The sequence below is a fragment of the Cimex lectularius genome, unplaced genomic scaffold (genome assembly GCF_000648675.2).
Source record: "Cimex lectularius strain Harlan isolate CLEC.00 unplaced genomic scaffold, Clec_2.1 scaffold3, whole genome shotgun sequence".
In the NCBI taxonomy this organism is placed as follows: Eukaryota; Metazoa; Arthropoda; class Insecta; order Hemiptera; family Cimicidae; genus Cimex; species Cimex lectularius.
In genome coordinates, this window is record NW_019392688.1 from 4,437,441 (window position 1) to 4,581,619 (window position 144,179).

Genomic DNA, 144,179 nt, shown 5'->3' on the forward strand with positions numbered 1-144,179 from the left:
TTACACACAAACATTTTACATTTTTAAACAAAATTGTTCTTAATTTATAAGTTTTAAAAAAATGAACTAACTTTGCAGCAGAAAAAAAGGCATAGTCGGATAATCAGGTAATTAATTGTGAATTAAATTTACAGGTAATTATTTAATGTTTATAATATATAGGCATATACGTCAACTTGTATTGTTCAGTTTTTGAAATAACTGTAATTGTTATTGTCAACACGTCGAAAATTAGGATACATTGTAATTTTGTAAATAAATGGGATTATAACTTGATTCAACTATCTGTTTACCCGCCCACTGTGCCAGATTATTCATGCTGGTGTGGGCTGTCAACAGTTCGATCAACAGAGGTGTTCGTCCTTGGTGATTATCTCGCATGGGAAGGATTTCGCTTATGAAAGTGTTTAATGGCATCCCAGGGGAATTAAAAGTAAGTGAGACTATGTCATTAAATTTCGAGCTGTTAACTATTAAGAAAAAAACAACCGAGGAATACCGTAACAATTTTCTCAGGTTTCACTATTTTATGGAGTAATTTTGCTCCATAAAATAAATGAAACCTGAGATAACTGATTGAAACTTCAAGGCCAGTTAACATTAAAAAATATGTCATATATGTTGTAAATTAGTGAATTCGGCCTCATAATACACGATAATTATAAATAATTGACTTAGATTGACTGGATCAATTATTCATGGATATGGACTTATCCCACGATTAGTACCGGCTAACTAGTCCATGTTTTTTCTTAACTAATCTTACAGTATATTAAATTTCCCCCTTTTGTTTATTTTTTCCATACGTTCTATTATTTACTCTTTACTGTGTAATCAATTCATTGGCGCGAGCGTTAATTCCACAAGAAGTGACAAAAAGACGTTTACATTTTATTTCATGCAAATAAGATTGCTACTCGAGCCGAAAGGAAAATAAATTTAGCGGCCCGAGTGAAAAAGAAGCTGTCAGTGAACGTTTAGATATGATATTTAATCGCGTATTTGTTCCACTCGTTCCGGGACGTGCTCACCCACCATATTGGCCGGATACAACGCGTTCAAAATATCGTTTATTCGGGTCAATGCCAAATTGTTTAAACACAAAACGTTCGACAGTTATAATAAAAAATCAATGTTGTGTTATGCCACGTTTGGGCTATGCTAGAGGAATGGAATTGAAATGTAACAGAAGTAGGTTTAATCTATGCTTACACCAAATTTATGCAAAACCTTTCCGTGTTATTGGCATAATGACCGTATCAGGAGACAAGGAAAAGTTAATATGTCGAATTTGCTACTCGTCAAATTGTAAAAAGAGGTTTCTTTCAAAACATACGGGTAGTGGAAAAGCGACATGGTTTCCCATATTGAATCAGATGTTAATTAATCACAATAATTAAGTTTTATCTGGTTTGATTAGTCCTCATATAATCACCTATAGCAGTAAAACTATTTGCTTCTGCTATTTCACGATTTAGTACTTCTTTTTTTTTATTTACTGGGGCTTCCGACATCGAGGTCATTTCAGCCCCAAACTAAGTCAATATTGTATTTACACGTTCAAACATTACATTCATACAAATAAATACATTCATACACATAAATACAGTACACTCATTCCGTTTGGTCGGTGGAGGAATGTCAAGTACCTATACTCAAACTTATCTAGATTGGGGTCGATAAGTGGTACTTTTATAAATATTCCACCATCGACCCCGAATACACACTCATACGCTCTCAACGTTCGAGGGGCGATGATGACGTTAAATTTCACCCTCATCCCTCGCCATTCACGCTAATAAATACATGCCATCAGACAAAACATATAGACACACGACACATAAGACATACTATATACAATAAAAAAACCCAATTTCCCCTAAAAAGCGGAACAGGGGACCCTGAAACTCGCTGCAGTGCTCGAGTACCATCTTCAGATTGGATGGCAAGCCTACACGCTCCCTGTAGGGAGCCTTTAGTACTTATTCACGTAACTATTTGAACAAATAATTAAATTGAAGAATAATTTTTCCATGGATTCCAGTAAGTTATCAAAAAAAAATTAATGTTAAGATTGCATGATTTTCCTCTTTTTTTCACCAACTCCGTGCGCATTTGTAGCGCAGGTTCGCATCTCTAACGAGGTTTTAGGAAACTGGGTACTTTTGGACCAGGTATTATGCTTGAGGATGGATTTTGATGTAACAAACGCAATAGTTTAATCTCCGAACTTTTCGTGTATGTAATTTGCATAATGACCGTATCAGGAGGCAAAGGTTAATGAATGAATAAAATTTAACATGCCACCATTAAATTTATTATTTATTATTAATTTATTACCTAATTCTAAAAAAATAATATAAAACAATTATTGAATAAAGAAAAAAAGAACATAAAATTCATAAACAAATGAAAATCTTAAAAAAGTCTATTTCCACTTCAGGCACGAATCCGTTAAACGCCTGTGCATTCCTTGGAAAATATTTATGATAAAATTCTGAAAAATCTTGCCTCTTCATCAAGAACAGCCGTTTCCTACTTTTCTAGGAGTTAGGACATGGGTTCCGCAGTCGTACTCGTGGTTTAAGTTGGTCCCGAATATATTCGATTGGGTTCAAATCTGGGCTTTGAGCTGGCCAACTGCTCAATTCCTACTTCAGTCAGGTAGTCATTCACCAGACTACACACCAGCCTGGCATTATCCTGGTTTATCGACAGCTCTCACCGATGTGGGAGGTAAAGGCACCACATGTTCTTCTTTTGTCTTTTAAGCACCTCTGGGAAGTTAGAGATCTTCCTCACAACAACCAATTCGGTAGTGGCGCCCCAGAACATCAATGACACACCATGCAATGCCACTTGCATACTGAATACCTTCCTCCTGACCGTCTCTATATGAAATTACGCCCATATGAAGATTTGAGGCCAACTGTCACCTCATAGGTTAAGACAACTCGTCCACAATCTTCCAATGTCCAATTTACATGTTTCCATGCGAAGCCCGGCCATTTTCCGAGCTGTGGTAACAAGAGGTACAAGACCAGGGTGCCGGGCCTTGAGGTTATTTTCATTAACCTTTTTATTACAGCCCTGGAGGAAATCGAAATATTTCGGGCTTGTCATATCCGATTTCTTATCTCGTTTCCGGTAACGATGCGGTTTCGAAAAGCCTGAAGACGACTCCTGGCGTCTTCGCGCTGGTTTTATCCTTCATCCAATAATGTTATGACCCTGACACTGTCATACTAGGTTCTTAGGGGGGGGGCATAATGCTACTTTTTGTGGAGATAGGATTAATCAGTATAAAAGTAAATAAAGTATTATTTACTTCATTTTGTCACGAGCCGAAGATCGTGGGTTCGAATCACTCTCGTGACACTGACTTTTTTTATCTCAACCAATACTTTACATAAAGATTAATTAATTGAAAAAGGTATTATTTACTGTTTATTTTGAATACGATAGCTTCTAATTCCCTGTAACTAATGTTTAAAGATAATGGATTTAATTTTAAAAATAAATTGAATGGTGAGGTAAATTTGTCTATCAGGGTACAATAACATAAGTCATTTATTTTTTAACATCAGTTCCCATTTATAACCATATAATTTCTAGTCACTACTGAGCAATGGAGGTGCAATCTTAACCAGTTTAGTAAATAATTTTTTCCTAACAACGAATTCATTAGGCACAGATTATGTGTGCCAAAATTTCGTTAACCTTCAAATTGCAGATTGTGCATAATTATGTGTGCGGTCGATTGAGGCACTGCCTATAGAACTGCACTATAATTCTCTTCTTGGCAATGGAAGAAATTTGAAGCAAATTTCATTACAAATAAAATGAGGAAATTCTCCTAAAGGAGGGGTTGTAAACGGAGTCAATATATTTGTCAATTAATTGAATAGAGATTATTCTCCCATCGTTCAACTATGTCTCTTTTGTGCTTCATTGCTGCGTCTCAGTGGGTTAGGACCAGATTTTATGCTAGAGGAATGAAATTATGATGTAAAAGAAGAAAGTGGTTTAATCTCAGAACTTTAAGTATTATTGCTATAATGACAATAAGGGGGGGGGCAAAGTAAAGTTAATATCTGAATAACTATCGATTAACGGTCACTAATCTCTACACATTAATATGTTAAATTTACCACTTGTAAAATTGTAAAAAGAGGCTTTCTTTGAAAATATAGGTTATGGATGAAAAAGCGTCATGTTTCCCATTTCGAACCAAATGATAAATTTAACCCAATAACCCGATGTATTGAGGTACGATTTAAATAATATGTTATAAAAATATTTTCATCTTGTTTTATAGAAGAAGATCCTTACTCGTGCAGAAAACAACAGAACTAAAATTGATAAATCAAATTTAAAAATATCAATGTTTTACATTAATAATATGAAATTTAATTAAAAGGGCACAGGGTGAAATCGTCATGCCGTTCTCGTCAAGACATGGGGTTGAAAGTGGTGAAAAAGGGCGACTGGGCATGCCTGGCCATTCTGAAAGCGTAAAGAGGTGCTTTCTAGTGCCTACTGGCAGTACTACGTCGATGTACGCGTACTCCGTAAATAGGACGGTTTTGTCAATTTATTTTAAAAACATAGCATTATAAATTTACAAATACTGATAATCGTAGGAATAATATCACAGATGTAAAATTGCACTGTGTTGAGATCTTTTAGAATAAATTGTCGGTAAATCGGTTTGTAAAATGTCTAATTCCAACTTCTCGACCTCCGCCAAATTCCCGGTTCTGACGGCCGTATGGCTCGGTCGTTGGTCTTGCTACGGGAGGTCCGAAGCTTCCTTGTGTATCACCTTAAGGGATAAATCACTGGCATACAAAGAATTTGTACGACATATATTGACTATAATCAAGATAATGATATAACTAATAAATGTACTTACACACAGGTTGCGAATTTGACCTCCTTTTTTTGCTTCAATAAATGCTTAAAAATAAAAGCCGACATAAGAAAACAAAATGGACACTCGTGAATGTGTCCACATCAATTTGAGTAAGCATTTCTGCTTAATATAATTAATATTATCGTGTAGAGATTAGTGACCGTTAATTAATATTATCCTTGGCCTAAAAACGCTAAAAATATAATAAAACTCATTCCGTTCAGAAAAAAGCAGAATTTATCCCATATTTTTCTCAAGACAAATCGTATATACACTGCCAAGAAAAAATTCCACCCAATTGATTTTTTTTTTCATTTTCTCGATAAAATAAAATTCTGCTCTTATTTTGTCTTATTGTTTTTATCGATAAATATTTGTTTATGCTATATTTTAAATTGGGAATATCGATTAGAGGTAAACACACTTAATCCTTAATCCAAAACAAGGATAAAGGATTTTTCAATGTTTACTTTTTACAGAATTTAAATTGTTTATTCAGTCTCATTTGAATTCTGAAGCAATAAAGTGTTCAGTTTTCATCTTTGTTTTCTTAATTTCAATTTTTAAACTTAAAAATGCCACTTAGTGCTTGGGATGTTGCGCGTGGTGTGCCACTTGATGATGATGGATGTACCATCAGGTTTGCGGCTAATGCCATCGAAGTTCCCTACGAAACTGCGCGAGAAGACGTTTTCGAGAAACTGGGTCCTACCATAGAAGGCCCGGTTCTGGACGCCCTATGGTGAACCTCAGGGTGACCGTTTTTTGACTTTAAGGATTTAGCGAAACCGGCACCTTACTGTTGTTCGAGCGATTCATCATCTCCAGGAGTTCGCGGTGTCCAAATTTCTGAACGCACTGCTCGAAGACGTTATATCAGTATGGGCTGTTGGCTTTTCTCAGTAAGAGAACCAGAATCGACCATAACACACAGAGTTGCACGGCTCGCATTTGCTCGAGAACACAACCATTGATCTTTAGACGATTGGTCAGCTGTACTTTTTACAGATAAGTGTAGAGTTGCTCTATGATCTCCAGATGGGCCTGAAAAAGTGTGGAGAAGGCGAAATGAAAGGTACGAAGCTTGTAATTTTTCCCAGAGCCAACGTTTTCAAAGCAGCTCAGTGATGGTGTGAGTGGGAGAGTCGCACAGAGTTGGTTGGTGTTCGTGGAGGGTCTTTGACGCCCACTCGCTATGTGGATGAAATTTTGGAACTTCATGCGTTGCATTTCCTCGATGAAATCAGCGACAGTCCTATTCTAATGCACGATAATGCCCGTCCACACGTCGCTCGCATAGTACAAACGTACCCTCAACAGCATAACATTAGGGTCTTAGCCTGGCCGGCCCGTTCTCCAGACTTGAACCCCATCGAACATTTATAGGATAACCTCAAAAGACGAATAAGAGCACGTCCATCACGAGGATACACTCCACGATCTTGAAAGGACTCTTCGTGAAGAATGGGCCAACTTCCAGCAAAGAGACATTTCCAAACTGGTAGAAAGTATGTCGAGGCGTCTTCGAGGTGTAATTAAGGCAAGACGAGGAAAACTGTGATATCGAAATGTTAATTAAAAATTTAAAACGAATTTTATCTATCCGTCATTTTTTCTTCATTTGCCTTAGCAATTTACATTTCTTTAAAACTTGTTTAGACAAAGACTCAATTATTAAACGCTAAAAAATGTGAATGAGATTCTCAACAATAACCCCTTTCACACAATAAAGTGTATAATGGTGAAATCGAATACATAAATATACGTATATATTAGTTACCCAGAATATTACAACATTTATAAGAATACACGTGAAAGATCAGTAAAACAAGAAAGAACACGCAGAGGACCGGCGATGACCTCAGCAGTTTGTCGGCCCTTAAACGTCCCACATTATTGTACACTTAAAGAAAAAACAACAACAAACGGGAGGTTCAGTTTGTTGTTTATTTCATACTACATGTATTTTTATTGTTATATTAATTTCATTAATAGTGTAAACTAAATTAAAGAAGATCAGAAATTCATGACATTTAATAAAAAATATTTAATTATTGAAAGAAAATTCACGAAAATACCGGTAAATTATTTAGTGATAGATTAAAATTTAACTAACAATTTATTACCTAAGTTTTCTTTTAGTAAGACGTATTACTTCCTCTGGCCTGACGGAGACAGTCTCAGACACTGAGAAACTTGGGTAAATATGAAACAGTTTTCCAGTCTGCGCCAGGGAAATAAAAATTCTCGAATTAGCATTCTCGGAAGATAGACATCTTCTCTGACAGTCAGGCAGCAGTCAAGGCTCATGTGAAGTGAAGGCAAAGAATGTTTGGAACTGCTTGGAAGCCCTGCCGCAAGTCAGCGGCACCAATAACTTGACCCTGGCATGCCCATGTGCATTCAGGGTACAGAGGCATTGAAGAGGTTATGTTGGCCAAAGAGGGAGCCAACGTGGACTCGCTACGTCCAGAACCCTACTGTGGCCAAGAATCTTGCCATAAAAGAGGATACATCTTAAAATGGATTCGTCATGAGACCAACGTTTGGTGGACGTACCCCAGGCATGAGGCAAGCGAAGATATTCATAGAAGGGCCATCCTCAAAACGTAACAAGGCACACGCATGTTACTAGAAGGGAACTTCAACCGAACTAGGATTTTGGTTGGATTCCAGACAAGGCAGAGCCAACTAAGAAGGCACATGCACCGGAAAAAAGTACAGACAGAAGAAACACTGCAGATACTGCCAGGAAGAGGAGGAGGCCTTTGTGGTGCAGATTCTTGTAGCTGGTAATGAAAAAACCGCAAGCAAGGGTCTACACTAAGGAGCCGCTGGCCAGGTTATGGAGGTTGATTAACAACGTGAAGTTGGGCAGTGAGTTATAAAAAAGAGGAGGACGATAGAGTTACTCCGGCCGAGGTGCAGAAAGCCTTGACGCCACCTCTTTTATCCCTATCTCTATCCCGTAGCAACGAGTAAATAAATAAGCATTCGGATTTCTTCAACAAAAGCTGTTTTAAGGTATTCAACGCTTGTTAGAGGCTGCAAACGAAGTTTTCCTCTCTTTATCATAACCCATAAGTGTTCTATATACGTCAGGAAATACTGGCCAATTCATTATGGGAATCCCTACACCCTCCAAGTAATAGGTGACCACACGAGCTATATGCGGTCGAGCATTACCATGTATGTATGAAGTTGTTCCCAATAAATGGAGCGAATGGGACCACAAGTTCCAGAAGAACTTTCTCAATGCACGTTAGCGCAGTCAAAGTTCCATTTTGTATGATGAACTGTTCTGTACAGGCATGGACTGAAGAAAAGCAACCCCATATTAAAATAATTTTAACCACATCAAACAACTGTCTTTGGAAAGGCTGTGTTTTACGGCATATAAAGCAAAGCGTTAGCCAATTATTCTCTACAGACGGTCCCTGATAGCTACAAACCAATCTGCTTTAAGTTATATATATATATATATATATATATATATATATATATATATATATTATGCAGGGTAGGCGACCAAGACCCGAGAGGTTAAATGCCTGGGTAGACTCGTACCCCATCCCTAAACGGTCCGGGGGACTTGGTCGGCTCACGTGTCCTGCATAAACCTCTTGGACCTGTTTACAAACCCTAAGATTTTGGACCATTTTATCTCGGGGACATTTTATTTGGTGATGTCCTCTCCTTCAAAGATTTCAAATCTAGACCCAGCATACCTATCACTCTGTGCGAGGTGGTGCCTTGCCATTTCTTCTTTTATTTCGCAGAAGCGGCAAAAGGGATCTGGTAGGATACCCATTACGAACAGGTGTCTTCTCAGGCAGTGGCCCGTCTGAATACCTATCAGCCTCCGAATTCCCTTCCTTGAGATAGAGAATAGCCATTTCGATTCAGCTGGTTTGATCGCCTTAACAAACTCTTTCGATTGCCTGTGGCCAGGGGATAAATTCCACTCCCTAAGGAATTGTTTCATGCCCCAGTTATTGATACTCTCTTTCTGCTTGAAGTTCCCAAAGTTGTTCCAGTGTACAAGCGAGATGCTAATTATATAATCTGAATAATCTTCTTTCTGCTCGATGCCTGTACAGTAGTAGGGAACCAGATGCACGACATCAAGCTAAGCTATTATCAACTTTCTTATGATAGTTTCAGAGCTCACCCTTACATTACGGACAATACCGTTTGGAATTGACTAACTATGAAGGAAGCCGTTATGACAGTTCCGTAGTGCGGTAAGAGTAATAAAACATCGGGATCGACCACTACCTTCTCTTCGACAATCGTGGATGGTAGAACGCGGCACGACCAGGACTCGCTACGTCCGTCATTGGACAAAGTATCTACCCGGGCGACACCTTCTCGACTTAACAACATGCTTTTAAGAAAAAAATTAATAACTTTTTTACTCAAATGTATTGTTTCATCAAAGGAAACAATTAAGAAATACCAATTTCTACTCGACAAGTTGGCTCTGCAAAGGATAAAATTGAAATGTTTTTCTTCATTTTTAATCAAAAGTTTGTAAAAGAATTAGAAATATTGAATAAAGGTTGTATTGACTTTTTATGTCAACTAGTAATCTTTATGCCTTCTTATTATGGCAAATAAACAAATAAATACAATTATCCGTTTTTTATTGTCTTAGAGTGTATTTACTGAATACGTTGATTTTACTATTTTTTGGAAGTGTAAAAGTTAAATAGTAAATAATCAACTGAGACGTTTTAAGTTTCGAATCAAGTTGAAAGGAATGACTCATGATCGGATCAAACTTTACCTGATCAGCACTGGTCGGTTTTTTTTTCTTTGCTGTTTCAATTGGCTAAAATCCGAAGGTTCTCACGGCTAGACTTATTTGATCAAAAAAAGTGTGTGGTGATTAGTGACCGTTAATCGATATTTATTTAGAAATCGTGAGATGCGGTCTGATCAAGAAAAGTTGAATGTGACTTACTTCAGTTTTTCTTCATGTGTTTCAATAAAAAATGACCAACTATTGATTTGAAAATCACCAATTGTCCTTTCTTATATACAGTTCGAACCATTGTAAATTTGTTTTTCTAAAGAGCAATATTAAGTCGGACAATTTCCGTTTCTTTTATAACAGAACTGGAAGATAAATTGTTTTCTCTTTCATATTTATGTATATTCAATAATCCCGTCATCATAAAGTTGTGGGGTTCAGCAACCATAAAATTTTGTTGCCAAAGACGCCACATTTCATTGCTTGGCAATTTCCTTCCAATTCTTGGACATGTGACCTAGCATTTTCTCTCTCTATTTTCTGTATTTTTTGAAAAGTAAGTCGGTGATTCCAAAAGAAGTTATGCTTATATTCTAGTAATTAGAATTTAAGTTTTAACGCAAGAGGAATTACAGTTATTCTACATTTCTGTAGCATTGACTTAGCATTAGCTGAAAATCCAAGGCAAAAGGCAATCGTCTTAACTTCGCAGTTTCTTCCATTTCTGGGACAACAGAACAACTGAGATATTTACAATTTTCAAGCCAAAAGTTAATCAACTGATGAAATTCTGTAAATAGTGCCCAAAATATTAAAAAAAACCCTCATGTAAATTCTTCGTGGGCTGCCAAAGTTTTGTCATAAGCATTACTTCTTTTGTAACACCGTATTAAATAATATAAGTCGGGAGAAGACTATTTTCGTATGGCTAATTGTATCAAGAATATTGTATGTCCTGTACTGAACAATTAAAATGAGGATAAAAGTCTAAGCAACACATTGCGGGTCTCCTTTGGACGTTCGAGAAGTCCCTCCAAAGAAAATCATAAGAAATGCAAAATGGAGAAGCCAGAGGATAGTAGCTGCCCAGGGGGAAAAAGCACCACGTAGAGCCCTCTAGGGAGGTTTGTATGAGGTGGGTGCTACCAAAAGGGTAGTCACTGCTGAGTGGTAAGTCAGTTGAGTCGAACTGACATTGGTCACTTGGTAAATTTGAATTTTTCATTAAAAAACAACCTTCAACAACACGGCCTAAAAAATGAATGCACATTTTTCAAATACAAAAAGAAATAGAAGGCCAACAACAAGGAAGAAAGTAAAATAATAATAAATATTTTAAATTTGGAATATTTTTCAAATATGCAAATTTATGGAGAATAAAATTTGAACCAATGCACATGGTGGAATGATTTAGAAAAATGTCTAATCCTTTGATTTAGTAACTTGTTTTGACCGTTTAGACGCGCTTAGGACAACATTAAATATTGCGATAAGTAGAAGAAACACGTCTGACCGATTAAAACATGGAGAACTGACAGACAGTAATGATTGGAAACGACAATCTCGAAATTATGGATTCACCATCCTATAGACCCCAGGATATCTTACTATTTATGTTAGGCTCTCGAACTATAAGACCCAACACTAGGACATCCGCTGACACCAGGCTTATTAATTAATTACTATAATTATTTAGCTAGGATTAGCTCAGATGTGAAAAGAAACATACCAGCTTACAAGTTCGCAGAGTTTGGTCCTTGGTAAATAAGTTTAATCTAAAAAAAATTGCCTGTAGCCATATAATATCGATGAAGTCTTGGGCACATCATTTCGCAAAATTACTTAACCCATCCAAGGATTCCTTTTGTGTTGTACGCTGAAGCTTTCATCACTACTTCACTTGACGCCCCCTTTTCTCTTTATGATTTAACTTTGTCATAAGCAGTTTGAAACGCACAAAGCTCCTGGATGTGATCGGGTTACATATGAATTCTTTAAGTATTCTCCGGAATTTTGTGAAAAATTATTATTTCTCTTCGATTTCGTCTACCTGAATTGTCCTACTCCTTCTCAAGTTTCAGCTGTTCCCTCATTTTCCCTCTTTTCAAACAACATCAATGATATTCAATTCATTGTACACAATTTTTTCGAAATGAAAGATTTATGTCACAGGCAGTATTCGAACCCACGACTTTCGGCTCAATACGCCGCTGCTCTACCACTTGAGCTACCGTGACTTCGATCGCCCATGCCACAAACTTCTCATTTCGACTACCCGATTTTATTCTAATTATAAGCAAATCGCGCAAACAAAATTAGAATAAAATCGGGTAGTCGAAATGAGAAGTTTGTGGCATGGGCGATCGAAGTCACGGTAGCTCAAGTGGTAGAGCAGCGGCGTATTGAGCCGAAAGTCGTGGGTTCGATCCCGCCTGTGACAAAAAATTTTCATTTCGAAAAAATTGTGTACAATTAATTGAGTATTTATATGTTTAATAGAAGCTGATAAAATTTAGTAATAACATCAATGATGTTTCTAATTACAGAGGAATTTCACGCGGGGATTTGATTTCTTAAATGTTTACTAGTTTAATCAATCGCCTCTGACAATTTACCAAACGAATATCAGGCTGGTTTTAGACGTGGGTACTCAACCTTCGACAATACATTCGCCTTACATAACTTCATTAAGTTTAAATTTCTAACAAAGGTTGGTAAGCTGTACTGCTTTTTTGTCGATCTCAAAGCAGCTTTTAATTTGTTCATTGTTTAAAATCCCCATATTCTAACTTATCGGCTGCCAAGAAAGGTTTAAACGAACCACCTATTTCTTCAAGGTGAGGAGTGCGCCAAGGGTGCCTATTGAGCCCAATTCTGTTTTCGTTGTTTACCGATGATTTGCAACCGGCTCTTGAATTGGCTTATGCCTGTGGGACGATAATAAAGGTATTGATTTATGCTGATGATTTGGCCATTTTTGCAGATAAACAAACCAGCTTTACAACTTAATTTAACGCCATGGCCAAATATTGCCCACAGTGGAACTTATTCTTAATCTTGAAAAAGCCAAATGTGTTGTGTTCCGTTATCAACGAGAAATGGTTTTATAAACGGCAATTGATTTAAATAACAAACCGTTATAAATTTTGAGGCGTTATCTTATCCACCTGTCTTCCTTTTATCCCACACATATTGGAGAGGGCTTCCGCCGCGAAAATGGCAATTTATGGGGTGTGGTAAAATTTCCTCAACAAGCAGCTAATATTTTTCCTTAGTAAATATACGGTGTTTAATCGATCTGTCGCTGCTTATCTTGCTATGGTGCTCAAGTTTCGAGGCTAAGGAGTTATTTGAGAGTGCCCTACCTTCTGCCACATCATGTTACATCTCGAGACAATGAGGTGGTCATTCTTTTCTTCAAGCTCGCAAGCATAGCCTTAGAGGGTTAAATTTACCCCCTCTCGTATTCCCAGGTTGTCATCACCCCTCAAACTATATGGAGACATTTTCCAAAATATGGTACTAGTAATTTTCGATTAGTAAATTGGGTGTCGTAACCCAAAAATCGTTAAAGTCAAATGCTCCTGTGTTTGTGCATGCTTTTTCATAGTGAGGAATCTTTGATGGTATCATCTTTGCTTCAGAACTGATTAATCTGAGTTGAATTTTCTTTCCCAATTGCTGTCAAAAGGGTATGGCAAAACAGACTTCGTCTTTCATTGCCCATCACCAATTTTCTAATAATTAAACCTCGGTGCGGTCCCTTGACTCTCTCGATTAATTATCGTCCCGGGACAGCTAACCCACTAATTTTCTGCAAATAAGAAAATTGCCTACGATACTGCGTGCAACTCATCGAACTACGCAAAATTCTTCCACAAAGTCGGCACAATAGATCAATTAATTTATAAATAATACTTTATAAATCGGTAATTTTTTCCGTTTCCGAAAACAAGCGTTTTTAGAACATAGTAAATACATTTTAAACAAAATAATGTGTTTTATTTTGGAAGAATTATCCTGAAAACCATTCAAAAACCAAGTTCACTTGGTTACTTTAGAGTTTTTATCTTATTCTTCCACTAATAAAATTTACACGGTTTGTTATTAATTGCCTATTTATAATTTTTAAGCTATATTACAATTATGGGAAGCACCGGTATGGTTATAATGTAATAAACTTTGGAATGGAACGCTCTTCCTACATGAGTCCCCTGTACATATAATTATTAATAACCTAATAAAATTGTAAACTTGAAATAATAATCTTTCAAGTTGTGCTGAATCCACAAACCTAATCACAAACACCCGACTCCTGTAGAGATCACCACAGGGAAGGATGGATGCACTGGCGAGATAATCTTTATTTTCACAAAGCAAGTAAAAAATCCTTTTATTTTATTCCCTAATTTCGTGGTCCGCTTGACCAATTAATATACTACAATTAATTAAGATTTTTAGTTGAGATAAAAATGTCAACTAATTAATATTTATGAAAGGTATTGGTCGAGATAAAAAAGTCAGTGTCACGAGCGGGATTCGAACCCACGATCTTCGGTTAGATACGCCGCTGCTCTACCACTTGAGCTATCGTGACCTCGATCCACTCGGACACTAACTTCCCATCTCAACCCCACCTTTTTGAATTTTGAAAAATGGCAAAAAGGAGGGAAAATTCAAAAAGGTGGGGTTGAGATGGGAAGTTAGTGTCCGATTGGATCGAGGTCACGATAGCTCAAGTGTTAGAACAGCGGTGTATCTAGCCGAAGATCGTGGGTTCGAATCCCGCTCGTGCCAATGACTTTTTTTATCTCAACTAAAAACCTTAATTAATTGCTTTTATTTTATGTTAATTTGGTCGGTTTTTCCCGGTCTTTTGATATGTCGATATAGTTTTCCTGTTTTGTCCTGCGGGCATGATCCTGCGTGTCGAAACCTGTACGATCGACGTGTCGCCCAGTCTATCTACGGCCCTAAATATACTTGAAAGAAAGTCGATTTCTTTTTCGTTTAGTGGAGGGTACTTTTTGTACCAGTCTTCCATAAGCTCAAGGTGTTCTTGGATGTCGGTCCGGGCTTGGATAGGATTTGCGTGAGAGGAAAATCTGTAGTATCTTCGCGTAGGTGGTGTTGACGGTTAGGGTGTATAGGCCAGCAGTATAAATGATGGGACCAAGAATGCTCCCTTGTTGGTCGCCGGTTATCTGCCTGATTTCCGAGAACTAGTCGAATCACCTCACCCTGAAGCAGCTGTCGGTTAGATAGGATATCAGGATAAGGTAAGTGGGTAGGAAGTGTTTAAGTTTATAAAGCATGCCCGGAAGCCAGATCCAATCAAAAGCCTGTGACCTGAAAAGAAGAAAAGCAGTACTTAAACAAAAACTAACAGGAGAAAGAAATTCTTGTTGAAAACGTCTTTTTAATTTATCTTTAATTATCACAAATATAACAGTGATTTATTTTTTTTAACATTTGAGTCTGTGCTGTAACATTAAAACAAAGACATTTCTAGTGGTTTGAGAAAATGAAATAAACATTGAAATTTGCTTTATTTTTGATATTCCTATAACAATCAAGGTTCAAGTCTCATACCTACCAGTAGGATTTTTTTCGGCTGATTTTGTTTGTTATACATTAAAATTTACTAATCGGCTTAAATTATAAATTGATACAATCGCAATCATCACCGGTGCTGAAATCCGCCTGCGATATCCGTGAATTATCCTGTAATCCACTCTCAGGGGCCTGAATCCTCGAAGGTATTGCGAATGTTAATTATTTTTTCGTTTATTTTATTTGACTCTTAATATATTTAATTCATCAACTTTTCTGGGAACTGGTTTTTCCTCGTTATGTAAACTTTCAATCAGCCTGTAATTATTAATAGTTGCTGCAAATGCTTTGAAAGAGGAGAACCTTGAAGTATAAAGTTTTCTCAATTATCTGAATTTTAATTTTTTTATTAACAAGCTCTCAAAGAGGTAGCTTCTGAAATTATTATAAACAGAAAATGAAATTAGAATCGAAACTTAACATTTTCATACCTCATTAAATTACATGTAGTATTTAATTCAATTAATTATTCTTTTTATACAAGGTCTTGTTTGACATGAAAAAGTGTTACGAGCGGGATTCGTATCTCAACGAAGACCTTACATAAAAAGAATAATTAATTGCAAGAAGTAATTTGGTCAATTAGACCTCTAAACATAATGGATTTAATATTACTAAATTTAAAAGTATTTCATATAATTTAATTTACTTACTTATTCACATGCCAAAAATAATTCCTTAAGTTTTACTTTTTCTTAATGTCTATCAAAACAAAAATGGAAAGTATATACAATATTTACAATTCATTCGAAAAATTTACACGTTAAAAAATAGGACAAACAACGCTGCAGAAAAATATGATGCCATAGATGATAAAAATCACTATATGTATTTAAAAGGAACGAATAGACGTTAATACTAGCTGTGCTGTTCCTCTCGACTGGAAATGTATTCCTTAGTGACCTATTGCTTCATAATTTGTTGAAGTCATGAGGAGCGGTCAAAAATGAGTAGAAAAATACCTTTTTAATTTCTTTTCCCGACGTTTCGACCTTTATTCGGGCACAAATGTTGTTTGTACTCAGTTCAACTTTCATCTTCTCTTACGATTCACACCTGAAGTTGAAACAGAAAACGAAATACCATTCCTAGACACAGTCGTAATAAGGCAAACAGATGGCACACTAATTACAGATTGGTACCAAAAACCAAGGAACACTGGTCGCTACAATTATACATCGCACCACCCCCTACACACAATCTTAAACACTAAGTCACCTTCTTAATCCTTTCACCTAAAAAACATTCATACATACAAACAAGTCTTACATAACAACAACTACCCTAAAAACATAATCAACAGAATCATAAACAATTATAATCCAGCACAAAACATACGAAGACAAACGTACATGGCTCTTCCATTCGTCCTCACATTGTCAGACAAACTAAGTAAATTTCTCTCCTCAGAACACAACAAAATAGCTTTTAAAAACCGTAAAATAGTACATACACTGTTTTCCAAAATCAAAGACCCAACATAAACAGCCTACAAATCCGATGTAATTTATAAAATTAATTGAATGAACTGTCTAGCTACAAACGTTGGAATTACATCGCAATATTTAGGAAAATAGAAAAAACGACACGTTTATGACTGTAAAACACCAAAAACCAAACGCACAGCATTGGCCACACACTAGTTTGAAAAACAACTCAACTTTGATATCGAAAAAATACAAATACCAGACACGGAAAAAATACAAATATAATCGCAACTATCTGGAAATGATTTACATTAACAGAGACACACAGCACTAATTACAGAACAGATACATGCAAACTTAGTCGTAGCTAGCCAACATCATAAAGCATAACTATTAATTAACCTTAATTTTATATTTCACTTTCCTTAGTTATCATCCTTCCCAATATTGAATGCCAGAATATCATCATTCTCGACTACGATCAAAGAAAATTTCCCAGATTTTCCACGTCTCCCACCCCTCATATCATGTCAAAACGGCAGAATACAAATTCACGTTTCACAACACTTTCACACAAAACCAATACATCCCAAAAATAAGACCATACTTTATGCGAATATGAAAATTTCAAAATTTATATTTACAACTTATATTGTATTTTTTCCAATCAACATATGTTTTATAATTTACCCAGTCCCTGAAGATGACCCGAATAAAGGTCGAAAAAAAATAAAAAAGGTGTTTTTCTAAACTACCTCATTCTTGGCCGCTCCTCATGACTTCAACAAGTTAATACTAGCTGGGAGGCTTTAACTCACCAACGAATCAAAAGACAATAATAATCAGTATTACAACATTTTAATAATATACTATACATATTAGGACATTAGTTCTAATGTCGTTGAACTAAAAGAAAAACACTTGGCATGCGATGTTATATCGCATTATCGAAAATTCGCAACCGGCTTAACAAATTCTCGCCGGCGAGGATATTTGAAGCCGGTTTACAATAATATATCACACTTTTTAGAGTTAAGCACTTAAAACTATATTTACATTCAGTGCCGTAGTCATATTTACATGCATTTGAAATTTGTGGATTGTAGGTATGGTTCGTTTAATCGGGTATCCTGGTGTAGAGGTATCCGGTTGGCCTCGGGAGGATCTTCTTGGCGTAAAGGATGGCTGCGACGCATCCTGCGGCGAGGGTCGTCTGTGCCAGGACCAAGGTGATCAAAGGTGCGATGTGCGCAGTCGACAGGGCGAGAGAGACGGCGCCCGCTTTGGCCTCTTCCGGTGAGGCGGACAGCCTATGGCCGTACATGGACAGGAGATCCATGATGACTCCGTTGGACCAGCCGAAGCCGAGTTGTACCTCGTACTCGCCTCCGCCACCCCCTTTTCCGACCACAACGGAATCGTACTTCTCGTACATGTGGCCCGAGTCGTTGAACGCTTTGTAGTTGTTGAGTACCCACTTCTCGGCGAGGGAGAAGGCGAGCTCCTGGGCCTCCTTGTCGCCCGTCTGTTCCAGGCCCGTAATTACCATGTGCTGGAGCGGGGGCCAGGCATTCGGGTAGTCCCACTGCTCTCCCGAGTGCTTCAGGGTAGTCGGTATTCCGCCTGGGTAATCGATTTTCTTCAAGTACTTGACCACTCGGCTGACGTAATAATCTTTTTTCTCTGGTTCGTAGCAGTTGGTCCACAGCGGCGCGACGTTGGTCGGGTAGAAGAAATCCCTCTTCAATCCGTTTTTGATATCGTAATCCAGCCAAGCTCCCGTCTGTTCGTTCCACAACACTTTGGTGACGGCCGTCAACCACTCGGCGGCGATTTTCCTGTACTGCGCCTCCTTGTCCCAGTTACCCAGTATGTGATGAAAATCTGCTAATATGTCGGCGTTCTTATATAAAATCGAATTGAGGTCGACGGGAACGATACTTTTTGCCTTCGAATCCAAGAGGGACCCATCGTCGGTTCCGTTGGTGACGAACCACCTCGTGCTGAAATCCCATCCCGTTTCGGCGCAGGCTTTCAAATGCGAATAAAATTTGTTTTTGTCATCTTCATCTTGGATGCTCTTTGCCAAATTATAATCCTCCTTGTAGGATTCCGGTCTGGGCCCGTCGGAGAAGTCGTTGTAGGTAGCCATCTTGTAGACGACGCCGTCTTTCTCGAATCTGACCGTCCTGTTCGTCATCCAGAAGTCGAACTCCTTCTCCATTTCGCCGATGTGCTCTTTTATGAAAGTCAAGTCCTTCGTGGTTGCGAAATACGTCTCGACCATGGGTATGAAAAGAGGCGGCTGAGACCTGTTGACGTAGTAGATCCTGCCGCCATTCGGTATCAGACCGACGGTCTTGATAAGATGGACGAAGTTGGAAAGCATGCCTCGCACAGTAGAGTACATCTCGCTCTCCAAAAGGCCTCTTATCACCCAGTAAGAATCCCAATAGTAGACCTCCCTGAACCGCCCTCCGGGGATGATAAACGGATAGGGTAGATATATGATAGAGTAGAGCTGGCTGTTCTCCCTGACGTTCTCAGTGATTTTTCTACCTAAGCTCTTCCAGATCTGGTTCAGGTCGAAGCCCCATTTCCTCAGATCGGCGTCATTCACGGTGTCGAGAAACCTTGGGTACTCCTTCCAGTCGGCCGGGGACCATTCAACGAACTCGCTCCCCGGAGGTTCGAAATTATCGTTCACGTACTTTTTGATATCCTCCACCGGGGGGACTCCCTTAGTCGCCTCCATCAGCTTCCTGAAGTTGCTCTTCACCTCCTCGGGGCTCGTCTTGATTTTCATGTCCACGAAAGACTTGGAGTCTTTGAAGATCTCGTTGATCTGGACCGTGTGAAGGATGTCCCCGTAACAGTAGATGTCGTTCTCGCAAGGCGGCCCGTTGGACGCGTACGCCGCGGCGGTGATCAACAGGAAGAAAACCGTCTTCATTGCTTCCCTCGGGACTGGCCACTTCATCTGAAAAGAACGAAAGCAAAGTGTTACTATCGCACATACGGTCCAATTCGAAACCTGACCGGCCGCTAATGGCACAAATTGAAAGCAACCCGTGACCCGGCATTTGCAACAATTGGTGACCTAAAACGGATTCTCCTCCCGCCAAATCACATCTCCCCATTCATCGTACTGCCACTTAAATCTATTTATATAAATCGTCCTACCTTTTTACCATTATTCATAAACCGTTGGGCATTATTAAATAAACATTTTTTAAAAATATCTTTATAAAAGCTATTATTGCAGTAGATAAGCATAGGCATTTAAAAATTAACCTTCATTAAAAAGTTCAGTTTTTTGCATGCTGAAAATTATATATTGACTAAAACTTAAACATAACATTAATAACTTGTTGTTTACCTTTATAAAGTGTTACTAATGCTTTTACACTCTTTAGATTATAAATCAATTAAATCAGTTCAATTTCATTCTTTCCAGAGACAACTTTTCGAGTGAGTAAATTGGTATGGTTAAATCGTTTCCTTCCATGAAACCACGGTTTTAAGTTGCGAAGATATCGCCCTGGCAGATGCTTTGGTCAACTACATATCCCAAGACCTGGGGGTTCCGCGGTCTACCATCCATGTTGGTCGAATAGAAGGTGGTGGTCGATCCAGATGTGTAATGGCTAGAGATGTGCGTTTTATTGCTCTTACCGTATGGAACCGTGATTTTTCGGCTTCCTAGATAGATAATTCTCCAAACGGTCCGTAATGTACGTGTGAGCTCTGAAATGTCATCAGAAAGCTACTCTGATAATTGCTTATCCTGCATGTGGACTACTACTGCAGAGGCATCGAGTAGAAAGTCGATTATTCGCAAATCAGCATCTAGCTCGGACACTATTGAGATTGGGATCACATTGGGACGATATTCTCTTCAAAGAAGAGTGCCCGTTTGGTTGTGTCTATCAGGGACCTTCTGTGGAGAAGAATTAGCGATCGCTTTGTATCAGCGTGTGAGTTATGTCCATGTCTATACTGAACTGATATCTTAGATAGTTTGACTGCACTAATGTACATTGAAGAAATTCTGCTGGAAACTGTGGTCCCATTCGCTTCATTTATTGGGGACAACGTCTTGTTAATGCATGATAATGCTCGAACGCATGTAGCCTCGAGTTGTCACCCATTACTGAGAGGATGTAGAGATTACCAAAATGAATTTGCCAGCATCTCCTGACATTAATCCTATAGAACACTTAGGGGACAGGATAAAGACACGCGTAAGACATCGTTCGCCGACTCAAACAAGCGTACACCTTCAACCTCCGCGAGGCCAGAGGATATAATACAAAGAGAAAAACTAGGCAATACATGGTTAGTTAAAATATTATTCTATAACTAAATAATTTTCCTATGTTTTGGTGGATTTTCTTTCAAATCATAATTGACAATTAAATAATTTTTATAAAACCTTATGAATTTCTTATTTCATTTAATCTGGTTTAAATTAAAATAATTATGTTGTAATTAATAAACCGATGGAAATATATGTAGTTAATATGTAAATAAATGCGACTGCCTGTTTTTTTTAATCTATGGTTGTATGTTCTTCGTCGAAACGATTAATGTTTATTTATCAAATGTTGCTCGAATTTAGATATCTGATCGTTATTTATGATACTTTAATATTGCGCCACAGGAAACAAATCGCCTTTGATCTCATTATATGATTAGTAACTACTAAACGTTTCAACGAAGGATGATTCCTATTCAGATTAATTAACTAATGTTAAATGAATATGCAAAAACAATAAAGTATCGTAACACGACTGAAGCTGGCATTAAGTTTGATAAATATATATGTAAGCGCGTCTCTTCTGTTTTGGGCCCAACCCCGGAGAACCGAAAACTAGGTCCCAGAGGTTTTCTTATGATCGGACCTACTACATTAATTTTAATTTAATGATCAGGCACCTTTTTTTGATGTATGAAATTCCAATATTCAATTCAAACCAAAATAAATACGAAACCAAAATATTAATTAAATTTAAATCTTTTATTACAATTTATTTTCAAAAAAGATTACTATTTCTTTTATTAATTATTATTTTTAATTAAAAGAAGCTTTTATTCTATAATAAAACCTATTTCAGAATCTACAAACATTAATTTTACAATCGAATTTAATTCTCGTTTTATAAAGAAAAGTAAAATAAAGAAAATTATTATTGCTATTATTATTAATTTTTGACCACCAATTAGAAAATACAATTAATATTTTAACATAACTTTTAAAATCAAATGCTTTCTCTTTTAGTTTTCTTTATAAAATACATTTTTTGTGACAACCCTTTTTTAAATTAAAATACAATTATTAGTTTTAGTTTTTTTGACGTCAAAATATAAAATTTACTCACTTCAATTGTGTGCACACCAAATTTTTCTTCATTACCAATTAACAGCTTTTAACCCACGGAGGACAGAAAAGGAATTGCTTTTTTGATTGAAAAAAATAGGACTTTCCTAGCCCCCTACTCCTTTCACTGTCAGATGTGTGTGGAGGGGCATGGCGGTATATTCAAATCGAAATGTTACATATATATATTTATATATATCTAAAATAGTGGTAAAAGTGGAGCATTGAGTCTTCTGAATTTTTGATTACGTCATTAAGTTTAAGCTGATACTGCAAATTGAAACAGCGTAAATATAGAAGATAGTATTCAGCGTTCTTGGTTCTGCCGAATATAAAATTTATTCAAGCATAACAGCATAAGCATACTTTCAATTCAGCCATTGTGAATACTCGGCAAGGTGGTTGAAAGTTATATTGAAAACCACGTTTGATAACAAGAAATTGAAAGTCAAATTATGTTGGAATTAATTGGAGTGTTTTCCGCTAAACCGGTTTTTTATCTATCCGTTTATTATAATGCAACTTTTCTCCCACCCGTTCAGGGTAATTTACGTAACCCTGGAGGTTAAAATCTCTTTCAAGGACTTGGCCATTGTCTTTTCCGTGCCTGCACCTCCTGTGCTTTGTCACTCGGTTCACTCGAATTTATATATATTTTAAAAAAGAATTTATTTATTTTTTTCCCGATTAAAAAAAAACAGTAGGTTGACTCTAAATCATGAAAAAACATTAACGCCAGTTTTAAAATTTTTGAGGAGGTAGGCGAAATTTAATGGATAACTTGGTAAATTCTAATAAATAAAAGGAAATGGCCTTTTATCCTAAAATGTAAAAAATCACATTTATTTACTTCAAGAGTGTACAACTATTACTACTACTACTAGTGTACTAGAAAATTATGCTTAATTCAACCTATAAGCGATAAACGAAACTTTCTATATGGCAGAACGAATTCTGATTCAACATCCTCAGATAAAAAGGAAAATTGCTGGGTAAAGGGAATTTTTTCCATTTTCACTCTAGTAAAATATAGCCTGGAGAAGTTGGAAGTATTTTTCCACAAAATATCAAAAGACAATGCCTCGATCAAGGCCTTCAGACGCCGTCCTTGATTTTTAGAACGACTTCGCCCGATTCGAAAATTTCTTCTGAATGTGCTGTATGCAGAACATGTTGCACATGAAACTTCAACAAATTCTAACGGATTTCGTCACGATCCGCCAAAAATTCCTGCCCTGGCCTCTTTAACGTCGAAACAGATGAAGATACCTCGTAGGCACCGGGTCTGATACGCAATGGTTTTTTCCCTTCCAGAAGCAAGGACGCGCAGCGTCTGAGCGTAACGAATTTTCCTACAAACTATCGGTATTTTTTACCGTAAAAAAACTTGGAATTGTCTTACATAAACTACTGACTTTAAAAAAAAATTAACTGTGTAGACTCAGACAAAAAATGCTATGAAGAACGGTACTCAAAAGGAGCAATCATCGCAAAATCAAGTTACTACGTACTAAGTTATCTATACATAGATAATTAATGAAATTATTATAATTAGTTTTTAATTATTTTAAATTAATAGATAGTTAATTGTGTTTTATGGTTGGTGTTTGTAGAACAATCACGCCAATTATTGACCAACGCCCTTGTCCATATATTTTTCGAGTATCAATTTAAAATCAAATGACTTTTGAAAAAAGAGAGGGTTTAACAAACTGGGAAGGTAGGGTGGCGTTTTTAAGTATGTTTAATAAAGAAGATAGGATAGAATTAACCCAGTCACTAAATTAAATCCCCACTTTTGGCTTTATGAGTCGGTCGTCATTTGCCCTCCTATTTTCCAGAAAGTCCGGAGACCGCAAATATGATTCCAGAGGCTTGGGAATTTAAGTATGGCGCCTAATTCGGCTCCGCTCTGGGCCCGACGCGACAAAGTCCTCCGGAACGTGACCGGACTTTGTAAATGGGAGAAGCCAGGCAAAGACCCTAGAGCAAGAACATATTTTATTAATCCATGATGTGTTTGATGTTCCTTTGGGATTAATCTGGATAGAAAAGTAAATTAATGAGAACAGGGCTTTAATTGTTAATTAGGACTATAAGTTTTGTAAAAAAAATATTTAAATCATATTCGGTTTCAATTTCGGGAATTTATAATTAAAAATCTGCGAGAGTTTACATTAAAAAAAAAAATGTTTTATAGATTCATTTTAAGGTACAAATTACTTTTTTACGTTTTGAGGACTTTTGTTATAGGCTCATATTACAGTTTTATTCGTCATCCCATTTTCCAAAGGTCATAAAATATTAAACTCTTTAAAAAAAATATAACATCTGTTTTTCACGGCGAAAGGACATACGGGAAGAAGATAGGATCGAGACGATCCTTCGACTTCTCCGAACTGTGCCAAGGATGCGGCAAAAAACCCGGAGGTCCTAGTTGGTCCTGGTGCTTCGCGTTATACCCAACGGTAAAAGGTAATAGCCCACATCTTATCTTTATTGACGGTTGAAATTGCTGCCGGGGTCGGTTTCCCGACCAATTTTACCAACCATCGAACCTTACACGCCATAAAGGATATAAAATAAGAAAAGATTATCCATTTTTAAAAACGAGTAAAACATTCAATGCGACCACAACTGCACCTGTTAACGATTTGTTGTGTGCCGTTTCTATTACCTCGTTTGGACTGTTTTGCTCACGGTTTATTCTTAAATTAGTATTAGCGAGATTTTGGTTGAACTGCTGAACGGTTTACTTCGATTTTGATCAAAGATGTTGTAACTTTGCGGGCGCGTTCTTATTATTGAGCCATATTCTTGAAATAAAACCGTTTCGCTTCCAGGGTCGCGTTTTCTTTTAACAACCAAGGACGATTTCTTCTGTAAAGTCAAATGTGGTTGAGGCTCTTAAAACTCAAAATTGGCATTCTTAAGCAAAAACGCTGCATTCAATATCAAAAAAATAAAAACGAGCGTTTTCACCTGGTTTCTACTCCGGTAAAATGTAGTTCAATGAATATCTGTTGCAATCTTTAACCTAAATGTGACCAGAAAGAAACGTGCTTTTCGATATAATAACAGTGGTAATAAAGTGCCGATTTAGCCTAGTAGAAAATGAAACAAACAGGTTTATCTTAAAATTGCCTTTCCCAAATAAAGAAAAGCGCACTGAATGTTTTATGAAATATAAAGATAGTTTAAAATTTGTTCCATCAAATATTAAAAACGTATGAGGTCTTTCGTTAAAATCTGTAGATAATATTTGATCAGGTCAAATAATTTCTTGGCTAAAATAAAAACATTAATGTAAATTTATGGAAGTCTTCATTGAAGAAATTGTAACAGGAATTAAAAAAAAAAAGTCAAATAAATGTTGAAATATTTTGGTTAATCCACTTAAAATGTATCAAAACTTGTTTTGATATAATTGGCCAAATGTACAACATATTTTACTTTACTCGCTCTGTTGATTCATTCTGATTTGTTCTGATGAAAATAACTGTTCTTAAAATAAACGGCCAGGGATGTTTAGCAATCTCTTTTTTTTTCTTTAGTGTTATATTTTCCTGGTCGGCTAGGGTAGCTGCCGAGTTTTCTCCACTTCGACTTTTTTGATCGACAAAATTCGGCTTCCCGTAGGATTTTTGATGGAACTTCATCGATTCACTTATCATTCTTAACCGGCCCTTCCACAGGTGGTGTAAAGACTGCAACTCATGTACACACGTGGGTACGCAAATATTTCTTGTCTAACCTAACTTAGGATGAGAGAGTACTGGATATTCCGCTGAGGGGCCAGCATGAATCACACTAATAAATACATTAACATCAACTAGAACAATTAAAAATTTGGGAGGCACCGGACTTTTACGCTAATAATTCGGGGGGTAATGTACTTTCCGACACAGATCCACATATAAACGTCCAATCTAATAAATTACACCACAAACCCCTTGTCATGTACTCACTCGGGGTCGTCGGTGGCCGCAACGGTTTAGGCATTGACACGGCGCTCATCACTGTAAGGTAAAGGTCCCGGGTTCGAATCCAGCGGCCTTGCATTCGAACCCGACAACTTACAAATGGGCTTTTTTCAAAAACACCGGCACCCGAGGGTTGATATGACCTCTGCTGTTGCGAACCCTCGTAAAAAAAAACTCACTCACTTAAACGATAACCCTAAAAATACATTATTTCAGGACGATAAAACAGCTTAACTAGTCCGGTGGGCCTTTGAGGAATGCGCCACGAACCCCTCCCCCCTTACACTCAATCATTGAACCCATCATGCTAATAAATACATTCATTCAGGAGAGAAAAAACTAACCTAGTTTAGTGGGTCTTTTGGGTACTCCATATTCCGCCACAAAACCACGTGCCGAAAATCATCAAATGTGACACCATACGCATTTATCAGCTTCAGGTACCTAACAAAATTTTCACTTCGTTCACTGCTGGTCTTAAAATTGGAATGTCTTTGAGATTCATGGATAAGCCACGCCTTGTTCTGTGCGACGCCAATTGAGCACTATAATAAGTATTATTTTATTATTGTTAAAAGATATTAAAAATTGCATTGATATTATTGGGCCAAATTGACAACTTGTTACTTCATTTTACCTGTTCTGTTGGCTAGATGGTTAGATGATTCATAATTTATTTTGACTTGTTTTAATGTAAATAACCGTCTAGAACGTACGCGGTCAGCAATGTTGAGCAATCGCCGTTGTTTTTATTATTTTTCAATTTGTAATCGTTTGGAAAAAAAGCTAACAACTGGCTTTTGTTATCAATGAATCCCCCTTCCGACAAATCGTAAAAAATGTGACTTTTATGTACAATAGAATATCTAAGTTAATGAACAGAATTTGTTATGGGAGAATGAAGGGTAATACCAGAGGCAATGTGGATTTCGAACCCACGCCGAGAAGCTGTCCCACTAATATCGTTAAAATTAAAACTATAAAATTTATTGACAAAACTACGTTTACATTATTTATTCCCTTATCAAATGATATTTCCTTCCTATCTTGTCCTATCAAATGCATTGATGTGCACTTCATGGATGTGTGTCTTTCCAGGAATCCATTACGTCGTTACATTCGTAAGACCTATTTACATTTGAAACCAATATACTAGTCTCATCTTGTTTCATCTCACAAATATCCGAAATTGGTTTATTTCCAATTTTATATTTTATTTGTGTATTCTTTTGTTAAAAACTATTTTATTTCGAGAAATAAAATACCCCATTATATTTAGTGGTCTGATTGATCAAATTACTTTCTTCAATTAATTACTCTTTTTATGTATGTCATGAGAAGGTCGTGGGTTCGAATCCCGCTCGTGTCACTAACTTTTTCATTTCAACCAAGACCTTACATAAAAAGAATAATTAATTGAAAGAAATAAAATAACTTCCAACTACGTACGAATAGTCCAAAACAATATAGCGCCAAAAATTTGTCGAATTGTTTAACTGCATTATGTGTTTCGTTTGATCCATGGCTTTATGCTCTGAGGAATTTATTAGACCATGAAAATGACATTCAAAAAATACAAATAAATTCGTTTTGACCGTTGTACATACATTCTTAGCCTGGTGAAATATGAAATTTTGACCTTATTTGCACAGTAGGTAACGTGACATAAGGACTTTAGATTTTTTATGTAACTTCTTCGATTCTATTCTCATTTTTGGCCCTTCCAATGGAGAAAAGGATCTGTAACTCATGTACGTACGTACATACATATTTTTGTGGTCTGACCTAAGTTGATCTCAGAGTACTGGATATTCCGCAGAGGGCCCACCATCATAAAACAATAACGCCTAAAAAATTGGGGCATTGAAAAGTATGTATTTTGTATGTACCAAGGTTTTAAACTGTAATGAATTTAGTCGTTTTTTTATTACTTTAATTATACAATGTATAGTTGAGTTGAAAAATTAGTATCACAAGTGAATTTTTCAACTAAACCATACTTTGCTTAGCAAATAAAGTAATTACTTTTGTTCACAGGTCGAACTTACGAAGCCGAAACCCGTATGAGTATAACTTAACCCAGCCAGAATAGACGGACTTGGAAAAGTGAGCAATGTCTGTTCATCCATTCCGAATATATAATAGATTAACATTGAATGTACATACATTAAAGTGACATAATGGCTTATAATTTAAACGTTTTAGAAAAGTTAAATTCACTAATTTCGTGGTCCGCTTGACCAATATATTATAATTAATTAAGGTTTTTGGTTAAGATAAATAAAGTGGATCGAGATCACGATAGCTCAAGTGGTAGAGCAGCGGCGTATCAAGCCGAAGATCGTGGGTTCGAATCCCGCTCGTGCCATTGACTTTTTTATCTCAACCAAAAACCTTAATTAATTGTTTTAGAAAAGGGTTAAAGATTGTTTCAGGACGTCTGGAGCGGTGGGAAAGCAGAAATATGATTTTACATCAATTTAATACAATAAATTTAAAACTGCTAATCGGTTGACAATATCTTTTATATTTGCACCATTTTCCATATTTTCTTTTTATTTTACTTTTTAATTGAATGAAAGTCACTTTTTGAAGAATATTTCATTCACATTTGTTGAAATGCGTGTGACTCAGTTTTGAAAGTGATAATAGTTAAACCAAGTAAGATTCCCCTTGTAAAAGTTGGCTGTCGCAATGCTCATTTGATAAGATTGTTTTCAAAAATCCAAAAAATTCAAAAATCGAGTTAAATGTTTATGACAATAATAAAGAGATTAAGAAAACACAGTTACATATTCTTTACTATTTCAAAGTGTTCTTTGGGCTGCACACTTTTATTAATAACAAGTAATAAAAGCATATAATTCTTCTCTTTAATACGCATAAATTTGAAATTAAGAACAAAATCCGTGTAATTTTTCTCATTAATATCTGAAAATTCATACGCATGAAAAATCCATGATGATTTATGTTATCGCTTAACTAGCCAAGCCAACAAATGCGAACATTTGGAGAACAGTTCAGAGAACCACGAACTTTTAAAAGCCATTTCGAATTTCGAAAAATATGATGATTTAGAGATTCTTATTGAGCAGCATGTCAACTGAACGCAAAAATAAATTTTTTATTTTATTAATGTAAACTATATGTAAAATCCACAATGAGGCTTTAGGAGTACCTGCGAAAGTTCAAAATCTTCCAAGCCCCTTAAAAATATGATGATTTAGAGATTCTTATTGAGCAGGATGTCAACTGAACGCAAAAATAATAATTTTATTTTATTATTGTAAACTACATGTAAAATCCACAATGAGGCTTTAGGGAGTACCTGCGAAAGTTCAAAATCTTCCAAGCCCCTTTTAATAGTTTTATAACAAAACAAACCGTTTATTACACTATTGGTTAATACTAAAAATTGAGGAGAGCGAGAGTAATTGAAACATAATTCGAATGTCGGCCGCAATTTAATGTAGAAAGTACGTGAACCGAGTAGGTTAAACAGGTAGGTTTATACGGTAGAATATCCAGTAGAAATAAAGACAAATGTATAAAAAGACATGCAGAATGGAGGTTGTATAAGAGAAAGGCTCACCGACGGAGAGTCGCAGACCTGCCAAGTCGCCTTCTATTAACTGGTGTAAAATAGTTTGTCCAACAGAACTGGTTTTATCTGACGTCACGTGGGCGTGTTGGGGGGCTCGCCTCGACGTCATCGGGCAGCCTTTTCTCCCACTTGCCATGATAGGACGAAAAAACGGCGTCCAAAGATCGTCCGAGCGGAAAAACACGCTGTTACGACTATCTTGCTCAAGTGATCTCTTGCAGACCAAAATTGGACGATTTCTTTCTTATTATGATCAGGGACGTAATGACATCCAAGAAGGTGGGGCATATGTGACGACTTCTGAAAATATGTAACCGCTTTGACAAATCTTTCCATCCAATGAAAATAGAAGGACAGAGAAAGGTGAAGCAAATGAGTTCATAAAGTCACATACCAACTACATTAATGTGTCTGTTACTCTTTTCTATCGACATGCATTCCGTAACCATCTGGAAAGCCGTCTCCGCTTCAGCGGTTTGCCTTTTAGTATTAATGATTATTCGGAAATCGAGAGATGCTGTCTTGTGTGATGTAGGTTTAGAAAAACATTTTCTCTATCGTGCCAACGTTTCGATCTTTATTTAGATCAAGTGATCTCTTGCAGACCAAAGGGGGACGAATGGGACCGATTTCCCTTCTTATTATGGTCAGGGAGGTAATGAGATCCCAGACGGGGGGGGGGCATATATGACGACTTCTGAAAATATGTAACCATTTTGAAAAATCTTTCCATCCAACGAATCCGTGGGGAGGATGAAGATCATCATCATCATCTGTCATTTTGTTAATTTGTGCCCGATACTAACTAACAAGGGGACGACCACGTTGATGTGTCACAGATTTGGACCAAACTTTTTTTGGTGATTCTACATTCCAAAACATTGGACACGTATCCGCCACTTCTCGTGAATTGGCCCTGGTGTCGCCAAAGAAATCTTCTTTTTAATATTTTATTCGCCGTTCTACTTGCTTAAATCAACTATGTGAGTATATCATTTTATATAATTTTTTATGCAGATTGCGATAAAAATATAGTAAAAGTTATCAAAGTTTATCAAATAACCAAAAAAACTCAACAAACCAAATTTATTCAAGTAAAGTAGGTCATAATATTTTCTTCCTTAAAACTTCTATGAAATTTCGCTTCAGCACCTCTAGAACCGTCTAGTATAAATTTTCGTTTAAATTTAAATTTACTGATTATTTGACCCCTAAAATTTTTCCGATTTTTAAGAAGTCGTTACCGGAATATCTGATTGAAACGGCTATAAATCAAAAATAGCTAAAAGGATTTTAACTTCAAACATACCATTTAAAAGAAGAAGGTAGCTTTTCAACCACCTATGTAGCATAAATATATATAAAAGATTTCTATACGAAAATACTCAAAATAGGAAAATTATTTGTCAAAAGTTAACCTCGGTTTTTTTTGTTTTATTTATTTATTTTTTAATGGACATAGTAGTCCGATTTTAATGTTTGATACAGTCATAAAATGAACTTGACAATTCTTCCTTTAAGAAGATTTATCAACCATGAAAATCGGTCTCCCAGGTTTTGAGAAAAATTATGTTCGAACTTGCACTAGTAATGTCAGTCGCGCAGGGTCGTCAAAATTCAGTCAAAAAATTAGTTTACGCAAATTTCCGCTAAAATCGGTATGTAATGGTTTTCTAACGCTAATATCACGACAATGATTACTTAATGATTAATTACAAGTTTTAACCCTTTTTTTTGGCCGACTTTTCTTACCGAATGTTTGTTAAAACGTGCAAAAAAGCAGCATTTTGTTGATTTATGTTTTTGAATCATACCAAATTCAAATATTCTCTATCGAAAAACATTTTTGTTTTTATGTTAACTAACAATGAAACTATTATTCGAAAAAACGACATTTTTTTACATATAAATAATGATTTGCGCTCATTTAATTAAATTTACGTTAAATTTATAATGTTTATTAATATTTTAATTTATGCTATTATGTTATCAAAATTGATCAAATAACCAAAAATTTCTATATAATTAAATTCTATATAATTAAATAATATATCAATTCGTTATTCTAAATTTATTATAATGGAAGTTGGTCAGCAAAACTTTCCACCACATTCTCAACAAAAATCAAATTCATTAATTTTGAAGCAGGAGGGACCAAATATAATTCTGGTTCAATGAATGTATTAGTTATTTATTAATATTGTACAAAGTAATACATTTTATTATAATGTCTCCAATATAATTTTAGATTAATGTTTTGTGTACTGAGATCTGTCTATGTATGTAGAGAAATTTAATTTTTCGGCAGTTGATTGTAATTTTTATTGTATGTGCATTTCATTATTATTTTTATTTTCCTTTATTTGTATCAAGATGATTGTTTTTGTTTTTTGACAACCCTAAGACGGTCTCAATGTATGTATTGTATTTATATTTTTTAATAAGCCTTTTATTATTATTACATCATCATTAGTAAATGTTTACATTTTAGAAAATGACTAGATCTGTTTTACCTCTGTACGCACTATTTTGATAATTTTTTATAACATTTAAAACTATTTTATATTTATATTGTATATTTTACTACACAAATTGTTTTGCAAGATGTACTAACATAATCATTTACTCAATGTCAATGTCTGCCATTTCAGCCGACGCCATTTTAAAAAGAACTGAATTACAGACGAGTGCCGTGTCGAGTAGATGTGAAAGATCACGTAAAAATTCGATTCTCTTTGAAATAATCGTTTACCTGCCGTCCGTTACCTGACTACCGGATAAGTCTGAAAAAGGCCTTATATTTTATTGTCTCGATCTTACCAATCCGGCTGTAAGAATCGGGATCAGAAGATTACACGACGAAGGATTAACGGAATGGTAAGTTTATTCCAAAAAATCTTCGATCGGCGAGCATTAGGACTAATCTGATCATTGTCGAATCAAGAAGAACCGCTATGATACATATAATCATGTACATATATGTACAAAGTTTCCTTCTTTGTCATACGGAAGGGCTTACCGTCGCAATTCCCGTTGGGTTTCGAGGACGTGGGCTCGCAACACGTTATAATTTTTTTCGTATGATGATCAATCAAAGCCGTGGGTGCAGGGATTCGAACCCGGAACAGCTAGCGAGGCCGAAAGAAATCAGAAGCCCTATCCAATCAAGAGCAGTTCCACCGCCCAGTATGAAGATTATGTACAGTGTTTAGAAAGAAATATTTTAATTTGTCAATAAAGACTCTCATGCAATTTATTTTGCTATAAAGAAAGAAGAATAAGCAACTACGACGAGGTACTGGTGGACTGGGGGAAGGGTAGTGGAGTATATTGTCCGTATCACTTATTTTAAGAAGAATCTTTCCAAACATTTGGAATATGGCAGGGACTAATCTTAAACAAATCGCCTGGACGAAGCATTTTGTACTGGTTTGCCAGTTTGTACAAAAAAACAAACAGGACCATCTCCTGATGATTGGGATGTAATGTAAGTAAGCACATAATTTTAATGTCTTTTGTTGGAACATTTTTTCATCCCCATTTTCTCCCTTCATGAGTGTGGAACAGGGTCGATGAGATTTAGTTAGTCCAACCAGAGAACAGTCGGAGTAATTTGTTCCTCTTCAAACTTGGAAGAATCGTTCTGATCTGGGGATTACCTTTGTGACCAGGGAAGGCTCCCTTATCCACTCCAAACTGGAAGACTGGTCGCTGTCCAATGAGATCGAAAATTGGAGAGGTTTATTTTCCGCATCATAATTTTAAGAAGAACCTTCGCTTAGATTTTTAATGTGGTGGGGATGAAGTAATGAACTGAATGAAGCATTTTGGAATGGTTTGCCATTTAGAAAGCAAACGAGCCTACGTCCTGATGATTCGGAATTATAATGAACAAAAGCTCATAATTTTGAGGTCTTCTGGATTTAAACGCTTTATTTACGGTGTTCAGCAGTTTATTTAGTTCGGCAATCCCCGAACAGATCAGATTAGACTGATCCTTGTCGAACTCCGAATATATATATTCATTCCTGATGTAGAACTGCTAACCCTCCAACTTCTGGTCAGAACCACTTTAAAATACTTTTTTCTACTACGTTAATTGAAAATGCGGTAAACTGTGACAGACGCCCGAACTGCTCGGACACCCATTACAAATGAGGATCACGTAAAGTGTGTTGGAAAGAAATTCTTTACTTTGTACAAGGCCATTGTAACTCAAGATAGACCACCGTACAAGGAGGAAGGATATGCAGTCTACTTGAAACTGAACTTAGAAAAGTAGTGCAGTTTATTGTCCGGATCATTCTTTACAAACAATCTTCCAAAATGTTTTTAATATGATAGGACCTAAAAACTAATCTTGGCTCTTAAAAACCAAACAAATAAAAAGGATGAAATATCCAACAATATTATGATCAGGGATGTGCCAAATTGGAATCAATACATTTCATTGAGTTTGGCACAATATCTTGCTATTTAAACCTGATTCGCCCATATTAAGTTTATTATGTTGTTCTGTTTTAAATCTACTCCTTGGTGATTAGGATGTAATAAAAGGAAGCACTTCAGTTTAATTACGTTTGATGGATCTACTTTCATCCTCTTTGTCCCTCTTAGTCCAAGCAATCCTTACCCAGAAATAGTCGTAATATTTCAACTGTTTTTCTCAAAAGTTGGCAGTCTAGTTATCTGTAAACCTCAAATTGAAAGCTAGGATTTTTACCCGACGAACTATCAGTATTACAAAAGGAGACGAAAGAAGGTACGAATAGACTGTGGCAGAAATGCAAGATTTAAGTGATACAACTTTATAAATGAATACATACATTCAGGAAGATTTAAGGTCCAATCTACCTTTTGGGTGTAGTGAACGAGGGGTCAAACCACTGTACAGTACATATTTAATAATACAATTAATTAAAATTTTAGAAAAATTTACAGACGAATAAAAAATTGAAAAATAAAAAACCACGGGCTCTGCCGGAATTCGATCCCAGAACCGCTAACCACGTAGCCACCACAAATAAACATAATCAACCTTATCACATGTCTGATTTTCCATTAGAATATCAAAGAAACGAAGTTGCATATTTAGATATATCCTCGTATAAAGATAATTATTTTAAATAATTATGTAACATTGTCAATAAAATTAGAAAATTTGATTGGTTTTCGCAACGTTTGTGATTCCGTCGTGGAGCCACCCCGACAGCTTGGCTGACTCGAGTCACGTTCTTCCCGCTAAGCATTTAGAGAATGATTGTTTAAGACTTAAAGTTACGTCAGGTTTTGTATTACCTTGAAAAAGAAATCGACTTTCCGATCTGGGAATCAACTTGAGCTCGGTCAATTTTATTAGCTGGTGGATTCAGCTGAAATTAGTTTTAAAATGGCGAAACGACCAGTACAAACAGTTAAATTACTAAAATAAAAATATATATCAAGGAAGGTCAATCCATAACGACATGTTTGGAAGGGTTGATTATTCTTAGTTCAGACAACGCGTGCAAAAATTAGATAAAATTTGTAATTCTTGTCCGAATAAAACTAATGCAATAAAATGAGTCATTTATAAAACAGAATGATTGTACGAAAAAAGAGTGATTACGATAAAATTAGAGTACCGATCAAATTTTATCTTCAGTTTCTTTATCCCTTATCGTCAGGATTTCGTCGTTTTCATTTGCAAATTTTAGGCTGCCTCACGCGGTATATTATTATTTTAGTTTTATTAACGGCGAAATTGCCATCTCGCCGGCTCTGGAAGCCGGATTGACCTCAACGCCACGGATAAAACGGATAAATTATGTCAGACCGAGTAAGTTATGATTGTCCGCAAACCAAGAACGTTTTAGTCTTTAAATTTGACTGTTTGAAAACTTTTACCACGTGGGCGGTCTTAGTTGTCTGTCATATTACACAAACCTAGATTGGTTCTGTTCAAAAACTATGATTTTGTCAATGGAAACTAATTTTTTATGTATCTTTGCTTACAATTCGACGAAAAGCGCGGACGACATTTCTGCTGGAAAGAGTTCAGAACCGATAAAGAGCTTTAGGTCGTGGGTCGAATCCCGCTCTTGGCACTAGCTTTTTCATCTCTTATCGTCAGGATTTCGTCATTTTAGGACACCCCTTTTTCTACAAGACTCATACAACCGTGGAGGATGCCGAATAATATTGATAATCAATTCTAGAATGGTTTGTCTGATTAAAGCAATTTTCTTCCAGAAGAACTTTTCGAAAAGCACAATAAATAACGAGAGGGTGAATAGGTTTGGATCTAGGCACTACGTTGGGTGATGAATTGACCTAGGAGTTGACATCCTCCGGAGCCGAACCTCGGTGCTGGATGGAGATAAAACCGATGTCTGCCCGGGACTGCCAACCCCCGGGTTCGGTTATTCTCGAGCCTTCCGGTAATTAATTTATTGTAAATTACAAAAGCTAGAATTGTCGGGGGATCGCGAGGGTGATATGTCCAACTCTGTACATATATGTACACATGTCCATATAGAAATTATGAATGATGGAGTGAATGTGGAGTTCAATCCTTTTTAAAATGATGGTTCCTACTCACAGTAAGTTGTTTCGCAACAATCCGGATTTCGAGCTCTTTAGCTCATCATCAGGTTCTAGAAACCCTTCAACCTGATGATGAGCTAAAGAGCTCGAAATCCGGATTGTTGCGAAACAACTTACTGTGAGTAGGAACCATCTTTTTAAAAAGGCATGTCCATATATGTGCACATTTGAGCTTATATTAATCAAAAATAACAAAAAGCCAATCAGAAATCCCTAAGCTGGTTTTAATCTATACTTGAAGCGTGGAGAAAAATTCTCTATTTAAAAAAAAATAAAAAATATTCTCTGAATATGTTCCCGCTCGCCTTGGAATTAATTACCTATTAACACAACGGAATTCGTTCGAATGAAACATGATTTTAAAAGGACAATACAATATCATTTGAAAATAAATACATATTAACACATGGACGATCAAAATACAAATTTAAAAAAATAATATATTATTAACGTCACCTTCAGAAATGTTACAAATTTCTTAATGTGTTTAATATGAATATGTACCATAAAATCCTGAAATGATATATATTCAGGAGACGAATGTTCTATAAGCGGTTTATCAAAAAATGCTTATCTCGATCTTAAAAGTTATTTCTAATAGGCATTTTGTGAATTGAGTGCATGTTATGTATTACAAGTACTGTTATAATATAGAATCTCGAACCTTTGGTTTTTTATTTAATTTTTTTTTTTTAATTTCAATAGTTATATTGATACCTATCGGTTCACGAGCACTGTGGTGTACTGGCGTTTTCGGGGTGTTCGCCTACTCGTATTACAAACTTTGCCATTAGATTCTACATTCAAAAAGGAACCAAAAAGTCCTAATTAATTGTGGTCCGAATCTCAACAGTTTCGGAGATATTTCACTTTTTCTGATTTTTTTAAGATTACACGACCGTGCTTCAAATAAACAATGATAACTCCAAAACTAAAAGGATTTGGACAATTCCGTTGATAACATTGAAAACTACTTTAAATTTCCAATAAGATGTGATCAATACTAAACTTGTAGACCTTCGTAGAATAAGAGTTTTAGTAGCGAGAACTTTGAAGAAAAAAAAGATTTTTTTTCAAAGTTGAAAAACATACTATGATGATTCTAAACTACTATTTCCAAGCCAAGAGACCAGCAAATCTCAGAAAACGTACTACATTTAATATCCTTTTTAGTGGTGCAATTGCTTTTTTAATTTCTTTTCTTCAAAGATGAAGAAATTGATGGAGGAAAGGAAACAATAACCTTTAGTAGTTTAAAATCACCATAGTAAGTTTTTCAACTTCGAAAAAAAAAAAAACTTTTTCAAAGTTCTCTCTACTAAAGCATTTATTTCTCGAACGTTTTTTTTTTGCCTGGGGCTTCCGACATCTAGGTCATTTCAGCCCCCAACTAAATATATATTCTATTTACCAATTTCACTAATTTCGTGGTCCGCTTGACCAATTAATACATTACAATTAATTAAGGTTTTTCGTTGAGATGAAAAATGAAAAATGGCAAAAAAGGAGGGAAAACTCAAAAGGTGGGGTTGAGATAGAAAGTTGATGTCCGAGTGGATCAAGGTCACGATAGCTCAAGTGGTAGAGCAGCGGCGTATCTAGCCGAAGATCGTGGGTTCGAATCCCGCTCGTGCCCTTAACTTTTTTTCATCTCAACTAAAAACCTTAATTAATTGTATTCTATTTACCCTTTCAAACACTACATTCATACAAATAAATACATTCATACACATAAATACATCCATACAGTGCACTCATTCCGTTTGGTCGGTGGAGTACTTGATATTCATCCACCGACCTATATGCAAACTAATCTAGATTTGGGTCGATGGAGTACTTTTACAAATATTCCGCCATCGACCACGAACACACACTCATACGCTCTCAATGTTCGAGGGGCGATGATGATGTTATATTTCACCCTCACCCCTCGCCATTCACGCTAATAAATACATGCACTCAGACAAAACATATAGGCACACAACACATAAGACTTATATACAATATAAAAAAAACAATTTCCCCTAGAAAGCGGAACAGGGGACCCAGAAATCCGCTGCAGTGCTCGAGTACCATTTTCAGATTGGATGGCATGCCTACACGCTCCCTGTAGGGAGCCAAGGCATGACATGTTCCCAATATGTGGTACACGTCGAGCAACCTTTCTCTGCATAAGGGGCACCGGCGCGGGCTTTGTACTAGATAGTCTGAAAAAGTACCACACTGGCTCTTTTTTAAAATAAACTGTTATAAAATATTAATGACTGACGACCATTGTTTTAACCATTGCGTTAACTCACCTGAGGAAGGATTAAAATAAATCCGAACGTTGTGGATAAAAACTGGTTGTGGTTTTTTTTTGTGGTTTTTTTGAGACGACCTATTATCCCACCTTCAAGACGGAAAATCATAAGTTTAACTGTTGAGGTGAAATATAAGAAAACATCGTTACAATAATAAATTCTATAATGGTGCAATATCGTTTGAAAAGATATATATGGCAAATTGCCGAACAAAATATAATTAAAAATCAGCATGATTCATTTCACTTTCCGTAATTTGTTTAAAAATGAATATTTACCGGAACATAGTGGAAAAGTATATACTCAACAAACGATAAATTTTGATAATTCCGCAATATAATTAAAAAAAAAAGATTTGGTCGTATAAATAAAAAGGTCTACATATATGATTGATATTAAATTAAAAAATGTATATTATTCACTTGTCTTTTCAATCTGATAATAATTTGATATAAACTCGTTTAGAAATGAATAGTTACTGGAATATCATTGAAATAACAGGGTATCCTTATTTAATGGCCCGGTTGAATTTTTTTTCAACGTATAATGTTATCAAAAAAATATGTATTTAATATTTTTAGTGAAGTTTTACAAATTTCCCTTTTTTTGAAAATATTTGTTATCACCACAGAACCAGTACAACTTTGAAATTTTAAATGGACACGTTTACTTATTTTTAATTACTGTTTTTAAAGGATTTTTACTCTGAAAACGGTGGTGCAATAAGAATTTAAATTTGTCAAACAATAACAAAGTTATAGTGTGAAAAGATTGTGAAAAGAAATATCTTAATTTCGTTTTTATTATTAAGTATCTTCATTTGATGTTTTGGCGCTAGTCGGTTTTATGAATTTCTTGGAATGATGTTGATGGGTCTACTAGCAGTGGGTACGCACGTTTTTAGGTAATAAACGAGTACATTTTTTAGAAGGGTACTCTACATGTTTCGAACAACATGAACAACAAACATGAATACACAGAGATGTTCGAAACATGTAGAGTACCTTTTTTTTTAACAATGCAACCGTTGATTATGTCAAAAGTGCGTACCCAGTACTAGTAGACTCATCAATATCATCCCAAGAAATTCATAAGCATTTTCCGTAATATAATTCTTAATTTTTGCCTTTAACTGTCAATCATTGTTTTGATATTAACTGGTCTTATTGGATTTAGACAACATGAAAATCATCACGAACTTTAAATATTCTTCAATAAGTTTTTATCAGCCAGTCAAAATGAGCCGAAGGGTGCGTTTTTCGTGAAGATCGGGTTGATATGCATGATAATTTTATTGAAAATGGCGAAATTGCTCGTCGTGCAATCGAGTTTTTCCAGAAATTTCCCAATCGCTCCCGGGTGAACCACACATCTCTTTATCGCATTGCACACGATGTGAGATGTGGATCTGTATGATGCCCATCAAGAAACCGGCCACATCATTTTGATGAAGAATAAAATGTCTTATTGTCTCCCTTTGGAAACTAGAAGGAATTTGGGTTTTTCAAAAAAAAAGATTAGTTATGTCCTCAGAACATACAATTTTAAATCATATCAATCTCGTTTTGTCCAAGGGCTTCGGACACTGATTTTGATAATTTTAATGTTCCTTTCGAATATGTCGATTTGGGATCCAAAAGAAAATAGTCTCCCATACATCCTGTGGATTGATGAACCAAAGTTCACCACAATGGTATTTCAACCAGTGGAATTTTTGAAACTGGGTGTAAGAAAACCCCGAACGATCCATGTAATCACCAAGTAATTCACATTCTGTGCCATTACCTTGTTATTATTTGTCTATTTTATAATCCGACTGCTACATCGTTTTCTGTGTAAAAAATCCTTTATAACAAAGTAAGTAAAAAGTATACGTTCTCAAATTTCAAAGGTCTACTAGCTCTGAAGTACACTTACAACAAATATTCAACAATAAGGGTAAAAATTTAAAATTATTAATTAATAATTATTTGACTAAAAAATATTATTTTTTTCGGTTTTTCGATAAGGTTATCTGTTCTAGAGAAATTCAGGTGACAATTTAAAAAGAACGACTTGTTATATTCAGAAACGATACAATGTACAATATTGTGCCATATCATTTTAAAAAATATATTAAAAATGGCCGAATAAAATGAAAATAAAAAATCGATATTTGCTTAGTGGTCATAATTGACCATATTAATTATTCTTTTTATCTATGGTTTTTGGTTGAGATGAAAAGAATACTTGATTGGAAAAAATCTATGTTTCACTTCACCTTCCAAAATGTTAATAATTTCTATGATTATTCAGAAATCGTGAGATGCGGTCTGGTGTGATGTAGGTTTCAGAAAAACATTTCCTTTATCGTGCCAACGTTTCGATCTTTATTGAGATCATCTTCAGGGCTCAAAGAATAGCACAATTACGCAGAAAACAAACACTTTGAGCCCTGAAGATGATCTCAATAAAGATCGAAACGTTGGCACGATAAAGAAAATGTTTTTCTGAAACCTACATCACACCAGACAGCATCTCACAATTTCTGAATAATCATCGACAAATGGCCACTAATCACCACACGTTATTCAGATAAATGTAACATACACTCAACAAACCATCCAATATACAGGTTATTTTCTAAAAGTAAAAATGTCCCCTACCTGTGCAAACCGGTACTGCAATCATTTTTTTTTTCAAATTTTAGTCTATTTTCAACAAATACAGCCGATATACTCGAAAATAAGTAGTAACTACCACACAGTAAATGTCGGCAGTTTCACGCAAGGCTTTTGGGAGAAAAAATTAATTGGTAACTGAAGCCAAGCTATGAAGTTTTGTGGTATTTGGGTATTTATCTTACTTTCTGGGGCAAAAACCATTCTTTGACGTATCTACTAGACTTAGTATCTACTGGACCTCAACCCCCTGAAATGTAACATTAAAACGCTTTTCATACGGTCATCCTCACTATAACACAAAAATATATATACAGATTATGTAAACCGTGGAACACTAAGCAAATTCATTTCAAAGCACGTAGATTCAAGCTTTATCATTATGGTTTTTCTCTATGGATTGCTGATTTTAGTGATGCACATCATGAATTTAAATGGTCTATTTTGTTAAATAACAAGTATTGTGTTTAAACACAATCTCCTTGAACTCCACGAAGAAATTTCTATGTTCAAAGTAAGAAAGGTCAATTTATGCAAATTTAGGCTGCCTCACGCGGTATGATCGTCACGTCGCGGTTTTATTAACGGCGAAATTGCCATCTCGCCGGCTCTGGAAGCCGGATTGACCTCAACGCCAGGGATAAAACGGATAAATTATGTCAGACCGAGTAAGTTATGATTGTCCGCAAACCAAGAACGTTTCAGTCTTTAAATTTGACTGTTTGAACGTTTTTAGCACGTGGGCGGTCTTGGTTGTCTGTCATATTAAATAAGCCTAGATTGGTTCTGTTCAAAAACTATGATTTTGTCAATGTAAACTAATTTTTTATGTATCTTTGCTTACAATTCAACGAAAAGTGCGGACGACATTTCTACTGGAAAGAGTTCTCTTGGCACTAGCTTTTTCATCTCAGCAAACGCCTTAGATAAAATTTATAATAAATTTAAATAATTAACACGGACAATTAGGACTACTTATACATATATGGATTAATATTGAAAGGTGCTTAAAAACAATACAGACTATTGCGTTGAAGTTTAGTTAAGACAAAATATATACATGGAATACTTCCTCCATAATAAATAATAAATTAGTTAACAATTTGTTGTAGTCGTGAGGAACTGTCAAGAAAGTGATAGTTTAGAAAAAACCCTTTTAATTTTTTGTCCGATGTTTCGACCTTTATTCGAGTCATCTTCAGGGTCTCGGTAAATTACAAAACATATGTTGATTGGAAAAAATACAATTTAAGATGTAAATATTATTTTTGAACCAAGTATTTCATACTGACATAAAGTGTGGTGCTATTCTTGTGGTGCCATATTGATTTTGTAAGAAAATATATTAGCACCACACTTTATGTCAGTATGAAATACTTGGTTTAAAATGTATATTTACATCGTCAATTGTATTTTTTCCAGTCAACATAAGTTTTGTCATATGCCCAGGCCCTGAAGACGACCCGAATAAAGGTGGAAACGTCGGCAAAAAATGAGAAAGGTGTTTTTCTATATCACCTCTTTCTTGACTGCTCCTCACGGCTTCAACAAATTATGAAACAACCGATCACTAAGAAACACACAAATTATTTAACATTTTTTATTTTAGCACGGAACTCCATCGGAAACTAAAGAAAAATAATTGGCTATAAATACATTTTTTTAGCTTAGATATATTTTTCTACCCGTTTTAACGCTTAAAACTTTATTTCTCCTTCATTTGACTTCCTCTCGCATGGCTTTCTAAAATCATGGTCACTGAAATTATACATTACATATTTCGCGGTTCGCACTGTGGTTGTTTCATTGTGTATATTTTTAGTTTAGACACCGTTCTCTTATCAATTTCTGTTTGATTTCGATATTTTGTGTACAAGCTTAATTAAACCAGAATTCAATACTTTAACCGTAAAATTACTTTAGCTTTCTCGTATATCTTTTTTCAAATTTCTATGTGTCGAAAACACAAAATGTACAAAAGGTAAGATGACGGTTAAATATTAACTAAAGAGTCCATTTTTATTATTGCATCAAAATCATTGCATAAAACGGCTTGTGCTAAGCAACAGGCCGTAACATTCCCCCTAAAAAAGCATACTTTTAGGTTGGCAAATTGCAAAATAATTTAGATTAAATTGTAATGTTTAAAAATAAACTAAATTATTTTCTGCTTTGTATGTTTCTCAAGTTTGATCCAAAACCGGGTTGACCCAACAGGTGGTTTAAACCCCCCTCCTAACTAAAAGATTAAAATTTTCCGATAATAATTATACAAGATAAATACAATTATTACAATATATCAAATATAATGATAAAAAATATTTTAAAAACCGAAGATTATAGTGAATAACTTTACAGTTTCGCCTAGCTTTGTTATAATTAAAAAAATAGAGGTACGGAATAAAAAGTCTACTAACTCAGAATCCATTTCGGTGTTTTGAGATTTCGCGTTCCTCTGCCAAAACTGACCCCGACCAATCACCGCACAGTCGTGGAGTCGGGTATGATAAGTCTGTGCCGAACACTGAAACTGAAAGGAGGAGGGCATAGTTAATACATAGCAGCTATCCTCGAGAGGTCTGGAGGGGCAAGACCCCCACCAAAGGTCCGGTTACGTCTTGCTTCCAGTGCTGTTTTGAAAAGAGGAAGTTGGAAGGAATTGCAAAAACCGTGCTTTTCGGTGGGGTTCAGTGATCGAGGATGAGGAATTTGAACGATTTCAAATATTCAAATAATCCGGGAAAAATGAAATATGCAGGTTCGGCTGATTTCGCCATTTTGGACCACCAAAGAACCCTCCTAAAGATGGCAAAATAAGGCAGACGAATGATGATCAGGCAAACATAAGTTTATCGCCTTGTTGGCAACAACAATTCAAAAACAGGGAAAAGCAAGAAAATAGAAAATATTGGTAAGCCTATGATAAGAAGAGAGTCCAATAATAATCACAGGCAAAACAAGTTTTAAAGCAGCCAAGCTTTTGACGTTATATAGTGACATCGTCATGGCCTTGTTTGTATATACAAACGAACACTCTGGTTCCTCTTGGTATAAAGGTATGATCTTGAAGAAGAAAGCAAATTTAGTTGTTACTGCCAAATATCTACCTATTTTAAGGTCATCATCAGCGCAAAACAATCTTAAATACGTCTAGACGTTACCATATTTAAGTTTTTTTTACAGGCGATCTCAAATTTCATTGAAAACCGACTCAGTCCTACCTTTATCAAGGATTGCAACAGCATTCGACATTACATTGAATTAAATCAAGAATCAAAAACGGGAATTTTATTCAACCAAATTATATTACTACCCAGTTTTTAACAGTGCATGGAGAATTTAATAAATATTTATATAATATTACAAGTTAAAAAAACACCAATTTATGCCAATTTGGGGAAATAAAAAGTGCTGAACATATTGTGACGAAATGCGAATTTTATAACCATAAAAGAAGAATACTAGAAATGGAAATAAAAAAATAGATGATGAAAGTAAATTGGTAGAACTGACAAAGAACAAATACAATTATAAAGAGTTTATAAAGTATGTCTATGAAAAAAAAACTAAACACAGTTCACAAAATCAAAATGAAAATCATCGATAAAAAAAAATTCCCACAAGGGCTTTTAATTTTATGTATGTAAATGTACAAATTTAATTACTTTTAGTTTTAACTGTTTATTTGAACTGATTGTGTAAATTATGAATGAATATAGTTAAATTATTTATTTAAAATGGTAGTTAAAAAATAAAAGTATATGGTTTAATCATGTATTTAAACTGGTAGTATTAAGTAGTTAAGTTTGTTATTCATATGCTTTTATGATCACTATGTTAATTCCCTAGTCAATATAGTCATTTTATTAATAACTGTATATGTATATAATCGAATTATTTAAATGAAATGTCTTGTTTTTTATTTTATATATAGGTACATAGTTAAATTATATATTTGAGAAGTTATATTTAAAGTTATAAATGTATATAGTCCGTTAAGGTTATTTAAGCTAGCATGTTTTAGAAAATTAAGTTATTTATTTTGTTTTCATTATTTGCATGTTTATATGAGTATACAATTGAATTACTTATATGAAATATCTAGTCTAAGTAATAATGTATATATCTAAATAATTTATATGAAATGTTTGTTTAGATTTATAAAGGTATATAGTCTAACGTGTTTATTTAAGCTAGTAAGATCTATTTAACAATCTTTTTATTTAATTGTTTCATTGTGCTCATGTTTTTATTACTAGTCAAAAGAGTCTATTTATATTGTTTAAAAATGTTCTAGCCGCCAAAAATTCTCTTTAAAAATTGTTATAAAACCCCTCAGGAGCGGTTCATCCCGGAAACGTTATAATATAATTATAATTAAAACGGCTAATGATCTGTGTAAGGGGACCTGTTGTGGTTGAAAAAAAAATTATTAATTTAGAAATTTATTAAAACAAATAATGTGATAAATAAAAAAATTAAAAAAAATAAAAGCAAACGCTGTAAGAAGTTTACACCGAAAAACAGCAAAAACACAAATAACAAAATCAAAAAGTATTCGACAATACTGAGTCTGTCTTCAAGGAAATTTGAGATCGCCTGTAAAAACTTAAATATATAAATGTGTAGACATGTTTAAGATGGTTTTGTCATGATGATGACCTTGAAATAGGTCGAAAACTGGGCAGTAACAACTGAATTTTGTTTTTTTCTTCTAGACTTGATCCAGAGTGTTCATGAGTGAACAAATGATCGATATTTCTTATACTGTATATACAAATTTAGATTCATATGTACACGTCTAAAGCTTGACGAATCTTTAAAACTTTTATAGATTATGACATTTATTGGATCCTCTTCCTCTCATCTGTATACCGTGGGTCGACCTATCCAAAATTTTATACTGACAACCCATTACTCGTTACTGTGTTCTTGTTTCAAATTCATTAATTAATATTATGAAAATTTTATTAAATTGAGTGAAACTTCAGTTAGAACTACCTAACGTACCAATTGAGATCTGTAAGATATTTAAGAAAAAATATTTTGTTTCTATCTGTCGTACAAAACCAGCGATGATAGGCAAACCAAAAATGATCGTTAACTGGTAAAGTACAAGTTTAGTCCTTGTATAAATGGTAATTTTTTATAAATACAACTGCTGCTAAATAAAACATGATAAATATTGTAGTAACATGGTTATAAAAATACTTCTGGGTCTAAAGTTATCAACCGTTGATACGCCCGTTTTCAACAGTGGAGTTAAATTGACTTTTGTACAATATTTTATATATACTTTTCTAAACTTATAAAGGTTAGTGGTTGTTGTACCAGCGAGAGTAGACGGACCCAGTCAGTTCGACGCTAAGCGTGGTACTCAAAATATTTCAAAATATACTACCAGGCTAAATGTTTTTTAAAAGTACCTACGCAAGAGTAGTTTGCGTTATTGATCTTTTAAACAAGAATGTTAAATAAAATTAAATGGATATAAATTACTTTATTCAAATTACAGTATTGGAAATTCAGAAATTTTCTGTATAAATCCAAGAATTTCCAATTTTGGAATACTTTTTTATAATAAATTTTGTAAATATATCATGGTAAGTATAAAGGCCTAAAAGAATTGTGTATTCAAAGGGCGCCATACCGAGTCATCACAGTAAAGGTCCTCTTGAATTCAGGGCTGCTGAGATTCGAACCCTAGGAATTTTACAAATAAGCTTTTTTTTAAACAGGGGGTTGTTGAACTCTACTGCTGCGAATCGCCTTAAAATAAATTATGCACAGATCTATTCAGCCTGGAAATTGATATTTCCTTAAATTTAAATTTTGACCGTCGTCCCCTCAAGTATAAGACTGTTCGGAATGATACCTAGGGCTAGGAGAATAAACCGTTATTGGATAGGTCCCCCCCCCCCGAAAAACAACTAATAATCGACAAATTGTAAATTAACTTAGGAAAATCTTTCGATTCATGTCGTTATTTCAGTGTACTTCGATCGAAATGAAGCCGAACTGTATTCGGACGCCAAGTCAACATTTACAACCGGCCTGTGGTACACATTCAACGCGTTTCTTCAGGATTGGTTGCTTTAATAAAGTTCCTCGACTGTCCACCTGTAGGTAGTAAATTCCAATCTATTAGAAATTGGGTTTACACAGGTTTCAATTACTCCCAATAGACCACAAAGAAGGATGTATTTTCGGTAAGAGTTAGACGGGAATTTTGAACCAAAGAAAACGTGTAAATTATTTTTATGGCTTAATTTGTATCATTGTACTGTACAAACTTTGATCCCTTAGTTAATATGGCGTGAAACCGAAGCGCATGTAGCTGCAAAGTAACAACAAATCACCAAGAATAAACGGAATCAGAAAATACCAACAAAAACTACCCACTTTAAAGGTTAAGTTTGTCGTAGAAACTAGTTTTTGCCCAAATTTTAAGATGAACTGTTTAGCCTTGAATTATTATTAGTTATTTAAAAAGCACGGCACCTTTAATAAATAAATCGCCTCTATCACGATCAATCTAGAATTCTCCCTCTCTCCTAATCCCTAGGAATTATGAAGACTATCTGAAAGGGAATTGCAATTTCCTCTCGATTTTACTAAAAAATGGCCATAGAATGACGTAAATAATATACAAACGAATAGATCATTCTGCATCAATAATCGTAAATATGGACAAAATCGAAAATTTGGAAAAACGCGGAATTCTAATAGGAAATGAGGCATATACACTAACAGTTACAAACTCGGGATTCATGTCTCTCCAATGTGTAGTTATTTATAAGAACACAAATATTATCTGTCAAAAGCTATATTAAACTTTTTGTTCTTATGAGCGTGAATAAACGGAACGGCAATTTAAAATTGTAAATCTCGAGGGATTTTCCTACGGACATTCTACTTGGGAAGTTCCCATCAGATATTTAACAGGCTGACGAAAAATAAGGAAACGCTAGATTACTCCAGGGCCTTTCAAGACTAAATAGCTTAAGGGCTCGTACTGCGCACGCACCAAAATATAGGTTTTTTAAAATTAACTTCTTAGCAAGTGGAAATTAGCGGTTAGAGATAACCTCGCATACACGACTACTTATCGCATATCTATAAAAAAATATAAGGTAATATATTAGTGAAGCGTTAATTTCTGATGTTGTTGGTGCAAAAAGGAAGAAGAGGTAGTCATGGGATTCAGATGATTTCGAAAAATGTATGATGACAGAAAAAAGGTCAGGATCTGCAGAGATGTCGAAAAAAGTGTGATGACAGGAAAAAGGTCAAGATCTGCAGGGATGTCGAAAAAAGTGTGATGACAGGAAAAAGGTCAAGATCTGCAGGGATGTCGAAAAAAGTGTGATGACAGGAAAAAAAGACTGGATCTGCAGGGATGTCGCAAAAAGCGGGATGACGGGAAAAAGGTCAGTGATCTTCAGGTGTTATTCCCTCATCAACATTGTCGAATTAATCTTCGGAATCGTTGTAGCCGCCTGAGTTTTCGGCTGGTTGAAACTGAATCCCTTTCACTCCGCCTTCCTCGGCGGGAACGTACGTGACCGAGGCGCAAGGTTGGAACGAACGCTCTCTGCGATTTCCTGGTCCAAGGCCTTGTTCTGGGCTGACGCTGACAGGAAGCGTCCTGAATTGTAATTGGTCGGCGGAAGGAACTGCAGCAGACTCGGCATAAAGACATGCCCCACCTAACCGGCCACATGCATCAGGTAGGTTTCAGTGGAGACGAATTCCCCGCTACTACGTCTATTTTTTACATTCCTGGTCTTTATATTTGCCTATTTTTCTTCAGGAACCACTGATATTTGTCAACTTTCTACATTTAGAAACCTCCGTGGCTTGATCCTGCCTGAAGTACTCGTTGCAGATTTTCTTATCCGAAACGAGACATCAATTTTTTGTCTCCCTTATTGCCATTCATTGTTTGTACGGTTAAAATTGATTTGAACGATCTTTTCGCATTTGAATTGAAATAGGAGAACGCTCAAGGAAACGTGCCCATATAAAGGCTGTTCTTTGATTTTTCACGTACAACATTTTTTTACAGAAGTTTAACCGTAATCGATTTCCACTTTAACCGCAGACTTTCGGATTGTCAGAGATTAATTTTTTTCATAATAGATCCAAATGGAAAAAGATGTTATTAATGAAATAAGAACTAGAAAACTATCGTAACATGAAAAATTTCAACGCACAAAATTTAAAAACTCGATTAATTTTCGTTATCAAATTGATTCTCCTATTTATTTCATTTTTACTGCAATGTCTTAAGCCAGGGTCGGCAAAGTTTTTAGAAAAGGGCAAAATCATGAACCAAATCGGTTGTTGTTTGTCGACCCTTGTCCTAAGCCTGCTCACCGTTTTGGTCTTTCTCTCTAATTGTCAAAGAATAAGAAACTTTCTTAAATTAAATTTGTTATTGTTAATCATTAGAAAATCGTTGGGGACTGTCGGTGGCCGCATCGTTAGGCGTTGACACCATCACTGTAAGGTAAAGGTCCCGTGTTCGAATCCAGCGGCCTTGCATTCGAGCTCGACATACTTAAAAATAGGCTCTTTTTTCGTAAACACTGACACCCCAAGAATTTATGACCTTTGATGTTCCGAACCTTCTCATCCCATAGGTTACCTACCCTATGGGCCTAGGCAAGCCCTACCATCAGCTCCGGTGCCTAGGAGTAACTAGGATGGAGGTCAAATTTCCCCCTTACCTTCCCTATCACTCCTTCCTATTTCTAATACATTGCTATACCCGTTGATCACTTTTAATTCATCACATGTTTATTTGTTGTTGAAATATGCCTCTTTACTTTTAACATATTCTAAGATCTTTAAGAATGAAGGTTTTTTTTCTATGTTACGTCAATACGGCATAAAATCAAAGTATGTATTTGGTGAAAAGCCGATTGAAACGATCGAGTGATCAAATCAATGCAGGCATTGATAAAAAATTATCCAGTTTTCTTTGGGAACGGTAAAAAATTAAAATATCTAGAAAATAACACACTGTATTCTTTTTCATGTCATTAAAATAATCACGGCTAATAAGGGAAAATGAATGCAGACGGTAATATGGAAAATTTAGATGTCCTGTTTGTCGAGATACAATTTTCTCAATAAATTGCTCAATTAGTATTTTACAAACGTGTTTATTTATTAAACAGGGGCAATTGGAATTATGCAAGAAAGTAAATAATCATGGGTATTTATTGGTTACCATCTAATTATTTGTTTATTTTTTCATCACACCGTTTATTCTAGCTGAACTAGATTCATTACAAGATCAGCACATGGCGCGTCAATGCTGAACTGAACTCCTTTTATTTTTATCTTCAAATGGACATGCGTAATATTGTTTACTATGTACTACTAAACCTGGTCAAATGCGACCATGTGTTGATTTTACACTGGCTTTTGAATAATAATAATAAAATTTAATTTAGAATTCAATTTAACTAGCAGAAGGGGCGTCGCACCAAGCAAAAGTTCATATACTAACATGCTCTTTTTTGAATTGGCCCTGGGATAAATGCGTATTGCTTCGCGGGTTTTTGAAGTATTTAATGCGCATTATCACTTAGTAAATGTACTTTTTTCTGATGACCATCAAACCATGCTCAAAGTCTGACATCGAATAATGCATTAGATTAATTAATAAGGATCTTGAGATGATTGCTCAATAGGTTAGTTGCAATAAACTTAACATTAACGACGTTAACACCAAAATGCATCATACCCGGAAATAGTTTAAAAAAGCAACAAATAAAAAAAAATTGGCCTTGTCATATATCGATTTCAAAATTCCAGTACTACTTCTCAGCCTTTTGCTTAATAGCCCAGATCATGTCTCGAAGATAGCACCCTACTCGTTCAAATCCTACCGATCTCTATCCTCCTTTTAACATCCTTGCAAACATCCTTTTACGAAAATTCTTTTCTCATTACAGCCTGCGAAATTGATAACAAATTACCCGGATATGTCACAAAAATGCAAACATCTCCAACATTTATCGAAAACCTTCTGTTTAAGCTTTACAACTCACTACTCTTTCTTTTTCTGTTGATTTTCTGAATATTTTTTTCTACTCTATTTAACTTTACGTTTAGATTTTGGGCGTCGATGGCTCGGCGCTCATCACTGAAAGGTAAAAGTTGCGGGTTCGAATCCAGAAAAAAACAGCTCTGTTAACCTAGTAACTTGAAAACTAATTTTAACGGCTTTGTCCTCTTGAGTTGTCTCACAACGTGCTAATAAATAAGCAGGCTGCTGGCGTGTGTTCGGGTGGTTTTGAAGGTATTATAGCGCTTATAAGCACCCCATGTTAATATGTCCGTGTATGTAACTATCGCGCATCTTTCCTTACTTTTTGAGTTATTCTTTCCAATTTAATTTTTTCATGTAGCATCATGCTGAAGTCTGGAAACTACCATGTGCACCAATTTTATACTTGGCAATTTAACATATGCGCACTTCTAAACGTGCAGTGATGTATCTGTCGAGTGATGAATGCTGTTGATTGTGATTGGATTCGGTTCGCGGATGTATCGATAGCATTTTCCACTGAGAGGACAGCTGCGTCACGGCAAAAATTTCGACGGTTTTGTTTTTCTCATCTGAATACATCATGTACAGTACACGGCTTAGGATGCTACCTTGTGCTACGTCAGCCTTAATTTCAAACAAATCAGAGTATTCGTGTTGTCGTCCAACTTGAAACAATCTTTTCGATAGGTATGTGGTCGAAAGTTCAACATCTAGTCCTACGAATATTTTTTAGCTTATGAGCTACCCCATCAAATATATGCGATCTTATAGGAATAAAAATGAACATTTTTAACTTCCAAAGCTATCTCGATCATTGATTCTATGTAATTAGACGATAGTTGAATACTCTGCTTAAAATCTAAAATTGTGGCTTATTATAACGTTTGTTTTTTCAATATAGGTTTTCAATTATTTTAGACTCAGCAAAGGAGTCAGTCGATCATGATTTTGTCAGATTCTACAAGTGCCTTGGAATGCATGAAAAATCTCAATTTAAATTTGCTGGAAGTTATTTAGTACACTGGGTGACAAATAATATATTAGCATTAAAAATAATAAAAACACTAATATAAGATTGTGTTGGATTAGGAGTCATGCCGGTATCACAGGGAATTAGATGGGTGACAGACTAGCAAAACGCCCCTTGTATGAGGGTAAAAGCCAATAGCGGAGATTATTAAGAAATGGAGTATCGTAAATTCTACCATACCTACAGGTGCTTTCTATACCTCAGTTAATCCTAACTTAAATAACAAACCTTGGTCTCATGGACCTGGGCAAAAAAGGGCAGCTCAATGATAAACATGCTTAGGTCCGGTGCCATGGCATGGTACAGGGCTGTACCTATATAATATAAAGAAAAGACTAATTTATGTGGAATATGCTAGATTGGAGACGATATGGAACATATTATGAACTGTACGAATTATTCTGAAGAAAGAAGATGTTGGCTTGACAGATTGTACTCAAGAGTTTTGCAAAGCCAATAAACTACAGATCCTTACTTTTCCAAAATGGCACAATATACTGCCTCCTAGTAGGATTTATATATCGATGTGGGATAGCAGTTTAAGACTAGAATTAGATAAAATATTTATTTGTGAATTAATTTATTGATTATTTATTCATGTTTTAATTATTTATCTAATAATAAGCTGTTTATTTATTCTTTTTAAATGTATCTATCAATTTATTTAATTATTAAAAGTTATATAGTCTTGAAGTTGAAAAATAGCAAAAAGGAAGGAAAATTTAAAAAGATGGGAAGTTAGTGCCCGAATGGATCGAGGTCACGATAGCTCAGGTGATAGAGTAGCGGCGTACCAAGCCGAAGGTCGTGGGTTCGAGTCCGCTCGTGACACTGGCTTTTTTATCTCAACTAAACACCTTAATTAATTGAATGATATTAATTGGTCAAGCGGACGACGAAAAATAGTGAATTTAGTGTAGTTATATAGTCTCATAAAACAGCTTGCAATATGGAAATGTGAATGAGTGAGGAAATGTCTAGTTTTATGAAAGGGATCCAACGGCTAATATGGAAACATAAGGTCATTAAAATTTTTTTTAGAAACTAGTGTTTCAAAAGGTTTGGAGATTACTGGAACCAATGAGATGGGTCGACAGGATGAAACATCGTGTGGTGGTTTAGCTAGTTTTGTTATCATTGAAAACAATTTAAAAGATCGTAAAAAGAGGAAATTGTTGAGAACAATACTGATTTTTAATAATATAAAGTTCAATAGTAAAGGTTGCTGAGAAACAATCGTACAATCGCAATTACATTAAGCGATCTAGAGATGTGGGTATGTCTTTTTGAGAAGAACGACTATTAAACAAGCCTGAGAAGTTGAAGGCTTTTCGGAATCATATATTAGTTTTTTATTATTTTGTTCTTGCTCTCTCAGTATATATATATTTTTTTAAAAATCGACCTTCATTTACATTTGCCAATATTGAAAAACATTTCAACAAAATGTCATACCTACAAAAATAATCGGCAGTCTATTTTCCTTTATCCAAATGCTGGATTAAACAAATTTAATGTTAAAGATGTCGGTTTAGTAAAGAAACGAATAGTTCAATTTTAAAAGGGTCACAGTGACGCAAGAGACAGGCAAGACAGAATGTAGATGATATAAAAAGGGTTCCGATAGGCATCCGAGTCAGGGTCGACCCATTTGAAAACAGCCATCTTCTGGGTTAAGGACTCGATTTCCCCATTGTTTTCCTGGTTCAGATCCCGGCTAGATGAACGCTGTCTGGTCCGAGGGGGTTTCGAGATTAGAGCGACATTAATTTTCTAAGCGACAATAAAAATCAGATGTGTTGCATTTGCGTCTGCGGACACATTCACACTTAGAAGCTGTACGAACATCTTGAATGGTATATCAATGTATAAGCTAAACGTTATTATATTAATAATTGTTTAAAAAAATGTATATAGCCAAATGATTTTATTTTCGAAGAAGATACTGATTCGATGATAGGTTTGGCGCCAAGGGATGGCCTAAACGTAGCATTAAAAGACGATGTGGGATCAAGCCAATTGGAAAGCAAAGCACCACTTCATTTCTCTTTTGAAGAATATATACGCATCATCAGGACTAACAAACTGTATATTTAGTGGGTATCAGGATACTTTGTGGTGGCGCCCAAATTTGGAGATGCAAACGATATGAATAACTTTTTTCAATTAACTAATATTTATGAAAGGTATTGGTTGAGATGAAAAAGTCAGTGTCTCGAGCGGGATTCGAACCCACGACCTTCGGCTAAATACGCCGCTGCTCTACCACTTGATCTATCGTGACTTCGATCCGCTCGGACGCTAACTTCCCATCTCAACCCGACGTTTTGAATTTTCCCTCCTTTTTGCCATTTTTCAGTGGTAATAATTATTTATCTATTTTAATCAAAAATCTGCATAATGTAAAATAAGTTTATAAATGGTTTTAGGCAGAAATTATATCAAGAGCTGTGGGTTCCTCTATCAGAATTCACTAAGAATTAAAATTTCTCTCAAACAATGTTAATTACATTAATTATGAGTTGCCAATTAATTACACCTCAAACGTTCCGATCAGCGAGTATGTACTACATTACAGGGTTAAAACATCAATTTTTACTGCCAAAAAACATGTTTTTTCTTGCAAATAAGAAGAACCTATACACAGTTTCAAAAGGTAGAAGTTGGAGAAAAGCAAATTTCCTTGAACTACAAAAGCTTTTAAATTCAACAAAGGCTCTGATTGATTTTCTTTCCAGGTGCAAAATGTTAGAGTCTTGATTAATAATATTAATCCGGCGATTAATAATTATTAATTATGAATTCTTATAATTCTTCTAATTATGGAAAACAGATATCGATTTAAAGTGTATTTGTTCATCTTGGATGAAGGAACGGTACTGAGAACGAAAATTAGCCATGCAAGTTCAAACCGAAGTGACAAAGTCAAGAAATCGTTCTAAACGACGTTGCTTGTTTTCAATTTTACATCAAGGACGGTTACAATTAGATCATCATCATCATCCACTTCTCGCGTTAAGTTTTCGTGTAATGAGGTTCCTCAACTTTTTGCCTGTTATTACACCTGGAAGTCTTGAGACTTTTTGATCCTTTGACACCGGCGCTGATGGCAAAAGTTTTTAATTACCCCCGAGGTTCTTGCGAAGGTGCTTGCCCTATCGAACCGAAGATATCCATTAACAACGGGTTTAAGCGTTGTTGTTCAGGAGACTGGAGAAGAAAATTGACGACCGTTGCTATTTTATCTGACAAACTTCATATACGTCGCTGCTATGTCTTTGTTACGATGAAATCCAACTAGGAAAAATAATTAACAAAATAAGAACGCGTGAAGCAAACAGAGCTCCAACATTGACACCTTAATTGTTTTTGTTTGTTCTTTTTTTACTCGCCACATCTTTATCTAGAGCGACGAAGATTAAGATAATACGTATATTAATGCTATCTAATTATAAAAAAATTTCTTAAGGATATCTTTGTGGGATATAATTTGTTTTATCGTATAAGACAGTAAAAGTTAGTAGCAATAAGTGAAGTGGCAGGAGTTTAATGGGCCTACGGTTAGTCGCAATTCAATATTTCGGATATAATAAATAGTTACATCTTAAATAAACAATTCTTAAAATATACCCTGTTTTATATATTGATTAATTATAAAGTGAAAAATAAAAAAGTAAAATTTGCAAAAACAAGACTGTTGAAAAAGTACGCATTCTCGAAAATCGTGGAGGGAGTGATCGGTTTTGTTTCGATCAGCACGTAAAAACCACGTTTTCTGCCCAAAATTCGCGAATAACTCGAAAACGGTTGAGAAATCGGGCAAAGTGAACAATCTAAAGCTTATAAAAATTTCCTATCAATTGCTATAAGGCGCCGCTCAAAAGACGATTTCCTGGCTTCACAGCACAATATGAAGTTTTCGTAAAAAAATGCCAAAATTAGCATGTTCCCGAACTTTTGTTATTTACTTATGAAGGACTGAAGCTAGGAAGACATTTATAGCCATTTTGTTCAGCATAAAATTTTATAAAAAAATATGCCCTAGCATAGGTCTGTGGCATAATCGGCTGGGAAAATTTGCATTTTCATTTTGGCCATTTTTTCATGTAAAAGCCAGATGGTCGGGTTTTTTTTATAGCAGTGTGTTACATTAGTAATTACTACATACATTTTTTAATGTAAACCAAATTAAACGACTTCATAAATTCATGAGTTTTAATACATAATAATAAAAATCATTTCATTATAATGGAATGAAAGAAAATTCACCAAACACAGGACATTTAGTGAAATTAAATCTGATTTGTTAAAGTCGTCAGGAGCGGTACCAAGTATTTCATCACTTTATATGAGTATGAAATACTTGGTTCAAAATTTATATTTACATCTTCTTGGGCTGCATATGCTCAATTGATATTTGCTGGGGTCAGACGCATTTCGGCATTTTACTATCTTCAGTGTTTGGTTTGAACCAATAAAAATGAGCAGTAACTACCCTTTACAAAAAGTGCATTGATATTACAATAGTCTATTAATCTTCAAATATATTCAGATAACAGTAGAAACACATATTTTTATATCACTTGTCCTTTTGAAAGCCACGGCAGTTGCACAAGGCTCCTATCGTCATTCCTCAGATAGCACCCGATTAACTCGTACTCCCTGAATTTAAATATTGTGGCCGTTCCTGCACTAAAGACCGAACTTTCCGGGGTCTTATCTTACAACCTTAACTTTACCGAAGGTGCTTGGACTGCATGAAAGGGAAAATGATTTAATCACATCGAGTAGTTGAACCTACTACTTATCAAAAATCATTGTGTCATTCAAATAGCACTCAAGACGAATTACAAACACATCCCTCACAAAATAATAATTATTAATAATTGATAATCAATGAGAAATCTGAAACTTCAACGATGATATTCCACGTTAATTTAGAATTTTGTGGTATTACCCTCTTGGATGATGTGAGGCTCAAAAATGTCAAAAATACACTGCCCATCAAAAAGAAAGAAAAAACCGACCACCTGGTTTGTGCACGAAAAAATGGCCAACTTTGGAAATACTTTTAAGTCACAGACGTGCACTAGGTCTCATGTTTTAGAAAACTTTACGCCGAATAAGATGGCGTTTTTAGATGTTTTCCTAGCTTCAGTCATTCATCAGTAATTTCACAAATTCGGGAACATGTTAATTTTGTCACTTTTTACGAATACTTCAAATTGAGCTGTGGAGCCAGGAAATCGCCTTTGGAGCTGCGCCCTACAGCAACCGATAGGAAATTTTAATAACCTTTCAATTGATCATCTTCCACTTTGCCCGATTTCTCAACCGTTTTCGAAGAACCCGAGAAAGTGATCGGTTTTTTTTCATGGGCACGTAAATTTTCCTGATTCCAAGCTCAATTTGAAGTTTTCGTAAAAAGTGCCAAAATTAACATGTTCCCGAATTATTGAATATACTGATTCTAAAATATGAGACCTAGCGCAATTCTGTGACTTAAAAGGCTCAGAAAGTATAACAAAGGCTCAGGTCATTTAAAAAAGGGACCATTTGACGTCAAATTTCAGCTTAAGCTTCTTCATGTGGAAATTCCTAGTCATCTACTAGCAGCCGAATTCTCTTCCCAGTTTTTGTGGCCTAAATCTTTATTCTTAGAGTATTAAATGGTAATATACATATTAATCTTGGGCTGATAATCAAATTTCTTTTGCGTTACGGTTAGAAGGTTTAGGGACGGATTTTTTGGTAGGGATATGTTGGGTTGTGGTGTCCCAGTCGTTTCTATACGAGAACATAATACATATAAAAAAATTTACAAACAACTTCAACGTAATATAATGCAACACCGATTTTATACCAAAATGTAATCTGTCAGTTGCATTGGAAATGAACCAAATATATACGTATCACAACTAAAACGAAAAGTAGTAGTCTCAAATGATATATTCGGATATGAATTCACCTTTTTTGGGTTTACAGAATATTCGGTTTGTTTAAAACTGTTAACTGTTCTTCGTCATATCACCAATTGTCGTCCGTCTCGTATTTGTCACGCGATTCTGGGTTCGAATCTCGGTACATTCCGTGAACTTTTATTTAAGAATGATTTGGGAAAAAAGTATATAAAGTGGTTTTGATTTTTCGTACTTGACATACAACGGTGTGTATGACAGGAATTACTTCTCTTTTTTTTAAATTATTTTTTTAATATATTTTTTTAACGAGGGTTCGCAACAGCAGAGGTTATATCAACCCTCAGGGTGCTGGTGTTTTTGAAAATAATTTGTAAGTAGAAATGATAAATGATGGAGTGAGTCGTTTCAAAGAGCTCGTCATTTTTGTAGTTTTTTAAGAATCGGTGGTATTTGGAAGAAGAAAAATTTAAAAAATATTTTTTTTCTGTATTCCAAAAATATTCGCTGGTTTGTTGCAATCCAGAAAACAAATAAATTGTTTCTTTTAAAAAAATATACCAAGATAAGATTTTTCATGGTCACAAACTATGAATTTCAATAGGTAGGTTATGCAACTATACTCCGAGTGAGATCGACACCTATATGAAATAACATTTAATTTTAATTGACATTCCTTCTTTTTAATTAGTTCGAATAAATAATTTAATATTTTTTTCTTTTAAATAGAGTGTATCTTCAAAAAAAGGTTTCAATAAAATCAGTACTACCACGACCATAGCCTCCCTAGTTAGTTTTTTCTCATCATCCCTTATCGTTTTTAAATATATAACTATATATTCAGTTTACTGACTTATTTAGGACATTATTAAAAATGATTATAGATATATTTATAAAAATAATAAACCTCTGAAACAAGAATGTGCATTTCTTCGAGTACGAACCTAGGATTATACTTTTTGACAAACCGCCTCATCGTTAACTTATAAAAGTATTAATCAACAGAAAAAACTCATTCCTTCCCCAAATTCACAAAACGAGACTGATAACATAATACCAAAGATCACTAAATAAAAAAATTACAGGATTTTAAACTTTAATCATTTTACGGAGTCCGTCTCTTTCCGCTTGTTCACTTTTCTCTCATAAGCGTTCCTCCGTCCAGACATCTTCAGTGAAAAACAGCTATAAATTATTGCTTGATATAAACAAAGGCACTTAGTCCGATCCAACATAATACAAAATCTACAGTACAATAGAAGTATAAATAACAACTAGATTACTAAATTGTGAAGCCACTGTCGAACCCTATGTCAACGTCCGGCCGCCGACAACATAATGAAAACGCGTTGTACCATAAAACGCTTTAATAGCATATAATTATAACATTATTTCCAAAACTGGAAACGAGAACATAATTTAAAGGTTAAATTTTCTTAAAAATCGGTTAAAAAAGGGGCAACATGACCTAGGCTAATATAGAGCTAGTTGTCCATGGCAACCCCTTCCATAAACACTAAAGGGTAAAGACCTCCGCCCCCTAGACAGCTAGTTGCCACCTTACAATTTTCTCATTCTTGTTCCCGACTTACGAATCACCGATTATATAACAAAAAGGAACAACTATTTCCATGTTCGTGAGAAATAACATTTCCAAGAGGTTTTCCAGGGTGTGTGCTAAAAATAAAAACATTTTCCCTTTCATAAAACTGGGGAAATAATAAATAAAACACTACTTGGAGATAAGATATCTTGGGCTTGTTGATATTTGTCGTGCTTTTCGTGACCTAAATTTTCAGTAATATTTGACCAAACCTCAAGATTATTAAAGAAAAATAAAAGAGACCCCGTTCACAAATATTTAATGTCAAATGATTTCAGAATTTAGCAAATAAATATCATATCTTTATGATACAATTATAAAATAAATATATACACTCTCTGTCAAAAATATCGTGTTATACATTGCATATTTGTCTTACCACATCGATGCAAACCGCACTCGATCCCCGATCAATACACATTAATGTATAAAAGGTGGCTTTCAATGCCAACAAACTCCTGTGATATATGGAAACCAGCTAAGGAGAAGCCATCATAAAATTTCCTGTACCTGTCAAAATGAGAGAAAAACCAAACTGACAGACCATATCAAGTAGTCCAGGATAGCAGAGATCTTTGGGAGAAAGACCTACCCAAGTTTCAGAAGGGATCATAATATGTTATAGTGATGGACCAAAGGTGTAGGGATAAAGATGCCGAATCACACCCTAACAAAACACCTGGTTCAAAATATCTTCCAATCTGAGGTCCATGCAAACAAACTCTGCGCACAGAGTTGTCTTCCTGTTGTTCCTGATGTCCTCATTGAGACCTCAACAGTCCTTTCTAATCTGTCTGCCTTGCCCATGCTGGATCCATTTAATAAAAAATGTATACGGCAAGAGTTTTCTGACTGCACACTACTATAAGGCTACTACACTATTTGTCAAAGACATGGACGGTAAATTTCAGAAAAAATTACCGAAAAATAATTACCGTTATCACTACATTTATTCGATTTTCCTTCCTAAACTTCAATTAGATAAACTTCCATCAATCCCAGGCAAAAGTACCGGCCCGGAGGACCATAAATGTGGTTAGATGAATCTTTGATTATAATCGAAGGGTTTTCCTACTATTGACTGGGTAATAAATATAATAATATACATATACGTTTAGTGATTATAATTGATCATATTAATTAATTATTATTTTTATTTAAGTTCTTGGTTGAGATGAAAAAGTGAGTGTCACGAGGGGGATTCGAACCCACGACCTTCGGCTCAATGCGCGACTGCTATAACTTATTGAGCTGAAGCCACGATAGCTATTCTTAATGAATAATTCTCCTTTGTGTGAAAGTGTTGTCCCACCAAAACCGATATGACACCACAAGAGTATCATCACACTTCATGCTCTGAAGATGACCCGAATAAACGTCGCAAAATCAAAATTAAAAACGCGTATTCTAAATTACTTCATTCTTGACCGTTCCTCAGACTTCAAAAAATTAAAAACAACACGTCACTAAGAAATACACATACATTTTTAACCTTTTATTCGTTTGAATGCTGGTAATTAAGCAAAAAACGAGAAAAGTATGTGGTATTGTGTAATTCTGGCATTGGCATTGTGTTCACTGTTTTCCAGTTCTACAAGTCAAGTTCAGCTGGTATTATTATTCATCAAGTGTGCAAAGAAAATTGTAAGGAAAATATATCTCTTCAACTACGTAAATTCTCCAAAAGGAATTTATCTATGGCCAATGAAATACACATTATGCAACTTGCAAAAAAAGACAAAGAATTCCCTCACCTTGAGGAGGACAGGTTTTCATCCTAACATTTTCTTTTCTGCCCAGAGTAATTTTTTCGATCGACCGTCTTTTTGCATAAAAAGGAATCTTGAAATAATTGCTCGATACTGCTGCGCAGTTGTTGAGCATTGGGCACAAATTTCACATTTTACCCGAATTCTCGTGCCTGAACTGTTGAGGTTCTGACTGGACTTAGGCACTTTTCAATGGCATATAAAGTTACGTTAAAAGAAAAATCATGTTCACTATCTTTATTTAGTAGTTGAACGAAAAAATAAACATTCTATATAAATGATTATTTAGAGATCGTAAGATGCTGTCCGGTGTGATGTAGGTTTAAAAAAACATTTCCTTTGTCGTGCCAACGTTTCGATCTTTATTGAGATCATCTTCAGGGCCTGGGATTTATAAACATTGTTTAAATTATACAAATACCTATAGGATATTGTTATGAATTTATTCAATGTTGTGCATAATATAGAAATTTTAGGCTTAATCAAAGATCATTGTACTTACTTAAAGTGTGTGTTTTCTACATATTTAAATGTGTCACTGTTGTATGTCGTGTTAAGGAGTGTTAGTGAGATATTAATGTTTTTTGTAATATATGTTTAAATTTTAAGGAGTGGGGAAGGAAGGTTCAATATAAACATGAATTGCTTTCGAGTACTTTTGTATCAGTGGAGGACAGTTTACGGCAGTGAGAGTAAAGTAGAAATCTGATTTTTCAAATTTATGTGTATATAATAAAGTAGAAAACAACCATTTTTATGCGGAGAATATTTGAAAGTTGAATATAACACCCAAGCTGAATACTTCCTTAGATTTCTAACCTCCCATGACAAAAATGAATTTTATGATACGAAATAATTGCCATTTTAATGTATCGTGTCTGAGGTAATGGACATCGGTCATTTCGTGAGGCAGCCTGAGTTCAACCAACTCAATCCACAAATAACGCGATATCGACCGTAAATGTTAACAAATCAATTACTCCCTGGACTCATGCTACAACGTACAAGGTCTTTAGGCCAAAAGCTCCCCTTCGCTTTATTAAATCGATATTCATTGATGTTAAGACGTAAAACCAAGTATTAAAACCGATTAGGTCCGACTTCAAAAGCAGCTTAATTACAAAGATAAGATAAATTTGGTAATTTGGTCTACATATCCTAGCTGGGCATTTTCTCACTTCAGCGTATCTAGAAAGATATTTTTTAAATCTTTTAAAATCTTTACTCGCTAATAATACAGTATAACAATAATTCTGGTGCTATATCAAAGGCTAAACTTATGAAATAATTATTCTGGATGTAATAACACATTTTGAGGGCAAAATGGATTGTTTCCCCAAAATAAAGTACCTTTTACTGTTTCGCTTAAAGTCCAGTATAATGACTATATATATATATAGATATATATATATATATATGATAGGATATTCCACGGAAGGATGTTGTTGTTGTTCGTTCATTACAATACAAAAAAATTTAATAACGATGGTTTTGTAGTAAGACTGACACAAAACGACATAATTAACTTTACTGGTGAGCTAAGATAAAGATCTTGGTTTAATTTTTTATTATGTTAATAAAACCCTCCTTTACAGACGAAAGGGATAATTTTGTCAACCTATATGTAACAGAATTATAATTCGATTTAATTTCGTCATGTAAAAATGCCAGTAATAGTAAAAATTTTACCAAAACGAAGATAAACAATAGCATAGTAAATTTAGTTAGCTCAGCATGAAAATTGTAATATAGAATTGATCAAAATCGGCACCGAATTTCAAAATTTAACAATGTAGCTGTCATATTAATTAATTCTGAAGGTATTTTTTAAAATTATAATTTTACTTAAAAGAACAGTCACAAGAATCAGAAAAATCTTTGGAAAATAAATACAAAACTTCCGATGGATTTGAAAACGATGACAAATTAATAAGATTAAGGAATGACTTTAAAGAAAAATTAACTTATAGGGAAGCCAATCTATTTGATATAGGTAAAAAATATTCTTGAAAAATTTTATTTGACTCAAGATTCAAAAGAATGGATAGACAATTTTGAAAAAGAGTATGTACAAACTGATCTGGGGTGTTTTGATACATAAGAAGTACGTCTTGGGTCCTAAGAGAAAAAAATATCTCTCTTCTCCCTTCATAGGGCATATATTTATTTCAAGATTATTATACATCAGTCTATTTTTGTTTACAAGTTTACGAAAATAATATGCAGGACTGAATCTAATGATGTTAAGTACATAAAAAGGTACAAAAACGAAATGATGCTTAGAATACGGTAGACCAAAAGCAATGTTGTTTAAAAACGGGTTGCGACCGTTTTTCGGACGAGCAGATTGATTCAAGAATCCGCTCAACGTATTATTTCATTTCTCTGGTTTCAATTTATTTACGGAGGCCTAGTTTGTGCCATTACTGATAGTTTATTGGAACTAAACCTTAAATTCAACTAATTAATATTTATGAAAGGTATAGGTCGAGATAAAAAAGTCAGTGTCACGAGCGGGATCCGAACCCACGATCTTCGGCTGAATACGCCGCTGAATACAACTTGAGCTATCGTGACTTCGATCCCCTCGGGCACTAACTTCCCATCTCAACCTTTCGAATTTTCCCTCTTTTTTGCTATTTTTCAATTCAAAATTCGAGAGGTGAGGTTGAGATGAAACATTAGCGTCACCGTAGCTCAAGTGCGTAGAGCACCGGGGTATAGGGCCGGAGGTCGTGGGTTCGAGTCCCGCTTGTATATAAAACTTATAAATCATTTTGTCATTTCTTTGTTTAAATAGGGCAATTAAAAAAAAACATGGATTATAATTTTTCTATGGTGATTGGTCACAAATTATGAATTTCAATAGGTAAATTATGTAATGAAGCTCACATTGATGTCTACATAAAAAACTATTTCAACCAATTCCTCTTCATAAATTTAGTTCAGTTAAATTTATTTATATTGTAACTTCACTGAAATCGGAGCTTCATGTTGCGCTTTTCTTATACTATCTGAGAGATTTTAAAAATATAATTATAATTATTCAGTTAAATAAGTAAAATTGGAAAAATCTGGCTGATTTGAAACTAATTTCCCGTGTGTTTTGATTCATTATAAGTACAGCATGAAGAGTTAAAATGTTGGAAAATAATGGTACAACAGTGTTAATCAACACCCATCAATTTCTCTCCAACAAAGTAAAAAAAGTGCGTTATATTTAACCAACGGATAAGCTGAATTAATTTCTCTCGGGGTCCTGTAGCGTTATTTACATTTGTGGGATTATCCCGGCCCCTGGCGTTATTTCTCCCTTTGTGAAATTAATACAAATCCTCACGTTATTCTTGTAAAAATCGGTACTCGATTAAATTGAAAATTGAATTTTATTTTAACGGTGTATTTCCTCGAGAATCGACCTCGGGCCCGTTTGCCTTTTATAAATTTGATTGCTTAGAGTAAAAGCAACAGCGTAAGGAGTTTCAACCCCCTTCAAACATCTCACGGCACGTTTTGTCTGAAATTTAGAGAAAAGCTAACAAGAGCCATCGTGTTTCCCCCCGGTCTAGTTACAAACATTGGGAGTAATTAGATCTCAGTTCATTATACAAATGTGTTTTCTACCTTTGAGAGGGAAAACAAATTTAATGAACGATAAAAACTTCCTGAGTGCCCTCTTTCTTCTTCCCTTGCTGAAATGTATACTCTTTAACTTTTTATTATTAAAAACTTTAATTTGAAAAACTGCAATAAATTAATGACCTATTATGTATGAAACATGTAAAAACACAGAATAGGTTATTAAACATTTTACACAGAAGGAAATAGCGAAGGAAATTGAAATACATTTAACTACATAATCCTAAATTGTAAATGTCTGACTGATACTGCAGACTCAAAAACAGGGCAAAACTAGTTCCATTATCTAATCCAATCTCTGTTGGCGTCTTGCACGAGAGTGTTTTTGGACCTCTCCTCAAAACGATATATGCTGCAGTTTCCAATCCCTCCAGAAACTATCCTCGTCAATTTTTCTGGCAATACAGCCTATAAACTCCGGTCGTTATCCAAAAAGTGGAAAACTAAAATAATGCAAGAGGCAATTTCACAACCTCCTTACTTACTTTGGATTACTTGGGACTTCACCTAGGCAAACTTGGGACCCGCCGACACGACTAAAACGAAACTAACTAAACACACGATACGCTAAACTACAACTCCGGCTTATGTATCGACATTTCGGGGTTGAACCAAACATTCTTACTCCAATATATCAAGATTGCAAGGAAAATTATTTCTATCAAACCCCATCTTTAATATTCTTTTGGTATCAGCAATAGCGAACACCGGGGGCGTCGGTGGCCGCAACGCCGGTTTAGGCGTTGACATGGCGCACATCACTGCAAGGTAATGGTCCCGGGTTCGAATCCAGCGGCCCTGCATTCGAACCCGACATACTTACAATTTTTTTTTCTTTTCCAAAAACACCTGAGGCTGTTGCGAACCCTCGTAAAAAAGAAGCGAAAATAGCGAACGCCAATTACAAAAAATTACCTCAATGCCTTTACGAACATCACAACGCCCTGGTATGTCATCTCAGATCCACTACCATCCCAGATAATACTGACACGCCGATGGTGATGATATAATGTAGATTTGTTTTCGTAAAATAAGAAACTGATTTTCAGGATCGTATTAATTTAGATTAGATAAAGTAAAACATTTGTTGATCAATTCTGATTAGTTTTAATTATTTATACTTTTTATGTAAGGTTGAGTTGAAAAGTTAGTGTCGCGTGCGGGATGGCATAACAATATCGCCCCAAGAAAATCATAAAACCGACTAGCGCCAAAACAGCAAATGAAAGTAAACTGCTCAAAAATGCGTAGGGATATTTGTAATTTTTTAAAATTCTTTTAATTTTAATTAAATTACCGATATATCTTGCTAGATAACACAAAATAGAAAATACAAAAAAATGTTACTCCTCATTTTTAATAACATGAAGATTACCCATTTTCTGAACCAACACCTTTTCTCGTCTTTTCGCCATTTTAATCCAGTTGTATTCTGTTTAACCATGTAAACACACTATCCTGAACCGGAAGTTCGCAATATTATTGTGGGAATGAGCCATCAAGGTCACCGGCAAGTGGTTATCGCACAGGCAGTTGGCATTTTTCAGAGCGTGGTCTCCCGAAGGACCGGAAGTGCCAATAGGAGGCCTGGTAGTGAATCTCAGCGCGCTAAGGGAGGACGGAAATATTGTCATTGCTGCAAGAAGGAATCCTTTCCATAATCCCACCAGATTCTAAATGCACTACAAGCTGTAGATTCGTAAATTTTGGGAAGTTGGCCTCATATCGTAGTCCCTTTGAGACGCCCTGTAGCAACAGCCCGCCACCACTCAGGAGAGTATGGTGCAGCGAGAGCCTAAAAGAGAACACCAAGTGGAATGCTGTTATGTATACTGATGAATCGCATTTCTGTCTGTATAGTGATAGTCGGGGCCGAAGAGTCTACCGAGAACATGGAATGCGTACAATGCCCTAGTTCGTGCCCCTTCAGTGCAGTTTGGTGGAGGCGGTGTAATGATCTGGGCCAGGATTTACACTGGAGAACAAACTGGACTTCATAGTGTTGAAGGCAACCTCACCGCAGCCCTTATGTACAAGAAATTATCGAAGAATACATCTCTCAAACTAGGGATCTCTTTGGCAGGGATTTTCGATTTCTGGAATGACAATGGTAGACCTCATTTGTTCATCACTGTTTAGAAAACGTGGGAATTTCCAATCTACCCCTTCCCCCATTTCTCCAGACCTCAACGCGACCTAGTCTCATAAAACAGTTTAATTAAAATTGGTAATCCCTCGTCCGGAGTCACTCCTTGCTAGCAATTAATTGCCTTCAGTAGAAATAACATTATAGTTACTGTTTTTAAATTAAATTGGAATATTTCAAACATTAATACGTATAATGTGCGTACATTACATGCATTAAAATTGTAAATATAATCATGCGATTATTATGCCAGAATGAACTTAATAATATGAAATGGTTTTGCTTCGAAGTGAATTCGTGCATTCGTCTCTTCCAGAAGGCAAATTAACTATCTTCAAAGTGTATTTGCATTCAATCGAACCCCGTAGAATATTCATGAATACTTTTTCCACGAGTTTGTTTACATAAATAGGAAGTGCGATACCGTTGATTAACAGCTGGGCCTGACAATTTGAATTTCCTCTGCTTCATTCCAAAGATGGATAGAACATCAAAGTTAGAAAGAAAAGTGGGATCACGGCTAATCGACTTTTTCCTCCGGCATGTTTTATGAAATAGATGTCAGATAAGGCGAGATCAATTCTGCTTCTTGTCCGGCATCGGGGTCGCTATCGACAAACAAAATCTTCCGTGCGAAATGAATAATGTAGCCCTGGGTCCGCAAACGCAATCATCCCCCGGCTAAGGGGTTGAAAGGTCGATACGGGGGGTGTGTGACCTTGCCTGGCCTTGAAAACAGAGGTCAACACACCCCCGCATCGATAGGACCAATTTTGCAGGGTTGCTCGAAAAAACAAAGAAGTTCAGCAAGGCAAGACTAATATGACGATATGAAAAAAGTTCTCATTTCAAACATATTGAACTTCAAATATATAATGTTTTTAAGACGATACAAATCTAATTCTGATCTCAGGTGGTTTTCGTTTCTATTTTTCTTCTTTTTTTTAGGGGCATCCGACAGCTTGGTCATTTCAGCCCCGAGCACGTGCGAAATATAACAACACACATTCAATACGCATTCACACAAATAAGTACATTCACACCTACCTATTTGATAGATGGAGTACTACTAGATGCGTACCTCCATCGACCTGCTAGCAACAACAAACTAACCTATTTGGGGTCGATGGGGTACTTTTACAAATATTCCGCCATCGACCAAGTCACGTACACAGCAGGAGGGACGATGGGGATGCTATTTCACCATCAGCCCCTCCCCATTCAATCTAATAAATACACTCACTCTTACAAATCACAGAAACACAAAACACATATTTTGACCGCTAAATCCCCTGAGGATATAGGGGACTCTGAAACCCGCTACCGTGTCCGAGAACCAGTCTTAAATCTGGCGGCATACCTACACGCCCTCTGTACGGAGCCAAGGAATGACACGCCTCTGTTATGTGGACACATCGAGCAACATTTCTTTGCATAAGGGGCACCTGCGCCGGCTTTGGCCCAAAAGTAGATAGCCCGTGTGTCATTCGTTTCTATTCGATGCCTGCTTCGTCTGTTTTAAACAATACACTACAAGAATGGTGATAATTACCTCAGAATATCACAAATTAGACCTAATTACATCTTTTAATCAATAGTTGAACATTCATATGCAGAGCGCGTGGGCCTTTAGAGATCTTTCAAGTTCAGATTTTCCAACTACCGAACAATAGAACACCTAAATTGCCCATTATTTCACATCTTTTCTAAAGCTAAAAGTGAACAATTTAAAATTATAATTTAGCATTTGTTGAACTGTTTTGTTTCATTTATTTTCATACACATTCACAGATCTGGAAGTTTCTTAAGTCACCAACAAGTGTTAAACCTCTTAAGGCGATAGATCAGGAGAATTTGGTTGTTCAGCTAGAAATTCACAGTCAAGCAGAGTGTGAAACTTCAATTCAGCTTTAGTTTAACAGGATCCTTCTTCACGACTGATTGTCCAGTATCTTCTGATGCATATGATCAATTTCTTTGAAAAACGGCGTTGAGTTGGCCGTGTGTGAACGTCACGTGATGGCTCTTCTGTTCATTTAGCTTAATGCGCTACTGAGTGCACCAGTTTGTACGTTCTTGGCTTGCTTCTTCCGCTAGGATATCGTCAAAGTGTGAGGAGAGGATTGTTGTTCGCGAAGGTTGCATTTTGGATGTTAGCGGTACATGAACATCCATAAAATAAATGCCCCTACGACATAAAGAAACAGTGCTGAGCTATAACGACTATTGCTAGGACAGAAGGTATATCGACTTCAAGTAAACCTTGCTGGATAGGAGAAAGGAGGGATCTAAGGCCTCCTTAGAATAAACGAAAAATAACTACCATTCATTTGTGATGATCAAAAGCTAACGAGTTTCTACAGGCGTCGAGTTATATGATTTTTCCTACCTATTCTGAGTTCATAAAATAGATCATTTTTGTTCTACCAGCACAGAAACCTGGTTTACTTATTTAACCTTTTGAAGTTACAACTAATGACGGTCATTCACCTAATGCGAGACCTTTTTGTTTAAATTTTAAATGCCCGGAAAGTCATTCTGCCAGTCCATTGCTGCGACGTGCTTATGGAGAATTCGTTCCAATCTAAGAAGTCCGTCATCGATTTATTTAAAGGTCAAGCGGGGTTGGTTTTCATAGGTCGTATCTCCTGAAGAAAACTTTACAAACCAAGGCCAATTAGATGTTTTGAATAACGATAAATAGTTACTATGTTAGATGTTCTTCATAATTATATTCCAAATACAATTGTATTAAAATGAACTAAAATTTCATGGGTATTTGGAAAAAGAAAACAAAAAGTGATTCTAACTAGACAATTTACAAGAGTTTATTAAAGATTATAAACATTTCGCTGGGAATGAACAGAATGTTTTTGTTTTTGTAGTTGTTAAAAGAGATAATGAATCTCTACACAATGAACTCCTCTTTTTTAAAATTTGTTCGATTATAGTTTGTATCGATTTATTGGCCGGTGGACCGTAGAAGAATTTTTCGCCATGAATAATTTCATGCGTTTTTCAAAGGAAGGCCCATTAAATAATTCAAAGGGGACTCGGGGGCAGTGGGTTGACTCACCCCAACTACGCCCTATCCCATTTCTGATCGATAAAATAAAACGTCCCTTATCCCTGAGACATAGTTGTCGAATTAGAAAACCCAATTCCCTCTGGCAATTTCGCGAGACATCGGAACTAAGTACATTTCGCGAAGGGACTTCCATTATATAAAAGTTTTTGTTTGTAAACCACTTACATTAAAAAAATACTTTCAGTATACAAAGTTTACAATTATAGACGCGGGAAATTAATTGCATTTTTCCTAAGAGAATGGATCCGTGCTTAATGAACCTGCACATCGGTAGTTTATGATCGTTTTGGTCCGCCTATCCTAGCTGTTTTAGCAGGGCAAAACTAAAATGAACCCCGCATTGTTAGAAAGGGCGCAAAATCAAAGGTGAATTACATACCCCACTTTTTGCAGACCGCTAACTAATAAATAAATTATGGAAGGTATTGACCCCAACTGACCTTTTATTATGCACTCATCCAACTATCAAAAACCTCACGCGATATCGATCATCAAAATCGCGCTGCGGCAAATAACAGCGACTGTTCACAGTTTGCGCTAACGTTTTAAGGTGGCTTTAATAATCTAATATTCGTTTATGTCTATAATTTGACAAAAAATTATCAAGACAAGAGATTAGACGGTGGAAAAAAAAACAGCAGACATATAAACCAACAACCATTATGAACTTATATAAATTCGTACATATTTATCCATGTACTAATTAAGCATAACTGAATTTACAATTCCTATCAAGGAGAAGATATATTTGGCCAACTCAGCCCAACCTAATGAGCTGCGAAGACGAGATAATGGAAGGGCTTACTTTCAAAGGATTTCAAATATACACACGTGTTCATATAAACTTGAATGTAATAGTAATTTGACAGAAGACGAAAGAGTGGGAATGAGAATGAGAGAAAGAAAGAACGATAAATGGCTAGAGAAAACTCGCTAGAGAGGGTGAGACGGACAGAAAGATACATACTGAGAGGTAGAAAAGTGGCAACCCTCGTTTTTTTAAAAGTAACTATTTGAAACCCTTATAGTTTTTATTTGTTGTGGTTTACTGAATATTTTTAAAGAAAAATATTAGATACAGTTATATAAAAATTAAACCGACTAGAACAATTTTACCAATAATGTGGATTAAAAAAAATTGGAAACAAAGAAAAAAATATTCAATTCAGTACCAAATCGTCCTCTTGCGTTGATCACCTCTTGCAGTCGACGTGGCATTGATGTTATAAGATTTGGAATGTAGTGCTGTAGAATATTTTCAAACTCCTCCAACAGCTCCATTCTTAATTCCTGCAAATCTCTAGTATCACTGGGCGACTTTTTACCCTCTTTGATAACTCGTCCCAAAGGTGTTCGATAGGGTTTAAGTCGGGACTACATGCTGGTCTCTCCAATCATTAAAGCCCGTTCCAAGTAGTCAAAATTGTCCATTGTCCATTCCACTTTCATTCATAAAAATAAAACCGTCACCAATTACACATTTAAGGAACACCTTCTTCTGATAAAATTTTTTCAATGTAACGTACGACTGCTAGGCCATAGAAATGCCTGACCAAACTATAACACTAGAACCTCCATAGCTTCTCCGGAGTGAAAACATTGCTGGGATGTATCGCTCTCTATAAACCTTCCCTCGGTCGTCAGAAGACCTCAAAACCTTGACTCATTCGAAAACAAAATTTAAGTCCAATCTTACTCAGACGAATTGATGTGGACCAGTGGCATGTCTTCTCGCACGTAATCCAGCTTCTGAAAGTCTTCAACTTACTGTGCGTAAACTGACATTAACATTTCTAACTTATCCAAGTCGTTACTTGAACTCAACAGCGTAGAACGTCGATTTTGGAGTACATTCGAAACAACACAACGATCGTCTCTCTGAGATGTGACAGGATGATGATCTGATGAATGCCTTCTGGAATAACCTCCAGTATCTTGGTAACGATGTAAGACCCTACGGACAGATGTTCTGGGAATGTTAAACACTCTGCCCACATAAGGGCAAGATTAAACATAGTGAAAAACCTCAATCAGTCAGATTTAAGCTTTTGAGCGTTGGTTATATTTCCAATTATTCAAGCGTGACATTTATACCTTCGAGCAAGTAGTGCGATCATTAAAACCTTCAAAATAATCGGGTTGTTTACGTACGTATTGCGAGGGTAAATTGGCTTCTTTATAGGCTGCGTTCTTATGAGACACTTCACGGTATTGATATTGACTCTGGTACCGTTTATCACACAAGTGAAACGAAAACGATTTTCAGCTTGTTTACAATGCCATATCGCATCATAATAAAATTAAACCGCCCGAAAGTCATTTATTCCACTTTTATGGGTATGTTTTGCACAAAATCACAACACGAAATTTCCAACATTCTTACTTTATAAATCAATATCAGTTTCGTAAAAACAATTACGTTTATTAAGTTTTGTTTTTGTCGTCAGCTCGAATCATTTAATCAGTATCATTTTCACGGACTTTTTCATCACGAGCCCATTCATCACGACGGTTATGGAAATTTCTTCCGTTTCATGTACCGGCTCTTGTCAAAACCGTGTAATATCTCAATATATCTTTAATCTCTTCCATCCAACCGTCGCACAATAATTAATGAGATTCGGTGAAAAACCAATTCAATTCGACTCAAATCCGATTCAAGTAATCTCTATCAACGAACGTTTTGGAGCAGGATTTATCCTAAAATAGAGTGTTTACACTTTTCATTGTGCTTAAAAAATTTATGCTTTTAATTGCTTTTTCAGTGCATAAACGAAACAATATATCAACATTTCAATTAAAAAATTATACATATTGTGAAAGTTTTTTATATGGGAGGTGCTCCTTTGTGGGTAACATTTTCATTCTAATTTCTACACTTAAGCGCGATTAAATAAACTGATGAGGCTTGGTTTTATTGACTCACGTCAATTATCTACTTATTGATAATTATAATTATTAATAGTTTTGAAATAATGATTATTAACGTTTCATTCGCACATACTGTTTTATGTTTTCCCGTCGTATTTATTAGATCAATATTTATTTTTAACATTTACTCTTAAAATTTAATCAACCATTTTTATCGGGTGAAATATAAACAAAAGTACAAGTAAATTTGAAGTAACCTTTTAAAAAACAAAATAAATAATTTATTTATTTGCGTATTTGTCTACACAAGAGATTATAAGTTTGACAACATAGTAATTTGAATTTGATTTGATTATTATGCTTACAAGTTTAAACCAAGCATTTCGAATTAATTGAAACAATACAAATCAAGCAATAAAACAAATAAACCTATGAGGGTAACGACAAGGCGGGTGAGTCGGTTGAGGTGACGGCTAAAGGCGATCAGGCTCTCTGATGGTAACAAGGCAATAAAAAAAACATGAGTAAGTAACAGCGTCAGTGGGCTGGATCAGCAGATCAAGTCTTGCTATATCAAGAACACTGTCGTAAGGTGGCCCTCGGAGAACTGACTCGTAGAAAAACCACCATCCTCACCCTAGGCCATGCGAGGTTGATACACGGACACGTACTTTTGGGCCAAAGCCCGAGTATATGTCCCGCAAGAAGAGAAAGGTTGTCCCACCCTATTGAATGGTGCAATTCCTTGGCTCCGTATAGAGAGCGCGTAGGAATACCACCTGATATGAAACTTGTGTTTGAACACGGCAGCGAGTATCTGGGTCCCTTTCCGATTATTGGTGGAAACAGGTTGTTTATTGAATTTAGTACTGACAGTATGATGCCTAGTGTTAGTTGAGAGTGAATGTATTTATTAGCGTGAAGCATGAGAGAGTCGATGTCGCAATATTGAGTACCCCATCCATCCCCAAATAGGTTAATTATATAATAGGTGTAAATTAGTATTATAATAGGTGTAAAATTGAAAACCATAAAGGGTGATGGAAATATATCGACTACTCCACCCTAACTGAGTGAATGAAATGTAATTAAGCGTGAACGAAAGTGTAAATGGGGTTGGAGTTAGGAACGGATTGCGTTGGGTGCTGAATGACCTTGCTGTTGACATCACCCGGAGTCCAACTTTGAAGGCTGGACGGATAAAAACCTAGGATTGACCCCGGACTGCCAACCCCCGGGGTGAGTGATTCTCGACGCCTGCCGGTAATTTATTGTAAATTACAAACGCTGAAATTGCCGGTGGCCTGCGAGAAGTGACGGACAACTCAACAACTCTGAACACATGTGTGCATATGTACAAGCAGGTGCAGATTTAAGGTTATATAAATTAGTAATCAGTAGTTTTAGGGGGACCTCGATATATGAGTGGTTAGCGTGTCTGTCCTTCGGCTCGTAAACCACCTACCCCACTATTAATGAATATTTACGTAATTGATGCTTGGCTAATGTGTGAGACACGACTCCACTGAATAAAAACTAAAATAAAAAATATTTATTATAAAATGATATCCCTCCGTTGGAGGAAGTCTGCCCAAAACCAAAACGATACATTTGTACTTTGCGTGCGTTCTATACGAGAAATAACTCAGTCAATGCTGGGGTAAAAAAACAGATGCATATAGATTTTGATACTATCTTTACTAATTAAATCCTGAATTAACGCAAATCGGCATTGCCAAACATAATGCGCATACTATACAAGAAGACGCCAATTACTGATGGTAAGAACAGAAAAGAGTATGCAGAACAGAAAAGAAAAAGAAAAGGGGATCAAAATATCGCAAACGAAACATAAAGAAAATTGAACAGTCGGCCATAAAATGGAAAACGTCCTCCTTTGCACAACAAACTAGTAATCCAAAAACAAAGTGGGTGACATAACATTTTAAGACCTTGCATACCAAAATGGTCCGATTTTTGTAAACCAATTGGCGTGAATTCTATAAAGTTAGGGATAAATAAATCCGTTTAAAGAAAAAATAAAATTTGAAATAGTATAGAAATGAGAGATCAAATAAATTGACGATTCAGCGCTGTTTTTTATTTGTTTCATAATATTTTAGGGATATATCCTTAAGGTTGAACACAAAACACGTATCATTGTCATTTCCTAAAAACAGTGTTGATATTGGCAGTAAAATACATTTTTTAATAAAAAAATCTTTAACCGTTTTCAATCTCATAATACTAGCGAGGACTACTTAAGATGACCCGAGATATTGATATGCTATACATTACTCGAACTTACTCCTTTTGTAAAACCATTTTCCTTATACCGCTGGACGCCATCCCTTTCCAAAACCCACCACCTTGATTTTCACGAACACTCTGCATCAAGGTATGGTCTTGAAGAAGAAAGCAAATTCATTTGTTACTTATGAGTTCAGTTAACTGAAGTACACTTCACTAAAGCTCTCCGTCGCCATTTCAATTGTCGTCGAGAATCCAAACCGATTACACGACATTTGAAAAATGGCAAAAGGAGAGAAACTCATAAGGTGGGGTTGAGATGGGGAGTTGATGTCCGAGAGGGTCGAGGTCACGATAGATCAGGTGGTAGAGCAGCGGCGTATCTAGCCGAAGGTCGTGGGTTCGAATCCCTCTCGTGCCATTAGCTTTTTTTCATCTCAATTAAAAACCTTAATTAATTGTAATGTTTAATTGGTCAAGCGGACCACGAAATTAGTGAAATTAAAAATAACAATGGACTTATAGTAACGTTAAGTATTGATTTGATTAATTGATATGCGATAAACGCACGAGCTTGGGGTGATTCGAGACAAAGGAGGCACGGCCTATCCCTCTAATCGCAGTTTCGGCTATCTATCACAGATTCTCGGTGGACTCTCTCATCGTGCTCTTGTAAGAGAGATGTGCTAAGCTAGAGTGCATCGGGAAAACGTCACACGTCGGGCAGGGTGGAAAATAGCGAGCAGAAGAGGCGGCGAAATTTGGGACGTTTGCTCGCCAGTCCATTCCATCGGTGTCTCTACGAACAATAAAAGAACGTCGGCAGTTTCAATTGGCCGGATCGTCCGAGCTCTTGCGTGTCATTAGTGCGACTGAGTGATGACCGTCCGATCGTAAACGCAAGGAAGGGATCGTGCTCACACATTTGGGGACAGGTCGTACTCAAATGACACAGGGACACCTGTGCTACCACATTGCATTGGAGTAGCCCCTTTAAAAAATCTTAATAAAGGCAATCAGGAAAAAAACGCCCTTTCTCATAATTTATTTTTTTCCACAAAGCAGGGAATCTAGAAAAATAAACAAATTAGGGGGATAGAATAGTATATTAATGTATAATTTTTTGGCGTACATTAAAATAGGAGAAATACTGCTACAATATCGATTAATTGAATTTATTAATGTTTGACAAACAGCTATTTTTGATCACTTCCTGTGACAAAACGAATATTCCTTGTCAAGTGATATTTTATAACACGAAAGTATCAAGTTTCGTCATAATGGAGACATCAACGGAAAGCGTCAGATAAATTTTTTAGTGAATACATTTTTTGATTGGTCGTATAGGATTTCAAAAATAACTCACGGACACCGTTTGGCCGGAAAACGAACGGGTAGGTGGTGCCCATTATTCAAGGATAAAATAATGGCCGAGCACATTTTTAATTGTTGAAGGCTTGACATATAGGTAAGATTTTAGCACATTGTCACACCTGGGCGTAGTCTTGGGGAACGGTGGCAGCACAAATCGCTGTTCGATATAGGGATTTACATATGTATAGTGTGTGTGTTGTGCGGGTAGTGTTTATGTTTATTTACTAGTATGAATGTAATTTATTAGCGTGAAAGGACGGGATTGTTTAATTCCCGAGGAAGCTCGAATACTCTGGGGTGAGTGTTTGATGTCTGGAGAGTAAAAGTAGGTTATTAGCGAGAATGGAGTGGGTTCGACCCCGCCCCGAGGAATATCGAGTACAGAGGTGAGTGTGTGATATCTCGAGAATAAAAGTAACTTATTAGCGTGAACGGAGCAGGTTCGGGGAGGGGGGGTCGGCGATGACTTCACCTGCGTGTCGGTCCCTATTAATATTACATATGATTGCAAACAATTTAGTTCTTTTGAAGATAATAGTTAACAATCTGCAATAAAAACTAGCAGAGGAATTCATAGATCAAACTATTAACAATTTAAATTAACCAAAAACAAAGATTTAGAAAGAATTAAAATTTAACAAGTTTACTGGAGAGCCTATTCATTAATTAATCAATTTGTTACAAGAAGAGCTTTTTTCCTTTTACTTTGATTTTAATTTTACTAATTGACACCTATTTCGTGGATTGAGGCAAATCGTTCAGTACCTTGAGAGTGAGGGCGTCAATTTAACGGTGAGCACCCGGACAAATGAAGACCGGTGATTCGATTTTATTTAAATTCAGCCCAGTTTAATCCGTTTTAAAGCTTAAACTGGCAAAGGCCTCGGGCAGATTTCACCCCCTTCAAAAGCGCCACGCATCTCTTGCTCGTCAACGGCCGGAACGGGCTTTCCAATCAGCGAGGACGTTTTTTTCTTTTTGGTTTTAGAAACAAAAATTTCTATTTCATTTGTCCTTTTAAAAGCCATGGCAGTTGCACAAGGCTACTATCGTCATTCCTCAGATTAGCTGATTAGCTCGTACTCCCTAAATTTAAATATTGTGGCCGTCCCTGCACTAAAGTTTCTGGTGTCTTACAACCTTAACTTTACCGATGTTCTCTTATATTTCGAACTACAAAACTTAACTTTACCGAAAGTACTTGAGCTGCATGAAAGTAAAAATTAATTGATCAGGTCAAGGAGTTGAACTCATAGAATAAGCTCCTGCTACTTAACAAATTGAATGACAGAAAACCAATTAAAAGCATTCTAGACGAATTAGTAGCGATTGTGAATAAGTGAATTATAGAAACGTAATTAAATTTCTCCCAAAATAATAATCAATAAACATTAATAAACAATGAGAACGCCAAAGTTTCGACGATTATATTCCACATTTCTTTAAAATTTTGTGGTTTGATTCTCCTGGATGATGATCAAAAATGTCAGAAATATTGGGTGTATGTTTTTTCCAATGTAAACTTTTTTTAACGTCAATGACTAAAACATGTCTTTTTTGGATACTAATACATGATAACAGTGAGTTTTACAAAAGGGACATCTACGTTGTCTGAGAAGGTTGGTTGGCCACGGATTTGGACCAAACTATTTTTGGCGATTTACACGATGTCACTTCATGTGAATAGGCCCTGATTTCGCCAACCCTCCCCCCACAAAAAAAAAGGTAAGTTGGAATTTTTCGTTTTTATTATTTTTATTTCGCCTTTCTACTTGCTCAAATCCACTATGTTAATATATAATTTTTCAGAACTTTTTATGTAATAATAACAAAAATGTTTCTAAAAACCAAATATCTTTTATGTGAACTAGGCTATAAAAATTTTTAGTGAAACTAATTTACAACTAAAGAAATTTCATTTTAGCATCTCTAGAGATCTCTAATATAAATTTTTCTTTGAATTTTAATATCGATAATAGAATTATCGCTTTTTACCCCAAAAATTTGTACGGTTTTTGATAAGTCGAGATCGGAATCTCTGATTGGTACGCGATAATTCAAAAACGGCTAAAAGATTTTAGGTCAAACAGACCATTTGAAAGAGTAAGAAGTAAAAATAGTTGCATTTTAACTACCTATGTACAATTAAATATATATAAAATAGTTCTATAAGAAAATACAACAAAATAATAAAATTATTTAACAGAAAATAATCTCGGTTTTTTATGGAAATAATAGGTCGATTTTGATGTTTGATACTGTTATAAACTTGACAATATTTTTAAAACGATTATCAACCATGAAATTGATTTACACCGATTTTAGCGAAAGTGAGGTCAAAATCCAATTTTTGACCATTTTCTGGCCTACTTTGTTTATAGAATGTTTGTCAAAACATGCACACAAAAACAACAGCATTTTGTTGATGTCTCTTTTTAAATCATACCAAATTAGAATATTCAGCGTCATAGAACCTTCTGTTTGTGTATATAGTTTTTTATTGTACTCGCTTCGACGGTACATATGCTATAGTTTTTTATTTGTGTATATAGTCGTTTGTTTGTGTAAATGTTTCAGCTGCATAAAATTCCCCACTAACCTCCAATCCAATCGACGCAAGGAGATCCACGAAAAAGCACCAAAGAAAGTGCTCAGTTTTATAACAAATAGCGCACTTTACAAGGTAGGCTGTAAGCTATACAGGTTCGGCAATAGATTTGTTTAGGTCGCAGTGCAGGAAAGAATTGCATTCTGCATCAACCCGAAAAACTATTTAAAAAAATTTATTTATTTTATTTATTATTACATTATTATTAATGTGCGGTGTTTGACCGTTAGCCAATGATTATTTGGATATCGTGAGGTGCGGTCTGGTGTGACGTAGGTTTTAGAAAAACATTTTCTTTACCATGCCAACGTTTCGATCTTTATTGAGATCATCTTCAGGGCCTGGGATTTATAAACATTGTTTCAATTTTACAAATACATGTAGGATGTGGAAAAAAATGAATTTATACAATGCTAGTAAATTTTGAATAAAAAAATGAATTTATACAATGCTAGAAAATTTTAGATAAAAAAAAAGAATTTATACAATGCTAGAAAATACGTTTAAAATTTATACGAATACTTTGATTGAATCTTGATTGATAAATGTGAAACAATGTTTATAAATCCCAGGCCCTGAAGATTATTTCAATAAAGATCGAAACGATGGCCCGATAAAGAAAATGTTTTTCTAAAACCTACGTCACACCAGACCGCACCTCACGATCTCCAAATAATCATTATTATTAATGTTATTATTTGGAAGCTAGTTGTAAGCAATTATTTTTTTAAGATCGTTTTTAAGGTGTTTTTCGGAAACGTACAACCATTTCGACATATCATTTTATTACAGCTGTAATAAAATGATATGTCGAAATTGTTGTATGTTCCTGAAGAAAAAAAAACGATCTTTAAATAAGCGAACAACCACGAAGGAAGAAGAGAAGAATAAAAGTTATTTTTTTGTTACAGGTTTGATTTAAGATTGCAAGCTCTCTACAATACCTGATTAAACTGACCCAATCTTTTCCATTCAGGTAATCTGTACACACGATTACTGGGAGGACTTGAAACCCTAGCCATTTGTTCCTCAAGTCACATAAACTTGGACAGGTAACAATAAAATGGTACAGATCTTCCTCCTCATTTAAATGACAAATGCTCAATTTCATTAAAAGGTGATTTATTAAGTTTTAGAGAATCTCTAATTTTTACGATTAGTATTATGTTACCCAATCTCAAATCACGCCAAAGATTCTCATTGCCTGTTCAATCAAACCGTAACCGTATCATAGCTTAGCCTTAGCTGTTAAATCTTTGAAGTCTTCCTAAGAATTGAACAAAGCAATATACTTAGGTATTTATATTCACTTACCTTTTCGATATTGGTCTCGGCAAAACAAACTTTCATTTTTTTACCATTTTCCCCCTTTCTTGAAAATTATTATCTTAGATTTCTCTAGGTTCAGCCGAAAGTTTCACAGATTTACATATTTTTCTAGTGAGAATATCGCCAGTATATATGAATACTATTGTTCTAATAAAATGACTTTAATACTGACTATGATGCATATACAGTATATCCTATCCCAACTATCTTAGTCAAATGAATCAAATCAGAATTTGCTGCATGTACTATTTTCGTCAACAGTAAAAGCATATTTCATATCAGATAAGCAGACTCGCTAAGATTAGTACTATGCTAATTGAAATATTCGTGTTGCGACAAAAAGTTTCGCAAGGCAAACCGTTCAATGAGAAAATCTAAATGAGGATCTTGTAGGGAAAACCGTGTCAATTGGTTGCTTTTCATTATTTCAACGCCTCCAAGGTGACATCGCCAATCAGCCTTTAAAAAGAAAATTTCGTCATAGTCATAGTCGTAAAACGACAGTCGAAAATGGACAGAGCGAAAAAAAACATAAAAATATATGTTTGAATAAGTTCATTTCAACAATTATTTTTTAACTGAATAAAATGGTGGACGTTGCCTAACTTAACAACTCTCAAGAAAGTGTGTGGCAAAGTAATAAATACGAATTCTCGTAAATAGTAAAAAGAAGAAACCGATCTCGAAGATTCAATGCAAAGATTCAAGTTCCGCACTCAATAACTTCTTGAGTTTCTTTACACGAATTTAATTTCACACAAAGGAACAAGGAATTTATTTTGCAAACAAATTTCGAAGTCGAACTTCTTATATTGTTTGCACACTTTGTTTTCCCTTCTTTTGTTGTAATAAAAAAGGAGCTACTGTACTATGCCATCTCACACTACTTTTTCCCTGATAAATTATTGAGAACACTGATTAAATACATGCTATAAAAGGTAAAAGTGAAGAGATAATTTTCAGGAATTCTGTGTCTTCCTCGATTAAAAATAATTTGTGCTCCTTGATTAGCAAACAAACTCACATGACAGTTATCAATAAGAGAAGTAATTCCTGTCATACACACCGTTGTATGTCAAGTACGAAAAATCAAAACCACTTTATATACTTTTTTCCAAATCATTCTTAAATAAAAGTTCACGGAATGTACCGAGATTCGAACCCAGAATCGCGTGACAAATACGAGACGGACGGCAATAATTGATGATATAACGAAGAACAGTTAACAGTTTTAAACAAACCGAATATTATGTAAACCAAAAAAAGGTGAATTCAAATCGGAATATATCATCTGAGATACAACTTTTCGTTTTAGTTGTGATACGTATATATTTGGTTCATTTCCAATGCACCTGATAGATTACATTTAAGTATAGAATTGGTGATGCATTATATTACGTTGAAGTTGTTTATAAATTAATGTATTATTTTCTCGTGTAGAACCGACTGGGACAACCCGAAACCTAACGTATATATCCCTACCTAAAAATCCGTCCCTAAAACTACTAACCGTAACGAGCCTAACCTAATCAAAACGTCTACCCGGTAATGCGAAAATGGTCACGCAAAAGAAATTTGATTATCAGCCCAAGTATAACATTTGTATTACCATTTAATACACTAAGGTCACAAAAACTGGGAGGAGAATTCGGCTGCTAGTATATAACTAGAAATTTCCACATGAAGAAGCTTAAGCTGAAAGTTGATGTCAAAGGTCCCTTTTTTAAATAAACAAGAGAAAAGAAGTTAAAGTTATTTACCAGTGTCAAAAAAGGCATTTTTTAGTCATATAGGTTAAAAAGTTTACATTGTACATACATGGCATATATATATATATATATATATATATATACCGATTATATACACTGCCCATCACCCGACCACCTGGTTTTTGCAGGAGAAAATGACCAACTTTGTTATATTTTCTGAGCCTTTTAAGTCACAGAATTCTGCTAGGTCTCATATTTTAGAATCAGTACATTCAAAAATTCGGAAACATTTTAATTTTGGCACTTTTTACGACTTCAAATTGAGCTTGGAACCCGGAAAATTTACATGCCCATGAAAAAAAAACCGATCACTTTCTCGGGTTCTTCGATATCGGTTGAGAAATCGGGCAAAGTGGAAGATGATCAATTGAAAGGTTATTAAAATTTCCTATCGGTTGCTGTAGGGCGCAGCTCNAATATAAAAAAATATAAATAAATAAATAAATAAAATTAAAATAAAAATCGACCACCTGGCTTTTGCAGGAAAAAATGACCAACTTAGGAATTGCATATTTTCTGAGCCTTTTAAATCACAGAATTGCGCTAGGTCTCATATTTTAGAATCAGTATATTCAATAATTCGAGAACATGTTAATTTTGGCACTTTTTACGAAAACTTCAAATTGAGCTGTGGAACGAGAAATCGGGCAAAGTGGAAGATGACCAATTAATTGAAAGATTATTAAAATTTCTTATCGATTGCTATAGGGCTCCACAGCTCAATTTGACGTTTTCGTAAAAAGTGCCAAAATTAACATGTTCCCGAATTTGTGACCTTACTGATGAATGACTGAAGCTAGGAAGACATGTAAAAAAGCCATCTTATTCGGCGTAAAGTTTCCTAAAACATGAGACCTAGTGCACGTCTGTGACTTAAAAGACTGAAAAAGTATTCGTTTCCAAAGTTGGCCATTTTTTCGTGCACAAACCAGGTGGTCGGTTTGTTCTTTCTTTTTGATAGGCAGTGTATTTTTGACATTTTTGGGCCTCACATCATCCAAGAGAGTAATACCACAAAATTCTAAATTAACATGGAATATCATCGTTGAAGTTTCAGATTTCTCATTGATTATCAATTATTAATAATTATTATTTATTGAGGGATGTGTTTGTAATTCGTCTTGAGTGCTATTTGAATGACACAATGATTTTCTGTCTTTCAATTTGTTAAGTAGCAGGATGTATTCAACTACTCGACCTGATTAAATCATTTTCGCTTTCATGCAGTCCAAGCACCTTCGGTAAAGTTAAGGTTGTAAGATAAGACATCGAAAAGTTCGGTCTTTAGTGCAGGGACGGCCACAATATTTAAATTCAGGGAGTACGAGCTAATCGGATGTTATCTGAGGAATGACGATAGGAGCCTTGTGCAACTGCCGTGGCTTTTAAAAGGACAAATGATATAAAAATATGTTTTATCTGAGTATATTTGAAGATTAATAGATTATAGTAAAAACTCAACTGAGCACCCTCACATACGTAATAATAAAAAAGTGCGCATTTGCATATGAAGCTTTACCAATAATTTGTAGCAATCCTAAATGTTTATATATTACGATAAACCATTACTTAAATTAGATTTTTAAATATATAAATTTTATGGAATTTCGGAAATAACACCTTAATACATTTCACATTTGCGACCAGAGAAGGGCTAATAATTGATATTATTTTAGTCTGACCAGTCGAATTCAAATTATAAGAAGATGTAATAAAAAATTGGCAAAATTGTTGCCGATGTCAAGCTTACGAAAAAAGCTTTTGGAGACAATAAGTAGGAAATTGCACAAATGACACCAAGGATGCCTTGTGTCAAAATTCAACCTTAAGTGCAATCGGACCGTTCTTGCAAAGGACAAACGGATAATTTAATCCTCCAACTTTTAACCTTCAACTTTGGCACAATTATCGGGAAACAGTGATCAACAGTTTAGAACGACGAAACATTTGTAAAAGTCAGCTTTTTGTATAGAACATGTAAAAATATGAAAAAATTCCAATATATATACGTTTGTAATCGTGTTGAAACAAAGAGATATTCAGGCTAACTGTGCTTATCATTTTAAGTGTTTTAAAGAGAAAAGATTCTACACGCTTTTAAGCTTATGGTTCGTTTTACTTACCACGTTGCTTATGATGTAAGTGATCTCAAAAGGACCAGAACGGAAAGCACAAGTTATGTTAAGGTAGTCAAAGCAGGACAGAATTTATTGAATCAAAGAATTTTTTAATAAATAAAAATCATTTAATTTTCACTAATCAATAACTTTCAAGACCCTTAAACATTGCTCCTTTTTTCAACAAATTCTTAGTTCCATTTTGGGGACTCGCAATAACGCGTGTGCATTTAAGCCCCCGGTGTTTTTCCATTATAAAATCATGAATTTCATAAAATTAAGGACTGTTGAGATTCGAACCTGACCCGGTCCTTCCATGAATGAGACGCCGTATCAATTTTTTTAGTTAGGGGTCAGAAAGTCTAGTGCGACCGTGGGAATCGAACCCACGACCGCCGGGTCCACGAGCCAGTAAACGATATATAAAAAATCAAGAGAAATGTATATTGTAAACGATGTTTGTTTAAGAAAAATGTATGTAAACGAAATTTTGCGCTGAAGATGGCTGCCTCGAAATATATAAACAGTTTAAAAAAGTTAGTTGTATCTATTCTATTGAAAAAAAAGAAAACTACAAGATCTCTAAGAATATTTCCTACGCTGAACGTGGTTGTTATTATATTATTATTTTAAAATTGTAAAAACAAATTCAATTCTACGTGTGTAACATTCATCTATATGGTTATAAATTGATAGTATTTTTATCCATAAACTATAAGCTTTCTCAGGGTGCGCAGACTTAAGAACTTTCTGTAAATAGGTCGTAAAGCAAATTGATTAAGGAAGAAAATGTGTAATTCACGTGTTTTCATTCGGTGGAAAACTGTTTGATATACTGAAGATCTTCCTTGGATAAGGGCTGAATCAATTGACAACAACAAAAAGGCCGACTCAATTTCCTGCCCCCTATTTACGACTTTACTTCTTTCTTCTTTATTTCTCAATTTGGCTTATTCGTTTTTATTTACTGGAGTAAATTAAGTAAAGTCTTAATTATTGGGCTTCGAACTGTTACAGTAAATCGTAATCGCGAGTTAAGATTAAATAAATAATAAATTATTAGAGGAATAAGTGTCATGAATAAGGATGAATAAGGAGCAGTAGAAAATGTTTTAAAAAAGTCTCTCAGTTGGGATATCTAATTTCTCTGCAGAAACAAATTTTAATTGAAAATCGCATTTACAAAACAAGCCTAATTGAAAAACATAATTTTCATGATTCCATTCACAAGAAATTAAATTTTGTTTTGTTAGTTTGATACATTCAAGAAATTTTAATACGAAGAAATAACGCTGAAAGTACAAAGAAAGATGATACTCTCAAGAAAAAACTTTGCAATTTTGCTGTATGACCATCAAACACCATAATGGATTAAAGAATTATTTTTAAGTAGGGAATGTGGGTCATAGGAGCTAACAATCTCAAACAGGGTAGCGTATCAGTGAAACAGGGTCATAAATTATTTACCAACTTTTCTCTACTAAGGTACACACGATACTTTTTGAAAACATTCATCTACTATTTTTCATAACAATTAAAAACTATAAAAACCGAAGAAATTTACATCTATTTACAGTACGGAAACGTACGGTTCCACACTTGAGAAATTAAAAATTAAATTTAAATTGAACGGGATCAAACACTCGTCTATTATATGTTCATAAAAGTTAGCCTTGTATATTATTAACAATAGTTTCAAAGTCCTGATAAAGAGGATATATTTCTTGAATGTTCAACGAAGAAGAAGGAACTAAGCGTTTTCTTTCAAACTGACCTTATCCCTGACTTACATGATAAAATTATCTCAAAGTACTATTCAATTAGAGCCGACAGTTTAGTTGGTTGCTTGTTTAGGATGATGCCAGCTCCCGATGCCTATAGAGCAATTGAAAACATTGTTTACATACCAGCACTCTACGTCATATTAGTCGAAATATCAGCCAGGCAACTATCAAACCTTAATCTTAATCATTAACTCCAAGATGGTGTTGAATTGCAAAACTAAATTAAATAAGTTAGGTATGCAAAAATGAAGTTACTTTCTGCTGGGTCTCAGGACATGTATGAGTAGAAAGAAACGAGAGAGCGGACTACCTTACAAGGAAGGGGGATGCAGCAACGGTGTTAAGTCCCTGAGCATTGTGGCATAGGGATTCACACTATCAATGAGTTTATTAGGCAAAAAGACAATTAAAATAAGGACCAGTGTAATTCACTCATTGGGCCCAAACAATACGAGAACCTTTACCAAGTTTTGGAAGGAAAGAAACAACAGAATGCATCAAAGGATGCAAGGAAAAATTACGAACCCTAACAAGATTCTTAACAGGACACTGCAGATTGAATGGGCATCTGAAGAAGACTGATATAGCCCGACACGGCAGGTGCAGATTCTGCTAAGACCAACTCAGCTATTAACAAACTGTGGCGCCACGTTTGCCCGCAGAAGGATTGTTTTGGGATGTACAACGTAACCGTATACGAAATTCAACCACTGAAACTGGGCCTGCTAATCAAATTTCTTACAGTCCACCCACTTTGTTGAGGGTTCTTTTATCGAAGGTTTACTGTGCCTAACGCCCCTAGTGTTTATCCACTCCTCTTTTTGCCTTTTTTCGATCCATTCTGTGATGGAGGAGTTGCTTGTTTTTGTTATCCCAAGTATAGGTTCGGGGCCTATATTCAACATTTTATGTTTATTTCATCTATCTTCAGTTTTCGTCATAAACGAACAAATAGCTCTAAAACCATACATTTTTTGGAATTAAAAAAAAAAAGAAAAAAAGGAGCGTTACATTTCCTATTAAAAGAAAGAAAATTTAAAAAAAATAAAGAAATAATGACATAGCTAACAACAAAACAGATAATATCTACTAAACTATACTAAACACAGACAAAAAAAGAACAACAACACAGAAGTTCTAAAAACCAACTTTAATCTAATAAAAAAAGCTCAAAAAAGAAAAAAATCCAACGTAAAAATCGCACACAACACATCAAAGAAAGAGAACAAAGAATGTGAACAATAGTATCTTTCTTTCTTAATTTGCTTACTTTTGAGCTTTTCTATTAAGTTAAAGTTAGGAAATAAATTTTACTCAGGACAAAAAGCTCAATTATAAGATAAACTTAGATACGTGATAATAATTTTTATCCCCATTTCCCTTTTTCTCACCGCCCCACTTTTTTTCTCAATTAGTATAAAATTGCTGCATTTTGGCTCGATATAATTAAAGAAATCGTTATACAGCTAAAGAGTGGTTACGAACTTTGCCAAGCTTTACCGTGAATTTTTCTAACAAGGTTGCAAAGTTAGAATTTTTACAAATTTTAAATTTATCATTTTTTTAAAGGTTTAGGGTTTGTTTTGCTACCAAAAATTACATTGTTTCTAGAATGGCGCATTCCTATAAAAAATTTAACACTCTTTTCAATGCTTTAAAAACTCACGCTAAAAAGTGGTTACGAACTTTGCCTAGCTTTACCGAGAATCTTTCTAAAAAGGTTTCCAAAGTTAGAATTTTTACAAATTTTAAATTTAACATTTTTTTTAAATTTAGGGTTTAGTTTTGTTACCAAAAATTAAATAGGTTCTAGAAGGGCGCCTTCTTATAGCAAATTAAGAAGCATTTATAGCAATTTAAGCTACGAGTAGATTTATGACAAAACCCGTAGAGAGTTGAAAAAACATAAAATGTTGAATATCTGCGGAAGGATTGAGAATTGGACCATGGCTTATATCTGTTTTTTCTTCCATTTGGGACATAGATATGCTGGTGATCAAGTTAATGTATTGAATAGAGAGACATCCTGTATATTCGTTATAGGTCTAGATATGGTCTTGCAGATCCACCTTTGGCCAGTGTGTTTGCTTTTACGTTACCCCAAATTCCCTTATACCTTGTATCCATGACATCATCAAGCTATTGTGTTGCCCCGGGTTTTGGAGATTTTGGATGCATTCACTTACTACTTTTGATTTGACTGTTTTTACATGCTAATACTTAATAGTTGCTTGGCTATCTAATCGTATGATTTTTTGTTAGTGTAACCTTTTTTTAAGATTTCCCATAAGACAAGCAATGATGGCATTTTAGCTTGAAAGACCGAGGTGTACTTCCCTAAAAAGTTTGATTGCTCGTGTTTTGTGCTTGTACAGTAAACTCTGATCCTGTTCCTTCTTAAGTGATCCTGTCAAGTATTATTTTTTTGGAGTCTAAATGAGCTCGCTTGTATAAAAAATACATACAAACATAAATAATAAAAATAAACAAATTAAAAGTATACTTTGATACAAGTTATTGCAGGATTAGCATCGAATATTGTTGCATTCACCCCTACAGCTCTTATAGAAGTTCATTTCTTCGAGGAAATTATTCGTTATTGTTATTAACTTATCAAAAATGTTCACTAACTTTTTTGCAAATCTGTATCAATCATAAATGACAGACGTAGTCGTACCTAGTGTTACTGGGTTCGTTTTTTTTTTTTTTTTTTGGTTAAATGTTCTTCCCTAATGAGTTTTATTCTTCATATTTTTGGCTTGCACAAAAACACCCGATCCTGTTCTTTTTTTTCAAGCCATCTATATACCATATCATTATAACTGAGAGGATGTTGTAAAGAATGTTTCTGGGATCATGTAGTCAGTCCCTATTTCTATGAATGGGTGTCTGATTTTATTGATTATTGTTGTGTGCTCGAAGAGGAGTTGTCGATGTCAATTTTGGGACTGAATCTTCAAAGAAATGTAGAACTAGTTATTAAAAATTTAATTATGTCAATTAGTAGACATCTTAAGATAGTTTTGCCCCTTATGAGGTTCAAAGCGTGATAGATAATTGAATTTCTTTTTCAAACAGACCAAACCGAGAACCAGATTATTCGTGATTATCACTTACAAGAGATTTAATGAAATTTGGTATGATGAAAATCCTTGAACTTGTAAAATTATGGAATTGATGCGGCTTGTATTAAATTTCAAGTTTTGATTTTCAGTCGAGTTTGGGTTAAATATACTATACTGGTTTGAATAAAACTTGTAAATCCTAGTTTTATTAAGGTTCAAATGATTCTATCTTTTCGACCCGACTGCCTCAGCAATAGTTTCATGCAGACCGAAGGTTAAAATGGAACGCATTAATCGATCCGAGACAAAACAAATATTAACAAAGAAAAAAGAGACAAAGTTGAATTCAAATTAAAATCAATTGTTTTAAAACAAAAACAAGTTACTTACTCTGATCTTTGATTTTCAGGAGGAAACGGACGGGAGTCCGCCCTTGGAGGACCAAGAACGATACTAACTAAAACATGGACGAAAATCGCCGGTCAGCCAGTTCCCGCCTCGTGGGGAGAAAGACTGATAACATCCAAGGTTAATGTCTCAAACGAAACTATTTCAAACAGGAAAACCTTTGAGAAAAACTGGAGGAATGAACGTTCTTTCGAAAAAAAACCTGCGTACATCAGGAAGAAAATATTGGCGTAACTTTCGACTTATTATTTTCCATGTCTACTTGCAGTCAGACGACTGGACGGGATGTAGGATTAAATAAAATTAATTATTCGTTTACTTTTTTAAGTATGATTCAAGAAAAAAGATGTGATAAGGGTTAACCTCTTATACGAGTTTATCCCATTTCCCTGCGGCCGTGGCACATATTGCTAGCAAGACGAGCGCATTCTACCGTCGACCGCTTATTTCGACGAATTTACAAAATTTTCTAACAAAGCTAGCGAATTTCTTGCTAGATAGATAAATTTTTAGATTCTTTTCATGTCTGGTTGCAAGGTTAGAGTTATGGTTACAAAGGATTCATTCACTTTCAGAAATAACAGTACCAATTACTGATCGGTTAGGTATGGGCATCCTTCAAATCTTGCCTTTTCCTCTCTGAAGAGTAAGACTCTCATCATGCTGCAATGGTCTTTTAAATATTATAACAAATCTAGCAATTTTTTTGCTACATAGGTAAATTTCTGTTGGTGTCTGGTTGCAAGGTTAGTGTTAAGGTTATAAAGGATTTGTTCTCTTTTCGAACCTACGTACCATGACCAATATTGTTCTGTTGTGGATGTGAATCCTTCAAGTCTTGGTTTTTCTTCTCTGAAGAGTAAGAAGTCCTTTAAATGTTATAACAAATCTAGAAAGTTTTTTGCTAGCTATGTAAATTTCTAGATTCTGTTTCTAAATTCACATGCCAATATAATCTATAGTGTCTAACTGCCTTAGCCATCGATCTAGTCTTAGCATGTCCTAAGTTCTGCAATGGTAGTAGTTCTGCAATGGTCCTTTAAAGGTTGTTACAAATTTAGTAAATTTCTTGCTAGATAGGTAAATATCTAGATTCTGTTGGTGTCTGGTACAAAGGTTGAGTTAAAACAAGGTTGGAATTAAGGTTAAAAAGATTAATTCTCTTTCCCATCTTATACGCCATGATCAATATTGGTATATTATGCAACCTCCATTATTTCAACAGTTGTCGGTAATCTTAAGTCTTTTCAGTTAGCCATGCTTTGTTTAGTGTGTATACTTCAAGTGTTGGCTTTTCCTCTCCAAAGAGTAAGAATCTCACTCTGAATAGTACTTCGCACTAACAGGACATGTTCGACTATTTCTACTTCTTCCTGGCAATATCTGTTCAAGCTTATTTCTCCTGCTCTGTGTTTATTCATATGCTAACAGACTCTGCACTATCTAGGCAGGAGTCCTACCACTGTTCTTGTCTTAACATATCCTAAATTTAGTAGTTCTGCAATGTCCTTTAAATATTGTTATTAATCCAATAAATTTCTTGTTAAATAGGTAAATTTCTAGATTCTGTTGGTATCTGGTTCAAAGGTTGAGTCAAAGCAAGATTGGAATTAAAGTTAAAAAAGATTTGTTTTCTTTACAAACTTGCACACTGTGACCAATATTGGCCTATTGTGAAATCTCCATTATTATATAGGTTTTGTTAAAGTTTAAGGCCCAATGCATTGCTATGAACTCTTATGCGTGTCCTTCAAGTTTTGGATTTTCCTCTCCCAAGCAATTGAATCTCATTCTGCAAGGTACTTCGCACTCACAGAGGACGTATTCTGCAATTTCTTCTTCTTCCTGGCAGTGTATGCACAAGCTTATTTCTGGTGCATTTATTCATATGATAATGTGAAGTGTCTAGATCATGGTCTTAGCCATCATTTTAATCCTAGCATGCCCTAAGTTAAGTAGTTCTGCAATGGTCCTTTAATGGACTTTTCTGCATGCCTCTCTTGAAATACAACCTCATACGACTTATTCTTAACTCATTCATGGTCTACATTTTTGGCAGTTTGGTATACTATATTGTATAATTTATAGGAGTTCCACAATGATCTATTTAGGTCAAAGTTGGAAAAAAGGATTGTCATAATTGTATATCAATCTCATCAACCGCAACCCTTAAAAAAGTTTAAAAGGGCTCAGACTGATTGATGTCGACTCAGAAAAAAGTGAAAACTGTATTCAATTATTCAACATAAATTTGTCAATAACAACTCTTAAGAAAGAATGTTAATGTTTAAAAATATCATCTGAAGAAGGTGGGCAAAGCAGAGACAGAAATATGCCGGCTCTGTCAGGAGGAACCGTAGTCATCGGCATTTATCCTTTGTGAACCATTAGCCTCATTACAGAACAGCCACTTTGGAATGACATTTCCTCACACCAAGGAGGTCCACGAAGAGGCACTAAGGTAAGTGCTTAGTCACATTTTCCATGGTACGCTATCAATTATAGGAATTCCACAATGATCTATTTAGGTCGCAGTGGAAGAAAGGATTGTCATAATAGTATATCAACCCCATCAATCACAACCCTTAAAAAAGTTTAAAAACTGAGTAGAAATTAAGTTTTGAAGTACATTTTTGAGCTCATGTTTTATTTGTAACAGTTTAGTTATGTTATGAAGGTGATCAACTTTTTTGTGTAGCAAAAGGAAGAAATTGTTCATTTTAAAAATTGATTTTCTATCATTTGAAGTTTTTTAAGGTTAGTTTTACAGGAGATACTCCATACATTGCTAGTATATAGAAGCATAGGTTTCACAATACTTTGTACATAGTTATTTTAGTATTCACAGAAATGGTGGTGTACAGCAAAGAATAGTGAACAGATTCCTAATAGAAAATTTTCTTTTTGTTACTTAATCATTTATATGGGGCTGAAGGTTAACTTAAGGTTAACTAATAGCCACAGATATTTAACTATGTTACCCACCTTACTCATTGGATTCCACACAATATCGAATAATCTGGATCACGGTATGATCTTGGTGAAAAACCAAATTCAATTGTTATCTTCCAATGAATCCAAAATGAAAATTGAAACTTAATGAGAACATGTTTAAACCTATTTTTTTCACCAAAGAAAACCAATTCTAGACCAATACATAGTGTCATTTAAAAAATTGTATCTTACTTACAGTTTGTTGTTTTCAACGTCCGGATTTCAAGCTTAAAGCACATCATCAGGTTGAAAGATTTACAACCACGTCTCGACAGGAATTGTAAAATTGAAACCGCCGAGCGCGGATCCACTGCCAACGTGACATTCCAATGAGTAGCCGATTTTTATTGCCGCTCAATTTTGAATGTGCGAAAAGCGGGAATTATAAAATATCTAAATATTATCTTAGTAAATACTGTAAGAAAATAATTTTAAATTTGTGATTAATTTGTATGTCTTTTTATTAAATATTTAATAAAAAATAAAAATTAAATAGATAAATCAAACAACGAATTCAGTACTTCCAATCCAAAGTCCTCTGAATCATAGTCAATGATCCCTAGTGTCACCAATACCACCCTCCACAACGACCCCAAAATAACCTTTGTAAATAAACTAATCTCCATGAAATTTTCCACATTCCAAAACTATCCTCACATCCTAATATATTAGATCAATCCATGTCCAACATTATCCATCCCTACAGCTCAATAAAGTGTTTGAGGTGTAGATGGCCCTGGTACTTCTTTATGAATTGTTCATAAATAACTATTCAGAAAGCTCGGAGATCAACAATGGTTGCTGACGCCCCTCAGGATGATTGTAAATGATAAATATTGTATCACATTACATAATGAATATATTTTTACAGATGGTAATACATAATTAAAAAATCAACAAGAGATTAATAAATAAATAATAAAAATTAAATTAATTTATATGTCAAATATTATTTAGGAACATAATTAAAATGGGAGGTAAATCAAAATCCACTATATCTTTTACGCATTTATCTCCATGTTTTATTTTACATTTTTTAATTTCAAATTTCACAAACCAATCTAGTTCGCTTACTGGGTTGAAACCATGTAATATGGTTGTATTTAAATTTGAATTGTGTTTTGCTTCATTTAGATGGTCCTTCAATTTAGAAAATTTGTTCGATTTAGGCAAGTGTTCTTTAGAATTCATTTTTATTTCTCAGCCACTTTGTCTTATAGTTATTTGAAATCAATATCAAATAGGACTTTAGGGTTTTTTAATGTTGGGGTGGATGAGTCCAATTGTTGTACCTTTTAAAGTTAATATTTTTTTATATTCTTTTTGCTAGCAACCAATCGATAAATATTTCCTGATATCCATTGTTTTTAGCTAAGGTTTTAATCGTTTAAAATTCTTTTTATAATTAGCAGGTGGAGGGGGAGTTTCATCATACAGTCTATGAGCCAAATGAAACCAACAGAGGTCCACAGGCAAGAAGAATCTACTGGTTTCATAGTGACCATATTAGTGGGTTTTCTAAGGTTTTCTATACACATATATTTCTAATATATAGTCATATATTTCACTCATAATAATAAATAATTACACATAAGATAGATTATTCAACATAATGCCACCCCACCAAAAATGAAACATTACGTTTTCGTTGCTTGCCGTATTGGTGAACTATCAGAAAAAGTAGGTAAAATTCTTAAACAAGAAGTTTTAGAGAACTTTTAGAAGGGCATGTTCATTTAGAAACATCCTCTCAAACCTAAAGACAAGACTGACAATTTGTCAAAAAGTGGAGTGTACAAACTTAATTATAATACATTATATTTCATGGTCCGATTGGCCAAATAACTTCTTTCAATTAATTAATATTTTTATGTAAGCTTTTTAGTTGAGATACAAAAATCAGAGTGGGATCCCAACCCATGACCTTCACCTTAATACGCTGCTGCTCTAACCATTTGAGCTATTGTGACAAACTTAATTATAATAATTGCGATATTAAATATATAGGAGAAAGTGACAGAGAAATAAAAACGAGAGTTAAAGAACACTTGCCTTAATTGGACAAATTTTCTGAATTCAAAGACTGTATAATTAAAACAAAACACAATTTCAATTTAAACTGAAATACAATAGTATTACGCAGTTTCAACAAAGGGAGAGGACTTGATCGGTTTGAGAAATTTGAAATTAAATGATGTAAAATTAAACTTGGAGATAAATGCATCAATAATATAGTAGATTTTGATTTACATCCTATTTTAAACATATACCTAAATAATATTTGACGTAGAAATTAATCTAATTAATTAATTTAATTATTATTATTTAATTTTATTATTAATGTATTAATATGTTATTTATTTTGTTGTTATTTCAATTTTATTGGTTAATTAATAAAAAGAGACAAATTAATCACTAACTTCAAATTTTTTTTCTCACAGTATTTATTAAGATAATATTTATAATTCCCGCTTTTCGCACATTCAAAATTGAGCGGCAATAAAAACCGCTACTCGTTGGAACGTTGGCAGTGGATCGGCGCCCGGCGGCGGGTTCACTTTTCCAAAGTTCCAATTCCTGTCGAGACGCGGTTGTAAATCTTTCAACTTGATGATGAGCTTTAAGCTTAAAATCCGGACGCTGGAAACAACAAACTGTGAGTAAGATACAACTTTTTTAAAAAGATACTATGTATTGGTCTAAAATTGGTTTTTGTTTAGTGAAAAAAATAACTTTAGTTTTTCTCATTAAGTTTTAATTTTCATTTTGGATCCATTGGAAGATATCAATTGAATTTGCTTTTTCACCAAGATCATACGATGATCCAGATTATTCGATAGTGTGTGGAACCCAATGAGTAAGGTGGGTAACAGATAAATATCGGTGCTTTTTACTTGACCCTACGTTAACCATCAGCCGCATATAAATGATTGAGTAACGAAAAGAAATTTTTCGATTATGTACCTATTAACTATTCTTTGCTGTACTTCACCATTTTTAAAATAATAAAATAACTATATACAAAATGTAGTGAAACCTATCCTTCTTATGCTCGCAGTGTATGGAGTTTATCTTGTAAAACTAACCTTAAACAACTTCAAACTATCAACTAGGAAATCAATTTTTAAGGTTAGCAACTTTTTCCCCTTGCCACACAAAACAATTGATCACCTTCACACCACTAAACTGTTACAAATAATGCATGAGCTTAAAAATATGCTTCCAAAAATTTTGTTATAAAAGTTTCAGCTAACTCCAACGCACTGTGTAGCTCCATTGGAGCTAATATTCATTTATCTGTAATTATTTATTTTTGATAATGATAATTTTATAGGCTTTCTTTTGAAGGATATACGGTGGTGATTTAAGGAACCACATTTGAGAGCTAGTAATGTGGCATTTGGTAGGGTTCTTGGTATTGCTCTGTCTGCAGTTCTGTTTCAATAAAAAAAGAAAAAAAGAAAGGCTTTTCCATTTTATCAAGAAAAGTTCAAGTCTGGGGTGAAATATGTCTTTTTCAACGGGGATCTTTTAATATTTCAAGCAATATCTTGATTTGGTATCTAGAATTGCCAAAAATATCCAACTTGTAGAGATTGCATTGCAGTTAAAAGTTTAAGTTTAATTTGTTGTCTGCTTTTATTTTTGCCTTCAGTTTGATTCTTTTCCACAAGCGTCTGAGTTTTTCAGTTTTCTATGTTTATATTATAATAAAATTGGTTTAAGCTTAGGTGATGGTAGATATTGTGGTCCATCAACTTAAATGAACAAGTAGATGAGATGTCAGGGCAATGTAGTGACCCAGTATATGTAACGCATCCATTTATTTCTTCAGTTTAGATCTTCATCGACTTCTGACAGGTGCAAATCATGCTCTTATTACTTTTTGTTTTCTTTTATTTGGATAGCATATAGCTATAAATAATAAATATAAAAATATATGTATTTAGCAGGAAAAGTGGGTTTCTTCCCCTGGTCGGTTGAACCATCTTCGAACTGAAAGAAAGAACTGCTATTAATCTTCGTGTTCACTTAAGCACATAAGCCAAGTCCTAGTATTCATATAAGCCTTGGGTAATGCTACTGTATTTTAGGCAGAGATTATGGCTATTAAACACTATGCGAGGGAGCTCAAAAGGCTGGGTAAAGGAATAGCCATACAGTCAGTAGCCTCTGTGTAGTAAAGTCCCATGCTGTTTAGGATTGCATGAAGGCCTGTCAGACTTGGGAGACAACAAAATTACCCTTGTTTGGGTATCAGGCACACAGGGCAGTTGAACAACAGCAGTTGAAACAAATTTTTTTGCTTTTGTATCTGTGACGATTGGCTCAGGGGAACATGAAATTATTTACAAAACAGATGTAATCATACAAACGGTCCTGAATATAGAGAGATCAAATTGATGAGCATCATTTTTAATCAACAAAATTACATTCTTGGGCAAAAATAAATATAACAGATTTACGTATGACTAGGTATTAAAATAATATTTAATTGATTCAAGTATGTGATGAATTTTTAAGCCATTTTAGCTTAAAGGAATGTTTATGTTGTTTTCCCCAATTTAGCTACATTGGATGGAGCTAGCTGAAACTTTTATAAATCTTTTTTTGAAGTGTATTTTTATGCTCATCTTTTATTTGTAACAGTTTGGTTATGGTGGGAAGATGGATCAACTTTTTTATGTGGCAAAGGGAAGAAGTTGTTAACCTTAAAAATTGATTTTTTATAATTTGAAGTTTTTTAAGGTTAGTTTTACAGGAGAAACTCTATACAGGGCTAGCATATAGAAGCATAGGTTTCACTAATACTTTGTATATAGTTATTTTATTATTTACAGAAATGGTGGAGTGCAGCAAAGAATAGTAAATTGGTACCTAATTGCAATTTTTTTTTTCAACTAAATTATAGTTATGAAGGCTGAAGGTTAACTAGGGTCAAGAAATTGGCACAGATATTTATCTGTTACCCACCTTACTCATTGTGTTCCACCCACTATCGAATAATCTGGATCACGATATGATCTTGTTGAAAAAGTAAATTTAATTATCTTCCAAGCTTTCAACCTATTGTAAGGCCAACATCAGGTCAAAACAATATTACATATGACTATAAATTGATATAATTAAGATTTTATGTCTATAACTATGTTTTTATATCAAGTAATTATGTCAATTTAAGTAGATATATTTAAGATTGTTTTGCCCTGATGATGACCTTAAAATTGGTCAAAAGCTTGGTAGTAACAATTGAATTTGTACTTTGTTGTATACTTTAAATGGTATACATGCCATTTTGTATTTTAAAAAATTAATTAAAAAATATATAGATAAATAGAAAATAGAAATTGAAAGGTAGTTTCACAAAGTACATTTGTGAAATTTATCTGTGTGGTTTGTGAGATGTTGGACCTGTCATTTCGTCATATCCAATCATCCTGCTGATCATTGCCTATCCTTGTTGTATTGATCTGCCATGAGTCAGGTTGATCAGTAATGTCCAAAGAACAAGTTTCAATACCAAAAAGTCAAAATGAAAATTACAGAAACAGTTATGCTGGAGTAAGCATATCTATTCAATTGTGGAAAATGGCTGTTTACAAAATGCTGAGTTCTTAGTCAGACAGTTGTAAAAATAATCACTTTTCATTGGTTCTAATACGTTTGAAGCAAAACTGTCAGTACTATATATACAGTACTTTATATATTGACATAGGAGGTTTAGCTTCAATTCTCTATCTGGTCCAATAAAATTTGATCCATAATCTGACATTATCTTGGCTGGAAGTCCTCTGTGTGCATATTTACCATACTCGTTTTATTAAGCATAATTAAATTACAGCTATAAAGCGCCCAGTGAAATTGAAATTTGGTTGTTGATCATATGAATATCTTCACTGTTTTGGTCTTCAGACACCATCTTCAGTTATTGTAAATTATGAAATACTTGTTGGGATCTGCAGAATAATGAACTTGTTTAGTGATTTTTGCACATTCTGGTCTGCCTATCTTTCTTGTTCTGCCAGGAACAAGAACAGTCCAAATGTATTAGATCTTTGCATTGTCGAGATGAAGAGGTGTGTGTGTGTGTGTGTGTGTGTGTGTGTTTGTGCCTGTGCCTGTAATGGCCTTAGACCGATCCTGATTGACATGTATGAGCGAAGACCCAAGAGAGCGGCTTACAAAATGAGGCAATCAGAAATTTTTGTTCAGACAAAAAACGATCACTTTCATTCCGCTATGCCTGAGTTGCGCAATTTGCTTTTTAACTGAGGCCAATTGTAATTTTTTTCCTCTCACAGGTGAAAGTTTACAATAAGTGATTAGTACGGCCGGGGATTAGCTGTTATGGTGCCATGTGGGAACGTCGCAGGATGGTCAAATTGAAAATCCTGCGACAATGAAGACAAAATTCTTCTTCCTCTTGCCTTTTATCCGTTTTCCTACGCCTATCAAAAGTGAAATGGCCCACTTTCGAAACGGAGATTTCCGCAAATATTACTTGGAAACTGAGCCGTATAGAAATGGCACTTGACCAATTGGCCGATTTCGTAAGAGTTCGGTAGGCGTTTGAGAAATTATTTCAGAAAATTTGCCAACTTAGTTTCCAGAATTGTCTTAAATTAACGATATCATATAATCGCATTTTAACAATTGCATTAGTAAATTAATTAATTCGAGCAAGAATGTCCCAGTAATAGTAATTATCACTAACGTTATTCATTAGTAAACATTTTTGATAAGTTTAGTAGCTATAACGAAAAATGTCCTCAAAGAAATGCATTTCTATAGGAGCTTTTGGGGTGAATGCAACAAAATCGTTGCAAATCATGCTGCAATAACTATAATTTAACTTTTAGTAGTTTTTTTAAGTTTTGTTATTTATATTTATACTTATTTTTTATACAAGGGGAAGCGAGGGAAAATTCATTTAGGCTCCAAAAAATAAAACTGGATGGGATCACTGGCCACTTCGAGCCCAAAATATTTTTTAATAAAATCAGATACCCATTCTTAGAAATGGGGAATCCCGGAAACTCTCTTTACATCCAACAAAGTCCCAACAGACTACAAAGGAGAAAAAGAATTCAGGAGGAAATCAGATGAAATGATATAGTTTAAAGATGGCTTGAAAACAAACGAAGGAAACGGATCAGGGTTTTCTGTACAAGCATGAAACAAGAACAATCTAACTCATTGGGGAAGTTTTCAAGCTGAAATCCCATCAATACTTGTTTCATGGAAAATCTTAGAAAAGGTTACACTGATAAAATAAATCCTTATACGATCGGATAGCCAAGAAACTATTAAGTCTTAGCATGTTAAAACAATCAAATCAAAACTAGTAAGTGAACTCACCCAAACTCTCCAAACTGGGAAAAACCTGGGGCAACACCACAGCTTGATATGGTATCATGGGTACGAGGATACAAGGAAATTTTGGGTAACGAAAAGCAGACACACTGACCAGAGGACGATCTGCAAAACCATATATAGTCATATTCCTAATATACAGGGTGTCGTTCGTTTTCAATGTGTTGCTATTCAGTGTCATTGCTATTCAAAGCATTAACATTACCAGCATATTCTATGCCCCAAACGCAAGAAAAGACACCAAATATACTGTGGCCCAATCCTCAATCCTCCTTTCGCAGATATTCAATCTGAGATTTTTTGTTTTTTCAACTATCTACGGTTTTTGTCAAAAATCTACTCGTAGCTTAAATTTGCTATAAGAAGGCGCCTTCTAGAACCTATTTAATTTTTGGTAACAAAACTAAACCCTAAATTTAAAAAAATGTTAAATTTAAAATTTGTAAAAATTCTAACTTTGCTACCTTGTTGGAAAAATTCACGGTAGTGCTTGGCAAAGTTCATAGCAACTTTTTAGTTTAATAAGCTTTTTAGCTGTAAAACGTTTTCTTTAGCTATATCGATCCAAAACGTAGAATTTTTTATTAAATGTGGAAAAAATGGGACGGTCTGAAAAAGGGAAATGGGGTTAACATTTATTATCTAGTGTCTAAATTTATCTTATAATTATTGAACTTTTTGTCCAGAGCAACATTGATTTCTCAACTTTAACTTAATAGAAAAGCACAAAAAGAAAGAAAATTAAAAAAAGTCAAAAATGATTTTTCATGTTCTTTATTGTCTCTCTTTTATGTGATTTGTTTGATTTTTACGTTGAATTTTCTCTTGTTTTTATTGTTCTTTATTAGGTTAAAGTTGGTTGTTACAACTTCTGTATTGCTGTTGGTTTTTTTTTGCTATACTTACTTTAGATATTTTCTCCAATTTTTCTGCTTTGGTTGTTAGCTAAGTTTATTGCCACTTTTAAAGTGATTTGTTTGATTTTTAAGTTGAATTTTCTCTTGTTTTTATCGTTTTTTGTTAGGTTAAATTGGTTGTTACAACTTCTATATTGTTGTTGGTTTTTTGCTATGCTTGTTGTAGATATTTTCTCTAATTTTCCTGCTTTAGTTGTTAGGTAAGGTTATTGTCTCTTTTTTATGTGTTTTGTTTGTTTGTTGTTTGTCTGTTGTTCTTTCTTTCTGTGTTCTCTTGTTAAGGTTAAAGTTTGCGGATGATATCGTTTAAGAGTCCGATTTTCAAAGAGCTGAAAATGGTCAAAATAAGTTGGAGAAATAAGTTAGTAAAGATTAGATATCTGACAGACCAGCACCGATATTTTGTTTTGGTTGAAATCTCTGTCTTCGTTGCACCCTCGCAGTTTCGTTAGCCGAATTTCTAAATCTGACGGGCATTTCTATATTTTCTTCCGATATCGGTCCACAACGTGGATAGGGGAGGCAACGGGCGAAAACTTTTCCACGCCAAGAAGCCATTGCCCAACGGACCCATGCGAACTTACGAATTCCCTTGGGCCACATTTAGATTGACGTTTGCGTTTCCGACATTAATGGAAAGTCAGGCCTTGGTTTAGACGAATATAGCTAAAAAACATTTATAGTTGATATTTTTAAAAAAAAAATAGACTACCTACCTGTATACCTACCCCTCTAATTGTGGTTTTGGTTAATGGTACACCAATTAATTACATTTCGCTGTGATCGGTGGAAGTCATAATACAAGATGACTGCAAGGGGTTCTCCTATAGGAACAACCTGATTGCAAACGACTCTACAAAGATTGTAGCGCACTTTTAGTTGATCAAGTTGGAACCAAAACGACCACTTTGAGTTTGTCACCCCGAGTTGCCTGTTCGGGCTCATGGGTATGCTTCCCTCTCATACTGCACAGTATGACCGGGATTTCCGAGTCATTGAAGGCCATCTCAGAGAATCTCCCTATATGTGCTGGGATTCACGCACCCTATACCACACTGTACCAGTTTGTACACCGACATTTTCACATGTTCAAACCACCACACTCACATTTGCAGGTGATATAGCCATTCCCTCTAGTAACTTCGATCGTGTTATTTCCAACCAAACCTTAAGCAAGACCTCACACTACTAGAGTATTAGTGTGAAAAGAAAACAATAAAATCTATACAGACAAACGTTTCCCTTCAGTATATTTAATGTTCCCCTCTCAACTGTGGAAAGGTGTGGTACCTCGGACTGAACATCGTCAAACGAATGACGTGGAATCTTCCACATGAATGAAACATCATAGGTTATGATATGTTACAGGGGTCTTCCACGATTTCTTGACAAACGCTCTGACTTAACTCACAAAAACAGAAGGCTGCTTTACAACACCATAGACAAGCCGATAAGGCTTACGGACTGGAAGTGTGAGGTTCAGCCAAACGCTGCAACACACGCTGTATCCAAACTGCCCAATCCTTGACCTTACCAAAAATGCTCCATTTTATGTATTGGACAAAACTACAAATACAGACACAAATATTCCATTCGTCCAAGATGAAATCCGCTCACGTTGTCTAACATTTCAAAATATCTTCCAAGCCACAGTAAATCACCACATCCAAAAAATGCAGTCCCGACAAATTCCATCGAAATCCTCCTCTCCAATGAAGAAACAATGGCCGCGAAATCTCCAAGTGATAGTGAAAGTGATATTGACACAAGCATTAATTAAAAAGACAACATTTTATCATCATTAGAATACTAACAATGGGCATTTTCTCCACTATTGTTTTTAATTTTGTATATATTTCCTATCTCATTGTTACATATCATCGAATTAAAGGTAGTTGTAACGTTAAATTTAAAAAAATAAACCCAAAAACCTTTATTCATCAACATAAGCTACACTCTCGTCTATACCTTTCTCTTATCATATGGAACAAGCATTTCTATTTTCAATTTATAAGAAAAGTACTCGACAAGACGTGTCAATTATTGTGATGCGGATTTGGGCGAAATTTCGTTGACAAATCTTTTATTCAAAATCCGAAAAGTAAAAGTCATTAGAAGAAAGGTTAGGAATAGTGCAATGTACGATAGGATGTGGAAGAACCTCCTTTCCCAGATAGGTTTTGCAGGACAACCTACGTCAATTTGGAAACATGGGTGTAAAATTAGGTAGCAAATTTGAGAAAAAAATATGAAAATTAATGCCAACTATTAGTACTTTCAGTTTTACCGTAAGTCCAAAACCAATAGAGGATTAAACCAGTCTTACTCCACCGAAATGTAATCACTGCTTGGGCGTATGTTGAGGTTTCTCGCCCTTATCCAACCACTGTTACCGTATAATACCCACATTTCACTTAATTATGCAAAAAAGATTAATTTATCTTGCGCAACAGGATCGAGTCGAGTGAGCAACCAGGCCTCGGTTAACTTGTACAGGATCCATGTTTCCAGGTGTTTTGTTTTATCTGAGGTTCTTAAGAAACCTAGATACAGTCACTATGGGGTCCCAGTTTTGTTGCTAATTTCCAAGTAGTTTTTGAAGAAGACTACCAAATCTTTTAACTTTCCGTTGTTAAACTTTTTCGATCTACCATATTCTTTGTTGATAAGGTAAATTCGCAGACTTAAGTATTTTCAAATCAACGGCAGTTGGTTCTTTTGGCTGTATTATCATCGAAAGCCTCCTTTGCTCTATGGCGGAATTTGAAATCATAAAGAAAAATTATGCGCCTCAGGTAGACATAATTTTACATAATGAGTGACACACCCAATATATTTAAAAAAAACTTACAATGAAAAAGCCATAAATACTCGTTAAAGTCTAAGTGATTAGTTATTATATGCTATTATAAAATTTAGGTTTTCATTTAGATTAATTGTTTTTCGAAAAAATGGACGTTATACCTAGTTTTTGGTCTTAGCCGAGTTTTCCAGGCGATGATCAGTAATGATCGAACTGCTGACATTCCGGCCCGACCACCCGGTATAATTATATATTTTCCAATTCGTCGAACCTTCTGCGCTCGTCTAGGTAACTTTCTCTTGAAAATTCTCTCTGAACTGAATATTTCGACGGCCAGAAACTTAATGCCCGACGTTAAAACGGGACTTGATTGTTTTAAGAAACGCCTAAGAAACTTTAAACAGTTATTAAACAGAAACTTTATTAGTTAACACTTCATCATTATAACTTCAACACGTTAAATCGTTTTCAATAACGATTACTATCGATTGCACTCTTGCAGGTGCTAGCAATAGTAATTATGGCATATAATATTGGATATTTCAATGGTGAAAGATCAGGTCATCGTGTGCGCGAAGAAAATATCGGATTTCCTGGAAGAAGCGCGTTGACTGATGGAACCTGGAAGCGGTTTAGATCCAGGATGTGGCTTGTTATTCAATCGCCTCCGGATAATAAATAGTTGTTGACCCGTTGTCTCTGTGAATTCAAAGTGATTTTTTTTCGTCCTTATGTTTATGTTGTTGTTTTTTGTAAAAGTTTACGAAACAGCAACCAAACAAAACCCAAAAATACAAAAGTTAGCCACACATATTCATGATCTTAAACTTAAAAAATGAATTTTCTTATGGCATACCAGAATCAATCGAAAAGAAAAATCTACTGTAAAATCTCAAATCTCCAGTTCAGTGGTCTGAGCACTATTAATATTCACAAAATTGGTGTGTTAAAAGGTATAATACAATAAATACCTTGTGGAGAGATTTAAGATTGAAAGAGAGGTCTTAAGATAGAGCGAGAGGATTCGCGACCAATATTTTATCCCAACTACATCTCATCATTTTCTTTTCTGTATCTATCTATCCGTATACCTACCTCTCTTTTCTTTACTTTTCTTTAGAGGTTGTAAGGTAGGTGGTAAGACCTAAACTTTATCCCAACTTTCTTTTTCTCTCGCTCACTCTCTCTCTCTCTCTCTCTCTCTCTCTCTCTCTCTCTCTCTCTCTCTCTTTCTATGTTTCTCTATGTCTATTCTATCTATGCGTATATCCATCTCTTTCACTATCTATTTCTCTCTCTCTCTCTCTCTATCTATCTATCTCTACGTCTATCTATCTCTGTTTTTTTGAGAAATTGTAAGATTGTAAGAAAGGTCTCGAGAAAATAATTCAGATCGAAAACAACATTCTGCCGTAAAATCTCAAATCTCCAGTTCTTAGTGGTCTGAACACTATTAATAACGACAAAATTGGTGGGTTAAAGGTATAATCAAATAAATACCTTCATATTTTTCTATATTCAGGTCTGAAAACCTGAATATAGAAAAAATTGTTAATCACACTCAATCCATTTTATTTTATACTTAAAGAAATTCTTGAATTGTGAAAGTTAATGCGATTCGCTAGCTGAATTAATCGTTTAAGACATTTGGCTCGGGTCCGCCCAGTGTCGCTCTTTAGCAAGACACGCTTTGGCGTATGGAAACCATACTAATGAAATCATCTTACAAATAATGGTCTTATGTACGCCTATTCTGGGCTGTGAAGGCCGAAAAGATAATGTTTCGAAAGGGCTAATCCAACTTACATCGCTTATCATTGAAGAACAATAATATAAAAATATTCTCTTACAAGGCATTCAATTTTTTTATGAAATGTGTAATTAAATGTCAAATTTAAAAAACCGAATCGTATACGACGTTCGACTTCGAATAAGGAAGAGTAGCTATAATGCTTTATTTTGTTTGCAAATATAAAACCAAATTAATTTCAAAAAGATACAAAGGAAAAACTGCATCTTGGATGCCGTAGTGAAGTAAATAGCGATGTTCTTGCTGATCCAGATGTTCTAGGCAGGCCCACGGCTCGTTATCGGCCAATTGGTTAAACTAGCATTCACCCGCAATAATTTGAGGCGAACACTACACGAAGGGGACGTCGCTGGAAATCCAGCATCGGCTTTAGCCTCCAACGACCTGGCCCGGAGGACCGCAACTCGACCCACATCTCCCTGGATTCGCGTCCGAGGTTTGACCGGAACGGCGACCGTTACCGACAATTATACAAGTAACAACCTGGAGGTGAGGTGCAGTTACGAAAGGGTTCATGTGAGTTGCAGGATTCGGAATTTACTCATGGGCTCAACATCCGTTTTCGATCCGAAATGACAGTTGCTGTGGGTCGGATTGAACCTCTACCTCCAGGAAACATAATTTGTTCGGCATTTTCTTTTGAAGCCCAAAATTTGTCTTTTTTTCACTCTTGAGGAAGTGGGCCATTGCCCGAAAAAAGGGGTTAATTTGACGGATCTGGCCCGGATTGTAGGGAGAAAAAAGAAAAAATAGCCACTAAAGCCCAGCTCTCGCTGCGTTATGTAAATAATTTTTTTTCCGAGATAAGAAACGCTGTGTTCGTGTGTAACGAATGAGGAACGGATAATTTAATTTTTTCTTCAAAAGTTACCACCTTCGCAAAACCTCTCATTCAGGGTTATCATTTGGTTATTGCAGATTTGCTATTTTCTCTTAGCAAGAAATTCAGCCTAATTTCCTGCAAGCAATAAAGGTGCAAAAATAGGCTTTTTCCTTCAAAAAATCATTTTTTCTCATTTTACAAGTTATACTATCAAAACATGGATAATGTTTGCAATGTGACAAGTGACTGTAATAATTGGGGATTGTTGTACAGTTCATCAATATGAATAATCTGATAATTTGTTTAATAAGTATGATTTCGAAACATCAGAATCTGCCATTGTTCATTGTTTAATTTTGTAGAAAAAAAAATTAATTCAGGAGACTGCATGAAATCATAGGTTAAAATATAGATGAAATTTTTCCATTTATCATTCGTACGATGATAGGCAGAACTGTCGTATCACTTCTTCTTCTTCTTCTTATTATTATTATTATTATAATCTTTATTTTAATTGACCTTAGAGAAGCGAAATTGTGATAATGTCGAAAGGCAGCCCTTCTTAATGAGCCTTGGATGGATCGAGCTGAGGCTGTGTACCGCTACATTCCAGACGAATAAATTAGGTGCGTAAGGGCACACCAGCTGGCCCTATGAGTACAATTGTATTTGTCGTTTTCGAAAGTACTAAATCAATTTGATCAAAAAGGCAATTTTCTCTTCCTGAAAACAAAATAAAAAAAGATCTATTTTGTAAAATTTACTTAGTTTTTTTTCTAATTGAAATCTTTGGTCTTTCCTTTTATCGCTAATTCTTCGTTACCAATCATCTAACATTAATATTTTATTAAATTGTGCATTTTTTGTACCTTCGCATAGCCTGGAGAAACGATTAGTCTTAGTTTCATATTTACCATAAATATGTAGTCCGAACCTTTCATCTTGCAGCATTGACATTAAATCCATCCACGATATTTTTTTTAATAAAAAAAAGAAAAACATTGAAATAAAAGTCACAAATAACCGTAAAAAACATCGTAATAAAATTAATCCATAAATGTGTTTTTTAGTCATGATTGGCTGTATAAATTATTTAAGTTAATTGTACTTTTTTCTAAGTCTTGGTTAAGATGTGAGATGTAATCCCTCTAGTGTCGTGGGTGGGATTCGAACCCACGACTTTCGGCTCAATTCGCCGCTACTCTAACCACTTCAGCTATGGTGTTTTCATTGTAAGAAATGTTAAGTCAGAAATAATCGTTGTCTCTTTTTGGTTTTAAAACTGGTTGGTAAAATTGTGTTTGCTTTAACGTTACAATACGATAAAAATTTATAATCATTTTAGTCTTCCAATTCGATCGTCATACGCATCAACTTAACCAGACTGTTAATAAGTCGCCTAATAGGCAAAGTTTGAAAGGCTAAGTAATGGTGAACTGAAAGTTGATAATAGGGATTAAAAGCGCCCCATTTTCACGGAAGTTGTCTCAGGGTCCACTTACAGACACTTTTGGCTTTTTCGTCATGTTTCCGCCCTTTCCCTTACATTAAACTATGTCGACATATTTTTTTTTTAAATTGAAGTTCAAAAAAATATGGGACTGTAGCCCAGTAGTTGGAACATCTGATTCTCGGCTCATTGGTCGTGGGTTCGATTCGCCTCTTGAATTCCTGTCACTTCAACCCGAAAAAAATTATTTTAATGAATTTATTTACTGGCTTAAGATACAAATACGTCCAATGGTCTTCTAACAACTACTTACTAAATTTTTGACAAATACTTTCTTACTTGTTTTAACTAATATTTATAGTTTTTCAAGAATTTATAATACAAACCCAAATATCTGTTGGTTCAGTAAGAATGTTTTGAAGGATTTACGCTCTTAAGGGTTTCAGGTGTCACCTCTTATCTGATAACTTTGTAGGAAGAATTGTTCTAAATGCTTTATGTATGTCGTGTTTTAGTTTATTCTCCTATTTTTCTATGAATATAATTTATTTTTTTTCCGTTCCATTTTACATTCACCACTCATTGCAAGAAGGCTCCCTTCCTTTACAGATGTCCTCAATGATCCTTGCATTTATAAAATTCCTTTTAATCCTTCTTAGTTCAATTGATTATGTTTTAAACCGAGAAAGGTTCAAATCGGTTCTCAACCCTCCGGAAATGACACACAGGGCATTTTAACAATTCCTATAACGCACTTCCAGCACTTATTGGCCAATTCTTCGTTAAAAGACGGCCTTGTGACGATGTGGCGCTTTTCCTCGTCCCATGTACAGAGGTGACCTCGTGAATAATAAAATAGGGGCGCCAACTCATTTTTGAACCACCGTGGATATTCCGGGGCGATTTCCTTAAAAAGAACGAAAAAAGGAACACTTTTGTCCTGGCCACACAAAAATTTTAAATTTCATCGTGTGACTATGTCTAAAAAGTCGTAAAAATTAGTATCTACACTGGTTATTTATACAAAAAGAAATTAAAATGTAAATTTAATTCCGAATTTAAAAAAGTCCCAGCATTACAAATTAAAAGTCATAGAAAAATTCTATTGTCACCAACCATCCGGCTGGGTGGGTTAACCTGTTGCTGGTTACCTGAAGAAATTCATTTGCATCATTTCCTTATTGGTGGCACTGGAAGAATTCCATGAGCAGGGCTGGAATAGAGAGTAGTTTACAACGTCACACACACATATACATATGTGTTTTTTTAGTCATCCTCCTTTCCCGCCGTTCCTGAGGTAGACCGGCAGACCCACCATACTTTAAACTTATTTCAAGGGATATTTGTAATTTATGACTAAACTTTCCTCCTATTTGCTAGCTGATTGCTGATAAATTAAGAGAAGGAAAGGACTTATTAAAAAGAAAGATTTTAATTAAACGCCAAATTGTTACTTTTTCTTGAATGCCAGTATGAAGGCAGAAAAAATCAGCAAACGAAAGTTTATATTTTATCGAAAAATGGCCAATAAAATCTTTTCTTTAAAACCGAAAAAAGTAAAGTTCTGCTGATCACAAGAAAGATTTTTCCAATAACATAAATAATTTTTTGGGTAAATTACTGCAAGAAGTAGGTAACCCGAAATATCTTGGGGTGGAAATTTCATTGCAACGATCACATTGGGTTCATATGTTATATACATACATACATACATACATACATATATACAGGGTGAATTGCTACTCGTGCTACAAACTTCTCCAGTAGATTCTTCACCCTAAAATGAACAAAAAAGTTCATATTGTCCATGGTCCGATTCTCAACCATTTCAGAGTAATTTCGCTTTTTATCGATTTTGAAAGATATCACGTCCTGGCGTCGGAAAATCGTGATATCTTTTAATCTAANATATATATATACGATATATCCTTTTAAGGGTTGCAAAGGTCCATTGGGATTGGAAAGCGATGGTCTTGAAACTATATCTTTGTCAGAGCTTTGGTTTTCTTTTGTGGTGAAAAAAAAGAATTGATTGAAGTGAATATATTATTTTCGTATAAATCGTTGGAGAATATAATATATACAATTGTGAGTAAAATTGAGGTGCTTTCTTCATTTCGTTAGCAGAAATCTCGGGAAGAATTTGAATGTTCTGTTAAACGTTCAAAGCCATTCAAAAGAGGCATCCACCGCAAAATAAACGCGTCGGCCAAGGTGGAAACCGTTCGAATCGCGTTGCCATCCCACTTTTATAAATATTAATGGCAGGAATCTCGGCTGAGAAGAAAGTAAAGCACTCGCACACCGGCCAGAGGAATGAATCCTCCCCCTCAGGATGTCGGCTGGAGGGAGGTGGCAGGTAACCGGCTGGAGAAAGCCGCTTAGTCTCAAATCGGCTTTTGTCCCGTGGTGAGGTGTCGTGTGTTCCATCCAAAAGTGTTTATTTACGTATTACCACCTCAAAAAAGGTAATTTCTACCGAACGATAATTTTTGCTTCTACTTGTTTCTTCCCTTAAACAAACATTTAATCAATATTTTACGCATAATTAATCAACATATTTTTTAAACTTAGAATAGCATTTTTTTAAATTTAAATGATTTATAATTAATTTAAATATTACTTAAAGAAAATAAGTGATTTTACTTATGTTAAAAATATAAATTCTAATTCTCCTGGACTTTTAATTTAAAAAAAATTAAAAATGAACTTTGATTTATTTGTAAATTAAATAATACAATTAACCACATTCTGTGGGTAAAAGCAATAGTGTGTAGAAATTGAGAAAAAACTTAAATAAAAACAAAAGTGGAGAAGCTAACCACTGGTAGCTTTAATTTTTATTTTTTTATTAAATATTACAACTAACCACATTCTGTGGGTAACAAGCAATAGTGTATTGAGATTGAGGGGAAAAATAAATGGAAACAAAAGTGGAAAAGCTACCCACTTGTAGCACTTCATCAGTTTTAATATTTAAAAAATCAAATAATTAAAGTTTTAGTGCTGCTCAACTGAAAATTTTATGTAACAATATTTTGATTTGGCTTAATTTAGATTCTAAAACTCAAAACGAACCACATTCGGTCGTTAACAAGCAAAAGTGTTAGAGATTGAGAAAGAAAAACATAATAGAAACAAAAGTGAAGAAACTAACCACTACTAGCTTCAAATTTGATTTTTTATGGAATTTTACAACAAACCACATTCTGTGGGTAACAAGCAATAGTGTGTTCAGATTGAGGGAAAAAATGAATGGAAACAAAAGGGGAAAGCTACCCACTAGAAGCACTTTTAGTTTTAATATTTAAAAAAAATCAAATAATTAAAGTTTTAGAGCTACTCAACCTGAAAATTTTATGTAATAATATTTTGATTTGGCTTAGAATCTAAAAATTAAAACGATGCCCTGCAGATATAAACCTCAAGTTGCAAGAACAAACACACACTAGTAAACAGGTTTTGCCAATTTTACCATACGCACTTTACATTTTTTTAAAAATCTTTCTACAAAAACGAATGATTAGCAATGCGCTCGTGATTAAGACAAGAAACTGGTACAATAGCGGTTTAAATTAGTCCCCTGAGCCAGTAAATAGTTTTTTCTCCATTCTCTCAATAGCAACTAGTAATTTCATTCAGTTGGCCATTTCATACGTGCTATTATGTTCATGTTCTGCCTTTCTCATCAAATGAAATATTTTCCACTCGTTCCGCCTACGCTCTCCGCGTGCGCGCGAAAACTGAATGAATGAATACTAAAATGTCAGTTGGGAATTGGAGCGTATTGAACAAACCGTTACCTAAAGAGTAAATATTTTAAGGATTCGAAATCTTGCAAACAAATTCTCAAAATATTATATGTTCATAGTCTTTTTTCTAGGTCGGTAGAGTGATGAACCTGTTGCTTGGTTTGTCTTTTTCTGTGGTTAGTCTCGATCGACCGAAACTCACTGAAAATGATGGGAAACCGAAACGCTTTTGACAGACCAAAATAGCGAACACAGGCCAATCAAAATGATAAGAATTTATTCGTTTAGGAACTATTTTAAATGGATTGGCTTGATAAATCTATAAATTAGGACTTCTGTAAACCATGAAGAAAGAAAAAACACAGCATAAAATGAAATAAAATACAATGGGTACCGTTAATCCGAACACTTTCGGTCGGAAAAGAGGATTTTTTGTTGTTTGGAAAATAACTTTTTTTTAAACTTTCCAGTTAAATTTATTGATATTGTGGCTTTGACTGCTCCAAACTCTACTGTCGACTTTGCGCTGAATGTTCATACTAAAATCGAGAGGTGATGGGCATGCAGTTTTGTATTTTTAATTTATACTAACTAAAATAAATTATGGAAGTGATAGGTACATACACCTGTAATTTGACAAATTTTATTCAGAGTTTCACTCAAAAACGTTAAAGGAAATTAAAAAAAATTAAAAATTTAGTGCTAATGCTCACAATTAATTTACTCTGTCCGTCTCACCTCGCTGGTTCCTGTAGGTTGCTTTTTCGAATGCTTTGGATTTTCAGATGCTACTCGGCTTATACTCAACATCATTGGTGTGTTTCAATCAAAAGTGGTAACCAAAACCGTCAGAGGAAAAAAAAGAAAAAATTTAAATTTTAGTGTCAAATTATTTCATTAGCAACCCAAAACCAAGGGTTAAGGCTGTCGATTTGTTTTGTTGACGTACAATTTTTAGTAACTCATAACTTACAATATTTAGTGAAATAAATTGTTAGACTAATCGGCACTATTAATTTACTGGGTCTGTCTATTCTAGCTAAAACCTCTAGTTTGGTCCTTTTCGAACGTTTTCTGTCAAACTCGTTTAGGCTTCTACATATCTTCAGTGGTGGATTTCTAACAAAAGAGGTACCAAAAATCGTAGATGGAAATAGATTTAAAAAAAAATTAAAATTATTCTTATTAAGGCCGTCGGTTCATTTTATTAAAGTTAGATTTTTAGTTACTTATAAAAACGGTTTATACTTTACGTATTGCATTTTACTGGGTCCGTCTATTCATACTGATACGTGAAGTGCAGTATTTCCCGTACGTCTTGGACCGTCATACGCGTTTCGGCTTCTCTTCTTCTTCAGAGGTGGGTTTCAAACAAAATTTTTATTCATTAATGAATATGCAGTGGTGCCGAAATGCATCCGGCAAGCCAAAGCTTCAAAGAAAGCAGACCAAAATGATCCACAAACTATATAACCCTTGACCTTGATATAAATAGTTTAACTGATCGGCACTATCAGTTTATTGGTTCCGACGATGAGAATTGAGTAGTTTGATATTTGCTTTTTTGCACACCTTTTGGTAACGTAGATTCGCTAGATATGTAAAGTGAACTAATCAATTTATTGGTCCGTCTATTCTCGCTGGTACCCTGTGTTCATTGACTCTTAGGCCAACAAACTTTAAACTGAAATTATGTATAATTAGCGAATACTTGGAATTAAATGTTATATAAGCGTATTAACAGATAATTGTTTGTTTAAATATTTAGCGATATCACGTGTACATGCGTTGATGTGAAGGAATGGAGAAAGTTATTATTTGCATAGTTTGAGAATAGCGTATTTGCTTCTTCGAACTTGTCGCTTGAAAAACCTCAAAGGCAAACACAATTTAAAGAAAAAACTAAAACGAATATATTAACTTACATGGTAATGGTTGAATTTTGTGAACTATCGCTGACTTAACATCGAGAACAGGTTTCTGTTGAAGTACGACTAACGGACAACTCCTGGTTGTGAATGACGAGGGGTTTGTGAGAATACTCATGATTTAATGCTGAAGAGGATCAGGTTTATGGTCTTGAATGAAGTTACAAATTTATGCCAACAATTCGCCGAGCTTTCGCGACATATAGTCGCATCATCAGAGCCTGTATTGATCGATGTTTTTGATGATGCGACTATATGTCGCGAAAGCTTGGCGAATTGTTGGCATAAATTTGTAACTTCATTTAAGACCATAAACCTGATCCTCTTCAACATTGAAAAAATCTAGTCGATCCTCTCCTTAACATGTACTCATGATTTAACGAACAAAGCACGGGGGACGAAGAAGATGAAACGCTTCTACCACTTTCGCGCGCTCTACTTACTCTCAGTCATTTGCATGCGAGATGAAAATGACGAAGTCGACTTTTCCTTCATGGTCTATCGTGGAATTTCTTTTAGCCAATAGCAGTCACGACTTAAGCACAGGCGGAGGTGAAATCCGTTTTTACGGAATTTTTCTTCGTAGTGTGCCTCGGAAAAAAATCACACATGAGGGAATGTAATTAAAATGATATATTTTATATACTTTCAATTCATTCCGACCCATTATTTGCCATTTAGTAATCGTTTGGCAGGCACAAAACGCCCGAACAGTGCAAGCAGTGACCAAAAAATCGCATTAGACATATCATTTGAACATTTAGAAGGAATTTTTATGAAAAATACCATGAAAGAACCTTATGATAAATTTGCTATAATTTGACGGAAAAACTGCAGATTCGCAGGCATATCGCACACTGTTAAAAAAAAATGCATGCTGGAAAAGGAAAACATTATTAATTTTGCTCCATTTTCATCTGTATCTATGAAGCCCAAGCTATTTTTAAGTATGTTTCATCCAATTTGGTCGTGCTTTGATTATAGCCAGTTTTGCAAATTTAATTATTAAAATTCTGCTTTTTTATGATTAAGTTATAACTTAGAAGATTGAAAGAATTTTATATTAAAAATCTATTCAAGATAAAGCCGGAAAGAAAAGACTCTGTTCCTTTATCAAACTTAGGAAGAATGTATCCCCTTCATCAGGATTTTAATCATAAATGGTTTCAAGAAAATGAAATTGAAAATGAAATTTATAGTATCAAACATGAGATTTTCAAACTTTTTAAACTCTTAATTATTAATTAAATTCGGTAAATTTAGGATAAATGGGCTCGTTTGTCGGCTGAACTGTATAGGATAACCAGATGGATGTTGTATTTCTCATTCATTATTCAAATTCCTCTTTTTGATGATACACTAGTTTTTAATTTATTTAATTTTTAATTAATTATTAAATTAAATTTGATAAGTATAATAACTAGTCTATGGGGGAAAAAGAAAGATAAATAAACATTATACGTACTTTACTCACATTAAATAAATAATACCTGGTGTGTTTTCCCTTTTTTGACCATCCTCTAGTTTTTTAATTAATTATTTGATCCGGAGATCGTGAAAAACATTTAGTTTAAATGCGGTCTGGTGTGACGTAGATTTTAGAAAAACATTTTCTTTTTTGTGCAACGTTTCAATCTTTATTGAGATCATCTTCAGGGCCTGGGATTTATAAACATTGTTTAAATTTTACAAATACATGTAGGATGTAAAAAAAATGAATTTACACAATGCTGCTTTTTCACATCCTACATGTATTTGTAAAATTTAAACAATGTTTATAAATCCCAGACCCTGAAGATGATCTCAATACAGATCGAAGCGTTGGCACGATAAAATGTTTTGCTAAAACCTACGTCACACCAGACTGCATCTTACCATCTCCAAATAATCATTAACTAACGGTAACTAAACATCACACATTAATTATTTTATTTTGTTTAAAACTAGGGCTTTACACATATATAAGAGTCATGATTCCTAGTGTTTGTTCTCTTCTTTTTGATCAAATGTAGTTATTAAATTAATTTTTAATTAATTATTTAATTTAATTTCAAAACTAGATACCAGACAAAAAAGGAATGAAAAATAAAGATAAAGATCACTCATGTTCAATATATAAGTGACGTGAGACCTGATGTGTTTTCTCATTTTTTGACCATACCCTAGTTTTTAAATTAATTGTTAATTAATTATTAAATTTTATTTCAAAACTGTGGCATGATAAAAACAAAGAAAAACTAAACACACTAGTTATCATGACACTTATACATTTAACGTGAGTAATCCTAACATGGTCAAAAACATAATTTTTTTTATTTTTAATGTAAACCCATTATTGTTTGTAGGCGTTGAGAACATTAATAATTTTTAAGCATAATTAAATCTGTTAAACAATTTTAAATAAAAAAATAAACAAAATAATAAAACTCACTTTCTATTATGACTCAACATCATCACTTGGGAATTTATTACGATAAACTTATGAAAGTTCTTCCTCAAAAAAGAGTTTGGGGCGAACAAAGAAGTTTTTATTTTTATTCCGCACAACTTATAGACAAAACTATTGTTCTAATTCAAAATATAAAGGAACCAAACGATAGAATCTGAATGGACATGCTTCACTTACAGTGGAAGGAAAATAATATTTAAAGACAATTTTTGAGTCTTGCCAGCGGTAATAATTAAACGGAATTCTTTCACATGTTAACTTCCCGGTTCCTCAGGGCAAGGGCGTTCACGTAACCCGGAGCCCTTTCTTTTAAAAAGTATTACACAAGGCTTGCATGTTATATAAAGGTCTTCGAAAAATTGTGGTCGTTGTCTTTTGATGTTTATTTTTTTAAATTGATACGTAGTTACTTCACCCCGTAGGAATTCTTTTCATTCAAGGATGCGACTATTCACGGGAGCGAGAGACAATAGTGATGTGTCCATATTCTTGATAATCAGGTCAATAGTAAATTGCGCAAGGCGCATTATCACGAATAATATATTAGAAAAAAAAACGAAAAAAATAAAGAGTCAATGCTCATTAGCAAATTCTTATGTTAAAAGCCACTTGAGTTCTAAAAGGCAGTAAATGGACGGTGAAGTTAACGGGGGGAATTCAAAATTCGTTTACCCTGCCGATGGAATCGAAGGGCCCATTTCCTGATGGAAACCGGTCGGTGAAAGGAAGAAGTCGGGCACCACGCCTCCCATTCGCCGCGTTTGCTTTTCTTGACTATTGTCTCCTTGTTGGGGACTGACCATGGGTTTTTAAACAAAATCCTCCCTATATAATTTTTTTTTAACAAGTACTGTGTAAATAAAGACAGAGGAGCTAAATAGGTTCTTTTTCACCAGACCGTTGCGAAAAGTCCGAAACCGCTCTAAGAAAACGTAGCCGGCGAAAATTTCCTTCGTAACATTTATATAATATTAGGCGTACGTACGTGGTTATTGTAATTTTTTCTCTCTAGTTGGACGATTGCGGCTTTCTCCCGAGGAAAGCGACATTAACGGCCGATTCAGATCTGCCCGTTTCACCCGCCGCTTCTATCGGATGATCACAATAAACTGGTTCATTGTAAATCGAAGAGGATCAATAGAGATAGTTCGATATAGATAGAGGAAATTGCCAATAGACTTTTTGAGTACTATTCAAACTCTTACTAAACAGTCTTGTGAGTTTTACTCCTTTCTCTTTGTCCTGTTGATGTTTTACCCTCTCACATTTCCAAGTGTGTACTAATTCGCTAGTAAATAAATATAAAAAAGAATGAATCGAAACAAGAAAAAAATTAACTCTTTTCGTGTAACATTGTAATATATTTCCCTTGACAAATCAGAAGTTGTAACTTAACGGCCCATTTTGTTACGTACGTCTTTTTTCTTATCTTACCTCACATTTTTTGTTATCTGTGTACCGCCACAATCAATTTTACGTGTTTTATTGAATACATTTTCTCAAACAAAAACAACGTTTTTGTGTGAAAAATCTTTTCTTCCGTCGGACCTTTTTGGGACGATTGGGAAATGACCCGAGCCTCTCGCCGATTTTGAAATGCGTACGTTCGCCAATTATTAATTGTCCAGATCGTTCGATGATAGAATGAGCCTGGAAAAGAGCGTGACGAGGATGCTAAGGACGAAGGAAACGGCCGGATTATGACACGCGCCGGCAGCCGCCGCACGTAGTCTTTCCTAAGACGTTCTGTCACAAACGTGGCCCTCGGATTCCGTAACACGCGAGTCAAAACAGAAAACGCCCTCGTCGTAAACAAAATAAGCAATAAAACTGCACACATTGCATCTCATCTCTCAAAAATTAAGCCAAATAAAATGTTATGCTTGCACAAAAAGTCTTCCAACCACCATAATAATCCATTTTTTACTTTAGGATAAAAATGATTCATAAACTTAACGGTACATCTGTAATTGGGTCTTCGTAAGGTATTGAAATAAACACGCAGTCGATAGACCCCTTGTCTAACTTGAGTTGTAACTGTACAGCTAAGACCTAGAGACCTTCTAAGAGAGACCTCCTGACTACCAACTATCAGCAGGGGATCCCTATTCAGCGTTGAATTAATTAAATACTGTGGGTACAAGGTTTTTGAGGAATATACAGCGTTACAGCTTCCTTACTGCGGCTGCACGTGCGTTGCCGGTAGCTCAGTGGAGAAGGAGGGGGACGTGTTTAAGGAGAGACAAGTAATGGTCGGTGGGAGGGGTACAAATTTAATTACTAATATGATGTTATGTTGTGCGCCACGGGATTTTGGGGAAAGGATAAATATCGAAACTAGGAAATAGAAGAATGAAGGTAAAGAAAGGAAAAGAGAGAGGAATGAAACTAAAATCCAGATCGGTTCCTTTGTTCGAACCCCAGCCGACCGATGTAGCGCTTCTTGCTTCTCTTCTTGCCGATAAAGTCGCGCATCCACCCAAGGTTAAACTACAGGAACTAATATAATAAAGTTCTTCCTGCTTCTACAGGAGTTAATTCGTTAACGCAAGTAATGTGTTATATTTAGGGTTTAAACTATAATAAAAAAATGAAAAAGTACAATTATTCTATTGAGCACTAAATTTACATAATTTATTTCAATTAAACTAACAATAAAAGGGAAACACACCTAAGGTCTAAAGCCCCGAAGTATCAGGCCTGATAAAGAAATTGAAAAAGGAAAGAACCCACAGTATCACTTTTGCGCTTCAGGCTGTACCGTGTTATCCGTGAACAGCAGCGTCCCCTTTGGGAAGAACCCTCCGCACCCGTAGATGAACACCACCTGATACAGGCCACACACTGTTTTTTGTTCAATTTCTTCGGCGTCCTCGCGGAAACCACCTCTTTGTCCGATCATCTCTCTCCGGCTCACTGTCTTCTTTATTTCAATCTCGAACCCAGTACCCTCCGGGTCAGGATCTTCCAGTCTGCGAAATGCTTCCCACTTCTCGCCACTGTTCGATCGGTCACTATTTTAAGCTTTATTAATTTTTTTTCTATGCGATCGGCCAGCCTTTCCTCTATAATAGTCTCTTGGATAGCCGTGGCCAGAAAAACAAACGCCGAGCCTTGAACGATATATTTCGTCTTCTTCAGGGTAGGTACATAGTAAAAATTTACAAAAGTTTTAGGTAGAATATTGACCCAATGAAATTTATGACTACACCACTCTTTCTAAAAAAAAGAAGCTCTTGAGAACTACGTACTGATCCAATTCGGTCGTTTCTGATCATTTTGGACTGTCAGGCGCGTTTTACCGTTTAGCCGTTTTCCGTGTTGGGCTCGATCTTATCGAAAATTATCGAACTCGACCAAACAACAAATACTAAGTAAATTTTATGTAAATGAAACTTAGAACATATAAGGTTTTTAACGTTGTAACATATTTCCATTAATTAATCTTTATGTAAGGTGTTGGTTGAAATGAAAAATTTAGTGTCACGAGCGGGATTCGAACACACGACCTTCGGCTCAATACGCCGCTGCTCTGACCACTTGAGGAGTTGAATGGGTTGTAACAAAATCGAAAAAGGGACCGTGGTGACCGAATGTTTGCGTCGCTAACGGTTCTGGGTTCGAAACCGAGTATACCTCATGGAATTTTAATTGATATTAAAAAGGATTGCAAAGTGATTTAATCCCTCATCTGCGACACTAAATTTTTGGGGTGGTTAGGGATGGTTAGGGTTATTACCACGTATTTTTATATATATCCAGAGTTTTTGGTTTTTAGTGTCATTCCTTTCAAAGAAATATTAATAGTAAATAATGCTAATAGATAAAAAGTAGATTGTCTTCAACTATGATTTATTAAAATTTTAATGTTACTATTTATTTTCACGTTTTTCGAAGCTTACCGTTTCATATTCATCCTGGCAAGATTTCATAGATGATCTTCTCATACTCATATGAGTAATTGTTTTCTCATTTCTTTTTATATGTGTACAGACTGAAAAAATCATATCTGTCCGAACTTTTGCTCTTAATTCATGAGCTAATTGAAGCGATATATGACTCGTGGGATCTTTTCACTTAATTCTTCTTTGTGTTGGTACATGCACCTCGTACGAGTTCCCTCCCACAGGCATTGTCGGCGAGATCCTCCGAAGGAAGATCGGGGTCACCAGGCCGACTTCGTGAAGAACGTCCTGCCTCATAGGATTAGCCTAACCTTAGCGCCGTAGTGTTTCCCTGCAAAATTACCTGTCGTTTTTCACCACACCCGTAATTGCACTTGTTATCTTCTAAATATTAGTAAAAATAACGACTTTACAAAAAAAAAAAAAAATTGTCATATTTTGAAATTTAGGGAAAGTTCTCTTTCATTTCATATAGAATTGTCATGTATACCGGAAAATCATTTCTTTACATCGAGTTTGTATTTTGGTTTTAAACAACGGGCCAAATTTTCAATTTATTTAAGTCACACCCACCTGCAATATGGCAATCTCTTTGGTCGTATTCTCCAAGATTCGTCGTCGCTTCTAAATGGTACTCAAGAGACTCAGTTGGGAAGATAGTATTCTTATACGTGCATTCTCCGGTCTGAAATGCCAGTCCTTAATTAAAACTTAAATCGATAGTATTTCCAAAAAAATCACTTTTTTTTCCTTTTCCTTATCAATTCCCTTTTAATATGTTTTCAGCCATTTAGTTTTTTTATTATATGTAAGTCATCCATTGATTTTATACTTTTACAAAATGTTTAATAGTTTAATTAGTAGTAGAATCTAACTTAGAATGAAAGGAACGATTTAGCACACCTTCATCACATAGAATATGTCAAAATAAGTAGTTACTTTAATGAAAAATCTATAAATTATTGACATTTTTGACGTCGAATATGCCTGCTGACTGTACAAATGATAATCTGAAATATGTCAACTTTATGCAAATGTTAATTATAAATGACGTTCTTACTAATTTCTCAGTACTTAGTATTCAAGTCTAGACGCTTGAAAAAAGTTCGTTTTGAGCAAAATTGTAGAACATTCATGCCAGTGCGGAAGAAGCGAGATGACGTTTCTTCAATTAAGAGCAGGACAACAAAATGGGTAGAGTTAAATTGGTTGCAATAAAGGAAACTTTCGCCAAGGATTTTTAAGCATACGAGTACAAAGTATAATTTAAAAAATGAACGTTTAAAAACTGATGTCTACTCTTACACGGCGTGAGCAATTACGGAATTTCTTGACCAACCAATTACTGCTCCTTTGATTTCTCATTCTGTGGTAAAGCGAGTAAAATTAACCGCGATTCGGGCTTTGCTGCTGGTAAAAATATAAAATCAAATAAACATTCTCTCATGAACTTCAAACCACACGAAATTATAGAATAATTAGAAAGTTATTAATAAATCTTATCTGCTGAACTCATTAATAATTGACTATTAATTGACTAAGTTATTAATGGACTAATATTATAGTTCATAAAATAGCAGAAATTCTTAAATGGTCTTTTCTTCTTTTCCAAAGGATCCATAAGAATATTGTGATATTCCACCTTTGAGTATAAAAATATCCTTCCATTCGTTTACCCCGCATTAAATCATCTTAAAAGATGCCCTAATTCAACTTAGTGTTTGCATCTAAAAAAAAATTATTTAGACTTTTGAAAACAAAATAAGTGGTTCCTTACAAAGAGCATGTAGGCACGCAGCCGAATTTAAGAAGGGTGCTCTTGCACAGTAGCGAGTTTCTGGGTCCCCTGGTCCGCTTTTTGGAGAACGTGTTTTTTTATATCTATTGTATATAGAATGTTTTATGCGTTTTATTTGAGCGCGTTATTATTAGGGAGATTTGTGAGGGGCTGATAGTGAAGCCCTCCAAAGAGTGCGTGGTTAGGGTCAATGGCGGAATATTCAAAATAGTACCCATCGACCCTAATTTATATTAGATTATTTAATATTGTCTGTAGGTCGATGGAGGAATATCGAGAACTACCGACTAATCAGAATGAGAGCAATGTACATAGGCGTGAATATATTTATTTGTGATTTGTATGATTGTAGTATTGAGGTTAGTTAGTTTTAGGCTAGATTATATTTTGCCTTCGTTTTGGCCTTCCATTAAAGCCTATCCTCTTTAGAAAGGAAGCGACGAACTCCTGAGTATAACGTGGTAGGTGAACTCCCCTGAGATACCAGAGGGTCAGCACACCGGGGAGAAATAATATTTCGGGGTGAAAGTCGAATAATTAAAATTAAAAAGCAGTATTCAATCTTTCCTATTGAAATGATCAATGATTAATTATTAATTGACTAAGTTATTATAAGTTAAGCATTTAAAATAAATTATATAAAGATAAATTGTTGCAAAGAAAACTAGATGTTTTATATTTCAAGGGTTTTAAGAACACCAGGCATATATTTCATTAGTAGTATCTTATCCTGGCATATTATATTTAGTAGTATCTTGCCAATTCTTGACTAACCTACCTAAAAGGCTTACGTTTAAACTTTTCTAATTATTGTACCAAAATAGGTAATTGATATTTCGAAGAAGTCGTTGATAAATAATTATAAGCTTTTGACCTTGTCCCTTGCTGTCCTATCGAGGTAGTTTGAAAAGTTAGATCAATTTTCAATAAGGGCAAACTTTTATAAGTATGTTAAACGTCGAGTGATTTCCCTTGCCAAACCGGCTCAAATCCCATTCTCCCGGACTGTCATCGTCTTGTCAAATGCGCAGCGGATTGATCGAGACCCAACGGGCCCCTTTACTACGGCGAAGGCGTCATTGGCGTCAATTTCCACCCTCGGGGACGAATTTCGCACAGGGAAAAATGTCGAAGGAACGAGGGAAATTTGGATTGCCTTTCATAATTTGTTTAGCGTGCATTCTGATCCTGCAGACAGATCATAGTTGGAAAACTTCATTGTTCTAGTAGGTAAGGCAGGACGAATACGGGAACAGTTTCGAAAAACAATTCATCATTTTTTTTCTAATCTCTCGAAAGTCAAAAATAAGAGAAAGATTGCAGAGAGAACAAATTTCATTAAAATACTTTTAAAAAAAATACTTTAACCTATTTTTGATATGCCGCGCCGATCGGCTAAATTTCAGGGTGGTTCCAGTTTGCTCGCCGTCTTTTTGCAAATTAGAAACTAAGTTGATACTGCTTTTTCATTCTTCAAAAAACCATTTCTCAAAATTTTTTCAAATGCTTCTATTTTTTTGAAAATCATAAATATGGCGATAACTTCGAAAGAACTATACCAATCCATACGCAACTTTATGAATACTTAGAAGTTAATGAACAACAATTAAATATATGGCATAAACCGTACCCCAGTGAAAAGATTAGGATAGATAGTGATTTAAAAAAATTGAGAATATTTTTTTGATTCTCATTTTGGTCTCACATTATTTGTTCTCTTCTAATAAAAGTTCATATCAAAAAATATAAACATTGTCGGCATTGTACTAAAGAAGAAAAACTTCAGCTCTCCAACTCTTGTGATACCGGGACATTTGATTTCCCAGAGAAACAATGAATTTTTAAATATTATAACTACAGTTTATTACGACGAAAAATTCAATAAATACATTAGATTATAAATAAAGATATTAATTTAAATTGTCATGGTAACCATCCGCCTAGTAATTTTTTTCAATAGAACACCGAACATCAGAGAAACTCACATCCCTAATATACAGGCCAAAACCGTTTCTTTTTTATTGCTACAGAAATTCGTATTTAGGAGGTTTAAAGTTCGCTCCAAAAGACTTTGAGTTGTTTTTCCAAACAGTTTTTTAAATCGTTTTTTGGTATTTATGTATTTTTATATATCTACATTCAGTTAGTACCAATCTGCATATTATATTCTTATCTTATATTAAAAAATCCAGAGATATATTACCCTTGAAATATATGCTTATATAATATGCTAACGAAGGCTGAAAACCATATTGTATATTTAACCATATAATGAACCATGAAAGCCATATTTAAAAAATATACATGTCGTGATATTGTTTTAATAAAAACTTTTCAGGGATATCATCTTTTCAGAGATTTTTTAATCAGAAAAATGAGATTTAATTGTTTTAATTTTTATTGTAATCATAACTTTGTCTGGTGGTCAGAACTTTCGGTAAATCCATACAGGGTTAAATATTTTTTGGGTTAATTAAAAACCGTTTAAAACAGCCGACTATTTTTTGTATAGATAATTAGTTCTGTAACTAATTAATAATTGTATTGTAGTTAAAGATTATTGTATTCATTGCATTTAACGATTAGAATGAGGTAAAAGGCTAAGCAACATATTTCTTTTCTTCGTTGGTCGTTCGAGATTCCCCAATGTCGAGTACATAAACAAAAGTTCGTCTCTCATGCCTTCTTGGTAGCGATGGGTGACCTTTCGGACAGCTGTTCTAGGAATGCTAAGCACCCTGACAACGTAGGCTTGACAATCTTACAACAATGCTATGATTCCAGCCGAATATGTAACACTTAAAACCATCATTCAAACAAATTTTCAACGTGAAAATGGTACAATTTAAAAAAAATCAAACTACCAACGTTAGAAAGACACGTTACAGAAAAACAAACAGAATAGATTGACTTTCAAAGATTTATTCATAAAATCCAACTGTGTACACAAGTGGGAGATTTTATCAATGTTTCATTCACCTATTATCCTTTAAAAGAAACCAATTTTTGTTGTAAGATAATCGGTGGAGGACTTGATAATTAAAAATATTAAGGGTGGCCACTTTTATTTGTCTCAGTGTAATTAAGCTCCTACTAGTATCCCGCTATCCTGGACAGTTAAATCAGGATTGTTTGGTTCATGAGAAACTATACAAAAAATAGAAGTTTAGCTGTCTAGTGGCTTCGCCCAAAAATGGTGGGAGCAGAAGTTAAACTCATCGTGTTTAACAGACCAGACAACGTATAATGATTAGGTTATACATTGTGCTTAATGGGTACATGTTCATTTATACAAAACCTTTTCTATTTAGATCGAAATAACAAGGTTGAAAACAAAACATAATACGGAGAGAGAAAGCGAAATGTTTAATTGAAGGACAATAGTCCCAAACCAGACTAATATTTTTCGACCAAAGTTTAATTAAAACCGGCCATTCGCGTCCGTAGCCTCTCCTTGTTTGTATCACAAACCGTTTACATTTAAGAACCTGCAGGAACTGTGCAGATGAACATTTAAAGAACATCTCATTGGCGTGGATTTTCGATTTTTGGATGACAATGCCATACCTCACAGAGGCCGAGTTGTTCATCAACGTTTAGAAAACCTGGGATTTTCCCTTCTGCTCCTTCCCCCATTTCCAGACCTCAATCCCATTGAGCACGGTGGGATGAATTGCAGGGATTTTCGATCACCATCCGCAGCCAGTTGACCTGCAACAACTGAGTGCAGCGTTCCAATATCCATGGAGTGAAAATTCTTTATGAAATTAGTAACAACCTTATTAACAGTATGCCAAACAGGTGCACAGAAGTTTTAGCTAACAGAGGACATTATACACGGTATTAATTATTTAAAAAAAAACTATTGCGTCTAATAAACAAAATTATGGAATTAAAACTTTCTAGTTTGTTCTTTTTCGCAACCCCTTAATTAAATTTTAATTGGCAATATCCCTATTCATTTTTGAGCAGTTCATATCTAGTCGTTATTCGCACGATCCCAGTATTTCTACGGTACGAATTTCGGCGACTTGTTGCCCCTAATCTCTTGTCGCACGAACACGCGTCCTGTGCAGATCCAACTTTAGCGATTATACCAAACCTTCGCGCAGAATCGCACGTCATCGCGAAACAAAAACATATCGCATGCTGGATCCATGCAAAGTCAGTTTCTTTCTTAGCGATTTCACATCGTACGATATCGCATCTTGTAAAGTCCAATTTCTTAATTTTGGTCCGTCAATTAAAAAAAAATTAAAACTCGTATTTGCAATGTAAAATTTTTGTTAAACAATCATTAGATTCAAATTGATAATTCTGTTTACACCGAGGTACACTCCACACGTAATCATGAACAACTTTCAGATAGTATGTTGAATTTTAATTTTGCATTTAAACTATCGTGGATTCCGTCAAATTTGCCTAAGAAGATTTATTAATTCCCAACGGTGTAACACGTTCGGAATAGCCTTATCGTTAAAGAGACAGAATTAATTGCTGACGCGTGATCAGCCCTATTCCTCTTGGTTTAACCATCATTGACAGACGTATTATGAAAATTATTGTTTAAACAAACAACCATGATGTGTTTAAAAGCGAAGAAAGCTACCTTACCGATTGTTGTATCTTATCATCCAATTAATCTCTATTATATGCCTTATAACTCTATTATATGCCTTATAATCGATAATTTATCCCTGTTTTACCACTGGCAGCCCTTGCACCGTTGAATTTGAATATTTGGCAGGAGTTTTTTTTTTCAATTACTGATTTCTCCAGTGTGCCTTCGTTTTCGCCATTGTCGTTTTTGCTCCGGCCGATTAGGATTCGTAACACCTTCCCTGGGCTAATGAGCTCTTTATAATTGCCATACGTGTTGAAATCACTGGAAAATTTCACAACAGAGTATAAAAGCATCAATTAAAGTTTGAAACTCGGTTATAATCGTATTCAATTTGGGATTTCTTTTATTGCCCCCCGCCCTTTTTTTTTTTTTTTTGATGGACCCGTAAGTTGTTTAGTAGTTGTAGTACTAGTTAGATTTATGTTTTTATAAAAAAATATATGTACACACACACACACACACACACACACACACACACACACACACACACACACACACATATGTGTGTGTGTGTGTGTTTGTGTATGACCGACTGGGGTAATTATTCTAGGGAAAGAACATTGTGTTGATAATAAATGCAGGGCGTTAGAGAAAAACCGCCTCGTTTTTGCAAGTTTCCTTGTTAAACAATGTAGAAAGTGACCAACTCTAATTGGATCGTATTGGCTAAGGATCTTTCTAAAAATACGGTGAACGGTCGGATTTTGCAAACTTCCCGGCCTACTCGCATTTTCAAGCCGCAGTGATGCGTAAAATAAACTTAAAATATATTCCATTAAAAAAAATATACACTCAAAGACAAAAAAAAACCGACACTTGTATTTGTTTACAACACAAACAATTACAGATTAAAACAATTATTTATTAATGGTTTTTCTTAAAAGTATGGTTTTAAGTAGAGAATATCTCGCTCGGGCGAATATAATACTTTGGCCAAAAAAGGACGTAGCGTCGGTTATATAGTCCTGGGCGTGCCGCGCTCTACCATCCACGATTGTGCTATCGGAAGTCTCGTCGTAGAGAAGATAATGGTCGACCGCGATGTTCGACGGCTAGAAACGATATTTTTATAGCTCTTATAGCACGACGGAACCATCATTGAACTGCTTCCTTGATCAGTCAAATCACCACGTTCCGTAATGGTAGGATGAGCTTCTAAAACAGTCTTCAGAAGGCTTCGTGAGAACAGTCTAATCTCTAGACGTCCCGCATTAGATTTCCTATTATTGGAGAGGCATCGACTAGAAAGCATCCCAGTGCTATGTGAGTCACAGCCTTTTCAAAAACAGTTACTTATGGTATAGAGTGGAATCAACGTCAGGATAGATCGTTGACGGATAAAATTCCTTGAGGAAGGCCCCATTCGCTCAATTTTTTGGGGGGGAAACTTCGTTTTAATGCATGGTAATTGTCAGTCATTACTTGGTTATTCTGCTGACATAAATCGTATAGAACATTTATGGGACAAGTTGAAGAGACCAGTTAGACAGCCTCCAACAAGCATTGAACACATTCAAACAGCTCGTGTTGAAGAAATCTGATAGATTATTTATTTACTATTATTTTAAAAAGTTAGATTTATTATTAACAATGAGAAAAAATAGTAAACAGACTAGAGTTGCTTAATAATATTAAGGGAACGGTAATTGGAAGATTCTATGATGAAACTTAAACCGTCGGTGGTCAATTATTTTCGCCGGACTCAACCCATTCGTTAATCAAGAGGATTAGTTTTACAATTGAGGAAAATTAATTCCCTGAAAATTGAACATTATTCGGCTAATCGGTTTCCTTGAAATCAACGAAGTAAAATAGATTTGAGCAAATTCCAATTTCAAGTAGAATTTATTTAGTTTACTTGATCGAAAAGTGAGTGAAAGTTCTCTCATCAGGATTATCACCCCGCTTTGATATCCTGATACCCAGGAATTATGATCGTTGAGAAGATACTCCTACTTTTTATTGTTAATCGTACGTTTTACTCATTGGTGAAAATCAGTTGTTTTTTAGTGCTGGGTCTGATTTGATAAATAAAGGCACATGCCTTTTAAAGATGAACTTTTTTGGGGAAAGAACCGTTTGATAGATTGAAGGCGGATAAAATAAAAAGCTTCAGAACTTTTAGATTTTATCTTATAATTAAATTATCCAAAAATTCAAGAGAATTAGGAGAGATGAATAATCTTATTAACGAAACCTGCAGCATTCCTTCGTAGGGAAATTAGTCCCCTATTATAATAATAATAAGGTTGAAAGTTAGGAGTTGCTTAATAATTTTTTTAAGTCAATATAAGACAAATAATCATATAGTATTGAAAAAGTATGTAAAATCTAAAATATAAATTTAACTAATCTCAAAATAAAAATAAACTGCGAAGGAAGTTAACAAGTAGAATTGGAATTAAAGTTTATTTGTTATATTGATAAGATTTGCAGCATATTAAATACTTCACAAAATCAATTATCCTACGTATTAATACGCGAGTAAAAGACAGTAACTAATATAAATTTATTTTAATCATATACAAAAATTTATGACAAAAGATCTTACAAAACAAAATGATTTTGTAGTTTAAAATAATATTATAGTGAATAAAAGGAGAATTTTAACAAGCCAAATTTATGTACTAATATTAACTAACTTAGAAGTTAAATGCTTTTTAAAGGAATGTCAAATTTGTATGAGTTAATTGTTTTTGTAATTGCTTTTTTTCTTCGATGAAACAATAAATTTGAGAAAAAAATTAATTATTAATTTTCTTTTCTTAAAAGCGTACCTCACATAGACAAGTCCTGGGTGGGCGTTGGTCTACAGCTGTTTAGCCACCAGTAGACTCGATCGAACAGAAGGTAGTGGTAGATTGCGATGTATAGCTAGAGACGATCGTTTTAATGCTCTTACCGCACTACGGATCCGTCATTTAACGGCTTTCTTGATAGGTAGTCGACTCCAAACGGTCAATAATTTTGAGCATTAAAACTCATGAAAAGATTCAAGATCGAGTAGAAAGGCGTTCATTCCCAAATCAGCATGGACATTGGAGCCATTCTGTTCACAGATGAGTGGAGGGTTGGTTTGTGGCAACCAGACGACCGTGACTGTGTGTAAAGAAGAGCTTTGCTTAATGTGGTATGCGCCAGTCACATTCAAGGCAGTCAAGTATGATATTTGGTAGAAAGAACGTCCAAGCCCGTACCGAATTGATTGTCATACGGAATGATCCTTCAACCTATTAAGGTATAGTGAGGAAATTTTTCTAGAAGCTGTGTCCCCATTCCCATCATTTACTGTTGATAAATTCGTGTTAATGCACGATAATGCTGGACCTCATGCAGCTCGAGTCGTCACCCATTACTCGGAAGATGTAGGCACCATAATGAATTGGGCAGCAAGTTCTCCTGAACTTAATCCCATAAAACATTTACAGAAGATGATAATGAGAGGGGTTGGACATCGTTCACCGCTTCAAAAAACTGTTGAAAGCTTAAAAACGCTCTTGTTGAAGAATGAGATTCTGTTTAACAAGACGAAATCCGATCGTTTATATACTAAGCGAGCAGTATAACTAAAGATAGGATTCAATAAATTTGAGTTAGGGTTGAAACAATCCAATGTTCGTAATGTTAATATTTTTCAGTGTTTCTCTTTCAGTACCAAAAATGGTGCCATACCTAAGTATGTGCGCCTACAAATGACGTAGCACAGGGTGGATCCTTAAGCACGCCCAGAGTCTCAACAACGACCCCCAGTATTTGAATCTTTACTTATCATTTTCTAGTTTCATCTCTACATTAAAATAAAAACTGGAAACCACTCAGGTCGGGATTCATTATAAAACCTCATTACCAGAAAGTCGTTTGCATTCAGTTTGTTCAAAGGTCAACGGATTAGATTGGGTATTCTATAAACATCCCCATCTTTTAAGCAATTTTATTTCTCAAAATGATTGTGGGCCAGAGTACATCAAAGGCAAGCCGGTTCCTGTGCAAATGTTGTCTCCAACCTAGCGAGCGCTAATTGCTAGGGCAAGTTGTATTAAAAAGAAGACATCATAAAAAAATGCCTTGGATTCTCGCAATAACACGTCAGTGTATATTTTCGTCGCAGAACAAAGCCTGTCTTTCAATTTAAGATAACATTATCATTAATCATCCGATGGAATCTCTTTTTGTTTGTATTTTTTCATTATTTTAACAACCTTATGCAATATTTTGTTAATGATGATTGTGCCCTTGAATCAAACTTGAGGGACAATATAGTTTTTCATTTGCCATGCTGATATACAGTAAATATCGAGCTACCGTAAACCAAATTTGAGAGGGAGTTGTAATGTGTATATCTCTTTCCAATTTCTTTGTAAAGAATGTTTAATCTTGATTTCTGGTTTAGTTTTACTCACAAAACCGGCCCAAAGAAGTAAACTCGATGTTTAAGATCGAGGTCCTCCTTGTCGTTCAGTTTCGTCCCCTTACATATGACATCACATCTAGTTGGTCTGTAATCATATTTTAGCTATCAGAAATTAATCGGTTAAAAACAAGATTATTATAAAGCCGATTTATTACTTGTCACATCGAAACTAAATTTTTAAGTTTAAATTTTCCTTAGTCTAAAAGATCTCATAATCATCCATCATCCTATGGTTCAATTAGTCTGTTGCCTATAATGGGGAAAATTTTAGAAAAAACTTTCTTAAACGCATTCTCTCCATTATTCATTCCAGTATCCTTATTCCTAATTACCAGTTGGATTCAGACGTTCTCATTCCACTGTTCAGCAGTGCCATCGCGTTGTAGACATCATCGCTACTGCTCTTGAGTAAAAAGAATGTTGCTCCAGTGTATCCAAGATGTGAAGCAAACCTCGATCGGGTATGGCACTCGGGGCTTCTCAGAAAGCGTAAGAAAGCCCTTGCGTTTACCTAATAGTTGATCCTAAAATCCTACCTATCAGACAAAACTTTCAAGACATAAGTATCTCTACAGACGGGTATCGCATAGATGCAGGGTACCACAAGGAAGTATCTTAGGACCCATCTTGTACGCAGTGTATACTGTAGATATTCCTACTCTTTCTGAAACGATTCTTTCCACCTATTCTTTGCTTTCATAAAGATCCTGTCATCTCAATCAAAACTGCAAACGCTGGCGAATTGGTTCAAGCGGTGCAAGACGACAATAAACATCATAAATCTTACTCTCCACAATGACCTTATGTCCAATATGCCCTTGAAGTGCCGAACAAAAGCTACAAGAAGTTTCACAAACAATTTGCGACTTACATATCTACCTCAAATCAGAAATCCATCACCCCGCACCCTTCCAAGCAGTCCTCCCCGACGGCTGTAGCGTCACGCCTCGCGACCTCCTAAGTGGTAGTGAAAGTTATTAAAGCTAATATATAGGAGTGACTTGTAATGAGTAGTTCCTCTTTTTTTTCTATTTTATGTATATTTTTTAGTTCATTTTGTTTTGTTTTACGCTGTAACAAGGACACATCCAGGTTGAAGGTCAGGGATATGTATAAAATCTTTGCTGGTGATTCTACACTCCAAAATGTTTTATAAGTATCCGCCACTTTTGCGAATAGGCCCTGGTTTCACCAAAAATGTTTTTTTTGAAAGTAGAAATTTTCTGTTTTTTAATTAGATGTAATCTAACAATTAGATACCGACTTTTGCGGAAATCGGTCTAAATTAATATTTTCACTGATAATTTCGACGGCCTGTCAGATTCCTAGCGTAAGCTCTAGCATAATTTTTCTCACAAAGTACTGTTTAGTAGTTTTTAATGTTGATAATTCATTTTAAATAAATTGTCAAATGCATTTTATAACTTATCAAACATTAAAATCGGACTATGATTTCCATTTTATAAAAAAAACGAAGTTAATTTCTGACAAATAATTTTTCTAATTTGTCTTTTTTCTTATGGAAATATTGTATTTATTTCAATAGTACATACGGCGTTAAAAAGCGACGTTTTTCTTCTACCAAATAATCTGTTTAACGTTAAAATCCTTTTAGCCGTTTTTGAATTATAACCGTTTACATCAGATATTCCGATAACGACTTCTCAAAAACCGGATAAATTTTAGGAGTCAAAAAATCGATTTATTTAAATTCAAACAAAAATTTATATTCAGGAGTCTTTAGAGATAACTAAATTAAAACTAAATTCACATTAGTTTCACGAAAAAATGACCTAGTTTACTTGACAAATATTTGGTTTTTAAAAATTGTTTTGTTATTGATAGATTTTGATATCTTTTACTATACTTTTATTGCAGTTTACATAAAAAATGTTGTAAAATGATTACATAGTTGATTAGGGGCGTCGGTGACCGCAACGGTTTAGGCGTGAGGTAAAGATCCCGGGTTCGAATCCAGCGGCATTGTATATTTACAAATGGGCTTTTTTTCAAAAACACCGGCACCCTGAGGGGTTGATCTGACCTCTGCTGTTTCGAACCCTTGAAAAAAAAAATACATAGTTGATTTAAGCAAGTAGAAAGGAGAAATAAAAATATTTTAAAAAAATTCAATTTAAAAAAATTGGCAAAACTAAGGCCTATTCTCAAGAAGTGGCGTATAAATGTCGGAATTAGTTGATTTCAGCAAGTAGAAAGGCGAAAAGTGGCATGTAATTATCGGATATTTTGGAGTGTAGAATTAACAGGAGAAGTTTGGCCCAAATCAGTGACCCACCACCTGGTCGTCCCCTTTAGATGTCACATTTACTTAACCGCAGCAATTGACGCAAAAAATAAAATTCTTTTATGTCAATATTCTTTTTTTTTTGCATTTTAATGATTTTATCTCACTCGTTTTTACTTGACTGTCTTGCTCTTCTATTATGATCTCTCTGTACTGATGAAATTCTGAGGTGTAGTAGTAGTACATATTATTTCTATGACAGTAACAATAGTCATCGCCGGCCCTTTCTTTGTACCTCTCCAAGGTGCCGCAGGTTATCAAAATATCATTAAAAGTACAAGAAAATACATAACACAATGATTTTCACGCTTCCCACCTTCCCGGAAACATCGCCAGTGACTGGAGCCTTTCCTCCTGGCTGAAACATCCGGACAGTGCATAGAGGAACCCCCGCTGACAACGCCACAGAAAACAGGCCGCGGCCCCACAACTAGATAGCCGGAAGCGCACGTCCGACGTCGTGGTACTGGATATTCCGACGATGCCGATATCCTTTCACCGATCATAACAAGACAAGTCGGTCACGTTCACTCCCCCAAAGTTCTCGATATCCCTTGCGGCGGATTTAAAAACTCTATTTGCACTAATAAATTACTTTCCTCCTCCAAACATCACACTCTCACCCCGGAATACTCGATATTCCTCGGGGTGGGAGATAATCCCCTCATTCACTCTAATAATCTACATTCACACCAACACAACGTATACTATAGACATTTAAAATCTCCTGTAGCCCTGGTATCCTGCAGGCTTCTAGATTTCTGCATTGTAAAATATGCTCAACTCTTCATCTTTCGATACATAATGGGCATGGAGGCGGTTCCTTTCCTCCCAGCAAGTGGCCATGTGTAAGCCTACTAGGACCTATTGTAAATGGTGTGTAGGTCTCTTTCCGCCCTATTTTTTATTATTCTTAAGTATTTTAAGTATTCTTCTACTATTTTTTAAGTGTTCTTTCTTCCGATTTTAACGATATTACATTAAATTTTATCCCTTGTTTTAAAATTCAATGTTATAGTTGAAGTATATTTATCCTATTCTCTCTCTCTCTCTCTCTCTCTCTCTCTCTCTCTCTCTCTCTTCCACCCCTCTCCCTCTTCCTCCCTCACTCCTTCTCCCTCTCTCTCTCTCTCTCTCTCTCTCTCTCACTCACTCACTCACTCACTCATTCACTCACTCTCTCACTCTCCTCTTTTTTCTTTTTTGGCCTACAACATAAGGATACGGATTTTACCCAAGTCTACATGAACTGTGTGTATTTAATCTTGAGATGGGTGATCATCAATAAGCTCACTCATCCTTGTCGTTTATTCAGTTGTGGTCATAGATCTCGATCGGGGGATACAAAAAGTAACCAGCGAGTCGAAACGGGGCCATAGATACCTCATTCGCAAAAAAGTCCACTTAGCGTAGAGGTTCTTTTACGACACAATTTTTTCACAATTGACTTTCGGATTTGTTAAAACAGTGCTCGAAAGTTTTAAAGTTTTTTCAGAGTCTATTAACCCGAAATGTTTCACTCTCGGCTTTGTTGGAGTCCCCATTTTTGAGCGTCGGCGTCCATTTCCCCCACGGGAAGACCGCAGGCGTTCGAAAGTCCTTTCCAGCGCCTACCCGGAGACGGTCGGTCACGTTCTCGACTTCGGGTGAAGAAAGCATAAACGAGGGACGGTCATCCTACGGTTCTGGAAAATGGCTAATAACAAGGTTAAAAGGCCCTTTTCCACCCGGCTTCCTCATCAGGTTTTACGCAATATCCGTGAGGACGTCGGACGTCGAGAACAAACGGAGAAACGCTTTTCTAATCTGTGGGACGTCTGCCCTTGGGCCTTGCCCTAGACGGGTCACAAAAACAGAAGAATGCAGTCCCGAATCATTTGTACCCTCGAAGTATGTGGCCCTTGCCTACGAATTTATCGCCCGAGGTTAACGCACTCGGATAAATCCTTTAGATTAATGGAGTCCTAAAAATATCCGGATAATGGACAAGTCGATCTTCTCCGATATGTCAGGCTTTTCGGGGAAACGCTACGGTATCATTCCGTTTGAATAAACCTTTCAGTCTCAATGGTCGTTAACATTCCTGAAACACATTATCGGTGTAGATTACAAATACTGAACTGTTTGAACCAAGAAGAATTGAATCTGTTCCATCTAAATGAAACAAGGTGAGAAAAAACCGATAATATAAAGGTATTAGTCTTCGTAAAGGATAGATTACATTTTGAACAATACTTTAACAGTCAGAGTTAATATTCTTACTTTATAATATAATGTAGTTGCAATTGGATACTAGGAAGTGCGGGATTTTTGTTCCCCAAGCACTGCATCCATCTGGCTTATTGTACTTGCCGAGTCCCTTAGATCAGTCAGTCGACTCAATCCTTCCTTTAAGAAGTGTTAGGTCATTGGCTGTCGTTGCTACAATTTCTTTCCGTGTGTTTCCTTTGTATCCCAGGTTGTCTCAATTGAGTGGATGCTTCACATTCCATGATGATATGGGTGGATGTTTCTTGCGTAACCTACAAATGGTATCATCATTGAATATACACACAGTTATTAGATTTTCTCAGATGCCAGTGAACTATAGTTATACCACTCCTCGGTGTCTCTGAGTTAGTCATTTCTAACAGTAAGTTTGCAAATTTTGGTGGGCTTTTTTTGATGTTGTAGTGAGGGGACTAACATCTAAAGGGTTATTTTAGTATAAGCTTACGTAGCACTTCTATAGTTTATTCACTTCTTCTTTTGTCTTTTTTTTAAGATTCATTCTGTGATGGGGGATTCAGTTTCCCATATATAGGTTCAGGGCGTACATATGGCTTTGCAGATCCTCCTCTGGCTAGGATGTCTACCTTTTCATTACCCGAAATTTCCTCCTGGTTTAGAGATTTTGGATCCATTCAGTATCTGATTTTGATTTGATTTTTTTCACATGCTAATGCTAATGATAACTGCTTGGGCATCCGATCTTATGAGGATTTTTTGTCAGTAATTTTTTAAAAAAGTACATGCGTTGATGGCATATATTTCAGCTTGAAATAGAGAAGTGGACTCCCCTAATGAGTTTGATTGCTCAGGTTTTATGTCATGAACATAAAACGTCAATCAGGTTCTTCCGTTTTGTTCATCATTTTTTACTCATCTGTATACCAAATCATTTACCTGATCTCCTCCTGAATTCTTCTTATTCTTTGTTGTCCGTAAAGACTTTATAAAAAGTTGTGAAGAATATTTACTGGATTATGTAGCCATTCCCCATTTTTTAACAATGGGTGTCTGATTTTATTATTAATTGTTGTGTGTCCAGTTTTTACTTCCCAGCCAGTTTGATTGTTTCTGAAGTCTAAATGAGCTTTTCCGCGCATTTTCATGTATACATATTTCCGATGGAGGTAGGCTTAGCAATGTTTATAGTGCAATTGACGGGGTTGTTTTCATTGTCGTCGATGTATGGTTTGCCAGTGTTTATGTGCTGCCTAATATTTGATTAGCTTGTTTTTTTTTCCTGAGTTTTCGTCCACCACTTTAGTGAGCCATTACCATTTGGGTCTTATTACTACCGTATTAACCCAGTGGGCCATTTTTGTGTTGTCCCCAAGGTTTTTTTTTCTTGTGGTCATTAGTTATAATTTGATTGTTTGATGTGTTACAGGTAATGGTTCCAGGTTAATTTCTTATCAAAGGTTATGCCGAGGTATTTAACCTCATTTTTTAGCTACATCAATTCATTATAGAAGTATATACCTTGTATTTCTATGTTTCTTTTCATCGTAAATGTAGTTGGTGTAGTTTTTGAGGTTTAAACCTTAAAACTTTATACCTTCGTTGTACGTACCATTGCTCTACCTGTTTAACGCTCTATTAATGTTGAGGCAATTTTCCTACTAGTATTACAGTAGAATTAATTTCCCGTAAAATAATTTATATTTTATCAACAAATTGTATTCTACGTTAGTGAAATTGACAAAAGGAAATTTGCTATTTTAATGCTTGCAGACGGACTGTTAGTTTTAGGCAAGCTGATTTTTTCTGTTCGGCCGTGTATATTTAATTGTATATGCAAATGTATATGCAACAGAAAATATCGTTTCTGACCACTGATCTAGTTTTTTTTATCGCACGTGACAAGATGTTTAATACATCGTCGGACTATATCAATGGCCACATTTTTATTAACCCTTGTTACAAAAGACATGGTTATTTTATATAGTCAATACTTACAAAGGCAATCACGTGACGATATTTTTAATTACTCGTTCAATTATGATTCAACAAACCCAAAGACATTAAGAGAAAAGAGAAAATTTTAAATTATCATATTGCTCCCTGTTATTTATCAACCTGACTGTTGACATATCCCTTTATATCATTTATTAAACGAAAGGCAGAACAAAGTCCAGATTTATTTTCATGCTTTATACGTTATTTTCTACCGTTGAATAATTTGTATTCCTGTAGAAAATAATTATTAATTAGTCACTGCAAGACTGCGTGCTTATCTCCTTGGGATAAGCCAGAACAGCGCTGAGATAATCCAGCGCCCGGGTTCAATTCGGTAATCACTTCCTTGTAGACAACTTCCTCCGGCCCGCGACTCGACGTCGTCGTGAAAAATATAAACTCACAACAAAAAAAGTCCATAACAAAATGAAACGGACCAAAATGTGCGGAATTTAAATTAGAGCAATGTCACTTCGTAGGTTGTTTTAATCACATCAATTAAACCGCCCCTGTCATTAATTATTCTCACTTTCTTAAATTTGACGGCCCTAGGGAGGGTTCTATAGAATATGTTTTTTTTAAAACAAAATTTAACAGTTCTTTTCAGCCTAGATCCTACAGATTGAAATACATATATTTTCACTGTTTTTTGTTTTTTTGTTGTTCAATCAGTATTAAGAAAATCCCATAAAAAAATTATAAAAACTTAAGACTAAATTTGTTCTTCTAAGTCTTATTAGTCGAAATAGTCTGGATCTTATTATTTGTTAAATATTATATTGGTGAATCCGCCGGAGAAAGTCCGGTGGGCCGATCATGTCGAAGAATTTAAATTATCAAACCCAATTGGCCAGCTCTCTACTTTAAGCATACCGTTCTTAAACCATGATGGAGTAATCTCAGCTTGTTCGGATCGACCGATTCCCTGCCATTCTCGAAACTTGTTACGCCCCAATGGTTAACTCTAATTATTGGGCTATGTTCCAAATCTGAACATCCTGTGATGGAAGAAGAAAATGCTAGGTCAACATTACGGATTGTCATGGTGATTCAACATGTATTTCCTTTACGACCTATCCATCAGCAGTTCAAATTAGGTGATGGAAAATATCCTCTTTTGTTATCCCGATTTGCCCAAAAGCTTGAAGAGGTGTCAACTTGGGGTTTAAGACCGTCTAAAGTAACTTGCCGTCAATTATTGACCATGTCCCACAGGGCAAAACGTGGGAATGTAGAGTGAGTGAGTGACGTGCCCACGCGAATTATCCTTGATGTGCCAGCGTGCACTAGACCTGAGCATTTTAAGTACGAGGGCAATGCGCTTAACCTCGAGACGCCAATTGGCGAAGGCTGGCCATGCCCAGTGTCCCAACCCAAAAAAAATTGCCTTCTTGATCTAATATTCTACGAACGTAATAGATTTATGTTACATCTATCCTTACACAAACCATCATACCATACGAATCTGCGATTATAGAGATATTTGACTTAATATTATTATTATAAACTACTTACATATTTTAGCATTTTAATGCATATCGTTTACATAAGACGTTACAACATATAAAATCATTACAAAACGGCTAATTCATGGAAAAACTAAATTCTATTTGAATAGAGGCTTTTTAAAAACGTTATTGTATTCGCTCTTCAGCATTTAAAATCTAATTTCAAAGAGTGAGTCGACAAAAAGTTCTATAAACTCCGCTTCTATTTAATCTGGAGCCAATTGGAACGTTATATAGTCAAATTTACGTAATTTTGGTTTTTAAGATCCTTTTTCTTTAGTATAACTATGTAAATATACGGCTAAAAATATTTATTTCCCAAAATATTGTCCAGTTATGATGTCTCCCATGAATTTATTAATTAAGTGAATGTGAAAAAAAGGGGCCATTAAAGGAAGTGAAAATGATATATTACAATAAAATTCAACATGTAATTTTCGATTATTTCTAATCATTGAGGTTTTCATCAAAAAAATAAAAATTAATTAATTTATATTTTTAAGTACTGACAAGATTTTTTTAAACTTTCTAGGCTTTGTACTACTGCCAAGAATTACTACACAAGGAATTACCCAACGTTTTAAAGGTAGGAATGTTATTATTTTATATTAGATAATAGGACTAGGTGAGAGGGAGTGCGTGTATGGTGTATTTGTTTGTAAGAAAGAATGGGTAGAGATAGAGAGGGAGAGAGAGAGAAAAAGAATGATGTAGATTGTGCTGATATAGAAACCAAAAGTGGGCAAAAGGGCGAGAGAACGAGAGAGAGTGTATGAAAGAATAAAACAGTGAATCGTTTTATTTTAAACATCTCGCAAATTTAGGTCGCGAACTTACAATTATTGAGAAAGATTGGATGAGAGCAATCGAGATGAAAGAAAAAGTCAACGAAGAGAGAAGGGTGGAAAGAGAGAAGGAGAAAAAAGAGAAATAAATAAAGAGATATCAGAGAGAGAGAGAAAAAAAGGAGTGGAGGGAGGTAGAGAGAGAGAGAGAGAGAGAGAGAGAGAGAGAGAGAGAGAGAGAGCGAGAGAGAGAGGAGTGGAGAGAAAAGGAAAATTGAAGGAGAGTTGAATAAGAATGAGAGATGAAAGTGTCAGTTAGGAATGAGACACAGATAGTGAGACAAGGAATGAACTAATGAATGCAGTTTTATTTACTGCCGCAGAATTTGGTCAAATACTGACTACTCCACGTTCAACACGCACACACACACACAGAGAGAGAGAGAGAGAGAGAGAGAGAGAGAGAGAGAGAGAGAGAGAGAGAGAGTGATGAGGGAGAGTGTTAAAAAACGGCCTGAGAAATTGCAATATCCAATGTGGTTTCTATGGATTCATTCGTTTTTTCATTAAAGTGTGTATGTAGCAATTAATATAGCAATAAAAAGTCTCATATAAACAACTATATACGAGTGTCACTTTTTTTTGTCTTTAAGTGTTTAAGATTTCAACTGCAAAGAAGTAGGCGTTATTTTTATATACCAATGATTATAGAAACTTTAAAAATTGTTAATTTTTCCTCATTTATTAATTTTAACTTAAGAATATTTAACTCCTTAATCTTTTAATTTAAATTTTCAACGATAAAAGCTGTTTCTAGTTTTTCATTTGTTTAAGTAAACGTGTGTTTTTTATAATACATTTGTTTTTTAATGGTACTAGGGAAACCAATTTGCTCAAATTTTCAAAATAAACGACAGTTATTGTTAAACGGAAGAAAATGTAGAGTAAGCAAATCTCTATACTTCCAGCGCCAAATTGTTAAATAATTGGAAGCTATTAACATGATAGGGATCCGACCATTTTTTGAAATGACTCGTGCTAACCCACATCTTTAAGAACCAGTTTTACCGCTACTGCCGTCCGTCGACTCCTGAGACCAGGAATCAAAGAAACATCGAACTCGAATTAATTGATTCGTCGTCTCGGACTGCCGTAAAAAATTCGGGAAATAAATCGCCTTCTGACACAGATTCTCTCTTGGAGATTAGCATAATAATACTGTTTGAAGAGCCGACGTGACATTGTCCTTGTCAATTATTGCGCTCAACTTGCCCTACTTGGCCGCGACAACAAATCTATTCCAGTTGTCAATCATGTCATTTAATCATCAAATTTCGAGAAATATTGAACAATTTAACTGCACTATAGAGTTGGTGGAAACCAAACCAAACTAAAACTGAGAATTTATTATTTAAATGATTATCTAACAAAAAATATCTTTGTATTTTTTTTTACGAGGGTTCGCAACAGCAGAGGTTACATCAAACCTCGAAGCGCAAGTGTTTTTGAAAAAAAGCCCATTTGTAAGTACGTCGGGTTCGAACCTGGGACCTTTACCTTACAGTGATGAGCGCCGTGTCAACGTCTAAACCGTTGCGGCCACCGACGCCTTCCCCAAAATATCTTTAAACTGGAGGAAAATCTTCATATACAGACCTGACAACCACGGATATAACGTCGAATACATAGTTTTGATATATCACCAAATTGGTAACTGTTGATCTGCCAATATAGAAGCTATGTTCTTGGAAAATAATAACTATTTTGAGACCTTTTTTAAAAATCTTTTTACAAAACAAAGATTCAAATATTTTTGAATAAACCGGATTGGATGGAAATGGTTTTATAATTACATACATTGCATTTATCACCAGATCTGAAAGCAGAATTACGAAGGTCGATTTCCAGAATTGTGGAAAAATACCAGCAAAAAACTGTTATCAATATCAATACAGTGATAGTGGAAATGGTTACCCTACTAAGTTAATTTTCAGCTAAGCACAGGTGTGTTAATTTAAGCTCGTTTCGTTTTTGAAATCACACTTTGAGACAAGAGGCAGGTTTTAGGGATCAAAATGTGTATACGCTAAACATTTAGCTTCAACTCTTCGACTGTTCCACTTTGGCAGTTTCACGGTAAATTTAAGCGAGGATGAAATTTGCGGAATGCAATCTCTCTTTCGTCTTTTCTAACGGTCCCTAACGACACCGACCGCGGTCGCTATTTCGTCGGACACCAACGCTAGAAAATATCACGGTTTTAGTAAAAGAAGAAAAAACAACACGTGACAAACTAGGGAAGAAACCGGGTTAGTACATTTTTCGATACTGAGATGCTAATACAAATTTTTTATTGAAGCTGAGATAATAATGACGAAAACACTTGAAAAACACTTTAATTTTTTAAATTATTGATTTGTTTTGGGAAATATGTTCGATGACATTCGACACATCGAACAAACTGGAAGTAAAACCCACAACCTGCCTAAATCGGCTGCCAAGAGGAGAAAGCCACGCCGACCCATATGACATACCACAGACTGCTGCTAATAAGGATGTTAAACCGCCCGGTCTCGGAAGAGCTGAGGAAGCGATTTGGTTATTACGTAAAAATTATATTTGTTTTCGTTTCGTAATAAGGCGGAAAATTGTGTAACGGGTAAAACTAGACTAAAGTTCCCATTTAGAAGAAGTCCTTTCACGGTCGGCCCGCCAAAAGATATCCGCCGGATGGAAGTGCGCCGTTCGTTATCTCGAAGGCGCCCCGCATTGATTCCTTCTGTTCGATTCTGTCTTTATTATTATTTAAATTAAATGCCAGGTTATGAAAGCAGGGTTGATATTCGAAAATTGAATCCTATATAAATAATGGATGGTGATTATATTAAAGGAAAACAAAGATAAGCTTATCTATTCTTCCTGATCGTGATTTTCCCTCTTCTGTTTGTAAAATTTACTTCAAAAATTCAGAAAAAGTCTATACGTTTGCTGGAAACTGTTGAATTTTGTCGGTAAATTCCCCCCCTCGCAATTATTGTTTGTTTTTATAAAACATCATCAGTTATTGGGCCGCCTCTGAAAAACAGCAAAAGAGCTCAAGAAGCTAAATAATAAATAATACTAGCTAGCCAGATAACCTTGCACCTCGATCTAAAAAGATCTATTGTGCTCATATATTTTGTTAGAGGCCACTTGTCTGCTTGAGACTGTTGATCAAGTTCCATATCCTGACTACCAGTCCTTTCGTGTCGAAGACTGTTTTATGTTTTTGCTCACGTACTGTTTGTTGCAGAAACCTGCATAGACTCGCACGGTCTATGTGTTCCGAGATTTCAGGAAATCTCATGAGCTCCTGTCCAGCATGTCAGCCCATGTTGTGTGTCCTCAGTCGTCGGGGCACAGGCGAGGTTAGGATATTATTGTAACTGTCTTCTTCCCAGAATAGAGCCACGTTATTTAACCTCACATGAGTTGTAGCTTGGAAGCCTGACTGTCAGGGAATCTATCTTCTTCGAGTGTATTCCAACCCGATTATTGGCATATTGCTCAATTGCTATTTCCTACTGAAAAACCTACCTAGATTAACAGTCATTTTAGCCTATGGAGAACGAGAACCTAGAACCCCTGCACAATAGTACAGTACTGTTAATTCCATTACCGTTCGGGGTCCGATTGACCAAATAACTTTTTCCAATTAATTAATCTTTATGTAAGGTATTGGTTGAGATAAAAAATCAGCGTCACGAGCGATATTCGAACCCACGACGTTCGGCTACATACGCCGCTGTTCTACCACTTGAGCTATCGTGACTTCGAATCCCGTTCGTGACGCTGACTTTTTTTATCTCACCCAATACCTTACATAAAGATTGATTAATTGGAAAAAGTTGTCAATCGGACCACGAACTCTAATGGATTTAATAAAAAAATGAAGTATATACTATATGAAGTATACTAAAGCTCTCCGTGGCTATTTCATTTGTCGACGAGAATCGAATAGATTACACGACATTTCAAAAATGGCAAAAAGGAAATATAATACGAAAAGGGGGGGGTTGAGATAAAGTTGGTGTCCGAGTGGATCGCAGTCACGGTAGCTCAAGTGGCAGAGCAGCGGCGTATTTAGCCGAAAGTCGTGGGTTCGAATCCCGCTCGTCACACTGACTATTTTATCTCAACCAATACCTTACATAAAGATTAAGTACTATTAATAATGAAATATATTATACGTTTACATTTAAATATAATTGCAATCCAAA

General features: G+C 35.1%; 2 protein-coding genes and 1 long non-coding RNA gene across 4 annotated transcripts in view; 2 read left to right on the top strand and 1 right to left on the bottom strand.

Annotated features, from left to right (window-relative positions):
* Nucleotides 1-332: 332 nt before the first annotated feature.
* Nucleotides 333-90,149, top strand: LOC112126547. Its single transcript, XR_002910036.1, has 5 exons — nucleotides 333-433; nucleotides 78,562-78,705; nucleotides 79,558-79,663; nucleotides 80,500-80,640; nucleotides 90,062-90,149. It is a non-coding gene; the product is annotated as an uncharacterized LOC112126547 (long non-coding RNA).
* Nucleotides 17,551-43,756, bottom strand: LOC106662130 (trehalase). 2 transcript variants are annotated; one of them, XM_024225853.1, is made up of 2 exons: nucleotides 43,644-43,756; nucleotides 17,551-19,691 (listed from the first exon to the last, which is right to left on the bottom strand). In XM_024225853.1, exon 2 carries the CDS (start codon nucleotides 19,689-19,691, stop codon nucleotides 17,829-17,831), a length of 1,863 nt encoding a protein of 620 aa, XP_024081621.1. In that variant the 5' UTR covers nucleotides 43,644-43,756; the 3' UTR covers nucleotides 17,551-17,828. The 2 variants fall into 2 exon arrangements, with proteins under 2 accessions (XP_024081621.1, XP_014241434.1); XM_014385948.2 differs by lacking the exon at nucleotides 43,644-43,756 and adding an exon at nucleotides 29,667-29,763.
* Nucleotides 90,150-110,594: 20,445 nt separating the features above from the next.
* The window catches only part of LOC106662129 (patched domain-containing protein 3), a 166,046-nt gene continuing 132,461 nt past the window's right edge, over nucleotides 110,595-144,179 (top strand). Inside the window, exons 1-2 of the mRNA XM_014385944.2 lie at nucleotides 110,595-110,699; nucleotides 139,668-139,721. The gene's annotated coding sequence lies outside the window, so the exon portion shown is untranslated. The remainder of the gene's footprint in view (nucleotides 110,700-139,667; nucleotides 139,722-144,179) is intronic.

Bases quoted from the DNA above. Each gene is read 5' to 3' on its own strand.
- LOC106662130 (XM_024225853.1), bottom strand. From the start codon at position 19,691: ATGAAGTGGCCAGTCCCGAGGGAAGCAATGAAGACGGTTTTCTTCCTG.